The 144,179-nt window shown below is 36.7% G+C and overlaps 1 protein-coding gene across 3 annotated transcripts; it reads left to right on the top strand.

The window, feature by feature from the left end:
* Window positions 1–37,428: 37,428 nt before the first annotated feature.
* On the top strand, window positions 37,429–117,595 carry ZMYM2 (zinc finger MYM-type containing 2). Of its 3 annotated transcripts, XM_035003750.1 has the most exons (24): window positions 37,429–37,930; window positions 38,192–38,285; window positions 43,261–43,546; window positions 46,084–46,249; window positions 47,039–47,251; window positions 60,447–60,518; window positions 64,366–64,516; window positions 65,212–65,327; window positions 68,892–69,008; window positions 71,084–71,234; window positions 73,583–73,755; window positions 80,698–80,863; window positions 81,422–81,456; window positions 88,075–88,204; window positions 89,190–89,305; window positions 90,270–90,441; window positions 91,906–92,031; window positions 92,820–92,914; window positions 94,396–94,564; window positions 94,786–94,937; window positions 112,069–112,183; window positions 113,067–113,318; window positions 113,596–113,716; window positions 115,171–117,595. In XM_035003750.1, exons 1-24 carry the CDS (start codon window positions 37,439–37,441, stop codon window positions 115,361–115,363), a joined length of 3,873 nt encoding a protein of 1,290 aa, XP_034859641.1. In that variant the 5' UTR covers window positions 37,429–37,438; the 3' UTR covers window positions 115,364–117,595. The 3 variants fall into 3 exon arrangements, with proteins under 3 accessions (XP_034859641.1, XP_034859638.1, XP_034859639.1); XM_035003747.1 differs by having other exon boundaries at window positions 37,429–38,285; XM_035003748.1 differs by lacking the exon at window positions 60,447–60,518 and having other exon boundaries at window positions 37,429–38,285.
* Window positions 117,596–144,179: the final 26,584 nt, after the last annotated feature.

The raw sequence follows: 144,179 nt of genomic DNA, 5'->3' as shown, positions 1-144,179 counted from the left end.
ATGGATGAATAATATATCATTGTATAGGTATACCACTTTTGGTTTATACATTCATCAATTAATGGACATTTGGGTTGTTTATACCTTTATGGAAATTATGAATAATGCTGGTATAAACATCCATTTATTTTTAAAAGTACTTTGGTATAAAATAAAGTGTAATTTTTATGTAAATTATGACAAAAATGTGGTTGGTTGGTTGGTTTTTTACCAGTGCTAAGCTCTCAACTAGATTTCTTCTTGGTATTATGCAGGCAACCCAGTGAACATTTTCCTGGACAAAGACTTAAATGAAAGGATACAAAATGTGAATAATATATGCTACTGTAATTATTATTCTTGTTAATTAATTATAAAATGGCAATAATGCTAGGGAATTGATAGAATAGAACTTCCTCAAACTAAGTCTATGACAGAGCTTATTGGGAAGTATCTCTACTCAAGCCTTCCAACTATAAACTCAAGGAGCTGTACCTATTGCGGTGGTATGCGGTAACAGAAAAGGGATGGTGTAAGTTTTCACAGAATTATTACAACGTTGCCCTGCATTTGGTAATAGAGGATGTTTCTGTTGTGAAGATAGTGACATCAAAAATGTCAGTGTAAGAGGCACCTGGGTGGCTCAGTTACGTGACTGCCTTCCACTCAGGTCATGATCTCTGGGTCATGTGATGGAGCCCCACATCAGGCTCCCTGTCATCAGGGAGTCTGCTTCTCCCTCTCCCTCTGCTCCTCCCCCTGTTTGTGCTTTCTCTGTCAAATGAATAAATGAAATCTTTTATTTTTTATTTTTATTTTTTTTTAGAGATTTTATGTATTTATTTATTTGACAGAGAGAGAGACACAGTGAGAGAGGGAACACAAGCAGGGGGAGTGGGAGAGGGAGAAGCAGGCCTCCCGCAAAGCAGGGCGCCGGATTCGGGGCTTGATCCCAGGACCCTGGGATCAAGATCCGAGCCAAAGGCAGACGCTTAACGACTGAGCCACCCAGGTGCCCCGAATAAATAAAACATTAAAAAAAAGTCAGTGTAAAACAGTACTGTGTAATATAAACTCTTACAAAGATATTGTATTGAAAACTGACAGAGTTTTCAGTTATGAAATAAAATGTTTACTGAAAAACAAAAGTAATACCATTCTGAGAATGAAATACATGTTGGATATTCTTTAACTTAAAGAGCAGTATATTTATTGCATTTACTCTAGGTGGAAGGATTATTTGATTTTTTAAGTCATAGTGAGTGAATGAATCTCAACTTCTACTGGTTTACGTTCTGTAAGTGGCATTTAAACTGTTCAACATGTTTTTACTGAGTTGATTAATTCATTAAAAACCTCATGTTCATCATCATCGTGCAAAACTTTAAATTGTAACATCACACGTCTACTTATTAATAGGCAGTGGTGTTAGATAATCATGATAGTGAGAAGTCTAATTTATCCATCCATCATTTCCCCACCATCAATTGTAATCCCACTAACAACCACTAGGGTGAGACGAAAGAGGCCTCACTTTCATCTTTACATGGAATCTTGGAAATTGCACAGCACCATGACGTGCGCCGAAGACGTAGGTGTAGACGATGAACAAAAGAGAAGCCCCATCGTCGATGTGGCTTCCCCGGGCACGCCCGCCCCGGGGCGCGCCGCAACACTCCACGCCTTCGCTCGGCTCCCCGCACCCGGGCCGGCCCTGGTTGGGCGAAGCGATTGAGCAGACTGTGGAGTGGAGTCTCCATCAACCGTTGAGGACCAGGAGATGGTGGAAGGCAGTGGAGAGGCTGGGTTAGAGGCTGGGGGAGGGCAAGGGAAAGAGGCTGCGGAGGAGGACGACGGCAGCGCCGAAGGACACACCGAGGGGAGGCTCCAGCCCCTCCAACAGGCGGGAGCCCAGCTCCAGGGGAGCCCGCAGCTTCCTCCATCTTGGTTGATGGAGGCGGGGAGCGGCGTCTGGGTCTCTCCACCGTGGCGCCCGTCCCCCAAGGGCCCCTCAGGCGCAGACGCTGGAATCAGGGGCTGTCCCCTCGGCCGAATGGCGGAGCCCAGTTGGGGCTTCGCGGGGCCAAGTTTCCCTGCCCCACGGGGTTTGGTTTTGAATTGGTCCCAAGTTCCCACAGCAGTCCCGACAAAATGGAGGACGTCGTCTCCTCCTGCAGCCATGACGGGAGGTGGGGGGACAATTCCCCACGGGGGTGAGGCGAGGGTGGAAGTGTTCCCACTCCCCTCAGCACATTCGGGAACCCACTTCACGCGCTGCCCCGACCTCCCACTTTGCCTCGCTCCAGCCCCTGCCCGGGCTCGCCCCTCATGGGGGGCTTCAGGAACTGGACAGGGAGGGCGTTGGGGACATCGAGGCCCCGTCTCTCCTCGGGCAGGGTCATTGGGAGCGGCTCCAGGGGCCTGGGCGCCCAGGCCCGAGCTAGGGCAGGCGGCCACGGCCTCAGTCTCTCGGGCTGTATCGGGCCCTGGAGGGCCCCCCCCCGGGCCCCCAGGCACCGAGCCGGCGGCCGGTGCAGCGGACAGCGAAACTCGGGCCGCCTGACCCTGACGGACCCGGGGGTGGGGGCGGGGTGGGAGGCGGGGGTAAGGAGGGGAGGGGACGCGGCCGAGGGCCGAGCGCTGGCGGAGGGGGGAGTGGAACGGCAACGCCGGGGGGTGTGGTCTGCGCCTGATGGACAGCCCTCCGGACCACCCCCTCCAGGGGGGTCCTGAAGGAAGGCAGATGGAGCCAATGGACGTGCCCGAAGCGCCCCGGCCCGCCCTCCCCGCCAGCCAATGAGGGTGCGGCGGGCGGGGCCTTCCCGGGCTCGGACGCGCCGCCGCCTCCTCCGCCTCCTCCTCCTCACCAGCGCTAAACCCGGGACTGGACCGAGTGGAGTTGTGCGTGTTGCCGAAGGGGGGTGGGCCGGGGGAGGGGAGGTTCGTTCCGCGGAGCCGCAGCCAGAACCGGGTGAGGCTTATCCCCGCTGTCTTTCCAGTCCAGGTCCGCCGATAGTGGGGGTGGCTGGGAGCAGCGCAGCCTCGGGAGGAGGAGGCGGAGGCGGAGGCGACTGGGGAGGCGGAGATGGGTGAGGGCAGCCTCCGGAGCCTCCCACCGACCCGGGATTAATACCCCGCGGCGCGGCCGCCGTCGCCGCTGCCGCGTCGGGGCCTCGGGGGCTGCTCCGGGCTCCGCTCATGTCACAGGCGTCTTCGCGTGCGGCCCGAAGGGCTGCGAGAGTGAGGGCGAGGCCGGGAGGGCTGGGTGAGGCGGACGCCAGAGGCGGGGGGTCGTTCGGGGGGCGGGGGCCGCCCGGGCCGGGAGGGTGGGAGGTCGCGGGGTATTTTTCCTTTCTTTCTTGCGGGGGGGGGGGGGGGGGGGGGGGGAAAGGGGGGGGGAGGGGCGCCTCAGTTCGTTCTCGCGCTCTCGGGGCTGCGCTCCCACCGTCTCTGCGGTAGCCCGAGGTCCCCAAGTTTTTCGGGGCGAGGGTGCTGCCTCTTCCCCCACTCGGTCCCTTCCGTCGCTCTTCTCTTCCCTGGGCTGAGCTGCGCGGCTCTTGCTCCTCACGTATTGTTTGGCTGGGTCTCTAATGGCGGACGGGGAGGCAGCGCTGCCGGTCGCCGACTGCAAGGGGGGGGGGCAAGTCTCGGGCCCAGGGCAACTGCTTGGGGCAAATATGGGAGATAGCAGCCCGGCGGTGACGTGAGCCGCCCCTTACCTCCGAATTGGTACCGGGAGTGACGGGGATGACGCTGGGTGGGCAAATTTAGGAGGGAATACAATTCCCTTGCTGGCGTCGAGGCAACGTTTGCCCTTCCCCCCCCCCCCCCCGCCCCTTCCCAGTAGCAGGCTTAGTGCCCTCCAGGCTCCTCTCTCCAGATTTTGCCTTTCACGTGGGTTTTGGTCCCAGATATATGTTTTGCGTGGTTTTTCTCTACTTTACGTAGGAGGGGATTGTTGGTCGCGGGCTGGGGAGTAATAATAGAAGGGCCAAACCTCCTTGACCTCTTATTCCCTTCTCGGCTTCCTCCTGGTGGAAAGGGCTTGGTTCTCACACCTGGTTGGATGTTCTTGATCCATTTTTCATTTTTCCTCTTACCCCAGGACCAGGAATCGCCTTCAACCCTATCTGGTGCATCTTTGGCAGAAAGTGAGGAAAACACCCCCATTGTGAGTTCTTCGCCCCTAATTTGTTGATCTTAGAGGACGTTGTCAGGTTGTAGAGGTTCAACCATGGGACTTATCTATCCCCGTTGTTTTGAGGGGGAGGAGCTTTCCCTTGGGTGGCAGCTGCCCCCGGGGTGAAGCCTGGGTAATGGCTGGTGAGGCAGCTGGGAGTGGGCGCTGCTGTTTCCACCGCTGCAGACATCTCTCCTGCTGCTGCAATACCAACCTCAGCAACCAGACGACGGGCTCCTGCAGCTGCTCACGTTACCCGGGAGGAGGGGTGGTGCAAAGGAGGGCATATTTCTGGTGCCCTCTAGAGTTCCAAAGTGGGAATTGAAGTTATTTCGTTTTAAATGCTATGCATGCAACCATCTCTAACACTTTTTCTTTCTTTACAATGGATAATTGATTGTAGGTTTTGGAAAAATAGAATCATTTAACTTTTTGTTTGTGTCTGATTTAAGACTCTTGGGGTTCAAGAGTTGGTAGATCTCTACATGACTTTGCTTAGGAAAGGGCATGAAGTCCACTCTTCTAGTGCTCTAGTTTATCCAACTAGGTAACTAGCTGCTGTGCTGATTACACTACTCTACTGCTCCAGATAATCTTAGTCGTCCCATCTTCTGTGTTGATTAGTCTTCACTTGAGTCATTCTTGAATGTCACCTGAGTTATTGTTTAATGCTTGTAATTTGTTGGTTTTAAGGAGCAGTCTTGTAATATGGTAGACCATAAAATAACATAACCAGTCAAAATTTTTGTCAATTCAGATTAGTTACAAAGTATCAGTGAAGCTAGCACTCTGGACACAGTGTATTTCCTGAGCTCTGGACACATTGTATCTCACTGACAGTTGATATTGTAACTTGTAGCTCTTTGTCAGAGGTGAGTCATAAATATAGTAGCTTATGCTTAAATATTAAGTCCCAAATGGATCAAAAGATAGTTAATAGATGATGAATATTTGCTGAATACTGATCTGAAAGATGATGTGAGGATGGCAACTTGTATTTTAATACACAACAATTAAGGCACAATGCAAGGCACTTTCATGTATTATTTCCTTTAGTTTTAGCAAGTAGCCTGCAGAGTAATAAAAGTGGCACATGTTGAGCCCTTACTGTATGCCAGCACAATTCTAAGTTTTAAAAAAAATGTTTATTATGGAAACTTAAATTTATGAGTGAGGACAGTATGCTGAACCTTTGTGTACCTGTCATTTACATTCTATAATTATCAACACATATCCCAACTGATTTTTAATATGAATTAAGTAATAAATCCTCACAAAATGAGGTGTGGTAGTGTGATATGGTGAGAGACCAGTGATGCATGTACTGTTTTTATTTCTAATTTGTAGAGGAAGAAACAGAGGCATAGGGAGGTACCAGGAGGTAATAATAGTATCAGACAAGCAGTGTCATCAAAGTGCCTGAGTGCAGCAACTATGCTGTCCAGTTTTAAAGTACATAATATACTGCCTTTACACATTTGGAAATTGGAACAGTGAAAAAGCCAAGGTTAGAATCTTCTCAGCTTATGTTATTTTCCTAGAGAACAGGTAAATAGATAGCAAATGTTTGAGTCTTACTGAGTACCTTTTTAAAAAATAATAGAATCACAGTTATCATTAGATTATTTTACTGCCTTATTCAAAAACTGTCTATTTGAGGGGCTATGGGGTGGCTCAGTCAGTTAAGTATCTGCCTTCGGCTCAGGTCATGACCTAGGGTCTTGGGATTGAGCCCCACATTGGGCTCCCTGCTCAGCGGGGAGTCTACTTCTCCCTCTGTCCTCCCTCCCCCCCCGCTGGTGCATGTGCGTGCACGCTCGTGCGCGCTCTCTCTCTCTCAAAAATAAATAAATAAAATCTTAAAAAAAAATGTCTATTTGTATCAGAAGTCATATATCCTTTTTCAATATGCCTGTGTTAAATCAGAGTCTATAATTGTTTCTTAAATACTGCAACTTGAATGAATATAACTTGTCTGATGAGTTTAAAGGCTCTTTTCAGGTAGTAAATCATTGATATAATGGATCAAGGATCAGATCTTTCACATAGAGGGGCAATGCTTATTTTATCACCACATATTTTCCCAAAAGATTTAACTTTCTCAGATTTTTTTTCTTCTTAATTGTGATGTTGATGAGGGAAGGCTGGTAATTGGTTATATTTAATAGACATTTGGAGAGGAGTTCATACAAAATGTATAACCAGGACTGTCTGTAATGTCAAAACATATATACTAATGAAAGCCATGGTTCTTTCTGATAACATCAAAATGTGGTCCTTGTTATGCTTAATGATTTAGCTCAGAATTTAAAATTCCTTTGCTTAAAAAGACTGATTAATGGTTCTTTAATGTGCCAGACAGTAAGATGAGGATAACCTGATGATTTAATTGACCTTGACTAAATAAGTTCTTTATTATACTTATTATTGCGCACTTAATGTGAGTTAGGTGCTTTTAGTGTACATACGAAGTGTTTCAGCAGTTAAAAATACTTTGTATATTTATGGCATCTTTTTTTTTTTTTTTTAAAGATTTTATTTATTTAACAGAGAGACATAGCGAGAGCAGGAACACAAGCAGGGGTAGTGGGAGAGGGAGAAGCAGGCTTCCCGCAGAGCGGGAAACCCGATGCAGGACTTGATCCCAGGACTCTGGGATCATGACCTGAGCCGAAGGCAGACGCTTAACGACTGAGCCACCCAGGCGCCCTATGGCATCTTTCTTTAGTGCATCCTTAATAGTATGTATTCCTCTTCTCCTGCCTGTTGTTTTATAGATTTTTAAAAATAGAGAGAGAGCGCGTGTGCACATAAATAGGGGGTGGGGCAGAGGGAGAGGGAGAGAATCTCAAGCGGACTCTGAGCTAAGTGCAGAACCCCACTTGGGGTTTGATCGTACAACCCTGAGATTATGATCTGAGCCAAAAATCTGAGTCCCACGCTTAACAGACTGAGCCACCCAGGTGCCCCCCTGCCTGTCCTTTTAAACACTTGGGGGAAAGATAAAGGGTGGTCTCTACTTTTCCATGTTACATAATCTCATGGGGCAGACTTTTGTACCTCATGTGGTGAGACAACCCTGAATCACTCAGATATCACATAGATGCTGATACAGGAATGTTTCAGGCTTTTGCATGGATATAGAGCTTGACGTATTGTCTTTGTATGGCAGTGGGGTTTTTTTTGTTTGTTTTTGAGAGGGAGAAGGATGGGGCGGGGCAAAGGGAGAGGGAGAGAGAGAATCTTAAGCAGGTTCCACTGTCAGTGGGAGCCTGATTGCAGAACTGGATCTCACAACCCCAAGATCATGATGCCAGCCGAAATCAAGAGTCCGACACTTGGGGTGCCTGGGTGGCTCAGTTTTAGGCATCTGCCTTTGGCTCAGGTCAAGATCCCGGGGCCCTGGGATCGAGCCCCGAGTCGGCTCCCTGCTCAGCGGGAAGCCTGCTTCTCCCTCTCCCACTCCCCCTGCTTGTGTTCCCTCTCTCGATGTGTCCTTCTCTGTCAAATAAATAAATAAAATCTTAAAAAAAAAAAAAAAGAATCTGACACTTAACTGACTGAGCCACCCAGGCATTCTAGCAGTGTTCTTTTCTTAAAGATCATTCTATTTTGCCCTTGTTTGACGTACAAAAGTGCATAAACCATGCATTTGAGACGAAGTGAGTCTTACAATCAGATGCTGTAGTATTATTGCGATGGAAAGAATATATATGAAATACTGGGAGCTCTATGTTGTCAAACGGTGTGGTATAATTAGAAATTTTATATTTTTTGTCTTTTAGGCATTAATATCTGTCTGCCCCATTAACAATATTAATGTATGTATTATTATATTGAATAACATTTATTTTAAGAAGACTCTGGCATATTCCATTTGCATGTGTGTTTTTAGATGAACCCAAATGCAAGTGTTTTCTCCCACTGTATTCTCAAATATTATTTGTGTAGGGCATTTTAAGTTATTTTGACTCCATGCATTTTCCATTTTTTAATTTCAGTTGGTTAATTTTCTTCTATTCCTGTCAGAGAGTAGAACTGGGATTTTAGTCTTGAACAGGACTTTTGAACTATTCAAATGTAAAAGTTCTTATGCACAACTCTAATAATATGTAAGACCTATAAAGTTGTCAGCGAGAAAAATTGCTGTTGCATAAATCCATAATTTTTAACTATGGGACTCTGGGTAACAGTTGGATTTTATTTTTTATTTTGGTTGTATACCAGCAAGAAAATTCTGTTTTACATAGAGTTGCAAATTTTTTTATCTGCAACCTCTTTTTTAAACAGGTTACTTTGGAATCTTAGGTTTCTGTTATTAAAATAAAAATGGGAAGGGAATTATAAGGACCAGGACCAAACACAAACTTGGTAACATGATAAATTGGTCATCTTAAATGTGTTAAAATTTGGACTGTGAGCATATCTGTTTTGTTGCGTATTTTAAAATCTATTAATTTTTTGCATCAAGTGTTATATAACACTTTGGAACTGCAGAAAAAATTTTTGTAAACCAATGGGAAAATCTATTGTGGAGTTTAAAACGGATGTTTAGAGAGGTTTACAAAATCACTTGGTCACATGACTAGTTTGGGATTTGTTCTTTGTTCTATTTTATTTTTAACTTAATAGTAGTACATTGAAAGTTAGAAGTAATAAAATTTAAGAAAAATTCATGGTCCTTAAATTGAAAGAAGTATATGACTGTTGGGGTTTTATTTTTATCGATTTGATCATCCTGTAAGTATTAATACTTAATATTACAAGAAATGATTTGAGAGTAAACTTTTGATATTAGGGTAAGTAGGTAATGAATAGGTCTGGCTTAAGAAAAAAACTTCTGAATATTTGTTTCGTTATTACATGTTATCTAGTTTTTGTTTATCCTTGAAGAGTTACATTACTGTTACAGAATTTTAACCGTTCTTTTTAATATCGATAGACTGCCAAGCATCAGGTTTCTCCTACTTCTCCAGAGTGTTCTAGGTTTTTTTCCTCTGTGTTCCTAGTGAATTTGAAGGTTGAATTTGTTATGTGAATTTAAAATTTAAAGGTTAAAAAAAATACACCTAAACTAATACAGTGTTATATGCCAATTACATCTTCATTAAAAAAAGCTTTAAATTATTTTATTCTTAAATTATTAAATATTTAGTATGGTTCTCATTTAAAATTAATATTAAATTCTAATTTAAGAGTAATTGTAATTTACTAGGAGTAGAATTAATTGTTGCAACCTCATTAAAAAATTGGGAAAGATGTTACAATTCTTAGAGTAAACTTCTTTCTAACTCTACATTTAGGTTGGATAAGAAAAATACTTAAATGGCGATTTTAAGTAAGATCGTGGTTCTTAGTTACAGATTTCAGAGAGAAGAAAGTTCACAATGTGACATACAATGAGAGAAATTCTTTAGTTTTTTACTTTATGGCAATGCCAATTGTAGCCACATAGATAGATACATTATCTGGATTTATTATTATAAGAGTTTGGAACTGAAATTATGTTTTTGTAACTTAAAAGAGACTTTTTTTGTAATACCGGAACAGTTTTATAATAATCATTTCTAAGAGGCATGTCTTTTGACTAGAAAGTGTAGTATTTCTTGGACTATTGAGCCAGCTGGACCAGACTGTGGTAATCAGGGTAATCAGGGCACTGCAGAAATCATTTATTCAACAATTTATATATTGTAATGTTTATTATATATCAAGTAATCATAAAAAATATGTTGTTAGTAGTTGGCCAGCACTTTTTTTTTTTTAAAGATTTTATTTATTTATTTGACAGAGGGAGAGACACAGAGAGGGAACACAAGCAGGGGGAGTGGGAGAGGGAGAAGCAGGCTTCCCGCTAAGCAGGGAGCCTGATGCAGGGCTTGATCCCAGGACCCTGGGATCATGACCTGAGCCGAAGGCAGATGCTTAACGACTGAGCCACCCAGGCGCCCCTGGCCAGCACTTTCTTTGGCTCAGTTTTGGAAGAGCATTTCATTTAGATTTCTAATGCTACACTCTAGGACCCTAATCTGGAATTTGTAAGATTTTGATTAGGCCAGTAATGATCAGATTAGTGAATTTTGTTTCCAGTTCTGTAGAACTAAAGAAATACTAGAGTAGAAGTAAAAATTTAGTTGAAGTAAAATTTTTATTTTATCCTTTTATCCTGTCTCTATTTGTATTTTTTTTCTTCAAAACTTGTCATATTTTAATTATTTCAGTTGAATTATTTCTGGCCCTAACAAGGTATTTAAATTCTTACATGTTCATAGTTCTGTTTTTGAAGTAATGGAAATTTTCTTTTTATTTTAATTTAGTTATATAAAATTATTACTGTAAGATTAAGCTAGTTTTGGGGTGCCTGGGTGGCTCAGTCGTTAAGCGTCTGCCTTCGGCTCAGGTCATGATCCCAGAGTCCTGGGATCGAGCCCCGCATCGGGCTCCCTGCTCCACGGGAAGCCTGCTTGTCCCTCTCCCACTCCTCCTGCTTGTGTTCCCTCTCTCACTGTGTCTCTGTCAAATAAATAAATAAAAAATCTTTAAAAAAAAAAAAAGATTAAGCTAGTTTTAACTTTACAATTTTATTAATTAATTAATTTATTTTTAGAGAGAGAGAGAGAGGGTGCGTATACTTTCGAGTAGGGAAGGGACAGAGGGAGAGGGAGAGAGAGAATCTCAAGTAGACCCCACACCCTTTGCAGAGCCGGACGGGGCTCCATCCCATAACCCTGAGATCATGACCCAAGCTGAAATCAAGAGTTGGACACTTTTTTTTTTTTTAAGATTTTATTTATTTATTTGAGAGAGACAGAGCGCACGCACATGAGCGGCGGGTGGGGGGGGGGGATGTGGGCAAGGGGAGGGGGGAAGGGCAGAAGGAGAGGGAGCAGCAGACTCTGCTGAGCAGGGATCCCGACTTGGGGCTTGATTCCAGGATACTGGGATCATGACCTGAGCCAAAGGCAGACAGTTAACCGACTGAGCCACCCAGGTGCCTCTTAACTTTACAGCTTTAATTACTATGAATATTGTCTCACTTTGTGTTTTTATTTTTGGTTGACTCTCTTAATATTACATAGTTCTGTTTCTTAAATAAGTTTTAACTCCTGCTTAGTAAGTCATTTCATTCTATATCTGAACAGTTTTATGTTGCATATCAAAGAGAAGCTTCTTTTCTAGTTAGTCTTTGTCTTCCATGACCCAAACTCCTGATTTCTATTATTTTCTTTTCTTCATTTGTATATTACATTTTCCATCCTTACGTCATTGCTCAGCTGGTTTCATCCTATCTTCCTCCTGGACTTAAGTGTTCATTTGTTTTTCCCATTTCTAACTGCTTTTACATTTAGAAAAAAAAAAAAAATACCACACAGTATCAGTACTTTTTTTGCTCTACTGGTATGAGGCATATCCAAATTTTAGTAAACTTTTGAATTCGCTGAGATCATGGAATGTGGGTGTGGTTCTAGTGGTATGTTGGTGCCTCACATGGAAGGAGAACTAGTGGGACTTAATTTGAGTTTTTTCTGCCTAAACAAGTTCTTTTTTTTTTTTAAAGATTTTATTTATTTATTTGAGAGAGAGAGAATGAGAGCAAGCACATGAGAGGGGGGGAGGGTCAGAGGGAGAAGCAGACTCCCTGCTGAGCAGGGAGCCTGATGCGGGACTGGATCCAGGGACTCCAGGATCATGACCTGAGCCGAAGGCAGTCGCTTAACCCACTGAGCCACCCAGGCGCCCTAAACAAGTTCTTTTTGTTACTTGATGTTGCTAGGGGATTTGCAGTGTGACATGAGTTTGGAGCCAGGGAGATTGGGGTTCAAATCCGCCCTTGCTTATGAGGGAACTTTTAGGATGATGAAAGTTTTCTTAAACTAGATTGTGATGATAACTGCATAAGTTTATAAATTTACAAAGAACTGTCAAACTTTTCACTTAAAATGAGTAAATTTAAAGATTTATTTATTTTAGAAAGAGAGAGACAGAAAGTGCACTAGTGGAGGGAGGGGCAGAGGGAAAGGAAGAGAGAGAATCCCAAGCAGACTCCCTGTTGCAGGGCTCGATCTCAGGACCCTGAGATCATGACCCGAGTGAAATCAAGAGGTACTCGCCTAACTGACTCAGGGAACCCTAAAATAAGTAAATTTTTGTTGTATGAAAACTATGCCCCTCTAAAATTGTTAAAACCAATTTCGCTCTACCATTTATTTACCAGTTTGTGATCTTTAGTAAATTATTTAACCTCTGAGCTTTAGTTTACTCATCTGACAAATGAGTATAATAATGCCTGCTTTTCTGTGATTGCAATGAGATAAAAATTAAAAATCATACAGAGTATGTGACTGGCCAATAGGTGCTCAGTTAATAGCTGCTAAGATTCTTAATCTGAATAGACCAAACATCATGAATTTTTTTGCCACCACTGGTAAAATAAACTCACTGAATGCTCATCTTGATAGTAGAGGGGAGGAATTCTTTATCTTCACTGATTTCTCTCTGCCTGCTCCTTTGTTAGTCTATAAGTATGCTAAAGTGCTCTATCCTTCAGAATCTCTGCAGAATCTTTCCACACCTCCTAACTGCTTCATTTTCCCCTTGTTTTTCAAAAGAAAATTTCACTGATTTGTGCTCACAACACTATACCAAATCTGTATTTTTGAGATTTCTAGTGATTTAATTGTCAAATCCTTAAGTGTTTCTTTTTTTGCTTTATTATCTAGCATTTGAAATTTAATATTCCTTGAAACTCTGATTTCTGGGCCTGCAAACTTAATGTGGTCTTGTACTTCCATCTCCTTTACTTCCCCTCATTTGGCTCAAATGTTGAGACCTTTAAGAGTTCTTATGTCCTAAGGCACTCAGGTCTTTCTAGTTTTGTTTTGTACATTGACTGTAGTCCATTGTGTTCAGTAATAGGGAGTTATATTTACAAGGCGACTTTCATCCTATTCTTTATTCCAGTCTACAGCCAGATTAATTTTTCATAAAGCCCAGTCTGATCACATTGCTCACTTTGTAAAAATTTGAGAGATTCTTGTTGGCATGTGAAACAAAATAGGAACTAAGCTTTAAAACCCTTAAAAAGAAGAAATCAGTTAGGAAATGTGTTATATGTGATTTTTAATAGGTTCTCAGTGTTGATTTTGAAGAGATAATCATGTAAATGAATGAGTGTAAACAATGAAGCATAATAGGTAAAATACAGACATTAGTAGTTACTTGAATGTCAGACCAGGACAGTTCTTAATATTTTGGTCATAAAAATAAAACATGCCCTTAAAACCTTAAAGTACTAAAAAAATGTGATATAGAAAATGGAAGTTCCCCCCCAATCCCATTTTATTTGAGATGTTTATGTTTTTAAATGTGTATTCCTGTAATTTTTTCCCTGCTATTCATACTAATATTTTGCATGTATATTATTATTATCAATAACTGACATTTTCTACACAAGTCTGACATTCTTGTAATTCCTTCCCTATCCTTATGTTGCAAAAATCTTCAGTTGATTAACGTTTGAATTCTAGTGGTTGATGTATTAGAAGAGTTCATAAGTCTCAGTTCTTTGTGATTGAGGGATAATGTGGTATAATGAAAAGTATGTCCACTTAGGGCACAAACTCTGGTTTTGCACCTAATGGCAACAGTAGAACATAGGGAAGCTACCTGCTTACACAGAATAGTTTATTCATCTACAAATTGGGGTAGTAACAATAATAATATATTTAAGATACCTATTATAAGGTAAATTTTAAGGTCGTTGTGATGAGCATGCTACCAAGTATGTCTTTTATAAATGGTAGTTATTATTTTATTAGCAATGTGATAAAATTCAGAGACAAAAAAGTAGAACTCAAAGTCATGAAGGGGTTGAATAAAAGGTATGAACTGAAATAAGACTGTGCCTTTGCTTCAGAGTTTTTACATATTTACTAGATAGTTTGAAAAAAAAACATTGAATTGTAAATGATGGGTAGGATTGTCTATTTACTTTCTGTAATTGGTCTACCAAAGGGGAGGAAACACAGAATTTCTTTGGTGTACTCTATTTCTCTTTGTATTCCTTTCATTTTAAGACCAATCAATGAACATCTGAAGAACATATCTCTGGGAGAGGATGCTGGTAAAAATTGTCATGAGTTTCAGGGCGCCTGGGTGTCTCAGTTCATGATCCCTGTGACCTGGGCTCTAGCCCTGTGTTGGGCTCCAGCCCTGTGTTGGGCTCCCTGCTGAGTGGGGAGTCTGGTTTTTCCTCTCCCTCTGAAACCTCCCCCACCACTTGTGCTCTTGTGCTCTATCTTTCAGATGAATGAATGAAAAATCTTGTCATGAAAAAAATTGTCATGAGATTTGAGCCTTCAAAAACAGAGGGAATAGATTTTTCTTTAGTAATAATCTGTATTGGACAAATAGATTCTTAGTACCTGAAGCCTTTTTGAATCTGTGATCTCATTTGCTTATTGATGCAGGTATTATTGTTTCATTAGGTTAGATGGGTCTTAATCATGGGACTTCTGAACTTGTGTAAACAAAGTATATTCTTTTTGTAAAGCCCTTTATTCCATCATGTTAAAAAACTGGGTAAATTTGGTATCAGACAGTCATTATACTAGATCATAGATTTGGAATACCAAGTGTTTTAAGAATAAATGCATGTTTCCAAATTAACATACATGGTTGAAGTTTACTTGTTTTATTGTAGATTTTAAACCAGCTATGGAGAAGGAGGTGTGGGTTTATTTAGCTTTCTTGGTTAAGGGTTAAAAAGGGATAGGGCATGATAACCTTTTATTAGGGTCTAAGATTAAGCCGTGTTACTAATTATGTAGATTGAAAATGGAAGTAATAAAAAGTCATGACCAAAGACACAGGGCAGAGATTTTTATTGTTTTGTCTTTTGAGGACAGTATTTTAATTTCCTGTTTTATAATGGGTAAACTGAAGCTCAAGGGTAAAATGTTTGTTTTTTGGACCACAGGAAGGGAGGGATAGATAGAGCTAGAATTCAGTTGTAGGGAGGTGATGGGGCATAGCAGCAAAAAACCAAAGAACCCACAGAAGTTATTTGTTACCTCCCTTTATTAGAGAAAAATATTCATTCAGTAATTATTCAGGCATTATGTTAACTACAGAGGATACAGTGATAGACAATAAACATAGGTCTCTGCCCTCATGGAACATACAGTCTAATGGGGGATACAGATTACAAGTAAACAAAATTACAGACTGGATAACTGCAGCTGAGGAAATGTGTGTGATGATGCGAGTATAATAAGGGAGAATTTATTTAGACCAGAGATGGGTTAATGAAGTGTTTGATGGGGAAGGCTCTTGAGAGAGCGACATTTATTTTTATTTTTTTAAGTTTATATTGTAAATTCCAGTTAACATACAGTGCAATATTAGTTTCAGCTATATAATACAGTGATCCAACACTTCCATATACACCCAGTGTTCATCACAAGTACACTCCTTAATCCCTATTACCTATTTTATTTTTTTAAAGATTTTATTTTTATTTATTTGACAGAGAGAGCACAAGCAGGGGGAGCCGGAAGGGGAGAAGCAGGCTCCCTGCTAAGCAGGGAGCTCGATGTGGGGCTCCATCCCAGCACCCTGGGATCATGACCTGAGCCAAAGCAGATGCTTAACTGACTGAGCCACCCAGGTCTCCCCCACCCCCTTACCTATTTAACCTATCCACTTTCTGGTAACCATCAATTTGTTCTCTATAGTTAAGAGTCTGTTTTTTGGCTTGCCTCTCTCTTTATTTTTTCCCTTTGTTGGTTTTGTTTCTTAAATTCCACATACGAGTGAAATCATATGGTATTTGTCGTTCTTTGACTGACTTATTTTGCTTAGCATAATACTCTCTAGCTCCATCCATGTCTTTGCACATGGCAAGATTTCATTCTTTTTTATGGCTGAGTAATACTACACACACACACACACACACACCATATCTTCTTTCTCCATTTGTCAGTCAGGGCACACTTGGGGTGTTTTCATAATTTGACTATTATAGATAATGTTGCTGTAAACATTGGGGTGCATATATGCTTTTGAGTTAGTATTTTTGTATTCTTTGAGTAAATACCTAGTAGTGTGATTGCTGGATCGTAGGGTAGTTCCATTCTTTTTCTTAAAGGTACTATTTTAGAGAGACAGAGAGTGCATGCACATGCGTGCACGAGCATGGGGAGGAGCAAAGGGAGAGGAAGAGGGAGATAATCTCTAGGAGACTCCGTGCTGAGTGAGGAGCTCAACATGGGGAGTGATCTCAGAATCTTGAGATCATGACCTGAACCTAAACCAAGAGGCAGACGCTTAACCTACTGAGCCACCCAGGCGCCCCAGGGTAGTTCCATTTTTAACTTTTTGAGGAAACTCCATACTGTTTTCCAGAGTGGCTGCACCACTTTGCATTCCCACGAACACTGCAAGAGGGTTCCCCTTTTTCCACATCCTGACTAATACCTGTTGTTTCTTGTGTTATTGATAGGCATTGTGTCAGGTGTAAAGTGATACCTCATAATACTTTTGATTTGCATTTCCCTGATGATAAGTGATGTTGAGCATCTTTACATGTGTCTGTTGGCCATCTGTTTGTCTTTAAATGTCTGTTCATGTCTTCTGCCCATTTTTTAATTGGATTATTGGTTTTTTTGGGTGTTGTTTTAAAAGTTCTTTATATATTTTGGATACTAATCCTTTATCAGATACGTCATTTGTAAATATCTTCTCCCATTCCAAAGGTTGCCTTTTAGTTTTGTTGGTTGTTTTCTTCACTGTGCAGAAGCTTTTTATTTTGTTGTAGTCCCAGCATTTTATTTAATTTATTTTATTTATTTTTAAGTAAGCCCTAAGCCCAACGTGGGGCTTGAACGCACGACTCCAAGATCAAGAGTTGTATGCTCTACCAACTGAGTCAGCCAGGTGCCCCTTAATAGTTTATTTTTGATTTTGTTTCCCTTGCCTCAAAAGACGAGGGAGTAACATTTATACTGAGACTGGAAAGACGTTCAGAAGAGATTGTTTCAGACACCTTGGGACAAGGAGGGTTTTGGACTCTTCCACGAACTAAAAGACTTAGTTTAGCAGAAGCATCATGAGCAAAGCAGTGAAGGATAGTGCTGAAATTGAGCCTAGCTGTAGGCAGTGATCAAATCTGGCAGGAATCTTACAAGTCAGGGGGAAAATCTTAGGTTTTCTCCTAAGTACACTGGAAAGCCATGTAAGAAGTGATTGGTATAATCTGATTTAATTTTTTAAAGGATCTTTGGGTATTCTGGGAAATATGGTAGGTAATGTCAGGGATCCAGAAGCAAAATGGTGAATTTTTACAGCTAAAGGTATATCAGAAGAGATGGATCAAAGTGGACAATTTCAATATTTATTTTGGAAGTAGGATAGGACTTGGGGATGACATGGCTGTAAGTGAAGAAAGAAAAAACTAAGAATGACCTGAAGGTTTCTGGTATGAGTAGCTAGACACATAACTTCCCTAAATGGTGGAATGGAGAATGTGTGGATATGAGAGTGAAAGAGCAAGTTAAAAGTACTAGATGTAGGAAGTAGGCAGTTCAGGATTTTGAAACCTCTTGCTTGAGATAAATTAAGGAGACTAGGGTATTGGTAATATTTAAAAATAAGGGAATGGATGAGATCCACAATAAAAGTGAAAGTTACTTGAAAGTACCTTGCAGTTAAATTGTGGTCCTATGGGAAAGAAATTATTCCATATGCCTAGAAATTCTATGCCCTAGAGATAACCTGAATGAGTTGATTTATTAGATCAAAGGGATTTTTGTTTAGACTCTATCATAACCCTTGAATGGATTTTTAGTATATTAATGAAACAATTTTTATCAGTTTCTAAAGCCAGAGTAGCATCATTTTAGATATCTGATGAAGATATGTTAAAAAGAAACTTTTGTGACTAGATTGTAAGCATCATGAGGGCATTACCTATCTGTTAAGTCAGCAGTCATTGGTTTCCTGGCCCCTTCCCTCACTTCCTCAGAGATTAGTGGTAGTATTATCAATTTAGTGTTTATTACTTCAAATTCTTTTCTGTGTACAGACTAACGTACCCATGAGAATTATATAGTAATTTCATGTGTGCATTTTAAAATCATGTGTACTATACATATCTTTCTCCAACTTTTTTCACTTAGTGGTATGCCTTAGATGTCTTTGAGTTGGTACATAAAGATCTACCTCTTTTAACTGTTGTGTGATATTTCATGTGATAGATTTAACATAGTTTAGACATTCTGTTGATGGACGTTTAGTCTTTTTGCAATGTTTTATTATAATGCTACACAGAATATATGTGTAGTAGTTTCTCTGGGTTCATGCGTGTTTTTGCTAGGGGGAAGTTCTGAGAATAGGTGTGAGAATAGGAATTTCTGAGTCAGAGTATATGCATATATGTTCTGATAGATAACTGTCAGATTGTCTTCAGCTGGACCACTATATTGATTGCATTTCCACTAGTTTCTCCACATTCTTGTGAACACTGGATATTATCAAATAGTTAAATTTTTGTCTACTTATTTTATTTTTTTTAAAGAATTTATTGATTTTAGACAGCTCATGTGGGGCCGGGTGGCAGAGGGGGCGGGAGAGGAAGAGGGAAAGAATTTCAAGCAGATTCCCCTGCTAAGCACAGAGCTGGACTCAGGGCTTCATCTCACAACCCTGAGAACATGACCTGAGCCAAAACCAAGAGTCGGACGCTTAACTGACTGAGCCACCCAGGTGCCCCAAATTTTTGTCAGTTTGTGATCTTTCTAAAGTATGGATATCAATTCTCTGTTATATTTGTTACAAATATATATGTATATATAGTACATATAGTATATTTTTTCATTTTGTATATTTCTACACCTTATTGTGTTTCTTTGCTATGTAAACATTTTATAATGTAATGGGAAAAATACTTTTCACTATTGCAAGAGATAGGAATAACTATAATGAATATGCAAGGCTTTTATGAAGAAAGTTATAAAATAATATAGGACATAGAGTGGAAAGGTATGCATATGTCTGGATGGGAAGGATTCAATAATGTCAAAGTGTTAATTTTTTTGTTTCCAAATTTCTAAATTCACTGAAGCCCTAATCAGATCCAAGTGTGTATGGATATGGTACCAAATTTAAAAGGTAAAAAGGATAAACAGAAGGAAGATGTTCCTCTGTCCCTGACCCATCTACATAGTGCTCTTCCATACAGGCAAACCACTGTTGTCATTTTCTTAGAAAATTTTTTTTAAAGATTTTATTTATTTACTTGACAGAAAGAGAGCACAAGCAGGGGGAGTGGCAGGTAGAGGGAGAGGGAGAAGCAGGTTCCCCGATGAGCAGGGAGTGCAATGTGGGGCTGTATCCCAGGACCCTGGGATCATGACCTGAGCCAAAGGCAGACACTTAATTAACTGAATGAGCAACCCAGGCACCCCATTTTAGTGAAAATTTATCTAGAGATAGTCTATGCATGCATGTGTGTATGTATGTGTGTGCTTCTCTCTGTGTGTATGGTCTTTGTTTATCCATTGTTCTGTACCTTGTTTGCACTTAATTTATATGAGAGGTTATTCCATATTAGTATGTAAGTACATTTAGAGCTGCCTTGTTTCCAGGACTGCAAAATATTTCATTGTGTCATCATCATCATTCAGTTTATCAGTGGTCTATTGAGAGAAATTTAAGGTGTTTCAGTCATTTTACTTTTCAATAAATATCCTGTTTTGTTCTTCAAAACGTGATGATATGTCTATAGGAAGGATGCCTAGAAGTGGAATTGCTTTGTTAAAGAAGTATTTTTTTGAGTTGCCCTCCATAGAAGTTGTACCAATTTACACTGCTTTATAGTATGAGACTCTTTCTGTATTATTAATCCTTTTTTTCTTAAGTTTTTATTTAAATTCTAGTTGGTTAATGCACAGTGTAATATTAGTTTCAGGTGTACAGTATAGTGACTCAGCACTACCATACAACTCCTGGTGCTTATCACAAGTGTACTTCTTAATTCACATCACCTATTTAACCCATCCCTCCCCTCTGGTAACCATCAGTTCTCTATAGTTAAGAGTCTGTTTCTTGGTTTGCCTCTTTTTTTTTTTAAATTATTTTTTAATTTTTTTAAATTAAAAAAAATTTTTTTTTAGGTTTGCCTCTTTTTATTCTTTCCCTTTGTTCATTTGTTTTGTTTCTTAAATTCATATATGAGAGAAATCATACGGTATTTCTCTTTCTCTGACTTATTTTGCTTAGCATAATACACTATCTTCATCCACGTTGTTGCAGATGGCAAGATTTCATTCCTTTTCATGGCTGAGTGTGTGGATGTGTGCATGCATACATATATATACCACATCTTCTTTATCCATTCATCAGTTGACGGACACGGGCTGTTTCCATAATTTGGCTATTGTAGATAATGTTGCTATGTAAACATTGGGGTACACATATGCCTTTGAATTAGTATTTTTGTATTTGGGTAAATACCTAGTGCGATTGCTGGATTGTAGGGTAGTTCTATTTTTAACTTTTTGAGGAACCTTTTGATCTTTGTCGGTGTAAGCAAAAAGTGGTGTCCCTTTAGAATTTAAATTTACGTTTCTTCTAAATATTTCATATATTTAAGAGCCATTTGTATTTCTTTTCTAGTGAACTATGTTCTTTTTTTATTTGCCCTTTATTTTCTTTGGTTGTTGGTTTATCTTATTGACTATAAGACCTCTTTGTCTTGATTCCCCCCCGCCCCGGATGTGTATTGCATATATTTTCTTCGTAGTTCATCATTGTGTTTATTTCTGGTATTTTTTCTCCCATACAGATGTCTGGTAAAATACACTAACGTAAAATTTCCTATTTTTTTCTATTTTTAAGTGTACAGTTCATTGGCATTAAGTATATTCACACACGTTTTTAAAAAATCACCATTATCTATCTCTAGAACTTTTTCATCATCCAAACAGGAAGTCTATATAGTATTAAACAATAGTGCCCAGTACCCCTTCCCCCCAGCTCCTCGTGACTTCTGTTCTACCTTTGTCTCTTATATTCTAGGTACCTCAAATAAGTAGAACCAGAAAATTTTTGCCCTTTTGTGTCTGAATTAGTTCACTTATCATAATGTTTTCAAGGTTTTCTATGTTGTAGCATGTATCAGACTTTTTAGGGATGAATAATAATCCATTGTATTTACATCTTGCTTGTCTCATTAATTTGTTGATAGACTTTTGGGCTGTTTCTCCCTTTTGACCATCGTAAATAATGCTGGTGTGAACATTGGTTCACAGGTATTCACATGAGTCCCATCTTTCATTTCTTTTTAGGTATATTCCAGGAAGTGGAATTGACTCATCGTGTGTTAAATTTATGTATAACTTTTTGAGGAACCCCCAAACTGTTTTCCACAGTGGCTGTACCCCATTTTACATGGCTCTGAGCAGCAATGCAGAAGTGTGCAAATTTTTTCTTTCAGAAGTGTTCTAATTTTTGTACATTTTCACCTTCTTATTGTTTTTTTTTTAAATATTTTATTTATTTGACAGAGCATAAGCAGTGGGGGAAAGGGTAGAAGAGAAGCAGGCTCCCTCTCAGCAGGGGCTCGATCCCAGGACTCTGGGATCATGACCTGAACTGAAGGCAGATGCTTAACTGACTGAGCCACCCAGGTGCCCACCTTGTTATTCTTTATAAAAAAAAAAAATCCATCCTAATTGCTGTGAAGTGGTTGTCAGTTTTTTTTCCTTTTTAAAAAATTTTTAATTGTAAAAAACACATACCATGAAATTTACTATGATAAGCATTTTTAAGTGTATAGCTCAGTGTAGTGTTAAGTATATTCACGTTGTTGTGCAGCAAATCCCCCAGACTTTTTCATCATGAAAAACTGAAACTGTGTACCCATTAAACAATTCCCCATCTACTCCTCTCCTCGGCCCCTGGTAACTGCCCACGTACTTTATGTTTGTGTGAATTCACTTCTTTAAATACTTCATATAAGTGGGATCATACAGTATTTATCTTTTTTCACTTAGTATAATGTCCTCAAGATTCATCTATGTCATAGCATGCAATCGATTTTCCTTTCTTTTTAAGGCCGAATAATATTCCATTGTATGTATATATCACATTTTATTTAATCATTTGCCCATGGACTTTTGGTTGCCACTTCTTGGCTATTTGTGAATAATGCTGCTATGAATGTAAATGTGCAAATATCTCTTGGAAATCCTGCTTTCATTTCTTTTAGATATGTACCCAGAAGTGGGATTGCTGTATCATACGGTAATTTAATTTTTAATTTTTTGAGTAACCTCTGTACTGCTTTCTATATCTGCTGTTTCTAGCCCAACATCAGTGCACAAAGGATCGAGTTTCTTCAACGAATTTCGCCTCAGAAACAATTCTTTTTGTTTGTTTTGATAGTAGCCATCCTTATGGATGTGAGATGATATCTTTTGGTTTTGATTTGTATTTCCCTAACTAATGCTGTTGAGCATCTTTTCTTGTGCTTATCGGTCATTTGTATATTTTCTTTGGGGGTGGGGAAAGTATCTACTTAATTCTTTTGCCCATTTTTAAAATTATTTTTGTTGAGTTGTAGGAATTCTTAATATTTTTTGGATATAAAAACCCCTTATCAGATATGTGATTTGCAAATATTTGTGTTTTGTTTTTATTCTCTAGGTGGTGTTTTTTGCACAAAAGTTCTAAATTGTTTTTCACTTTACTAGTGAATTTTACATTTTTCATATGTTTTCCTGTTATAATTAGTGTCTTAGTTTTAGCTTGAGAACTCTCTTTAACATTCTTTAAGGTCAGGCTAGTGATGATGAACTCCATCAGCTTTAGTTTGTTTGGAAAATTCTTTTTTTTTTTTTTAAAGATTTTATTTATTTGAGGTAGAGAGAGTGAGCATGAGCAGGGAGAGGAGCAGAGGGTGAGGGAGAAGCAGACTCCCTGCTGAGCAGGGAGCCTGATGTGGGGCTGGATCCGGGGATTCCGGGATCATGACCTGAGCTGAAGACAGATGCTTTATCCATCTGAGCCACCCACGTGCCTGTTTGGAAAATTCTTTGTCTCCTTCAATCTTGATGGAAAACTTTGCTGGGTCAAGAGTAATCTTGAATGTCAGTGTTCTTCTTTCAGCACAAAAGTTTTTAATTTTGATGTCCAGTTTATTTAGTTTTTCTTTTACTGCCTATGTTTTTAATGTCTTGTATCCAGGAAATCATTGACAAATCCAAAGTCATGAAGCTGCCCCTCTGTTTTAAGAGTTCTGTAGTTTTAGTTCTTTAAATATAGGTATTTGACCCATTTTGAGTTAATTTTTATATATGGTGTAAGGTAAGGGTTCTATTCTTTCTCTCTCTCTTTTTAAAATAACTGTACTTTATCACTGAATGGTCTTGGCATCCTTGTCAAATCATTAGACCAAATATCTGGAGATTTCTTTCTGGGCTCTCTATTTTATGCCGTTGGTCTATATATTTGTCTTTATGTCAGTACCAAGCTGTTGTTTTTTTTGTTTTTTTTAAAGATTTTATTTATTTATTTGACAGAGAGAGACACAGCGAGAGAGGGAACACAAGCAGGGGGAGTGGGAGAGGGAGAAGCAGGCTGTGGGGCTCAATTCCAGGACCCTGGGATCATGACCTGAGACGAAGGCAGATGCTTACGACTGAGCCACCCAGGCACCCCAGTACCAAGCTCTTAATGTACTGTAGCTTTATAGTAAGTTTTGAAATCATTCTTGTTCCTTGAGATCCATGTGGATTTTGGGATGACACTGCAAAAAACATTTGGGTTTTGATAGGGATTACATCAAATCTGTAGATTGCTTCAGGTATAGTATTGTCATCTTAATGTTAATCTTCCAATCCATAAACATAAGACGTCTTTCCACTTATTTGTGTCTTTAATTTTAATTTACCATCCCCCCTTAAAAAAAACAAAGAAAAAAAATTATATCTGCAGAAATGATTATTTTCCTTTTTCTCTTTGGATTCCTCTTATTTCTTGCCTAATTGTCTGGCCAGAACTTCCTGTAATATGGTGAATTAAAATGATGAAAGTAGGCAGTGGTTCATCATTCTAATCTTAGAGGAAAAGCATTCCATCTTTTACCATTGTGATGCTAGCTAGCTATTTTTTTTCCATATATGGCCTTTATCATGTTGCAGAAATTTCCTTCTCTTGCTAGTTTATTATTTTTATCATAAAAGCATGTTGTGTTTTGTCAAAATCTTTTTTGCCTCAATTGAGATGATCATGTGTTTTTTCCCCCCTTCTGACTATAAATATGGTATATTATTTTGATTTTCTTAAGTTGAATTACCCTTGCATTCTGGGATAAATCCCACATAGCCATGATATATAATCTTTTTAATATGCTCCCAGTTTTGATTTGCTATTTTGTTGAGTTTTACATTTATATTCATAAGGAATGTTGGCCTGTAGTTTTCTTGTAATGTCTTTGTCTGGATTTGGTATCAGAGTAATGCTGGCCTTGTAGAATGAATTTGGAAGTGTTCTCCCCTTCAATTTTTTGGGACCAGTTTGAGAAGGATCAATGTTAATTCTTCAAATGTTTGGTAGAATTTATCAGTGAAGCTATCTGTTCCTGGACATTTCTTTGTTGGGAGACTTTTTTTTTTTTTTTTTAAAGATTTTACGTATTTATTTGACAGAGAGAGACACAGCGAGAGAGGGAACACAAGCAGGGGGAGTGGGAGAGGGAGAAGCAGGCTCCCCGCAGAGCAGCGAGCCCGATGCGGGACTCGATCCCAGGACCCTGGGATCATGACCTGAGCTGAAGGCAGTCGCTTAACCAACTGAGCCACCCAGGCGCCCCTGTTGGGAGACTTTTGATGACAGATTTGATCTCCTTGCTTATTGTAGTTCTATTTAGATTTTATTTTATTTTATTTTAATTTTAGTTTATTTTATGTAATCTCTACACCCAGTGTGGGGCTCAAACATACAGCCCCAAGATTTGCATACTCTACTGACTGAGTCAGCCAGTCACCCCTAGATTTCATATTCTTTCTTGAGTTAGTTTTGGTACTTGTGTATATCTAGGAATTTGTCCATTTTATCTTTGTTATCTGATTTATTGGCATACAATTGTTCATTGTGCTCTTTTATAATTCTGTTTCTGTAAAATCAGTAGTGAGGTCTTATTTTCATTTCTGATTTTAATAATTTGAGATTTTCTTTTGTTTCTTAGTTAATCTAGCTAAAGATTTGGTAATTTTTTTCAAAGAACTATCTTTTTGTTTTGATGATTTCTCTCTTTTTTTCCCTCTATTTGGTTTATCTGTGCACTGATCTTTATTTCATCCTTTCTGCCAGGCTTGGGTTTAGATTGCTCTTCTTTTTCTGGCTTCTTAAGGTATAAAGTTTATTGATTTCAGATATTTTATTTATTTATTTATTTATTTTTAAAGAGTTTATTTGAGGGAGAGAGAGCAAGAGAGAGCACAATCAGGGTGAAGGGCAGAGGGAGAAGCAGACTCTGCTGAGGAGGGAGCCTGATGCAGGGCTCAGTCCCTGGACTCCGGGATCATGACCTGAGTTGAAGGCAGATGCTTAACCGACTGAGCCACCCAGGTGCTCTGATTTCAGATATTTTTAAATGTAGGTGTTAATAGCTGTAAATTTCCTGCTGAACACTGTTGTCACTGCACCCCATGTTTTGATATGTTGTGTTTGTGTTTTCTTTGGTTTCAAAGTGTTTTTTTCATTTCCCTGTGATTTCTTCTTTGACCCATTGATTGTTGAAATATGTTGTTTAATTTCTAACTATTTCTGATTTTCCACTTTTGCTTCTATTTTTATTTTTGGCATTTTTTATTTCATACATTTTGTGCACTCTTGTGTATATGTATATATATTTATGTCTTCCTGATGGGTTGAATCTTTTACAGTATATAGGGGCTTCCTGTGTCTCATAACCTTTTTTGACTTCATGTTTATTTTGTCTAATATTAGTATATCTATTCTCTTCTCTGGTTACTATTTGCGTGGAGTCTTTTCTATTCATCTACTTTCAGTCTGTGTCTTTGTATCTGAAGTGAGTCTTTTCTACAGCATATACATAGATCCTTTTTTTTTTTTCTAACCTCCCAATCTTTTAATATAATTTAATCTATTTACATTTAAAATAATTATGAATAAGGAAGGATTCACCTCTGCCATTTTGCTATTTGTTTTCTGTATGTCTTATATGTCATCCCCCCCCCATGCCATTTCTTCTTTACTGCCTTCTTTTGTGTTTGATTAACTTTATTCTAGTGTACCATTTGATTCTCTTTACTGTATATAGTTTAAAATGTTTTTCTCAGTGGTTATCTTAAAGATTAAAATCATCTTGGGGCGCCTGGGTGGCTCAGATGGTTAGGTGTCTGCCTTTGGCTCAGGTCATATCTCAGGGTCCTGGGATCAAGCCCCGCATCAGGCTCCCTGCTCACTGGGAAGCCTGCTTCTCTCTCTCCCTCTACTACTCCTCCCTGCTTGTACTCTCTCACTCTCTCTGTCGAATAAATAAATAAAATCTTTAAAAAAAAAAGATTAAAATCATCTTAAATTCACAATTTATTGGAAATAGTACCAACTTAGTTTCAGCAGTATGCACTCTCCTGTTATATATTTCTGTTCTCCCCCTTATTTTTCTCAGATTATTATCTTTATATGTGTATTTATTAACAAATACTGATAATTGTTGTTTTATCTGTCTTGTAAATCATAGGAAAAAAGTAATTATAAACTAAAAGTACAGTAATACTGTCTTTCTGTTGATTGATATAGGTAATTTCACTTAAGTTCTTCATTTCTTACAGCTTCAATTTATTTAATATGTTTTTATTATTGCCCGAAGGATAGCATTTCATGCAGGTATGAACTCCTTCTGCTTTTGTCTATCTAGAAATGTCTTAGTTTCTCCTTCATTTTGGAGGAATTTTTTGCTGGATATAGAATTCTTAGTTGACATTTTTTTTTTAAAAGATTTTATTTATTTGACAGAGAGAGACAGCAAGAGAGGGAACACAAGCAGCAGGCAGAGGGAGGAGAAGCAGGCTTCCCAGGGAGCCCGACGTGGGGCTCAATCCCAGAACCCTGGGATCATAACCCAAGCCGAAGGCGGATGCTTAACGACTGAGCCATGCACGCGCCCCCCTTAGTTGACATTTTTTTGTTGTTGATTACTTTAAATGTCATCCCACTAGCTTCTGGCTTCCATGGTTTCTAATGAGAAATAAGCTGATAATCTAAATATTATTATTGGTGATGAATATTATTATACATGATGACTTCTCTCTCAAAATTCTCTATCTTTGTTGGCCATTATGTGTCTTGTGGGTGTCTTTGAGTTTATCTGGCTTGGAATTTATTGAGCTTGTTGGATGTGTATTGTATTTAGGAGTTTTCAGTCATTATTTCTTCAAATATTTATTCCTGTTCCTTTTGTTCTCTTTATGATACATATATGTTGGTATGTTTGGTAATGTTTTGTAGATCCTTCTGGCTCTCTTCATTTTTCCTCCCTTTTTTTCCTGTTCCTCAGATAGGATAATTTCAATTTTTCTTCCTTCCAGTTTACTGATTCTTCTACCTGTCCAAATCTGCTCTTGATATCTCTAGTGAATTTTTCACTTGTTACTGTATTTTTCATCACCAGAATTTTTGTTTACTTGTTTATAATTTGTGTCTGTTGGTATTTTCATTTTGATTATGCCTTGTTTTCTGATTTCTTTTAGTTCTGTCAGTGCTTTCCTTTAGCTCACTGAGCATATTTAAGATAGTTGATTTAATGTCTTGACTAGTTATTCCAAAATTTGGGATTTCTCAGGAATAGTTTCTGTCAAATTCTTTTATTTCTGTGAATAGGACTTTTCTGTTTCTTTGTACTTTTTTTTTTTTTTTTTTTTTTTATTCATGAGAGAGCGAGAGAGAAAGGCAGAGGGAGAAGTAGGCTCCCAAGGAGCAGGGAGCCCGATGCGGGACTCGATCCCAGGACCCTGAGATCATGACCTGAGCTGAAGGCAGATGCTTAACCATCTGAGCCACCCAGGCACCCTCTTTGTACGTTTTGAAGATCTGTTCCATTATTCCTAGTGAGCTATTGACCTGAAAAAAATTTCCTTAAATGTTTGTGTGAAAAACAATGAAATAAAGTGTCATGTCTCATTAAATCTGATAGACGCTGCTGGGAAAGCTGTTACTGCCCAGAGGGCTGAAACAAGAGAAGCATCTGCTTCAGACCACCCCAAACACAGTTCCATAGTTTTTAGACCTTCCTCACTGCCAGTCTGACCAGCCAGACTTTCCAGGAATGCAGGATGCTATCCCCATAGCCAAGTTGGGGTAAGGAATGGCGGATGATTGCTGGTTCATACATTCTGCTCACTTATGAATGATCAGCAACTTCTTCCTGAAGCACTCCCCTGGTTGATATGAGTGTTCATTGGGGTTCCAGGGATCTAAAGTAGTTGGTGCCAATCACTCTGTCCAGCTCAATGGTTACTTGTGTAGAGGGACCCATATCTAGAACTTTCCACTCTGCCATCTTGTTGATACCTATCTTGATTTATTTTTCGTATCATACTTAAAAGGACCAGTTGCCTTGTTCTTCTGAAAATTTTGTGCTGATCAGGATACTTTTTGCCTTAGGACAAAAGAATTGTTAACTACAAGTTTAATTCCATTTGTAATCTAGTCATTTAAAAACTTTCTTTAGTAGGTGTTTAGAGTTTTACCTTTTTGAGGTCTTCTAAGTGAGTCACAATGAATCCATGCTCTTCTGTTTTCCCTCTTCTAATATTTCTGATGCTGTTGAATTCTCCCCTGTTCCACTTGTCTTTGTAGGTTTGTCTTTTTTTTTTTAATCTCTGTATTTAGTTGGTTGTTGGATGGAAGGAAAGTTTTGTCTACAATTGGCCATCCAATTAAATTTTTTTAGAGATTTATTTATTTATTTTAGAGAGAGAGGGAGAGAGAGAGTGAGCATGTGAGCAGGGGGTGGGGCAGAGGGAGAGAAGCAGACTCCCCACTGAGTGCGGAGCCTGATCCTGGGCTTGATCTCATGACCCTAAGATCATGACCTGAGTCAAAAGAGTTGAAAGCTCAACCAACCAACTGAGCCACCCAGGAGCACCCCCATCCAATTAATTTAATATTCTGTGCATTAATTTTGTATCCAGTGCTTGATTAAATTATCTCACTGCAGTAGTTTTTCATGTAAATATTTTTCGTTTTTGAGGTAAAAATTAACCTAATTTATATGTAATGATAATTTTTCTTTCAAAAAATTTTTTTTTCAGATTTATTTATTTATTTGAGAGAGAGTGCACAAGTGGGAGGGGCAGAGGGGGGGGGGAGAGAGAATCTCAGGCAAACTCCCTACTGAGTGTGGAGACTGGTGTGGGGCTCTATCTCATCACCCTGAGATCCTGACCTGAGGCTGAGCAAAAATCAAGAGTTGGACACTTAACCGACTGTGCCACACAGGTGCCTCTCCTTTCAAATTTTTATATCTCCTTTTCTTTTTCATATAATTGCATTGGCTGGTACTTCTGGAAGTGATATATGATAAAAATAAAGAATATCCTTATCTTATTCTTGACTTTAATAATAATGTTTTTAATATTTCACATTAAATTTGGTGATATCCTTTGGTTGGTATTTTATATATGTATTTATACATCCATCTATTCCTATTTTAAAAAATATTTATTAGCACGTGCACCCATGTGCATGCACAAGCAGGGGGAGGGGCAGATGGAGAGAGAGAATCTCAAGCACACTCTGCACTGAGCAGGGAGCCTGACACACTGAGCAGGGAGCCTGACACAGGGCTCAATTTCACCACCTTGAGATCATGACCTGAGCCGAAATCAGGAGTTGGGCACTTAACGGACTAAGCCACCCAGATGCCCTTATTCCTATTTGATTAAGAATTTTTATTCTTTTTTTTTTTTTTTTTAAGAATTTATGTATTTATTTGACAGGGAGAGTCAGAAAGCACAAGCAGGGGGAGCAGCAGAGGAAGAGGGAGAAGCAGACTCTCTGTTGGGTGGGGCTCGATCCCAGGACCCTTGGATCATGACCTGAGCTGAAGGCAGACACTTAATTGACTGAGCCACCCCAAATTTGCCAATTTGACTCAGAACTATTGAAAGTACCCATAATCACGTATTGACTAACCTTTGCTATAGAGAAGAATTCACCTTAGCTTTCTTTTTAACATGGTACCTAGAAAGCTCTTGGATAGGCTTTTATCAGTGAGAAAATGATAATTGTTTTTCTTGAATCATTTTGAAGTGCTTTCTGTTCTGTTCTTCTTCTTCTTTTTTTTTTTTAAGATCTTATTTGCCAGAGAGAGTACAAGCAGGGGGAGTGGCAGGCAGAGCAGGCAGAGGGAGAGAGAAGTAGGCTCCCTGCTGAGCAAGGAACCCAATGCAGAACTTGATCCCAGATGCAGGACTTGGTCCCAGGACCCTGGGATCATGACCTGAGCCGAAGGCAGATGCTTAACCAACTGAGCCACCCAGGCATCCCTGAAGTGCTTTCTTTGTGATTTTCTCTGAATGTTCATAAGCTTTTTCAGCAAGTGCTAGTACTTTATTGTTAGGAATGTCAACATTTATATATATATATTTTTAAGATTTTATTTATTTATTTGACAGAGACACAGCGAGAGAGGGAACATAAGCAGGGCGAGCGGGAGAGGGAGAAGCAGACTCCCCACTGAGCAGGGAGCCTGATGCGGGGCTCTGTCCCAGGACTCTGGGATCATGACTTGAGCTGAAGGCAGACGCTTAACGACTGAGCCACCCAGGCACCCCAACATTTATATATATATATATTTTTTAAAGATTTATTTATTTATTTGAGAGAGCGAGAATGAGAGAGAGAGAGAGTACATGAGAGGGGGGAGGGTTAGAGGGAGAAGCAGGCTCCTCACCGAGCAGGGAGCCCGATGCGGGACTCCATCCAGGGACTCCAGGATCATGACCTGACCCGAAGACAGTTGTTTAACCAACTGAGCCACCCAGGCGCCCCCCAACATTTATATTTTAACTACCACGTTTTCTTTGTTTTTTTTCCCACGAGAACGTTAAGTATTGTATTAATTGATTCTTGTTGAATCAAAATAAAGACCAAATACGACTGTAAAGCATTCATAATTTATGATGAACATCGTAGTTTGTTTGGGCTGCTACACTGAATTACCAAAGACAGCAAACACTTATTTCTCACCATTCTAAAGGCTGGGAAGTCTAAGATCAAGGCTCTGGCAGATTTGGTGTCTGGTGTGGGACAGCTTCCTGGCTCATAGATGGATTGCTATCTTCTCACTGTGTCCTCACATGGTGGAAGAGGGAAGGGAGCTCTCTGGGGTGTTTTTTATAAAAAGGGCACTAGTCCCATTCATGAGGGCTCCACCTTTGTGTCCCAATCACCTCTCAAAGGCCCTGCCTCCTAATACCATCTTAACATATAAATTTGGGGGGACCACATTCAGTCTGTGACATTGATGGAATATCAATGGAGTATCAATATTAGAAACTTACTGAAATCTTGGGGTAAAGGCAAAAATTCCCTGGTAATTGTTTAGGAGTGAACAGTGTGCTAATTGGTTTTCACATCTGGTTATCTTTTTGAATTCTAAGAAAAATTCTAAGAACTATTTTTATACCATTTACTCTAGGGAAAATTGAGGCTCAGAGAAGTAAAGGAATTTGCTCAGTGTAAAATAGTTAATTAGAATGGATGATGCAGAAAAGTGGCTAAATGGAATAGATTTTACGTATATAATGGTAGAAGTGGTCAACTTTTAATCACATTTAATTAGGTCAACTTGTAGTCACATAAACAGTAAATTGAGTGTTTGGTGATTGAAACATATTCTCAATGACATATAGAAGTGGCCAAATATATTTATAGTATAGGATTTGAAAACAGTTGTTATAGTTGAGTAGTTACTCTGTTTTCAGAAGTGGATTACTGCAGAGAGCTAACTGGTAAAGAAAGTTCTATTCTGAGCTGCAGTGTTTTCTTCTGATTGATACCTACACTGCCATCAGAGGGTATTATGAAGTCAGTTCTAGCTTTTCTGTTTTAGAAATTGTCTTGTTTTAGGTGTGCTAAAACCATAGAAAGGATCCAGAGAACTCATGCATTAAAAGCCTATGCATTTCATAACATCTGTATATTTATGCCTTCCTTATTCCTCTGAAAATTGCTGTGTTGATGAGGGTACTTCCTACTTTGTGGCACATGAATATTAACTTCAAGTTCAACTTCATTTCTTCCATTTGATACTTGTGTAGTTGGAATATTGATTTGGTTATTTTATTGAATTTTTTATTAAATAAGAGCTGTGCTATATTATTGTTCAATACTTAATTACATATCAATATGAATATTCAAAACCTAATATCCAACTTGCTAGCTGTGGTTGTGGGCAGCTTAGCTTTGAAGATTATTATTATTATTTTTAAAATAAATTTTAGGCCCAATGTGGGGCTTGAACTCACCACCCTGAGATGAAGAGTCCCATGCTCTACCGACTGAGCCAGCCAGGCACCCCTTGTTTTCAAATCCGTATAGAGAAGGCAATAGTGATTTCTTTCATGGATTTGCTTTAATGTTTAACTCCTATGAATATTCGACTCATAATAAGCATCAGACAAATGTTAAAATATTAGTGGATGGATACACTTATTTTTTAAAACGAATTTATTTGAGTTTTGAAAATTTTGAATCACTGTTATTCAGCATATTTCAATTTTTAATACTTTCTGTAGTGGTAATGTTAAATTTTTTTTTTTTTATGTTTACTTAAAATTATGTGAAGGCCTTATATGAGGGTTTCCCCTAGCATATGTTACTGTTTTACCCTGAAGAAGTCTTCCTTAGTGAGGAGCTGTTTCAGAGTAATGGTGTATATATTTTATTTTATTTTTTTTTTAACCTTTATTTATTTTAGGGAGAGGGAGAGAGAGAGAGCGCACACAAGTGGGTGGAGGGGCAGAGGGGGAGAGAGAGAGAGAGGGAGAAATGCAGACTTCCTGCTGAGTGCGGAACCCCACTGGGGGCTCCATCCCACAACCCTGAGATCATGAACTGAGTGGAAACCAAGAGTCGGGTGCTTAACCAGCTGAGCCACCCAGGCTCAAAAATTTTAATTTTTGAAAATATTTAAATGTCTTAGAGTATGGAATGGCAATTTGTAGATCTTTGAGTAAGTCAAATCAAGCCACCCCTTAAACTTTTAAATAGAATTTGTTTTCTTTAAAGCAGATATAAATGTATCTTCTGCCATTTCCCAGTATCAACATGTCTTCCATACTGACAGAGACACAGTTCTTGCTCTTAGAGTAATGATTTGGAGACTGGTTTTGGAACTGAGCTTTACTGTGTCTGAGATACGGTTTTATTATAGAAAAGTTAACATCTCTCTTATTTAACTCAAGGTTTTGTCACAGTTAAGTGAAAATACAATAAGGCTTTTCCTATAAAATACTATTTGTTATTGAAAATATTTCATTTTCATTACTGTGTTGATTGAAACTAAACTTGGTTTGAGTAGGATGCTTAAGGTCAGAGAATAGCACATTATATATAAAATAAGGGACTAGATTGTATACCTTGACAATTAAATAATCATATTACTTAAAAATAACTCTGGTAGTCAAAATGAACATACGGGTTTTTGCCTTCTGGCCCTTCCACAAATATTTGGGACAGCTGAGTGTATACTGTGTGCCTAGGCACCCTTTTAGGTTCTAGACATTCAGTGAGAAGAGCAAATTAGTTATGGTCTATCCAGTGTTTTCATAATGTAGTCGTTATACCCCTATTTAATGTCTGTGAAAAGTGCTTATTCTTTATCCCTTTTGTTTCTGGAGATTGATAATCCCTTCCTCTTTAATGCTTTATCAACTTTATATTGTTTTCTGTTGTTGACTCCTGTTTTTCCCATTATTCATTCAGATGCTTAGCTGCCTGAAATTCGTTTTAGATTAATGTTAAATCTAAAGTGCAACTTGTTGGGGCGCCTGGGTGGCTCAGTCGTTAAATGTCTGCCTTGGCTCAGGTCATGATCCCCGGGTCCTGGGATCGAGCCCCGCATCGGGCTCCCTGCTCAGCAGGAAGCCTGCTTCTCCCTCTCCCACTCCCCCTGCTTGTGATCCCTCTCTTGCTGTGTCTCCCTCTGTCAAATAAATAAATAAAATCTTAAAAAAAAAAAAGTGCAACTTGTTGATCACCTCTCCTACTCAGACTCCCTGCTCCTCCTCGTAAGCTATATATATATCAGTATAATGTGATCCTTTCAGAAGTTTTATTTTTTTCACGAATTTACATAAAAATATATGTAGTGTGTGTATCTTTATAGGTTTTTGGAGAATGCATAACATTGTAGTAATAATGTTCTGTGTTCTGTGACTTCCAGTCAACAGTAATCTTATTGATCTTTTCATGTTAGATCTACTTTTTTTTATTTTTTAAAGATTTTATTTATTTATGTGAGAGAGAGAATGAGAGAGAGAGCACGCATGAGAGGGGGGAGGGTCAGAGGGAGAAGCAGACTCCCTGCTGAGCAGGGAGCCCGATGTGGGACTTGATCCCGGGATTCCAGGATCATGACCTGAGCTGAAGGCAGTCGCCCAACCAACTGAGCCACCCAGGCGCCTGAGATCTACTTTTTAAAAATCACTAATCTGTTCACTTTTTTCCATCTCCTATCATCACCTTTGTTTCAGGTACTATTATCTCTCACTTCGATCAGTGGCCATCTAGTTGGTTTCTTTGCTTCTAGTCCTGCCTTTTTATAATCCATTTCCCAAATAGCAGCCCAAACAATGTATTAAAAATGTAAGCAACATGTTAACCTTTTAGTGAAAACACTACAATGATTCCTGTTACAGTAAAATCCAAACTTGGCATTTAGAATTCATGATTGCTAATTTCAGGGATGTTTACTTGTTTTGTTTACTGATTTTTTTTTTTTCCCTCTCAGGTGTCCAAATGAGTGTCTTGTACATACTAGGTTAGGTGCTTCATAAATCTTCGTTGAATGCAGTTAATGAACTAACTTGTTGGCCTTGGGGGGTTTTTCTGTGCAAGTTTTTTATCCCCTACAGTTCTTCCCTACCAACTTGTTCAGCCACATTGGTCTTTATTCTCTTGGTTGAATTCACCAACTTCATTACCTCAGGCTTTTGCAGGATGCCCTTCCTACAATTTTCCCCCAAATTGGATCTTTCTTGTCATTACAGATTTCAGTATAAGTATCACCTGCTCAAAGAGGTCTTCTCTGATCAATCTATTACCACTTTGTTTTTAAAAACTTTAATTTTTGCTTTAAAATCAAGTGAGAAATTATGTTCAGAAATTAAAATACAACAAAATATACAATGAACAATTTCTCCATCCCTGTCACCTATCTGCCAAAGTTATATTTATGTATATTAGTATCGTCTTCATTGTCCCAGACACTCCTTATAGCAAAATGAACAAATAGCAATATATATGAAGTAGTCAATGTTCTTAAACCAGCCTTTTTTTTGTTTTTATTTTTTTAAACTGGGCTAAGTGGTTTTATTAGAGAAAGAGGATTACAAAGGATTTATAAGTTGGTGTTGGGGCTCTTAAACCAGTCTTTAACTTGTACAACCACTGTATCCTCACCTTCTCAGATGACTTACTCTGTGAAAATTAGGCTACCATGTATTAACCACTTCAGATTCCCATCCACTCCATCTACAGAGTAACCTGCAATCAGTCTATACCCACCCTTCCTTTCCCCCCCTTTTATTCCCCCCCCCTTTTTTTTTCTAATTCTCTGATTCATGTTCAGGATTAGTTCTACTACCACCTGTGTCCATGACCTCATCCTCTCCATCTGCTCAAGAACTTATTTTCTTTTCTGGCTCTTCACTGTTAACTCTCTGTTGTCTCTTTGGCTTCAGCACAGCCCTGCTTATATATTAGATGCTCAGAAAATACTGGTTGAATATAGCAGAGTAATGAAGAGCTTGGACTATTGAATTATAAAGACCCGGGCATGCATTCTAGCTATGTGACTTGGGCAGGTTAGTTAGCATCTCTAAACCGTAATTTCTTATTCATTAAAATGGGACAAAAATTATAGCTATATCAAGAGTTGTTTTGAAAATGTAACCAAGAAGTGGGATGTATAAATTTCCTGTAGCCATTGTAACAGATTACCGTAAATTTTGGTGGATTAAAACAACAGAAACTTTTTTCTCTAATGATTCTGGAGGTTTTAAGTTGGAAATCAATGCCACAGGGCTCAAATCAAGGTGTCAGCAGGGCCATCCTTCCTCTGGAGGCCCTAGGAGAGAATCCATTCCTTGCCTCTCTACATTCTGGTGACTGCCAGTATTCCTTGGATGGGTTACTTCAGTCTCTGATCTCCAATATGTCTCTGTGGTCACACTGCCTTCTCTTACGCCTGCAGTCTCCTTCCACCTCCCTTTGCAAGCTTGTGCATTTAGGGTCCACCCAACTAATCTGTTTTTAAATCCTCAATCTTAATCATATCTGCAAAGACCCTTTTCCCATATAAAGTAACCTTTGCAGGTTCCAGGGATTAGGATCTGATATCTTTGGGAGCCATTATTCACCCTGATATGTGGATATAAAGCACGCAGCATTGTTCCTGTCAAAGATTTAAGCTTTCTGGATAGGGTCAAGAAAGATTTCAGATTCTCAGAGGATTTAATTTATAGTTATAAGGGAGCCAGGGAATATGAGAAAAAGGAATTAAAAAAAGATGTAAGGGAAATTAGGGATTAGATTGTATCATCTTATTTAATACAGTGGGTAAATGGGATAAAAGTATAGAGAAGGGATTTTTGTTGTCAGATTTTGGTTATTTTCTTGTTCAAATACATATCGAAGGATTTATCTATATTTTCAGTATTAAAGTTTATAGCTTAAATAGTGTGGTAGAAAGGAGGTGGTAGAGGTGGAAATATACTGCATATCATTACTGAAAATCGGTTAATTACATTTCTTTTTATATTCAAGAGGTTCACATGTAAACTATGTAAAATGATTAGTGAATGAGTTCATAGATTGGTTACCAAATTTTTCTTTTATTGGATAAGAATTATTGTCATTTAGAATAAAAAGAAAAGTACTTTAAAATATTTCAGTTAGAAGAACAAAAGATTATATTGACATTTGTTTTCTTCTTTTTTCCATCTCCTTTACAGGTTTCTTGGCATGGACACAGGTTCAGTGGGAGGATTAGAATTGACTGATCAGACTCCTGTTTTATTAGGGAGTACGGCCATGGCAACTAGTCTCACCAATGTAGGAAATTCATTTAGTGGTCCACCTAATCCTTTAGTTGCTAGATCTAATAAATTTCAAAACTCGTCAGTGGAAGATGATGATGATGTTGTTTTTATCGAACCTGTACAACCTCCCCCACCTTCTGCACCGGTGGTAGCTGATCAAAGAACCATAACATTTACATCATCAAAAAATGAAGAACTACAAGGAAATGATTCCAAAATTCTTCCTTCCTCAAAAGAGTTGGCTTCTCAGAAGGGAAGTGTAAGTGAGACAATTGTCATTGATGATGAAGAGGACATGGAAACAAATCAAGGGCAAGAGAAAAATTCCTCCAATTTTATTGAACGGAGACCTCCTGAGACTAAAAACAGAACCAATGATGTGGATTTCTCCACTTCCAGTTTTTCAAGAAGTAAGGTAAATGCAGGAATGGGTAATAGTGGTATCACCACAGAACCAGACTCTGAAATTCAGATTGCTAATGTTACAACCTTAGAAACAGGTGTAAGCTCTGTGAATGATGGCCAATTAGAAAATACTGACGGGCGAGATATGAACTTAATGATTACACATGTAACATCACTGCAGAATACCAACTTGGGAGATGTCTCTAACGGACTGCAGTCAAGTAATTTTGGTGTTAATATACAAACATACACCCCATCTTTAACTTCACAGACCAAGACTGGAGTAGGACCTTTTAATCCTGGTAGAATGAATGTGGCAGGAGACGTATTTCAGAATGGAGAATCTGCAACTCATCATAATCCTGGTAAGCATTAAGTGATCTACTCCATGTAAAATTGCCTGATTCTTTTTTCACTGTAGTAATTGGTATTACCTTGGTTAGTTTATTCATGTAAGAGAAGTTAATTCCATTGACTTTTAAAAGTTTGAAATTTTAGCTAAGAAGAGATGTAAAACCATGTATTTCTTTGCAGATTATTAGAAAATTAATCCCAGAAATCTATGTCTAAAGGATTGGAATAAATACTCTTCACATTCACTACCACTGGAGTCTAACAGATTGGCATCTTATTTGTCATATACTTAGTTTTTGCTAATATATTTTTAGTATTTAGTAGTAATGTGTAAATAGTGAAATAAGATAGTAGCACACTTAAGGAATAATATAGTATAATAGGTGCATTTAGATTTGTTTTTACTTTACTTGTAATTTTGATCGCTTATCTGATTTTAATTTTTTCTTATTAGCATTTTATTCCTTTTTTTAATATTTAAGGTTGGTAAATTTCTCAACTATTTGAACAATTTTTCTTCAGGCAGCTTTGCTTTGTGAAAACATTAAAAAAGAGAAGTTGTAAGAACTCTGGCTTTTGATGACCTTGTCTTTATGTCCCTTTCTCTTTCACCTCTGCCCCCAAACTTTTTTATGTCTGTCTCTCTTATATATCCTTCTCTGTTTTTCTCTCATTTTCTCATCATTTTAGGCTCATTAGCAACCTTATTGGCCTAGAAATTGTGGAGAATAATAAGGAATGACTAAAATATAGTAGTGTAGAATGGTATAAAATGCTAGTCATTTTTCCTTGTTATTTTTTTGGTTATGAGAGTAATGTTTAATTATTGAAGAATTTTTGGAAAATCTATAATTAAAAAATGAGGGAAAAAATTCCCGATAGTATTATTAACTGAAAATTACCACTGTCAGTGCTTTAAGTGACTGTCTTTAAGGTTTTTTCCATTTTATTTTTATTTTGGTTGAAATGCAACTCTGAATAATTTTGCTTCCTGTTTGTTTCCCACTTTACATTATATTTTCTCATACCGTTAACATTTATACACAAAAGTTTTAATGGCTGCACAGTAGATATGGATATACTGTTCCCATATTTGGCAGTTTATACTGTTTCCCATATTTTGCTAATTATAGGTTTATGATGAACATCTTCTCATTTCTTTAGAGTATATTCTTAGAAATGAAGTTACTAGGCCAAAGGATATCACTGTCCCCCTCCTTCCAAAGATTTTTGGTTGAAAAAATGTATTTGGTTTATAGTGATTTTGAAAGAAATAGGTTCTTTATTACTCAATTTGGAAAATTTCTCCTGCCTTCCAAGACCCTTTCCTTCTTGGTGTGTGTATATATATTCATAGGTAGGTCTGGATTGGGGGGTGATGTATGTGTGAGTTGGTATGAGCATTTTAAAGTTGTTGAAATAATACTGTCATAGTGCCTTCCAGAAAGGTTTTACCAACCTTTATATACCTACCTACCAGCTGTATATATATATATATATACCTATATATACCTACCTACCAGCTGTATATATATATAAGTTTCTTTCACTGTAACCTTCTGGCTCACATAAACATTTAAGAAATGATAATGGTCAAATTAATTTCAAAATAGCCATTTTGTCTTTACTGTAATTATAAGTATATTAAAAACATAAGAGTACGAAGAGGAAAATAATTAATCTCACCATTGAGAGTAGTACACTTAATTCTAACCTGAGATCATAGTTTAGATTCAGTTTTGTAAACTCTTTTCTCCTACCATCCCTTTAAATACCTAACAATACATCTTGATATATTTGATTTTATTCTCTATTTAGCTTAGTTCCAGTTTTTACTATTTAAATAACTCAAGAATATTCTTATGCATGTATCTTAGGATCTTATTTCTTTAGGAATATTGCTGAGTCAAAGGGGCATATCATTGTAAGAATTGTGTTCTTGGGGGGTGCCTGGCTGGCTCAGTTGGTAGAGCATGTGATTCTTGATCTTGGTGTGGTGGGTTCGAGCCCCTGTTGGGTGTAGAGATTACTTAAAAAATATTTAAAAATCAAAAAAAGAATTGTGTTCCTGTTTACTGAAACTTATACAAGGGACTATATGTTACTTATCAGAAAAACTAAACAGATACACCTTTTGCTCCTTTGTTTATGAATTAGCTCTTGTTTTTATTTGCTGCTTTGTAATTGGGAGTTATAAAATCTTGGCTATTTATACTGCCTCTCAGACTAATTGTGACTTGGGCAAATTAAGCTGTTATCCCTTGGTGTCCTTTGTATAAAATAGAGGGTTTAGATAAAACTTCTCTTCCTAAAACTGTTTTGATGTTGGAGGATGTGAAAATTTGAAAGTAGGAGAAATATAAGAGCTGAAAATAGATTAAGGGTGACATATTATTTATACAGGGTCTCAAACTAAATTTTAAAAAAAGCATGCCATTTTTTCAAAATCAAGTTAATACATGTTCTTAAGTTTAGTTTCTTTAAGTATATATTCAAATGATAAACCTACAGAATCAAGAATCTTAAGGAGCCAGTAATTGTGTTTCAATAAGCTATTTTCTTCTAGCATATGTTCAAATATAATTTTCAATTGGAAGCCCTTCATAAAGTGAAATTTTTAGTTAGTGATTACAATTAACTCTTAAACATTGCAGGGATAAGGGGTGCCAACTCTCCCCGCCCCCCGCCCCTGCTTACTGTGCACTTGAAAATTCACATGTAACTTTTGACTCCCCCCAAATGTAACTACTAGTAGCCTACTGTTTGTTTTGCTAGTAGCCTACTGTTGACTAAAAGCCTTAATGATAAATAGTCAACACGTATTTTGTATGATATGTATTATATACTGCATTCTTACCGTAAAGTAAGCTAGAGAAAATAATGTTTTTTTTTTTTTTTTAAAGATTTTATTTATTTATTCATGAGAGACAGAGAGAGAGAGAGAGAGAGAGAGGCAGAGGGAGAAGCAGGCTCCCAAGGAGCAGGGAGCCCGATGGTGGGACTCGATCCCAGGACCCTGAGATCATGACCTGAGCCGAAGGCAGACGCTTAACCATCTGAGCCACCCAGGTGCCCGAGAAAAGAATGTTATTAAGAAAATCATAAAGAAGGGCGCCTGGGTGGCTCAGTTGGTTAAGTGACTGCCTTCACCTCAGGTCATGATCCCGGGGTCCTGGGATTGAGTCCTACATCAGGTTCCCCCTGCTCTGCGGGGAGCCTGCTTCTCCCTCTGCCTGCCACTCCCCCTGCTTGTGCTCTCTCTCTCTGTCAAATAAATAAATAAAATCTTAAAAAAAAAAAATCGTAAGGAAAATAAAATACCTTTATAATACTGTATAATAAAAAAATCTGCATATAAGTGGACTCATGTAGTTCAAAGCCAGGCTGTTGAAGGGGCAACTGATTTTCTTCATATCCATTAATATTTTTACCTGTTTATTAAAACTGGTACATTACCTTCATAATAGCAGGATAACAGGATTCTAGAATGCACTCAGTTTACTCTGTATAAAGTACAGTTTTTGTGGGGAGGCATATTGTGGAGTAAGGTAAAATTTTAATAACAGTGTTATGTAGCCCCTTGAAATCATTAGGTTGATGGACCGGGTTGGAACCAGAAAATCACCCTCCTTAAGGTTTTGATAGTAGAGAAGTTTTCCTGAGCTCCAGATATATTTGTACTTCTGTGGAAGGAAAAAAAATTGTTTTTCGTATAGAAGGGCAACGTTTTATGTATGGAAGTTCAAAATTTGGAAGAACCTTTCTAGGTTACTAGAGACAATAGAAATGGTGGTCTATAAAGTTTCAGAAGGGAAAAAAGTTATGGTATTGTTAGTGTGGTGAGGTTTGTGGAGTAGTAACTAGTGTAGTAAGCTGGACACTTCCTGTTAAGCACCAAAGAAGCTTACTATTAAAGAGAGAAAAGATAAATTACTCTGCACTCCAGTGTTATCTTTTAATTCTGTGCAATACTGAAACTTTGCAGTGAGAGAGTAATGAGATGTTGGGTTGGTCACTATATGTTGGCTTATCACTTCTGTGTTACACTCTGATTTCTTTGAGATTATGTGCTCTAGAGGCCATGAAAAAAGCTGTTTTAAAAAGCTGTTTTGAGGTGTGCCTGGGTGGCTCAGATGGTTAAGTGTCCACTCTTGATCTCAGCTCAGGTCTTGATCTCTGGGTTGTGCGTTCAAGCACCATGTTGGGTGGAGCCTGTGTGGAGCCCACTTAAAAAATATATGTATTTTTAATATAATCCTATATAAACTTTATCAAACCTGTACTGTATTTGTCAAAGGTTCTGATTGGTCAAGATTTTATTATAGTTTTATGTTGATGTATGTGTTCCTTACTTAAAGGAATATTCTATAAATTAATTCTTCCTGTTTAATAAATAATGACTAATATTTTTTAGTGCTTCCTCTATGCTAGTCACTATGGTTTATTGCATGTATTATCATTTAATGTTACCATTCGTATAAGTTTGGTACAATTTCCAGTTTAGAGAAGAGTTAGGCACAGAGTTTAACTTTCCAGTCTAGTGATTGGAGTCTAAATGTTAACCAGGCTTGCTTGCTTGCTTGCTTGCTTGCTTGCTTCCTTCCTTCCTTCCTTCCTTCTTCTCTTTCTTTCTTTGACAGAGAGAGAGAGAGAGAGAGACAGTGAAAGAGGGAACACAAGCAGGGGGAGTGGGAGAGGGAGAAGCAGGCCCCCCACTGAGCAGGGAGCCGGATGCGGGGCTCAATCGCAGGACCCTGGAATCATGACCTGAGCTGAAGGCAGATGCTTAACGACTGAGCCACCCAGGCGCACCTCAACCAGGCATTCTTATTCCAAAACTTTGGTTTTTATTTATCTGCTATACTGCTGCCTTATTAATGTCTTAAACTTGTACAAGATGGGAAGTTAAAACTGTTTATGTAATAACATTGTCAATGTGTGTAAATACCTGTTTCATTACTTTTCCTTGTGCATTTTGTTTTTAAGATTCCTGGATTTCCCAGTCAGCTTCATTTCCTCGTAATCAGAAACAACCAGGGGTGGATTCTTTATCACCAGTGGCCTCGCTTCCTAAACAAATTTTCCAGCCTTCTGCACAACAACAACCCACTAAGCCAGTTAAAGTCACTTGTGCAAACTGCAAAAAACCTTTACAGAAGGGACAGACAGCTTATCAACGAAAAGGATCAGCTCACCTCTTTTGTTCTACCACCTGCCTTTCTTCCTTCTCTCACAAGCCGGCTCCAAAGAAACTTTGTGTTATGTGTAAAAAGTAAGGTTTACCTTTCCTTTTTTTTTTTTTTAAATTGAAGTACAGTTGACACAATGGTGTTACATTAGTTTCAGGTATACAGCATAGGGATCTGACAAGTCTGTAGATTATGCTTTGCTCACCAAAAGTGTAGGTAAGGCTTACCTTTCAACATAATTCCATATGATTGAATATTGGTGGTATATAATTTTAGGTAAATTATAAGAGTCTTAGACTTGATCTTAGCCATAAGGCCGAGAAGCAATTATAAGAGTCTTAGAGGTGATTTCTGGTGTTTGAAAAATTGGTAAGCCAGTTGTTTGAATCTTAAAGCCAAACTTTCTCTACCACCACCAGGTGGCTTATGATTAAAAGGCTTCCTATTTGGATAGGCTTTGGGGTTGGTTGGTTTGCGTTTGTTTATTTATTTATTTATTCATAAAAGATTAATTGATTTATTTGAGAGAGAGAGCACGTGCGTAAGCTTGCAGTAGGGAGGGGGGCAGAGGGAGAGGGAGAGAGAGAATCTCAAGCAGACTCCATGCCGAGCATGGAGCCGGACATGGGGCTTAATCCCTGAGACCACGACCCTAGCATAAATCAAGAGTTGGATGCCTAGCTGACTAAGCCACGCAGGTACCCCTGGGGTTGATTTAAACACTAGGCCCTTGTAATTTTGTCTGTAATCTCCACTGGACTTCTTGAATTTGTCAAAATGCATACATGTTTATTTGCATTATTAATTATTAGAATTTAGTTCTAGCCAGATAAAATTGTTTTGCAGTTTATATATAACTAGTTCTGTATAAAAATAGGTCAAATTTTGTACTATCTTCATCTTAAGATTATTTTAAATTGGCAAGTCTTTGGATTTTCTGTTTTTATGTTTGTTTTGAACATTAAATCATTAGAATACTCACCGTTTTAAGACTCAGGTACCAGTTTTTTGATAGCCTTGGAGAGAGACACTTCTTCTGCCAATTTTTAGGTCTGGCTTCAACTAGTTAAAAATAAATGGAATATTGGGGTACCTAGGTGGCTCAGTTGGTTGATCTCAGCTCAGGTCTTGATCTCAGGGTTGTGAGTTGGAGCCCTGTTGGGCTCTGTGCTGAGCCTACTTAAAAAAAAGTGGAATATGGCATATTATGTGTATGGTCAGACCAGGTAGATTTTCTTTCTGTATCGTCCTCTTGGTGTAGCCCAAGTTTGTGAAGATATTTTTAGATCTTAGAACTTTGAAAAAGGCTTAGTGTTCTGTACAAGTTTAATAAATTCAAATATTGGAACAGTTATCTAGTTTTTAGACTGCTTTATAGTAGTAAACTTTTACATACTATAATATTAGGACCTCAAAATTGAGAATTTTATTAAAGGAAAACTTCACAGGTCATCAGTATTGTTTTCTACCATTTCTTTTTTTAAACATTTTCTTTATTTGAGAGAGAGAGCAGGAGAGCGAGCGAGTAAGCAGGGGGGAGGAGCAGAGGGAGAGGGAAAAGCAGGCTCCATGCTGAAGGGAGCCTGACGTGGGGCTCAGTCCCAGGACCCTGGGATCATGACCTGAGCCGAAGGCAGATGCTTAACTGACTGAGCCACCCAGGCGCCCTGTTTTCTACCATTTCTAATTGCATTTGGAGAGCTGTAGAGAATGTATAGAATGGTAGGTGGGGTTATTTTGGGTTATGGGTATGGGAGTTTACTTAAGTTCAATTATCCTCTCTAGAATATATGTCATATTTCTGTGACCTAGATCTTCCAAGCTTTCTACTTACCCATGGGAAAGGAATTGACTAGGTATTATGAATTTATACCTCAGATTAGACCTGGACATTAAACTCCATATAAATAATACTTTTTTAAAAAAAATATTTTATTTCTATTTTATTATTTTTAGATTTTATTTATTTATTTGACAGAGATACAAGAGCAGGAACACAAGCAGGGGGAGTGGGGAAGGGAGAAGCAGTCTTCCCGCTGAGCAAGGAGCCCGACGTGGGGCTGGATCCCAGGACCCTGGGATCATGACCTGAGCCGAAGACAGAAGCTTAATGACTGAGCCACCCAGGCGCTCCTAACAGATTTTATTTATTTATTTGACAGAGAGATAGCACAAGTAGGCAGAGTGGCAGGCAGAGGGAGAGGGAGAAGCAGGCTCTCCGCCAAGCAGGCAGCCCAATGCGGGGCTTGATCCCAGGACTGTGGGATCATGACCTGAGCCGAAGGCAGCCACTTAACTGACTGAGCCACCCAGGTGCCCAAACAATTTTTTTTTTTTTTTTTTAAGTATTTCCAATATCTGAAAGCCTTGTGAAGGAGTTTGAAGATAAATTGAACACTGGCAAAGATTTAATATTGTAAGATACTTTTGCTTCTTAATCTTCTGTGTTCATATTTTATTGCCAAGAGGTTTTAAATAGTAAAAGTGATTTAATGGACCTAAAAATGGTGTTTGATTCCCAGGGTTCAGTTTATGGAAATTAGAAATGTTAGTTATTACTCTTATATTTGATTTCTTTTAAAACATAATTTTACTTTAAGTTGTTCTGCTTATTTTTCAGAGATATAACGACAATGAAAGGAACCATTGTTGCTCAAGTGGATTCAAGTGAATCCTTCCAGGAATTCTGTAGTACATCTTGTTTGTCTCTCTATGAGGACAAACAGAATCCTACTAAAGGAGCTCTAAATAAATCAAGATGTACAATTTGTGGTAAACTAACAGAGGTTTGTATTTTTGTACCTTTTCTCTTTAGTTCTAACTAATGGGAATATTCTTAACTTTAGTTATGATTAATTTTCAGTATATATTTCCTTAAAACTGAGGATATATAAAATTTATCTTATATCCCATTATGTAATCCCATTCTCCCATGGGGAGAATGATTTAGGAAATATTAAAATATAATATTATATTAATTGACTCTTTTCTTGAGGTTTGGAACACGTAAAGACAAAACCATAGTGTTTAAACATATAGGTTGACTACCGAAGAAAGACAACAAAATAGAATGCTTAAGAAGGAGAACAAGTGGAGGAAATATTTTTTGATAACTGCACATTATTCATATGGTATTAAAGTTTTTGCATTTGTTTGAAGAAAAAGAAACCTGTGTACTATACATACCTCATTTGAATTATTTATAATATTGGTTCTCTCCTCCCTTTCTAGAGCAATGTACTTAATTTTAGTTCCTTTTGGATTTGTCTAAGGATTTCCAGTCTGTTTGTTTTAGAATTTTATACTGACATTATCCAAACTGGGTTGTTTCCTATCATTTTTTTAGATATTTCTAGAGAAGTTTGTAGTGATGTCAGTAGTGGTTCCCCCTGTGACATACATGTATTTCTTGTGTGTATAAAATAGTTCAAAGAATAATGAAAGGTATTTTGTTTTTCTCTTTACCTAAATAAGCCTTCCACAGAAAAATTACTGAGGCATTTTCTTTCATTGGTGCACCTTGTTATTAATGTACTTGTGATACTCATTTGTCTTTTTTGTTTGCTTGTTTTTAGATTCGCCATGAAGTTAGCTTTAAAAATATGACTCATAAGCTGTGCAGTGACCACTGCTTTAATAGATACAGAATGGCCAATGGTTTAATAATGAATTGCTGTGAACAGTGTGGCGAGTACCTGCCCAGCAAAGGTGCTGGAAATAATGTCCTGGTGATTGATGGTCAGCAGAAACGATTTTGCTGTCAAAGTTGTGTCAGTGAATACAAACAGGTAATTCATGATCTAATCAAAATTGGCCATTCTTTTGAATATGTTTTAAATTGTAATAGTTTTACTTTAGCAGCATTTATTAACTAGGTTTATCCTGGAATCTCATTTAATTCCATTATTGTATTCATCTCTTGGAGATGACCTATCCCAAATGAATACTGATAATATGTAGATTATTGGGCATTGTGTGATTTTACATATCATGGTAAATGCTAGCAGAATGATGCCTCATTTGAAATATTTGTTTATGGGTAGAGGAGAGGGGTTGCAAATAATGATTTTTCAAAGCTTAGCTTAGCAATGATTATCTTATTTATATTTCAGTGTTAAGGTCTTTTGATTTAGTTTGTTTTTGAATATATACATATGGTTCAAAAGTAAAATGTACATAAAACAATATATTCAGAGAGGACCAGCTCCTATTTCTATCTTCTCCTTTTGGTTCTGCTTATTTTTATAGGTATTAGCTTTTCAGTTCTTAATATTTTATGTGTTCTGTTATTTATGAAAAATTAAGAAAATATATAATTCATTCTTAGTTTCTCTTTTTTCTATAGAAAAGACAGCATACTCTATGTACTATGCTGCATCTTCCATTTTTTACTTCATACTATATCTTGGAAATCATTGTATATCAATGATAATGGACTTTCCAGTTTTTTTTAATGGCTGCTTAAGTTAAATTTTCAGGAAATTTGTGAGCTGGTTATTAAAAACACTATTAAAAATAAATTAAACAAAGATAAGTTTATATTAGTCTGCTAGGGCTGCCATAACAAAATACCAGACTAGAGGGCTCAAACAAATTAATTTCTCACAGTTCTGAGGCTACAAGTGTAAGACCAAGGTGCCTTTCTGGGTTGGTTTCTGGTGAGGCTGCTCTTTGAGCCTTGCAGATATCTTCCTTCTTGCGGTGTCCTCACCTGGTCTTTCCTTTTTGCAAAAGGATGGTGGGGGTAGGGGAGGAGAGGGGATCTTGGGTATCTCTTCCTCTTCTTATAAGGAAGGACCTTAGTCCTGTCTGATTAGGACCGCACTCTTAGTACTTATTTAACCTTAACTGCCCCCTTATAGGCCCAATTCCAAATATAATCTCATTAGGAGTAGGGCTTCAACATATGAATTTTGGGGGGAACACAATTCAGACCTTACCAATATTGAAAACAAAATAAGTGCTCAAAACCTATTACTTTCTAATTATTGTATTTTAATATTATTTGTATTCTTAAGGTTATTTGTGTCTGTTGTGTTTATATAATGGAGATATTACACATAATGGTGTGCTTTTGTGCATCTCTTCCCAGTTTCATGTTTAGTTTCATTTTGTAGCCTGAAATTAGCCATAGTGGGAGTATTTTCATGGCAAATGTTGCAAATTATGTCTCCCTTAATCTCTGACGAGCTAGTGGTTAACCATGTCCCAGACAGCACTGGGCTATATGATAATTTATTTGTTCACTTTGCTATTGGATGATATTGGGGATATTTCCAGTTTTTTGCTATTTGAAATAATAGATGATGAATAACCTGGTGTATGCTTTATTCTGTGGAGGTATGGCATCAGGGTAGATTCCTAGAGGCTGGATTGCTTGTCTAAGGAATGCATATGTTAGTTTGTTAGATATTGTTAAATTCCCCTCTGTTACAATTGTACCAGTTTGCATTTCTCTCAGTAATATATGTGGAAGTGCCAGTTTCTCCGTTGCCTGTCCAACTGAGAATATTAACACATCATTCTGATTGGTAAAAATGATATGTTAATATTGTTGTAATATGTAGTCTTTTTATTAGGAATGATGAGCAGTTTTTTATATTTCAGAAGTAATTGTCTTTCCTTTTTTGTGAACTATTTACTTACCTCTTTTACCCATTTTTTGTTTGGGTTTTGATCTTCTCAGCTTTTTCCATTAAATTGAACATTTATTATGGGGCATCTCGGCCTCTGACTGTTGATCTCAGCTCAGGTCTTTATCTCAGGGTTGTGAGTTCAGGCCCCATATTGGGCTCCATACTGAGTGTGGAGCCTACATTATAAATAAATAAATAAATAAATAAATAAATAAATAGAACATTTATTTTAATGAGCCAAATGCATTTGTAATTTGCTTACAAACAATTATTTAACATCTGCCATGTTGCAGGTACTGTCTTACTTGCTTGGAATAGTACTTGTGGAAAGTAAAGTAGACATAGTTACTGCTTTCGTAGGATTTGCATTGGGGTGGCATACTGCAAATTAGTATTAGGAAAGCTATATGGTGATTGAAAGGACCAGATTAATCATAATCTTCAAGACTTCATTATAGTGTTTGATGTTTGATGATTATGTTGCATTTATTATCTTCTGATACGTAGAAGGTTTGGTTAAGAGTGCTGGCTTTAGTAAGTTAGTGTGGGTTAAAATCCTGGCGGCACCAGTCATCCGTGTCATGAGCAAATTATTTAACCTTTGTGCCTTGCCTCATTTCACCGTGTGTAAAGTTGTGGAAATAGCAATCCCTGTCTTATAGTGTTTTTAATAAATGAAATCTGAGCCTTTCTTCTTGATTTTTAAAATCCAACTTCAAGAAACTGAACATTACCAATTCTCCATCAGCCCCTTTGTGTTCTCTCCCAATTACTATCCCTTTCTGCCTCCTAAAAGATACCCACTGTTTTTGACTTCTAACATGGTCTGACTTTATAAAGTTTATGTAAGTGGCATTAATATGTAATGATACCCTTCCATGTTATATATAACTGTGATTGGATGTTTATATAAATTTTTGTCATGTAACATTTTAAATTTTATTGTCTCTTTAAAAAAAAAATAAATTTTATTGTCAAATTTAAGTTTTCTTTTATTGCTTCTGGATTTTGTTTCATACACTTTCCTCACTCCCAGACTATAAAGGAATGCTTTTCATGTTTTCCTTCTGTTTGCAAGGCTTCATTTTAATATTTCAATCTTTAATGCATTTAATGGAATTTATTCTGGTATATTGTTGAATTATGGGTTAAGTATTATCTGCATCCAAATGATTGTCCTTGAGAATCAGCATCTTTGTGGTGTCAAGATGTCCTATCATAGAACAAGGGATTTCATTCTATTTGTTATATCAGTATGTTCCTGTTAAATTCATAAATATTTTGGGACGCCTGGGTGGCTCAGTTAAGCATCTGCCTGCATCTGCCACAATGGGTTCTCTGCTCAGTGGGGAGCGTTCTTCTCCCTCTGCCTGCCCCTTGTGCTCTCTCCCTGCTTGTGTGCGATTTCTCTCTCACACACAAATAAATAAATAAAATCTAAAAAAAAAAAAAATCATAAATATTTTTTAATCTTCTTGTTGCTGTTTTATTTTAAAGATTTTATTTATTTGAGAGAGAGAGTGAGGGCTTGGAGACTTGGGCAGGAGCAGGGGGAATAGCAGGAGGGGGAGGGAGAAGGGAAAGGGAGGGAATCCCTAGCAAACTCAGCACTCAGCACTGAGCGCTGAGCCCAACCCTGGGCTCTATCTCACAACCCTGAAAATTCATGACCTGAGTAGGATGCTTAACTGACTGAGCCATCCAGGCACCCCTGATACTATTTTAAATGAGGTTTTCTTTTCCATTATTTTATGTGTGTGTGTACATGTATGATGCACATATATTTTTTGATTTTAAATACCTGCTATCTAACTAAATCATCATCATTGGTTAATTTTCTTGGATTTTTAACTAAACCATCATACCATCTGCAAATAGAGAAAGTTTAGATTTTTCTTTACATTTCTCATTCCCATTATTATTTTGTCTTGCCTGATGGCGTTTCCTAATAACTCCAGTACAGTTTTGAATAGTGGAAGTAGTGAATATCTTTGTTTTTCCAGTGGGAATTTCTTTGGTGTTTTCTTATTAAATTAGATGCTGGCTTTAGGGTTGAGGTAAATATATTTTACCATATTAAAAAAGTACCCATTGAATTTTGTTTTATTAAGTATTTTATCAAAAATGAATGTTGAGTTTTGAAGGTCTTCATGTCTATGGAGGTGATTGTATGATTTTTTTCCTCTCCTTTTAATCTATTAATATGTGAATTATTTTAATGAGTTTTGTAATCCATCTAACTGTTCTTGCATTGCTAGAATAAACCATACCAGGTCATCATTATATTTTAAATTTCAGTTGTCATTGTTTATATTTAGTACTTTCCCATTGGTATTCATAAGTGACATTAGTCTTTAGTTTCCCTTTTTTGGGTGCATTCCTTGAGATGTCAGTGTTATAGTTGCTTTAAAAAAATGCTTAAAAGCAAAATTCTTACCTTTACATGCTTAAAACAATAAAAATGAAAATAAATGAATTAAATAATTAATACAAAAAGTTATAAAAAGAAAACAAACTAAGAAGAAAAGGAATAAAAGTAGGAGTGAGTTAGGAAATAAAAGCAGTACCAAAATAATCCAGAATGTTGCTTTTATGGTAATTAAGTTCCGTGAAAAACTAGACCAGCTGATCATTAATCCGGAAAAGAGGTTTAATAAAAATGCTCAAATTCACAAAAATAAGAAATGACAAAGTGGACTTAACCATCAAAACAGAGGAAATGGAAGAAAATCATTTCAAAGGGACTACTTTGTATATAACTTTATATAAAAATGTTGAAAACCTAGATTGAGTAATTTTCCATGAAAATAGAATTTTTGTGTGTGTGAAAATATAATTTACCTAAATTGACCCCAGAGCAGATAAAATAAGGCAGAGAAATTTCCATTGAAGAAATAGAGATAGTTATCAATGAACTACCCCACAAAGAGAAACAGACTCCGATGTTTCTTTTTTTTAAGATTTTATTTATTAGAGAGAGCACTAGCGGAGAGGGAAGAGTAGAGGAAGGGGAGAAGCAGACTTCCCGCTGAGCAGGGAGCCTGACGTGGGGCCCGATCCTAAGACCCTGGGATCTTGACCTGAGGTGAAGGCAGATGCTTAACTGACTGAGCCACCCAGGAGCCCTGACTCAGATGTTTCATAGGGAAATTCCATCAGATTTAAACTAGGTAATCGCATTGCTATTTTAAACCATTCCAGAGCATAAAATGGTAAGAAAATAACTCAAAGTTTTTAAAATTGTGATAAATGTATATAAAACAAAATTTCCAATTGTTTTGAAACATTTTTAAGTATACAGTTGTCATGAAATACATTCATAATGTGCAATCATCATCTATTTTTAGAACTTTTAATTTTTTAATTTTTATTTTTTAAAGATTTTATGTATTTGTGTGTGTGAGAGAGAGAGAGCACACAAGCAGGGGGAGCAGCAGGCAGAGGGAGAAGCAGGCTCTGCTGAGCAAGGAGCCCGACATGGGATATGATCCCAGGACCCTGGGATCATGATCTGAGCTGAAGGCAGACATTTAACCCACTGAGCCACCCCGGCGTCCCTATTTTTAGAACTTTTTAATGACTCAAACAGAAACTGACAAGCCAGTAACTCCTCATTTTCTCTTAACCTCCCTGGTCCCTGGTAATTTCTAATCTACTTTGTGTCTTTATGAGTTTGCCTATTCTAGATCATATACTTGAAGTCATACATTATCTGTCCTTTTGTGTCTAGTTTATTTCACTTAGGGTAGCGTTTTCAGTTTCATCCATGTTGTAGCATTACTTTTTACCTCTGAATAATGCTCATATATAGGCCACATTTTGTTTATCTATTCATTTGTTGCAGGGCATTTTGGTTGTTTCCAACCTTTTGGCTAGTGTGAATCATGCTGCAGTGAGCATTGGCATGCAAGTATCAGTTTGAGTCGTATATTTTAGTTCTTCTGGGTATATACCTAAGAGTGGATTTGTTTGGTCATAGGCTAATTTTATGTTTAGCTCTCTTAGGAACTGTGAAACTATTTTCCGAAACAACTGTATTGATAATTTACAATCCTAACAACAATACATGAGGTTTCCATTTACTGTACCTCTTTCCCAACACTTACTTTGTTTTTTAACATTTGCTTTTTATTTTAATCATCTTAGTAGATGTGGGGTGGTATCTCTTTGTGGTTTTGATTTGCATTTCTCTGATTACTAATGATGTTGAGTATACTTTTCATGCTTATGGATGATTTGTATATCTTCTCTGGGAAAGTATCTATTGAAGTCCTTTGCCCATTTTGAATTGCATTGTATTTCCTTTTGTTTTTCAGCTGTAGGAGGTTTTTTTTTTTGTTTTTTTTTTTAAGATTTATTTGAGGTAGAGTGAGCAAGAGAAAGAGAGCATGAGCTGGTGGGGGTGCAGAGGGAGGAGGAGAAACAGGCTCCCCACTGAGTAGGGAGCCCACCCAGGACCTGAGCCAAAGGCAGACGCTTAACCAACTGAGCTACCTGGGTGCCCCTAGGAGGTTTTTTTTTTTTTTTTAAGATTTTATTTATTTATTTGACAGAGAGAGGTATGGCGAGAGCAGGAACACAAGCATGGGGAGTGGGAGAGGGAGAAGCAGGCTTCCCACGGAGCAGGGAGCCTGATGCGGGGCTCAATCCCAGGACCCTGGGATCATGACCTAAGCCGAAGGCAGACGCCTAAACGACTGAGCCACCCAGGCGCCCCGGGAGTTTTTTTTTTTTTTTTTTTTTTTAATATTCTGAATATTAACCCCTTATTAAGGTTTTTTTGCTTTTTTTTTTTAAGATTCATTTATTCATTTGAGAGAGAGCAAGAGTGAGAGAGAGAGTGCCTGAGCATGGGGCAGAGGGGCAGAGGGAGAGGGAGTCTCAAGCAGACTCTGTACTGAATTTAGAGTGTGAAGACCCTTTTGGGGCTCAGTCTCAGGACCTGGAGTTTGCCACCTGAGCCAAAACCAAGAGTGGGCTGGCTGCTCCACCGACTGTGCCACCCAGGTGCCCCTAATTCCTTATTTGATTTATGGTTGCAGATGCTGTCTCCCATTTATTGGTTGCCTTTTTACTTTATTGATAATGTCATTTGATGTACAAAAATTTTAATGTTAAAGTCCAATTAACCTCTTTTTTCCTTTGTTGATTATGACTTTGGTGCCATATCTAAGAATTTGTTGCCAAATCAAAGGTTAAGATGGCTTATTCCTATATTTTAACAGCTTTATGGTTTTAACTCTTATATTTAGGTCTTTGGTCCATTTTGAATTAATTTTTGTTTATCATGGAGACAGGTATCCAGCTTAATTCTTTTGTATATGGGAATCCAGTTGTCCCAGCATCAGTCTTTTGGAGAGAGTATTGTTTCCCCATGGAATGGACTTGTCATACTTGTCAAATATTAATTGGCCATAGATGGGTAGGTTTATTTCTGGACTCTAATTGTATATTCCATTGGTTCATTGGTCTACATGTGTGTAGACATGTATTGGAACAGTACCGTAACAGTACCACACTGTTATGATAATTGCGTCTTTGTAATAAGTTTTGAAATTAGATGAGTCTTCCAACTTTGTTCTTCTTTAAAGATTGGGTATTCTAGACCCATTCCAATGTTATTTGAGTATCGGCTTTTCCATTTCTCCAGAAAAGGCTATTAGAATTTGGATAGTGATTGCACTGATCCTGTAGATTGCTTCAGGTAGTATTGACATTTCAACAATGTTAAATCTTCCTGTTTGTGAATATGGGATGTCTTTCCATTCATTTAGACCTTTCTTAATTTCTCTCAGCAGTTTATAGTTTTCAGCGTACAAGTCTTCACCTCCTTTGGTATATTTATTTATAGGTATTTTATTCTTTTTAACACTGTTGTTAATGGAGTTGCTTTATTTCCTTTTCAGATTGTACATTGCTAGTATTTAGAAACACAACTGATAAATTTAAGTGTTGATCTTGTACCTGTAACTTTGTTGAATTTATTAGCTCTAGTAGCTTTATTGTGGATCCCTTGGGATTTTCTCCATATAGAGTCATGTCATCTGCAAGTAGCAGTAGTTTTACCTCTTCCTTTCCAATTTAGATGCCTTTTATTTCTTTTTCCTAACTGTTCTGGCTAGAACTTTCACTATTTTGTAGACTAGAAGTTTGAGCAGCCATGTGTTGTTTCTGATCTTACAGGTTTCCTTGTGTCTTTGACTGTTGAGTCTGATGTTAGTTGTGGGTTGTTCATATACGGCATTTATTATGTTGAGGTAGTTTTCTTCTATTCTTAGTTTGTTGAGGTTTTTTTTTCTTTAATCATAAAAGTGTGTTGGATTTTGTTAAACTTTACCATTTGAGATTATCCTGTGGTTTTTACCTTCTTTGTGTTCATGTGTTTTATTCATTATCTTCTATTGAACCACTCTTTTGCATTACTGGGATAAATCCCACTTGGTTGTGGTATGTAATACTTTCAATATGCTACTGAATGTGGTTAACATTTAACATCCTAAATTTTATATCTAATTTGAGGTGATTACTTAATTGGCATTTAAGAACTCTGCTCCTATATAGCCCCACCTTCATTTATGTTGTAATAAATTACATCTTAAACATTGTTTGCATAATAACATAGATTTACAATTGTGTTTTGTGCATTTGTCCTTAAAATTATGTAGGAAATAAAAATTGGGCTTATAAACCGAAAATATAGCAATATTGTATTTTATATTTGCCCATGTAGTTACTTATACTAAAGACGTTATTTCTTCATTCTGCTGGAGTTACTGTCTAGTTTCCTTTCCATTTCAGCATAAATCTTTGACTCTCTTTAGCATTTCTTGTAGAGTGATCTAGTGGTAACAAATTCCCTCAGTTTTTTATTTGGGTATGTCTTTATTTCTTCTTCATGTTTGGATAATAGTTTTGCCAGATATAGTGTTTTTGTTTGAAAGCTTTTCTTTCAGCATTTTATATATGTCATCTCACTACCTTTTTGTTTGCACCGTCTCTGATGAGAAATTGGTGGAAAATCTTATTGAGGATTCTTTGTCCTGATGAAAATAGCTTGTCTCTTGCTACTCAAGAATGTCTGTGTCTTTCAACAGTTTGATTATAATGTGTCCTGTTGTGTGTCTTTTTAGTTTATCCTACTTATAATTTGTTGTGCTTTTCAGCTTTGTAGATTTGTTTCCCATCATCATATTTATGAAGTTTTTTGCGATTTTTTTTTTTTTTTTAAGACTTTGAGAGAAAAAGAGCGGGAGAGAGAGCACGAGCAGGGGGAGGGGCAGAGGGACAGGGAGAAGCAGATTCCCTGCTGAGCAGGGAGCCCTATGCTGGAATCCATTCCAGGACCCTGGGATCATGACCTGAGCTGAAGGCAGGCGCTCAGCTGACTGAGCCACCCAGGTGCCCTCAGCCATTATTACTTGAAATAATCATTCTTCTGGGCCTCTCATAATGCACATGTTGGTCTGTTTGATCTGTCCTATAGGTTCCTTAGGCTTTTTTCACTTTTCTTCATTGTTTTTTTCTTTCTGCTCTTCAGACTGTAATTTCAATTTGGGCCTTGTTACTGCTAGTGAAAGTCCTGACTCTACCAGTTCTCATCTTGAGAGGGGGTAGGTGACAGGGTACCTCGTTACTTCCTGATAGGATAGAATTTCAGGCTCCCTACTTAGCCTTTTCTCACATCACCTTAGCTGGGTTGCTGCAGTGGGGCACCTCATTGCAGCCAGGCCAACGTAAGAGTCTAGGCTCTCCACTTGTCCTTTTCTTGTGTGGGTGGGTTTAGTGCCACATTGTTACTGTGGTGTTTGGATCGAGTAGAGGGGCTATTGACCAAAAGTTTTCTGTCTTTCTATGCCATAATTCGAATTGTATTTCTCCTATAGCTATGTCATTTTCTGTTGCTGGTTTCAAGATTTTTTTGTCTTTATTTTTATTCAAATTTTAATTTTATTTAAAATTTTCAGGAATTTGTGATAATATTGTGATTCTTTCAGTTTATCCTTTCTGGGGTTTGCTCACCTTCTTTTATCTGTAGGTTTGTATCTTCTGCCTAATTTGCAATGTTTTCAGACATTTCTTTGAGTACTTTTTCAGCCCTATCTTCTTCCTCTCCCTCCAGGACTATAGTGACTTTTATTCTTTGTTGAAAAAGGCTAACTAGGGAGCCTGAACTTCTATATATTTTTTTAGTCCTACAAATCCCTGAGGCTCTGTTCTTTTTTATTTTTTCCATCCAAGTCTGTTTTCTTTCAGTTCAGTTTGAATAATTTCTATATTTCCCTTCAATGATTCTTTCCTCTGTCTTCTCCATTCTGCTGTTGGTTGGGGTTTACTAATAATTTTTTTAGAATGGTGTTTTTTGTTTTCGGGTTTTTTTTTTCAGTTTTAGAGGTAGAGTTTAGTGATTCTTTAGTTGCACGTAACACCCAGTGCTCATTACATCAAGTACCCTCCTTACATCAAGTGCCCTCCTTAATGCCCATCCCCCAGTTACCTCATCCCCCACCCATGTCCCCTCCAGCAACCCTCAGTTTGTTTTCTATAGTTAAGAGTTAGAATGGTGTTAATGTTACAGAAAAACTAAGCAGATGGTACAGAGTTCTCATGTGATGGTCTTTTATTGATACCTTAAATCAGTAAGGTAACATTTGTTGCAATTAATGAACTGGCATTAATATATTTGTTATTATGTAAAGCCCGTACTTTATTCAGATTTCCTTAACTTTTATATAATGTCCACTTTCTGTTCCAGGATCCCATCTAGGATACCACATTATATCCAGTAATCATGTTACCTTAGGCTAGTCTTGGTTATGACATTTTCTCAGACTTCTCTTGTTTTCGATGACCTTGACAGTTTTTAGGATTTAGGTATATTGTAAGATGCCCCTCTGTTGGAATTTGTCTGAAGTTTCTCATCATTAGACAGATTGGAGTTACAGGTTTTTAGGAGGGATGTTACAGAGGTGTTTACTTTTTACACTGCCATTTTCATCACATCATAAGAGTACATCTATCGACATGATTTAAAATGACTGTTGAAGTTGATGTTGATCACCTGCTGCAGTAGCATTTGTCGGGATTCTGCATTGTAAAGTTTTCACCCCATTTCCATGTTGTACTTTTTTTCCCTTTTTTGGAGAGAGAGAGTGTGCCCAGCAGGGGAAAGGAGCAAAGGATGAGGGGGGGAGAGAGAGAGAATCTTAAGCAGGCTCCATGCCTTGTGCTAAGCCTGAGGCACGGCCCTGAGATCAGGACCTGAGCTGAAATCAAGAGTCCACCCTTAACCAACTGAGTCACCCAGGCTCTCCCCTTGGGAGCACTTTCACTTGGCTCCTGTGTTCTTTTGACATAATCCATTGATTTTTAAAATTTGTTACTGATTTTTTTCAGTCCTAGAATTTCCATTTTGTTGTTCTTTATATCTTCTATTTTTTTATATGAATTTCTGTTTTTCATTGTTAAGTGTATTTTTATTCTTTGTTGAAACATTTTTATCATGGCTGCTTTAAAAATCTTTGTCGTAATTCTAACATCTCTGTACTTTCATTGTTAGTATCTACTGATTGTCTTTTTCCATTTATTTTTATTTTTTTATTATTTTTTAAAGATTTTATTTATTTGAGAGAGAGAGAGAGCAACAGAGGTGTGAAGGGCAGAGGGAGAAGCAGACTCCCTACTGAACAGAGAGTTCGATGCAGGAATTGATTCTGGGGCTCCAGGATCATGACCTGAGCTGAAGGCAGACAACTAACCAGCTGAGCCACCCAGGCACCCATCTTTTTACATTTAAATTGTTGTTTTTCTGGGTTTTGATAGGATACGTGATTTTTTTTTTTTAATCGAAGCCTGGAAATTTTGGGTATTATGTTACTATATTCTGTATCTTAGATAAACCTTCTGCTTTAGCTGGTTTTATTTGACACTGCTGTGGTAGGGGTAGGAAGGCCTAGCCTCAGTTTTGACAGGTATAGGTTGAAATCCGGGCTCTCCATTTGGCCTCTGTTGACACCCATTGAGGTGGGAGGAGCTCCTTGTTATTGCTGGATGAGGGTAGAATTCTGGTTCCCCTCTGGGCTTTGGCTGATCCACCCTAACTGGGAGGAGGAGGATTATCTCCTTACTGCTCCCTACAGCTATGTATCCACTGACACCAAATGATTCCATTCTAGTGGATATAGAAAATATTTTTTATACTATCATTAAATGAAATAATTATTTAAAAAGTTTTTTATCTTTCATTCTGTAAAATATTATTTTCATGTTTAATTCATATATTGCATGTTCATAGTTTACAAGTAAATAAATGGAAATCCATGTATACATTGTTACTTGACAAAGGGACACAATCAGACATGTTTGGAGATCACTATACAAGATGCTATAGTGAATGTCTTTTCCTATAGCCTGGGGGAACTAAAACTCTATGGTGATCTTTTCTTACCCTTGCCCTCCCCTCCCCTGTTTGTTTCTAACATTTAACTTGGCTGCCATTGTTTATATCCCCATTGCTGAATTAATTTCTGGAATATACTGATACAGGTAATTAATAATCTAGATCCTGGAGTGGAGACTATATACTTAACACTTCTCTTTCAATATTTTATTTTCCACTTTCTTGCATAATATTTTGACTTTAATGGAAAGCAGGATGCTTTCTGCAGGGGGTAAAGATGTAAAGTATTATGTGCTGTAAACTGTCATGTGCTCTAAAAAGAGTTTCCAGAACAACCCATTTGCCAATAATGAAAACTGTACCTGCATAATCTTCAAATCACTTAATTTAGAATGCTTTGAGGTACCATAGGCTGTAATGAGATCTTAGAATATGTTGTCATCTAAGAGAAATAAGTAATTTTTTTTGGCTAGGTCTACTTAGAAGCAAGTAAGTTTAAGGGTCTATTTATATTTATAATTTGTTACCTGTTATTGTTTTATCATTAAATGATTTTTTTCCTATAGGATAATTAAAATAATTTAATAATGGCAGTGGGGATAGAACAGATAGGCATTTTTTGTTTTTTAAGATTTTATTTATTTATTTTGAGAAAGAGAGAGAACAGCTGGGAGAGGGGCAGAGGCAGAGGGAGAGGGAGGCGCAGACTCGCCGCTGAGCAGGGAGCCTGAAGCAGGGCTCAATCCCAGGACCCCGGGCCGAAGGCAGACTCTTAACTGACTTGAGCCACCCAGGCACCCCCCAGATAGGCATTTTTAAAAGTCGGAATGAGTTTGTAAGACACAAACAGATAATTAAGAATCAACTTTGACAGATTGCTTATTTACCTTTCAATTAAGCAGCCTTTTTTTATATGTTTTTTTTTTAAAGTCTTTTAAAATATTTTTTTAGGTAGGTAGCCATCCAAGCTTCCTGAAGGAGGTTCGAGACCACATGCAGGACTCTTTCTTAATGCAGCCTGAGGTAAGCAGGACTGTAGCTGTGGTTAGCCCTTGACAATTTCATGTACTGCTACTGTCTTTATTATGTAACTGAAAAATCATGTGCATTTTGAAGTATATTAAAATTTATGAACTAAAAATATGTCAGATAATTTTTTCCTTATGTTATCGTAGGTAAACTTTATTTCACAAATTTTACATGTATTGTGATTTATTTAATTTGCTTTTAGGTATTTTTATTAAAAATTATCTTCAGATAAAAAATTTATGCGCAGTACCTTGTCCACAATAGGCATTTACCTACGATATAAAAGGTCCTCTCTTTTGTGCCTACCTGAAAGATATTAAAAACCCTTTATTTTGTAAAAATTTCCAAACTCATATTCCTTTATCCAGATGAATAGATTAATACATAAATATGTGAATAATAAATGTATACAATTAATAATTTTAACTGTAGTACAAGGAATTCATATTGACATACTACTGCTATATATGATTGATCTAAATACCGTATTCACATTTTAAAACATTAATGTCCCTTGCAGCAAATGGAAAAAAAATTACTTCTTGTTTAGGATCCAATCCTGGATTATAGGCCGTTATTTCTTTAAAAATATTTGTCTCTTCCCCCCTTTCCTTCTTCTGAGACCCTAATTCCAGATATATTAGATTTCCTGCTATTGTCCCATGGTCCCCGTGGCTCTATTATTTATTGGTTTTCTTTTTTTGGTCTTTTTTTTTTTCTGCATTTTGGAGAGTGTCTATTGTTGTATTTTAATTTTACTAATCTTTTCTGATACACTCTTAGTCCCATATGGTTTATTTTATGTCTCAGATCTTGTATTTCTCATCTCTAGAAGTTCCATCTGGGTCTTTTTTATATCTTCTATTCCTTTCCTCATTATGTTCATGTTTTCCTGTACTGCTTTCTTGAATATATCAGCATATTTATCATAGCTCTTTTAAAATTTTTGCCTACTATTTTCTTAGCTGTCATTTCTAGATCTGTTCCACAGCTTGATTTTTTAACTTTCTATATAATGAGTTATATTATGTTTTGTGGAATGTTTAAAAGCATTGTTTCATATCTTTTGTGTAGCTTTCTGGTTTTTAAAAGTGGGAGATTAAATCTAGTCTCTGTCATAGCTGGGGTTGGAAGTCCTATCTGCTTTAATCTGAAATAGTTCCCTAGTCTTTGTCTTTCATGACCTTGACATTTTTGAATACTATAGGACATTTAGTAGAGTGCCTCTCAATTTCAAGTACATCAAGCTTTTATCTCTTGAGTACTTTCCCATGTGGTTCACTCACTTGGTCAAAATATAGTAAAAGAAATGTATTACATACAATGTAAAAGAATAAATTAGGGGGAAGTTTTATTTAAAATCATGTGATGATTAATTTTGATATTCATATAGAATTGGGTAAAATTTAAATGTAAGGTACCAATTTTCAATGAGTAGACTGAAAATGAGCCAATTTGCCATAAACTCCCTATTATATTTACCTTTATCTTACCAGTATCTTGTTTTAATTAGTTCTACCTTATTCTTCTTCACTGAATTTGTAAGTAGGTTTATTTTCTCCCATGTCTGCATGGGGAATATAATAATTGTGAATTTGTTACAATTAATTTCATTTTTAACTCACTCAATGTATATTTATAGGATGAATGAAATTTAAATATTTTGATTGTTTACACATAAAACAGAAAACATGGCATGGACGGATATTTCTTTTTTTACTAATGTTCTTTCATTAAATGGGTCCTTTTATTTTTGAAGTGGTGGCTGTGTTAAAATATTTTCAGTATTAATGATTCTATCTTTCTGATAGTACTTTCTCATTCTCTTCAGATAAAAGTATTTGTCAGTGTGGACCAGTTGCTTAGCTCCTTGTTTACTTGACCCAATTCAACTGGTCTACTTTTTATTGGTACGTCTTAAAACTTACTAATTACTTAACCATTCTGCCAATAAAATTATTGTCAACTTGAAGGATGTTTCTAATAAGTTAAAAAAAAAAATCTAATCCAGGATTAGATTAGATGGTTGGACTTCATTTATATTGATAAAAGAATTCTTGATGGGTGCTGCTACATGCAGGTCTTGTACAAACATGTGAGAGCTGCTTTTTCTCTTTGTAATCCTGTGATCTAATGGCAAGTGTCCTGATATTTTTAGTATTTCTAATTTGTACTGTGATGCCAGATTTTAAAAATTCTTTTTTCTTTCATTGTCTTATTGATGTGTTTTCTTTGACTCTTTTCCCATTATGAAAATTTGAATTATTACATAGGCCTCAGGAAAATATTTTGTCATTTCAAGCAAAAAACCAGCATTCTCCTCTAATGTCTTTGTAACACTGGGAAAGTCATAATTAGACTTAATAGGTTTGCAGTTATTCTTTTCTGTTCCTTGTTACCATCCTTTTACTGTTGATAAGTATTTCTTTTTGTAGTGTATGAGAGATTGAAGAATGGGTTCATTTCCACTTTGAAAAGTAAAACTTAGGACTTCCGCAAAGTGATATTTAAGTAAATGGGGAATAGGCAGCCTTGCTTATTTTTTATGGGTATCATAAAAATATTTTTTTTATGGTACCAGTTATGTTTTTCTATAAAGTTTTTTTTTTCTTTTTTTGATGTTGATGTTAGTTATTTGTTTTTGGTTATTTTACTTTCAATTTATTACCTTTATTTTCTAAAATCCTGTGGCGCTCATGAAATTTGTCCATGCAGTTTACCCATTTTGTTATTTTTGGCCTAACTGTCATCTTCCCTGACATCTATTAGTCATCCATTCATGGAACATTTTGAGGCCTTTTAATATCATTATATTGTACTAGACGCTGTTGGGTATGATGATGAATAAAATAATCTCAACATCAGGTGGAAAGATGGTTATAATTATTTTGCAATACGATATGTGATATTTGATTTAGCAGCTTTTGATAGTTGTGTAACCACTCAGAAGAGAAAGCAAATACAAGTTGCACATTTTAAAGACTTGCTTTTCTTTATGTTTGATTTCTAATTGTGACTATCATGTTTTTAATACAAATACACCAGTTCATCTGCTGTATTTGTATTTTTGTAAGACTATGTATATTTCAGTAATACTGCTTTTGTCTAGTAATTTTCAAAGTGTATCTCCTTTGGTCTTACCATTATATATTTTACCTTGTTTCTTTGAATTACGTGTTGGCAAATATTTACTCTTGCCAGAAGGATTGACTATTCTTATCTATTGACTAATTATTAGCTTTAGTTAATAGCCCAAAATCCTGTTAAATGACATTTTTTTTAGTTTAAAAAAATTTAAAATAATGGTGTTTTATTGTGGTTGAATGAGGTTTTAAACGTACTATACATAGGTGGTTAATTGGTTTTAAGAGAACTTCCAAAAGTTCTTGACAACAGCACAGCTCAGTGGAAAAAATATTTAACATCAAATTTTTCCTCTGAAGGACTGTAGTCATTTGATTATTAAGGCTTACACTTTGTAGGTCCATTTAATTTCTTCTATCAAATGACAAAGAAGTGTGTCATGGTAAACAGAAAACACTGTCTGTGCCTTTGTTTTTCAGTTTATACTTTACCTGTAGGTGGGTTTTTTTTAAAACTAATTAATAGAGAAAACCCTATTTTTTGTAGGAGACTTAGCTGAGATCATTACTTTTGTTTGAACCTGATTTAGCTGAATTGTAGTTAACAGTTTGCATCCAGATGAAGATTTCTGACCCACTAAACCTGATTAGAGATTAACAGAATTGTTTTGCAGAGAAAAGGTGTACTGAAAAATATGATAATTTTTTCTAATTAAATTACAGTTTTCTTAATTATCTTTTTATGTTTCAAATTTTAGAAATATGGAAAACTGACCACTTGTACTGGTTGCCGAACACAGTGCAGGTTTTTTGATATGACTCAGTGTATAGGTCCTAATGGATATATGGAGCCATATTGTTCAACTGCTTGCATGAACAGTCACAAGACAAAATATGCAAAATCACAAAGTAAGTTTCAGGTATTTGGAAAGCTAAAAAACCTTAATAATATGACTAATTTTTTTTTTTTAAGATTTTATTTATTTGACAGAGAGAGAGAGACAGCGAGAGAGGGAACACAAGCAGGGAGAGTGGGAGGGGGAGAAGCAGACTTCCCGCGGAGCGGGGAACCCAATGTGGGGCTCAATCCCAGGACCCCCTGGGATCATGACTTGAGCCGAAGGCAGACGCTTAACGACTGAGCCACCCAGGCGCCCCAATAATATGACTAATTTCTTAACTACTCTTTCCCCTAACTTTGTTTTTATACTTGTATTTAACTGTATAAGCAATTTTTATTTATCACATTAAACTTTCTTACTGCAGACCTTTTTTAGTGGTTTTGACCATTCCATATTTCTTTGAATTTCTTTAATTTTAAGTTATTGGTGAAGTTCTGTCCATGTCTGCATTCTTAGTTGAAATTGTTTTTCCTTCCAAAGATCTAAAATTGAGATTGTTTCAGGTATCCATGTATATTTTAGAGACATGATGTTAGAGTCTCTATAATGATATTTTTTAAGATGCAAATTATCTTGGAAATTAATAAAAGAATAGCTTATAGAAGCTTCCGTTAAAAAAAATTTCCCAGAGGTCAATTAAAATTTTGTCTAGACTTTTTATCATTTTATAAAGAAATCAGATATGTATCTTTTCTCTTCTAGGTTTGGGAATTATTTGCCATTTTTGTAAGCGAAACTCTTTACCTCAATATCAAGCCACAATGCCAGATGGGAAACTGTATAACTTTTGCAATTCCAATTGTGTGGCTAAATTTCAGGTTTGTTATTTATTTTGGATAACTCTCACTCCCAATAAAATACACGTAGAAGATAAACAGTGTAATATGCTTTATCTTTATTAAATGTGCTAACTTGTATGTAGTTTGTTGAGGGTCAAACTGCAGGGTGGAGATTATAGGGTCATAGTAGTAGACATAGCTGCAGCAGCTCACTACTTAGCGTGGATAATCTAATTGACTTTTTAATTGTTTATGGTAGAGACTTGAAGGAAAATAAATTTTAGTATAATTGAGCTCAGTGCCTGATGAGTACTATATTCTTAGTCAATGGTTTTAGTAATATGTGACTTTTTTTTTTTTTTTTAAGATTTTATTTATTTATTTGACAGAGAGAGAGATAGCGAGAGCAGGAACACAAACAGGGGGAGTGGGAGAGCAAGAAGCAGGCTTCCTGCCGAGCAGGGAGCCCGATGTGGGACTCGATCCCAGGACCCTGGGATCATGACCTGAGCCGAAGGCAGACGCTTAATGACTGAGCCACTCAGGCGCCCAGTAATATGTGACTTTTAAGGGGAATTCTGTTTTATGATAAATGGATGAAGGACATAGGTATATTTAGCCTGGAAGTGATGAGCATAAATGTTTTCTTCATATATTAGAAATACGCCATGTAAAACGGGGATGGGACTTGGTACAGTAGACCCTAATTTAATATAAGATCACTTTAGGGAGACCCTTTTCATTTTCGTAAACGTAAAGAACTTTCTGGCATAGTTCTTTAAAGTTGGATTATGGATAAGCTTAGAAGGTAGTATTACTGCAAGTGTTCAAACTTAAATTCATTGACTACTTGGAAGGAATAGTTGAAAAGGGAATTTAGCATTAGTTAAGTGGTGTGAGTAGGTAGGTTTACTTTGCTGTAGGTGAAAATTTTCAAGGTACTCAAAGGTTCAGACCAGTGCATAAAGCAGTGCTTCATGATAATCTTCCAACAGTTCTACAGTGCTGCAGACACTGCGTACTGTTATTTATTTATTTATATATATTTTTAAAAGATTTTATTTATTTATTTGACACACAGAGAGACAGCAAGAGAGGGAACATGAGCAGGGGGAGTGGGAGAGGGAGAAGCAGGCCTCCCGCCAAGCAGGGAGCCCGATGCAGGGCTCGATCCCAGGACCCTGGGATCATGACCTGAGCTGAAGGCAGACGCTTAACGACTGAGCCACCCATGCGCCCAGTTCTGTGTTATTTAAATTGAAAATGTAGTCCATTAAATGTTAGAGTAGTTACAACCATTATTAGCATTTAAATTGAGGTAGTTTTTAATTCAGCCAGGTGAATGTTGTTTTTATTAATACATCCTTGACTGAATTTAGGTAATAAACCATTTTCAAGACTAAACTTTTATTTTGGAAGTTGGGATCATGGCCATTGATACATCCTTAGAGTGGTAAATACTGCTTCCGACTTGTTGGCTTTTCTTAAACTAGAAGTTAAGGAGTAAGGATTAATTAGATGAAAGAACAGTAGTTAGTGTCTTTGGCATGCTGCTTCTCAGATTTCAACTTTATTTTTGATGTTGGTAAACTGTAAATGCTAACAGAAAATGTTTTAACTACTTTTTTTATTTAACTGAAACTTGTATTACCCATGATTTGAAGAGACAATTTGTATATGTACATTGTATATATATATTTTTTTATTTTTTATTTTATTTTTTTAAAGATTTTATTTATTTATTTGAGAGAGAATGAGAGAGAGCACATGAGAGGGGGGAGGGTCAGAGGGAGAAGCAGACTCCATGCCGAGCAGGGAGCCCGATGCGGGACTCGATCCAGGGACTCGATCCAGGGACTCGATCCAGGGACTCGATCCAGGGACTCCAGGATCATGACCTGAGCCGAAGGCAGTCGCTTAACCAACTGAGCCACCCAGGCGCCCCTGTACATTGTATATTTTAAAGAAACACTTAATGTAGACTGTTATTTCTGGGGAATGTATCCAGATAAGTGTTGGCAGCCTCATCACTGTAACTCTGCATAAAAGTGATACAAAGAATAGAAAAGCAGCATTTTTTCCCTTTATCTTAAAACACACCATAGATTTTGAATTTTATGTTTTCATTAGATGATGTTTCCATTTCATAATAAGGTAATAGGATAGTATTCATTTATTTTGAAAGAATAGTTAACCTTAATGGACTTACACAGTTTTTTTTTGAAACATCAGGGCACAGTTGGTTTTTATTTAAAAAATGTATTCACCTAATAGTGACTATCTTAAATCTGCATGTTTTCTTTTTTAACAAATTTTAATTGTGTTTTACAATGTATGCAGAAGTTTTAAAAAATGATAAGGTTTTTTGTATAAAGATTCTTTCCTCTCTCCACTGCACCCCTGAAAAATTTTTTAACTTTTACACATTCAAAAGATTATATGTAATGTGTAATATATATTAGAGAATGATAAATATCAGCATACTCACCACTCAGGTTACAAATTAGAACAAAACTTTTTTTTTAAAAGATAGATTTATTTTAGAGAGAGAGCGCACCACCCACAGACACCCCCCCAAGCACCATCCCCCCCCCCAAAAACCCCCACACCCCAGCATGGATGTGTGTGGGCATGCCTGAGTGGGAGGGGGGAGGGGCAGAGGGATAGGGAAAGAGAATCTCAAGCAGACTCCCTGCTAACGGCAGAGTCTTATGCGAGGCTGGATCCCACAACCCTGAGATCGTGACCTGAGTGGAAACCAAGAGTTGGATGCTCAACTGACTGAGCCACCCAGGTGCCCCTAGAACAAAACTTTTTAAGCCTGTGTATGCTTATATCTTTCCTTTTTTTTTTTTTTTTTTGAAGATTTTATTTATTTATTTGACAGAGAGAGACATAGCAAGAGAAGGAACACAAGCAGGGGGAGTGGGAGAGGGAGAGGTGGGCTTCCCGGGGCTTGATCCCAGGACCTTGGGATCATGACCTGAGCCGAAGGCAGATGCTTAACGACTGAGCCACCCAGGGGCCCTGCTTATATCTTTTCTTATTCTGTAAATTGTTTTAACTTTTTAAAATGTAATAAAACTAAAATTATTGGTATCAATTCCAGTCTGTAAATCTTTTTTCCCCTAACTTTGTAAAAGAAATGATCAGTTTTAAAAAGTATTATGGGCTGTTTTCACTGATGGAATTAAAATGATAGCAATATTGCATGTGGGACAAATTACTACTTAAAATGCCTATTGGAGAGAACTAGGAGCCAGGTTTTTTTTTTTTTTTAAATGTTTAAATACTAGTTCAGAACCCGGTTAACCTTAACTATTATTTGCTCAGGTTTTTTTAAAGGTAAAAAATAATTTTTGAGCTGTATGATTTTTCCTTTTTCATGTAATTTTAAAATAAGTGGTAGTAATCCTGAATAAAAAATGAATTTCAGTTTCATAAAACTTAGTGTACTAGTAAGTAATTTTTAAATACAAAATTCAGAAATACAATTTTATGTGAGGAAATATTTAAGCAAGAAACATACTATTTTCTGGACATAGTCAAAATTTAACAGTAGTTACAAATAATTCTAAAAGTATGTTTTGTTCTTTGTTTTAGGCTCTAAGTATGCAGTCATCTTCAAATGGTCAGTTTGTAGCTCCAAGTGATATACAGTTGAAATGCAACTATTGTAAAAATTCCTTTTGTTCAAAGCCAGAAATCCTGGAATGGGAGGCAAGTCCTATTTTATTATATATATTGTCTTGCTTAAATAAGAGTCTAGTAAAATAATAATGGTGTTTCCATTTGATGACTGCTTTCTTAGTGGACAAGGATTAGTTCTTCAGATTTTGTGATGATTGAATTATTTACTTCCTTTTGTGGGAAGAGCATCAACAAAGGATCTGTTTATTAAGTCATATCCTTTATACATTATATTTGTAATAGTGTACAGGACGTTACTTTGTTTAGCTACATACTTGGAGCATCTGTTTGTACTGTATTTTTCCATTTTACTACCATCCTTATTAAATATCGTCTGAACTATAATATTTTGTATTGCCTGCTACCTGCACAGATTAGAATCTGTTAGTCATTTACCATGTTGTCATTTAACATTTTATAATTGTTTTAATAAAAGAATCCTAATATAAATGTATTTTATTTTCCCTTTCTCATCACTCTTGCCTTCACCACTTTATTAATTTACTTTGCCATATATTTTTGCCATTAGCAACACCTGATCATTATTTTTTGTTTAAATAAGGGAGCAGTGATGGATGAATGCATGGACGGATGGATTTACAGGTGGACCTGGCTGAAAATTGCTTTCTTGATCAGTGTTCATCTTTGGCCATTCTTTCTTTCCATCTTTTTTGAGGGCATGGAATATGTAATAAAATGGTGTACAAGACATAGTACTAACAGTAGATTGCTTTTGAACTACAATTTTTAGTGGCTATTGGTAAGTCAGTAGCTGAGTCCTAGGAGAAAGGTGATCACTAGAATCTGACTAATGATTACTCAAGTACTTTGGAAATCTGAAATTTCATTATTTTAACACTTTAGTCCTTAGAAAATTATTGAGCATTTAAACCAATTATTCTTGGAGGCTACTGTTGGCACCCAGTGATGATTTTTAGTGACTAACACCCTCTTTAAATCATAGCAGGAAAAATGTTGAAAGTCTAGTAAGAATAAAGGAATAGTAGGGGATGAGGAATGAAATCCATAAGTAAGCACAGAGAATAATGTTACATAGGGAATAAAGATCCTGCCTAGATTGAATTTTTATAATACTAGATGAAATTGAGGTCCTTTCTACCATCTCCATGTAAATGCTACCTGGCTTTTGTAGTCTTGGTGTTGCTTTTATTTACATGGAGGTTAAGTTTTGGAAGGAGTTAAGAAACACTGTCTATCAAACTGAGAGTTGAGCCTGTCACTCAGGCGATTGAGAATTCAAGGGCCTCTTTCTTCTCATTCCACTGTTGGCAGTTGTATTTTCTTTGTTGCTGTTTTTCCTCTTATAAGTTATATGTCCACAATGGGGCAACTTTCCACTGATTGCCTTATTACTTGAGTTGGTTCCTAGACTCTTTCACCTTCCTTGTCTTGGTCTTCAGCTGTCTTTGCCCCCTGTTAGGTAGATGGATTAGACCTAGTCTATGCCCTCCATAATAACAGAGGGGAAATTATATGCCCTGGGAATTATAACTTGTTTGTGTTTGGCTGGTTTCTGGAAAGTAACTCTGGCTATTGTAGGTTTGGGGCCAGTAGAAATGACTAAATAATGCTAACCTAGCTCCATTCAAGGGAACCAACTCAGTCTAAAGTTTAGCAGCACACTGTATCATGGCCCCAAATTGAATATGCATAATAGGTCTGTTACTATAAGCGGCGGTAGGAATGTGATTGAGTCTACTTGACTGTACTCATCAAAGAATATTTCTTTTTGAGTGAAACTGATGTTAATGTCATATTTCTCATCTTTTTGTAGTTTACCCATGTTGTATCTTCCATTGCTTTCTTCCCATTTCTCCAGTTCCCTTAGCAACACCAGACTGCCATCTTGTTCTAGTGATACTTTTACAATTTCACTGAGTAATTTTGGGGTAGTTAATGGTATTGAATTTTGTGGAGTTTTTTCTGAGAAAAAAAAAAAAAGAAATGTATCCCCAAGGATTATCAATCACATTTAACTGGGTAAATGATTTAACTTTGTTTCTGTAAAAGTGACTTGTTTATTTCTTAAACTTGTTCTTGAGGTGGTTGTCATATACTTACCAAGGTTCCCATTGTGCATTTAGAACAAAGTGCATCAATTCTGCAGCAAAACTTGTTCAGATGACTATAAGAAGTTGCATTGCATAGTTACATATTGCGAATACTGTCAAGAGGAGAAGACTCTTCATGAAACAGTAAATTTCTCTGGCGTTAAGAGACCTTTCTGTAGTGAAGGCAAGTGTATATACAGTGTTCATAATTTTTGTTAATATTTAATGTTAATTTTTTGCCCAAATTTTTTAAATATATAACTACATGTATCCAGAGTAGCTGTACAATTTTAGTGTAGCTGAACAAAAAAAATTGAATTTGATTTTCTACTGACTTGTTTTGTTATTTTAATTTGTAGACCTCTGGGCCTCAAGGTATTTTATCTCTAAAAATTTAAAAACCTTTTTTCCCATTAAAAGGAAGTTTTGAAAATAAAAGCATTATTATATGTCATTTCTAAACATAGAAACTGTGATCCGAAAGGTGATTTTACAAGTGGATTAGAATTATTTTCCATTGGGTTCATTTCGCTGCCCAGCTTTGTGCCTAGCCTACAAAGGTTTTCAGTATACCAGAAAGAAAATCATATGTGGCATTACTACAATGGGAAAATACTTTTAGGTTTTTAATTTGGGATGCCAGGCAAACACTGGCTCTTGTTACTGTATATTCAAGAATTCTTTTCTCCTCTCATTTACACTTTTGCTGCTCTGGTACCAGGCAGCTGATTATAGAAATAAATGCCTGTTCTCATTCTAATTCTCCAGAGATAGGAACCAGGATTGTAACTATGGGTTTGGGGCTCTTGTTATTATCACTTTTCCCCAACTGTCACATTCTTGCTCTAAGCTGGCTTTCAGTTTCTATTCTTTCTTTAGCCCCAGGCACTGAACTCTCCCAGCTTTTCTATCTGCTATCCTCATCTGTCATTTTCCAGTTAGTTCCCCCCGGCCCCCATCCACTTTTTATATGGATTTTTGCTGCTGGTTAGGAGCAAGAAAAAGGCTGGAAAATCCTAAATGCCAGCAGTATTGCATGACCGAAAACTCAAAAGATCTATCAGTCCATTCCATCAGTGCCTTCGTCTGATACATTATACATTTCACATATGAGGTTTTGTATGTAAGAGGGTACTGCTTATAAAACAAGGCATTCCTCTTTTTATAAGTTTAGTTGAGTACATTTCACCTGATGAGAAAGGTAACCATGTTTACTGTTAAGATCATAGCCGTGATGAAAAGTGACATAGTGTTTCATTGAAAAGATTGATTCTGAATTAATTTAACTCCACACCTGAATTTTTATTTAGTGTGGATCTTAGTGATTCATAAGTCTGAATATATTGGTGTTGATGGCTGACATACCTATCCATGATCTTGTACTATTTAGATTATATGGATTTTACTAAAATGAATAGACAAGTAGCAGCAAATAGAGAGTTGACATATAAGAGTATAATTTTCAATTGGAGGGACTTATATCTTTAGGCAATAAAAGCTTAAAAAGGACATGTGTCTTTTTCCTGTTTAGTAATATATTTTGTGCTTTCTCTAACTGCACCTAGTTTTCTCCTGGAACTTGGCCGAAATAACAAAACATGTAATACCTAGTATTACCATCAAAATCTAATTAGAAAGATAAAGCTTTAATGAAGGTAAAATATTAAAAAGGTTTTTAAATATAGTTCATGATAACAGAAAAGAAGTCATAGGACAGTACTTAAATAATTGCCAAATAAACCAATAGAAAACAGTTGCAGTTTGAGTTCACAGATAGGAAAGATTATTTAAAACTAGGTTCAGTAGAATTTGCAGAGGAGGTGTAATTTGAACTCCTTAGTAATGAGTGGGTAGGATTTCAGTAGATATGAGTGCAAGGTCATTCCTGTGTGGCACAGTATGAGTAAAAAGTATGGAAACTTATTTAATTCATATAGAGATATTGTAGAGATTAAGGTTGATATGTAAAATCACTTAAAATAATGCATTCATATAGTAGATAAAAATATTTTATTAAAAGAATAACAGAACATTTTCTCTGAACAAGTCAATAAACCAGTTTTACTTCCCTGAAGGTCCATGTAGGGTGTCAGAGAAAAGTAAGGCTAGAAATTTTGGCTAAAATGCCTGCTTAGTTGAGAACATCTTTAAGTTTTACTCAGTGCTTCTCAACAGTCTACACTGTTTGATTTCTCTAATGCCTATTTGCGGTGTGTTACTCTATGATACTTCAGCAGGATTATATTTAAATAGCCCAAACAAAATAGTTACGAGATGTTACTAGATTGGAAAGTCTTAGAGCATTATTTGAATGCACATGAGATCTAATAAAATATTCCATGCTCTGTTCCAGTATTTACAGGTTGTTGTTGATTATATTATTCAGTTTTGATCAGAAAAAGAGGACTTATATGTGAACTTATAGACACTTCATAAAGCTAATGATCTGTTTGACTTAAAAGCGCTTTCTCACCTCAAAGAATAGTTTTCGATATTTTTTTTGCTTTAATATTAAAACCTTGTATTTTTCAGGCTGCAAACTATTGTATAAACAGGATTTTGCACGACGTTTAGGATTGAGATGTGTTACTTGCAACTATTGCTCTCAACTGTGTAAGAAGGGAGCAACTAAAGAACTTGATGGTGTCGTGAGAGATTTCTGTAGTGAAGACTGCTGTAAAAAATTTCAGGATTGGTACTACAAGGCGAGTAACTAAAATTTTTTATTATAGCAACTGCTTTATCCAATCTTTAATAAAATATTGCAGTTACTATCATTACAAATATGGTAGCTTATTTATTTAAAAAATGTACATACATTAAGCCCTGCCCAGATTATAGAATTCATTAAAATTTTTGTCATTTCAGAAAGTTTTTTGTACAACTTGAAGTAGCATTTTTACTTGTTTTCTAACTCAGCTATTACCCCAAACTAGAATATATCTTTATTTTCAGCAATATAGTTTAACAAAATGGATTATTTCTCTAAAATTTGTGTGTCTTTATTTCACCAAATAGAAAATAGACCATTTTATCAGTTTTGAACATTAGCAGGTAATTGTTTTAGACACTTCGGATGTGTTTTAAAACACTTTGTTCTTTTTTACCTTTATAATTGTGGATCTTTGGAGAGTTCCAGATTGAAAAGACTATATGGATAGAGACCAAAAATATTTAATTTGAAACTGTAAATAAGTGTGTGTGGTTGTCTTATTATAATCTACTTCTAGAAAAGATAAACCACTTTTTTGTCCATTGCATTGGTTTTTTCCTAGATAAGAAAAATGAGTGTAAATTTGGGCTTTGTTTGGTCAGATATTACCCAAGAAAAAGTTATTAGTTCATATGTCCATAACATGGAAAATCATCTCAATGTTAAAACTTCATTATGGTTGTACTTCTAAAACATGTGAAGACGACATCATCATAACTTCAAAACTGTGAAATATTGCTAAAAGAAACAAAGGGTAAAATGGTTGAAATATGTAGAATATTATTTATTTAGTTCACTTAATGAAAGTGATTAGTGCTAATATTTTTAGGAAAATTACAAAAATTCTTGGTGTAGTTCTTGAATGTTTACAGCTCCACATATCAAGTAACATTTATTAAATTAAAAGAAGATGCTTTCCAAGTTGAAAGAGGTTGTGGAGGCTAAGAGTTTTGGTGCAATTTTAAAATTACTTCATTATTTTACTGTTGCTTCTGACTAATTTGTCTTACAATTAGGGGCGCCTGGGTGGCTCAGTTGGTTAAGCATCCAACTCTTGATTTCAGCTCTGGTCAGGATCTCAGGGTCATGAGGCTCCAAGCTTGGCTTGGAGTCTGCTTGAGATTCTCTCTTTCCCTTTCCTTCTGCCCCTCCCCCGCTCAAGCTCCCAGTCTCTAAAATAATTTAAAAATTTAAAAAATCTTAAAATTAAAGTTCAAATTTTAGAAACACACAGGACAAACATACTAACATCCTCTAACATTTGTTTTAGTCTAATCCAACCTTTTGTTCTATTAAAGACAGTAGCAATTTTGAGAAATCACTCAAAATGTTACTTTAATAGCTTATTTAAAAGCTCAGTTTTGTTTAACACATATGAACACTCTCCCCTGTTTGGGAGGTTTTATTTTTGAAAATTTGTTTTGGATTTAAAACAGCAAAGGTATTTAGTGGCTACATTATAAAGATGGGAAAATTCCATTTTATTCTTCCTTTTGGTTACCCTTTTGATCGTTTATTTTATAGTTTGAGAGACAAAAACTGTTACCATATGATAAGTATGATTTCTCTGTCATTTTATTGTGCAAATTTCTGCCTAATTGTGTAATTGTGAATCCAGACCTTTAATATTTAAAATCCTTTTTGGAGGATTTTGTTTTTTTATCCACAGAACACTAAATGTACTTCTGTTTGGCTTCTTTCTTTGAATGATTTCTTCTTGTTTTCTTTTATATTACTTAAAATAGAGAAGTCTTTTTGTTTTTTTGTTTGTTCTTTTTGGGGGAAGCAAAGAAGTGTTCTTTGGCAAAAGACCATATTACTCTAGATACTGCCATTTGTTCCATTTTGCTATTTATTTTAAAGGATAATTGTGTCTAATGTTTTTATGCAATGTTTAATGATGAAATTTTGGTGAGGCAGTGCATTTCAGGATATATAACAACATTTAGTTAAATAACCAGTTGTAATTATCCGTTGGTTTAAAGTCAATATTTTGTACATTAAACACATTTTTATTGTTATTCCTTGTCTTATATTAAACCCAACAAATGTTTGTGTAATATGCACAATAGCATTTTTACATTACTAACATTTTTACATACATTTTACTAACATTTTACATACATATATTACATACATTTTTACTGTACTAACCTGAGGAATAAAGGTTATATCATTTTATCATAATGGTAGGGATTTGTAAAGCAAGTAATGATGATTTTTCTATGATCAATAGGAATACCAGCTTTGAGATGAAGAGTTGCCCTCCTTATTCATCATTGGCTTCTCTGTGGTGGCAACCAACACTAAATCAAGGAATAACTTTGTTCTGTGTGTCAAATTGTATTTTCTTATACCTCTCATGAGTCTCTCCTGTCACTGCTACCATCCTGATATCATCTTGAAAATGTAGTAAGTTGAGTCCCAAACCAAATTACGATTTTTTTTGACCTTTTCTCTTCCACTTTTTAAATTTAAGAACTCAAGTTTTAGATTTTAGTTCATTATAAATGTGACACTTAACAGTCAGTCCAGCTTTTATTAGAAAAACAATTTTTTAAAAGGAAACTTTAAAAGCAACTTTAAGAACAACAGGTAGCCAGTCTAGTTTGTTAACTTCACCTTTAGTCATGAGCATTTGCTTCCTAACCAGAGGAGCACATACATTGTATTTTCCACCTTCTTATCTTTGTGCCTCAAGTTCATAGACTATCTATAGTATAAATAACTTTACATTTTTATTTATTTAAATTAAATTTAAATATTTATAAGTATACTTTAAAAATTTTGGCTTTTGTTTCTTTTACTTGACAAGATGTTTTGAATGATCTGTGTTTTTTGGTTTGTATAATGGTTTGCATTTGGATTTAAATAGAGATTTATTAAATACTGTCTCTTCTAAATTGGAATACAAAATCTGTTGAAATCATGCAACCAGAAAATGTTGAGAGGTAAAGTTAACGTTTTTTTCTTCTCCCAAATTGTTCTTTAGAAGGAAGTAGATAAATAAATGTTTCCAGCATAATGTGAAAGCAGGTGGGAGGAGAGATGTTTTGATCTCTGTAAGTTTGAAATTTTAGGAGAAAAAGGGGTTAGTACTGTAATGGAATAATAGCTAGGTGTTTGATAATGTGAAGTTAATTCAAAAGACCTACTGTTTTCCAGAATACTTCACAGTAATTCTTTGTAGAACTAATAATCTTTTCTTGAATGTTATTGCTACAAATTATAGTTTTTTAACATGGGTTTTGATTTGCTGTACAAACCAGTAGTGAATGGCAGCATTCTTTAATGTAAATGCCCTGTAATGGTATAAAAATATGATTTATGGGGTTTAATCAGATTAATACTTACGTTTTAGTAAATCTTAGTCATAAAAGGGTAGTTGAATAAAAAATACTGGGTTTTTTAATTTTCTCTTTTTTTGTAAAAAATTTGCTAGAAATATTTATTTAAAAAATTATTCTTTGTTTTTGAAATAATTTTAGAAAGGGAATATCTAATATTCTTGCTTTAAATGTGCTTTTTGGTAACTGAAGATTTCCTATCACTTGAATGCTTTGCCTTCAATCACCTACCCTTTATCACAGCATTTTCCCCCCCTTTTTTTTTTAGTGAATAACTGTACTTAGTAGGAAGTCATAAATAATTATTTTTTAAATGACTGTAAAATCCCCTATTTCATTCATATTCATGGATTCCCCTCCTCAAAATTAGGTCTGATTGGTGAAATGGGAAACAAGTAGATGGGCAAGTTACAAGGATGTATATATATCAACCAAAAGTGAGAATTTGAAACTGCCAAATAATAAGGGACTGCATCAGTATAGGCTGAATGACCTATTATCAATTATTGAAAGAGAGATTCCTGTATTGGCTGAGATGCTGGATTAAGATTTTTGAATTAAGAATTTAGTACCCACATATTATTTAGGTTTTTTGAACTGGTGACTGTTAATCCACTCCACCCCCTCCCCCCCCATAACAGACAATCCCTGATTTTCCATAGTGACAGGAAGACCACTAAGTAGATGATGAAATTGTATTATTTATTTATTTATTTATTCATTTTTTAAAGATTTTATTTATTTGACAGAGAGAGACAAAGCAAGTGAGGGAACACAAGCATGGGGAGTGGGAGAGGGAGAAGCAGGCTCCTCGCTGAGCAGGGAGCTGGATGCGGGGCTCGATTCCAGGATCCTGGGACCACGACTTGAGTCGAAGGCAGACGCTTAACGACTGAGCCACCCAGGCTCCCTGAAGTGGTATTTTTGAAACCAGCAACTTAAGTTATACTTCAGTTCTTCTTCCTTTTTTTTTTTAAGATTTATTTATGAGATAGAGAGTGTGCGCAGTCGGGGTGGGGATTTAGGGGCAGAAGGAGAGAATCTCCAGCAGACTCTGCCCCAATTGCAGAGTTCATCTGGGGGGATACCATGACCCATGAGATCACCTGAGCCCGTGAGATCACCACCTGAGCTGAAACCAAGAGTCAGATGCTCAACTGACTGAGCCACCCAGGCGCCCTGTACTTCGGTTGTTATGCTGTAGAAATGTTAAGCTTTTCTAAGAGTTCTCTCCTATGGTTGGAAGGAAGTAGTTTTCGTAAGGAATCATGGTCATTTTTAACGATGTTTTCCAATTAGCCATTGTATTTTAAGCTCAGTTCCAAACTTTACCCAGAATTTGCATGAGTGGCTATAAAAGAAAAAACCAAATGGAAAAGAGGTTCACAACTTCTGAAACTTTGATTATGGCATTGAACTTGGATTTAGTATTGAGTATTGTTACTATCCTTCCATTCTGAAAAAATATGTACATATTTTATTTCCATTTGCTAATTGGCATTAATTTTGGTCCTCGGGTACAGAGAAATCATCTAAATTTGTTTTGAACCTTCTGGAAGAAAGCTTCAAATATTGTTACTACAAAATCCAAATGTCTATAATTATAAAATAATGAAGTGATTTCATTGTTCAGATTCTTTGAGGAGAATGTGCTTTGACCTTCTAAATTTTTGTGTAAATAGAAGTATGTTAAGAATTAGCATAGTATATGTAGTGATTTGAATACATTTTATACAAATTGATTTGGGTTTTAGATGTTACATTGAGAACCTTCTTGCAGCATTTTACCTTTATTAGGATTTTTATTTTCTAGTTATTTATATTAACTCATTTTGTCTTTCCATTGTCCTTATAACTTGATACACTAAATAAAGCCCAGTTTTTGATTTGGATTGTCTGCTTGGAATCCTGTCTCTGAATTTTAATGTTTGGCCTTAGACAAGTTACTGCATTTCCAGTACTGTGGTGAGGATTGTAGAGAGTAGATATAATATGCCCGGCTTTTATTTTTCAGGTTCTCAATGAATGAGAGGTAGTCAGGCTACAACTTCACTTTTGCTATGTTTTTGTACTGTTTAGACTCAATAATTAGAATGTTAAGCTTTTGATTTCTTCCTTTGTGCTTTGTCTTGGGTATAAAGTATAAAAAGGGAACCAAACATTGAAACTTTGAATACTTAAAGGTTATTTTAAAGAACAGTTTTTGGGTGGTGACCAGGGACCTTTTTCATTATTGAGTAAAATATGACCTAGTTGATAATAAGTGCTAATGTTACTGAAGTTACCACATAATATTACTGGCAATATAAAATTTGAGCTCACAGTTTTTGGACAAGAGATGTGATTTTGGCATCACTTAAAAGTCATAATTTATACTACAAATCTTCATTCATTTAACATTTATTCAGCAGGAGAAATACCTGACCTGGAGAAAAAAAAGAGCCTGTGTTCTAACCTTGGGGTATGTTTGTTATATAAGACCTGTTTATCAGCACAATCATTTGTTAGTATTCCTGCCTAGGAATTTTGACAGGGTATTTATTCATAGAACTCCTATTGAGAAATAAAGTGAGAGGTTTCAAAACCCACAGTATAGAACTATAGATTATTTAGGTGAATGAGGAAAAGCTACATGATTATTATGAACTTAATGTGTATTGCTTTATCAAAACTTCTAAGTTGTTAGTTAAACCAAAGGGTAATTTAAAAAATATGGTAATTTATTTCTACTCTAACTGGATCAAACAATTATGAAAAGAACTGTATTTGGAATTAATCATTCATATCTTTTGGTCCACTCATTGATCAAGTCGTTAAGAAATAGTGAAAATGGGCAAAATTTAGGGGAAATGGGTTCACTAAAAAATGAAAATCTGTCCCTGGATTATGGATTCACCATTATAAGGTTTAATGTTTTATGTATGAATTTTACTAGTTGGGGCTGATTGTTGTCCTAAAATATAGCTTTTTTAATTAATTAAAGATTTGAGTGTTTTAAAACATGAACTTAAAGTCCTTGTTAATACTTAAATCAGCATATTTAATAAAGCTCTTTAAATTTATTAAACTGTTGAAAAAACTTCAACTTAACATCCATGATTTTCTCATAAGAGCTTGCTTCAGAATTTTTCTGGTCTTATACAACTTCTTTAAATTGATTTTCTTGAGCTATCAGTTGAACACAGGAAATCTGTTTATTAATCAGAGATTTTCAGTGTAATCTGATTGTAGGAAACTTCTACCACTATTATCATTAGGTTCCTCAAGATTATTTTAAAATATTAAAATATATTGTCCAATTTGGTCTATTAGTGTTCACTTTTTTTTGGTATCCTATCTTTGTAATGCTGGTCTTTAACTGCTGGTAAGTATAGAAAGGGATTTTGACAATTAGGTAAATTTTGCTACATTTTTTTCACTTTTATTGTGGATTTTTACTGTATGTTTATGATTTATATTTTTTATCAGAAATTGTTTTGTATTTGGCAATAATCACTGATAAACTTTTATAAATCTTTTAAAGTACATGTCTGAGTTTTTAAATTTTTTTATTTTGAAATGTCTGATGCCTTCCTTTTTTTATTAAGGCTGCAAGGTGTGACTGTTGTAAATCTCAAGGAACGCTTAAAGAGAGAGTGCAGTGGCGTGGAGAAATGAAACATTTCTGTGATCAACACTGCTTACTACGTTTCTACTGTCAGCAAAACGAGCCCAACATGACAACTCAGAAAGGACCTGAAAACTTACATTATGGTATGTAATAATTTAGGTAGTAACTTGAAAAACTTGTATAGCAGTGTTTAGTTTCTTAGATCTGAATTCAAACTAATGATAATGAATAGTTGATTTTGGATAACGCATAGTCCATTTTGTCTGGGTGGAGGTGCCCTGTATGATATTTCTGTAGGTGTATTGTTTTTTATTCTCTTTTAAAAATTTAGTGCTAGTTGAAAAAAAATGGCAATTTTAAATGAAGACCAGTTTTAGGAAATTGTATGTGCTGGGAGTAGGTTGGGAGGAACAATGAAAACCCTTTAGAAGTTGTGACTTATTTAAGAGTTAAGCATAAGAACATAGTATTGAACCCAAAGCAATGAATATTTTCTGAGAGGACAAAATGGGAAAAGGGTTAATTCCACTTATTTAGCTTTGTATTTCAGCTCTCAAATTTGATACTTTTTACTTAAAATAGCTTACAACGTTTTCTTCATTAACTATTTTAAAAAATCAGTAACATTTAATGAGAAATACAGATTTAGAAAATTCTGAAGAAAGTGATATTTGTCTTATTTTAAATTTGTTTGTTTTTAGATCAGGGTTGTCAGACGTCCCGAACCAAAATGACAGTAAGTATTGCTTAAGTAAAGTGCTAAATATTGATTTTTATAATGTGGGCATAAATATATAGTCCAATTTAATCTGATCATAATAAAAGATTTTTACTTTCCTCTCTTGGGACAGTTGAAGTATTTAGGTAAATTATCTAGTATTAAAACCGATACTTTCATATATGCTAAGGAATATAAAGGTGAATTAATTATGGCTTCTACCCACATTGGGGGAGATAGACATTAAATGGTATTTGAGTTGAAGTAACCATAATCTTTTTTTTTTTTAAGATTTTATTTATTCATTTGAGAGAGAGATTGAGTGAGCATGAGCACAATTGGGGGTGAGGGTAGAGGGACAAGCAGACTCCCCACTCATTTGACACATGGGGCTTGAACCCAGGACCCTGAGATCATGACCTGAGCCGAAGTCAGACAGTCAACCAACTGAGCCACCCAGGTGCCTCAAAGTACCCATAATCTTTAAGGCAGTAGCAATACTATGTTTGAAATGATTGACTGAATTATTGTATTTGTTCCTGGTAGCTGTGAAAAAGCTTTAGAACAGTTGAGTAGAAGGTTGCCAGATAGACAGTGATGAAAAGTAGGAGGAATGTGCTAAGGACATGCATAACTATTCATTAGGGCCAAACTTAAGGGGCACCTGTGGTGGAATCATGGAAAATGAGGTAAAAGGATAGGCTGGGCCAGATTATTAATGGCTTTGAGTTTATGTTTCTCAAATAGGTATCTGAAGGTCTGTTTTGGGGGCCAGGACTTACAAGTTTTTATTTTATTATTTTTTTTAAAGATTTTATTTATTTATTTGACAGAGACACAGCGAGAGAGGGATCACAAGCAGGGGGAGTGGGAGAGGGAGAAGCAGGCTTCCCACTGAGCAGGGAGCCCGATGTGGGGCTCGATCCCAGGACCCTGGGATCATGACCTGAGCCCAAGGCAGACGCCTAATGACTGAGCCACCCAGGCGCCCCACAAGTTTTTAAATATGAGAAATATTGCCATAATGTGTCCTGTGGATTTTTTTCTTTAGTCTTTGGTGTAATACATCAAATTCTGCTTTTATGTTAGCATTTTAAGACTTTCTATAGGTTGAAAGTGTCCATTTGTATGTAATGAATAAAGAGAAGAAGCAATGTTTTGCTATACTTTGAAGCACAGTGAGCCTGCCCTCTTGTATGCTGAGTAACAATAATCACCAGTATTGGAATATTGGTATTTCTGGCATCCGTATCCAAGGGAAGCTCCATAGGAGTCATTTATTGGCATTATATTAAGTCTCTGAGTTTTTGACCTGGTAAGAAAGAATAAATCAATGGTTTTTAGATCTGGCTACACATTTGGATCACCTGGGGAGTTTCCAGAACTTTCCAATGCCTAGCCCCCAACTCAGAAATTCTGTGTTTTTGGAAAGTTCTTCAAGTGATTTTAATATGTAACCACAATTTAGGATCAATGACAAAGTTGAAAAATTAGTGATTTTACATTATTCTGTTCAGTTTTTGCTTTTGATGTTAGTAGTTAAGAATCCTAAGAAAGTAAGAGTGCTTTCTCCCTTGCTTTACTCCCCTATATGTCATCCCCCCCCCCCTTATGGAAATACATTTAAAATCAGATAATTCAGAAATACATCAAAATACTCAGCTGAATCATCTCATTTTAATACCAGGCACTTTTATCCATGATGAGGATATAAAGATGGTCACTCCATATTTTCACTTTGTAGCCATAAGGCAACTTCCAACCTTGTTTCAAATATGTAAGCTTTTGACCAAGGCTTTAAGGCCCACCTTCTACCAGCATAATATCAGATACTTTCTTCCTCTCCTAGCACTTGAACCACATTATATGACAGCCAGAAGGGTCTAGGGAAGGATAAATCAATGTGCCACTGCAATTGTTGCCTTTTGTCTTATAAAAGCCCTTTCCCATCTTTTCTTTGTAAGCTTTTGAAATCTTTTAATTCCCTACCCATAAACTTCAAAGGGTGAGAGCTTAGCTGTATAATTTTGGACAAGTCCCTTTACACAAGTTCTTGGTGTGAATTTCTTGTTTGAAAAATGGTGATGAAGATAGTACCTACTTCAGGGTTATCACATAGTAAGCATTAAATACATAGTAGCTGCTCTGTACCAGACCTCATAAAGGCAGTATGTATAGTAGTTAAGAACATAGGCTTTGGTGTTAGGTTAATTTACTTGAATCCTGACCTCAGAACTTTTAGCTCTGTCATCTTTCCCAGGTTGTGTAACTTCCGAGCCTTAGTTTTCAGATGAGAAAATAAAGTGGGAGTGATTAAAAGGCCTACCTCTTGTAGTGTTAGGAGAATTAAATAACTCATTTCATGAGTTATGTAAATTTGGTGCTTTATGTAATGTCTTCGTCCATTTGAGCTGCTATAGCAATACCATAAGTGAGGTGGCTTACAAACAACAGGAATTATTTCTCACAGTTCTGGAGGCTAGGAAGTCTAAAATCAAGTTGCTAGCAGATAACAGTGTCTGGGGAGGGCCTGCTTCCAGGTTTATAAATAGCCATCTTTTCACTGTATCTTCATATGGTGGAAAGAGGTAAGGCATCTCTAGGATTGCTTAATCCCTGTTCATGAGGCCTCTGCTGTCATAATATAATCCCCATCTAATGGCCACACCTTCAGATACCATCACATTGGGTATTAGATTTCAACATATGAATTTTAGGGGGTATATATTATCTGTAGCACATAGTGTCTGGCATGAAGCAAATACTGAACAGATGGTAACTTTTGTCATTATAATTTTATTTTGGGTCCTCCTTCAGTATTCATTATAAATAGAAGTAGATCTTGCTTGTTGAGAAGCAGAAAAGTAAGAAGCATTATCAAGTGTAGGTCTTCACTAGGTGGCATAGTTTATTTGACATGATGTAATGTTTCTAAATGACAGGAGGTAAAACCTTGAGTAATCTACAAAATGTATGATTTTGGACCCCTTGTTCTTATGTGGGAATTCTAGGGTATTTTCCAGCTTGGACCAGGCTTACCTAGTCTTGGTATGTAGTAGATACTCAATACCTATTTGTTATATTATTCTGCCCATTTTACAGTTGAGGAAATTGAGCCACAAGAGACTGAGTCACTTGCCTGATGTTACACAGCAGTAATTTTAGGACTAAATTCCCTAACTCCTTGTTTGTAGCTCTTTTTCTTAGCTGATTAATAATGTGGTTTGAAATCCTGATGAATCTAGAATAGTACCATCTCCTTGGCCATATGCATTATTTGTAACTCGTGAGATACCTACCTGAAACAGTCTTTTAAAAAATTTGTATCTTTCTACACCTTTAAATATGCACAGATAAATTTATTAAACAGTAAGTGCTTTAAGTACAATTGATCATCATTCATATTTGCAAATTTGCCTATTCTCTAAATGGTAGCCCCTAAATCAATACCCATGGCAATTTCAAAGAAATTTGCAGACATGGTGCAGATTGGTGAAAAACATGAGTCTCCTGAGGTGCATCTTCCTGCTGAGGTGGAACAAGGCAAGGCTTTCCCTTCTTGTCTCACTTCATCCTATAAGCAGGTGTCCTTTTCATAGTCAATTAGTACCACCTTTTTCATATTTTGTCCTTTTTGTTGGTGATTTTGCTTTATAAAAGATCCCCCAAGAGTAGTATTAAAAAGCCATATCTAGTGTTCCTAAGCACAGGAAGGCTGCTCTGTGCCTTATGGAGGAAATGATGTGTATTAGGTAAGCTTCATTCAGTTGGCAGTGAGTTTAATGTTCATGAATCAACAATATGGTACACTTAGAGAAAGGAATAAGAAATTCACCAGTCTGTAGATGAGGCAACTCTGAGTACTGAAGTAAAATCTATAGTACATGGTGAAGCTATGGAAAAGAAGGGAGAGTGATTATATTTATGGATTCATGGACTTAGGACTAATTAAAAAAAAAAGTGAAACAGCATTGTTGTGAGGTTTTCAGCTTACATAGAGCATGTTACACAGGCTCAGGAAAATGTTAAACCCTTCTTGCCTACTGCTGGCTAGCTCACACATTACAAGCAAAATGGTATGAAAAATGTTAAACTTGCATGCGAGGTGATTTCCGCAGATCAGGACCAGGATGCTTTGGGAGAATACCAGCCAAGTGTTAACACAGGAAGAAGGGATATACAGTTAAACAGATTTTCAACACTGATGGGACTGGCTTGCTTTCACAAGGTCAGTGGCAAATGAATGTATATGGTACAAGTGGTCTTCAAAGCCCCTGACTTTAAATAGTTTAGAAACCATGCAACCTTGCTGTTGTGTGCCAATGCCAAGGATAACTTCAATCCCCCCTTGGTGCATAGAGCCCAAAATCCATGAAAAATCCAGGGAAAAAACTGAGCTATATGCCAGTCCATTAGAGGTGGAACAAAAAAAATCATGAATGGTATCTAAAATATTCTGTGATTGGTTCTCCCAACTGCTTCATCCTAGAAGTTGAACATTGTCTCCAGAATGAAAACCTTGCATTTGAGGTTTTTTGAGGTTTTATTACTGGATGATATCCATTGCCTTGAAGAACTCAAAAATGCCTATCTCAGTGTAGTTCCTTTCATGCCCCCAAACACTCTCTCTCTCATCCAGCCCCTCAATTAGGGCATAATTAAAGTTTCAAGACCTACTTCATGAGAAAGCTTTCAAGGCTCTCAACACCAACAAGGAAACCACCCTGATTATTGGAAGTTAGTTACCATACGCAGCATTATTATGTTGGCACAGCTTAGGACAGCATCAAGCAGGCTACCATGAATAATTGGGAAAATGTTTGACCACACTGTGTGAAAAATTTCAAAGTTTTTGAAGGTGTCACAGGAAAAAAAAAAAAGTGTTAAAAACGTAATGTGTATTGCACCAAGTAAGTGAAGAAGGCTTTGGGGACGTGCAGGACGATATGGAGGAAGTTTGGTAGAGAAGGCAGTAGAGCCTACCAGTGAAGACCTTGGCAAGATGGCAAAACAAGGCATCAGATTCAGTGATGAAAGTCAGCCCAAGACTCCTAAGAATGGCCAAAATATTGGAATGGAATTCTGCCTTTGGAAGAATTGTCAGTGACATGGAAGAATATGACCCTATGCTGAACAAAGCTGCAATTTAAGCACCACTGTGGTTGCCCCTCATGTAAAGATGCTTTAAAAGATTTGAGGTGAAAAGCCAAGTAGACAGGCTGACTTCTTTTTTTGAAGCCAGTTTGGGAGGGAAAAGTGCTGACATTGTCAAGAAATTACAAGAGCCAAACTCTTGAGGTAGAACTGCCAGATGTCACCCTCTTCTTCCCTCACCAAGTCACCGACTTCTTCCTCTTCTGCAGAATAATTGCCATCAACCTTTCCCTTGGTTTTTATGGGCACGCCAAAGGTTGAGAGGTTTAACCACACAGTGCACTGCCCCATTGTACATCCTGCATGTCCACTAAGAGTAAGATGTTAATATTTTTATAAAATGTTCCATGTTTACTCTTTGGTTTTTTTTTCCAGGACTTTATTTACATTAGTGTACAATATACAGTATGTGTTAACAGGACTGAGTATGAGTACCATATAGTATATGTGTACTGTATCTGTGTACTATGCAGGAGTGTACACATCTGAGTGAAAGTGTTAATAATCATAGTATACTACAGTACATAAAAATGCTGTAATCATGATACAAAGAAACACAGAGTATAATTATTTGTAAGAAATATATATGAAATCAAGTGTGTTTCAACAGAAACACTGTTATGTATTGATCTGTTGATGAAAATATTGTGACCAAAGGCTTGTAGGAACCTAACATTGTATTTCCTTTTGGAGTTACGGTTCTGTATTCACTACTTAAGTATTCATGGTGACTGTCTAGAAGTTAAGTACCTCAAATATTCTGTATTCTCTACCTTTTTTCCTGTATCAATATATGGAGAGCACCTATGGTTAGTCCCTTCTGGACAGATCTTTAGCTTATTTTAGATTGTGTGTGTGTGTGTGTGTGTGTGTTATGCCCGGGAGGGGCGGCGTGTTCTCAATTGCAAATAATGCTACAGTGAACATGGTAAAAACATCTGAGAGACTATTATCTAGGACAGGTTTCTGAAATTGCAATTGCTGGGATATAAAAAATAGTTTGAAGTTTGATAATATGGTAATTCTTTTCATCATTTTTTTTTATCTTTTAAAATTTAGTAACATATATAAGCTGTTTATCCAGTAGAGAGAACTAGTGTGTATCAGGTGGCCATAATAACTAAGAATCTTTCCCAAATAAATTTAAAAGAACCTAATTATTTTCAAAATTCAGGCTAACAGTCTTCTGTTTTTTACCTAAAAGTAAAAATTGTCTTTTTATGTTTTTTAAAAAATCCATTGAGGTCACACAGTTCTGTAGAATGAATGATTTCTCCTGCTTTGTCAGTAGTTAGGACAGATTCACATTGATCCTTTCAGATTAAGACTATGGTAAACATAGTAATAATAACATAATTTGGTTATATTCTTAAACTTTTATGTGTTCCCTCCACATGATCTAGAAACCAGATATTCATTAACACCAGGAAGTAATAAAAATTAGAGGCAAAAATAAAATGTTGCTCTTTGCTTCCTCTGTAGGGTTCAGCACCACCCCCTTCTCCAACACCTAACAAAGAGATGAAGAACAAAGCCGTTCTTTGCAAACCTTTAACAATGACGAAAGCTACTTATTGTAAACCTCACATGCAGACCAAATCTTGTCAGACAGGTAACTTAGGAAAATTTGACTTACATACTTCCCTATACTTAATACCTCACTTACTGAAATTCATGCTTTTCTCAAATAATAGGCTATGGAATGTATTTGTTTTGGTCACTTTGTCATTTTCTGTTGATTTTGCTTATCTACATTTAGACATTACCTTGAGAATACAGCATTTTATTTAAAATAATTAATGAAAATCAATCTCTGTTAAAGGCTCAGAATATAAATTATGTCACAGGTGAAAAAATGCTGTATCAAAAATTTCCTTGGGGCTAAGATTCACTAAAGTTACCGTAATCCCTCTGAGAAAATCATCTCTGTAAATGTGACCTGTAATGTTAACAGTTCTGTTTCCTTGTCAGAATGAGATGATATCATTCAATTATATATTTTTATGAGATTTAAATGTATTCTAATTGTTTGATTAGATAAATCTTTTTGCAGGGGATGTGAGGGGAATCTGATAGGATACCTGGAACTATATAATGTTTTTAAGGGATGTTTTCTTTGTATTAAAAAAAAAAGGCCTAAATTCTATTTTTCTGTCTTTATTAAAACAGTTACTGTATTTAGTTTTGTTTTTACCTTACCTAATTTTGTGAAAACAGGGAATTTGTTTTCTTTTCTTTCTTTTTTTTTTAAGATTTTATTTATTTGTTTGAGAGAGCGAGAGAGAGCACAGCACGGGGAGCAGCAGAGGGAGAGGGAGAAGCAGGCTCCCCGCTGAGCAGGGAGCCTGACTTGGGGCTCGATCCCAGATCCCAGGACTCCGGGATCATGGCCTGAGCCGGGATCATGACCTGAGCTGGGATCATGACCTAAGCCAAAGGCAGATGCTTAACTGACTGAGCTACCCAGGCACCCCCAGGAATTTCTTTTAAAAGGGAAATGAGGCACTTAAATTTTTCTTTGTTACCAAATTTAACATTGAGTAACTATGTGTAAATGTTACTTAACATTGCTCCTTAAACACATTTTGTATTTTTAGATGATAATTGGAAGACAGAATATGTTCCAGTGCCTATCCCTGTGCCTGTGTATATCCCAGTACCGATGCACATGTACAGTCAGAATATTCCTGTTCCTACTACGGTTCCTGTTCCTGTAAGTTGGATTTTAAGTTTTTTTGTTTGTTTGTTTTTTGTTTTCATTTTGAGGTTTATCAGGCATTAAGTGGGAGAACAATGTAGTGAAGCTAGTAAAACAGGGTTGAGTCTTGGCCTTCATCAGTTAACTTAGGTTTGGTTGAATCTGTCAGTGTTTGCTTTGTGTTTAATCAAGTATATGTTCATCCTTAAAGGTGAAGTTTAGCAAATGTCTGTGTCTGCTTTATGCATATATATATATATATATATATATATATATATAGTGTCTTATGTTTGAGTTCATTTTAGAGAAAAATATTTGTGAAGTTGTAAGTTTTAAAACTTAAACACGGAATAGAATTTCACATGAATTATGATTACATTATTTTGTCCTAAATCACTTGCAGTAACAACACTATGCCAGGGCTTGGCTATCATAGTACCCTGGGGACAGAGGTATCTCAAAAATTATTTTTCTTTAATTTTCATTTCAAAAAGTAGCTGCTTATACTTGAGCTTTCCTTGTTAAAATTGACATCTTAGTTTTGGTATGTGTTTTTTCCAAAGTATTATAAAGAAGATCATGTGTTAGAATAATTTTTAATTTGGGAAGTTATCTTTATTTATTTATTAGAGAGAGAGCACAAGGAAGAGCAGATGGGAAGGGGAGAAGGGCAGGAGAGGGAGAAGCAGGCTCCCTGCTGAGCAGAGAGCCCGATGTGGGGCTCGATCCCAGGACCCTGGGATCATGACCTAAGCTGAAGGCAGACGCTTAACTGACTGAGCCACCCAGGCATGCCCCCCTCCTTTTTTTTTTTTTAAGATTTTTATTTTTAAGAGATCTCCACACCCAATGTAGCGCTCCAGCTTACAATCCGAAGATCAAGAGTTGCACACTCCACTGATTGTACCAGCCAGGCACCCCCCAGAAAATTATCTTCTAATGTTGAGTAAACCTAACAGTAAATATTTTGGTTAATTAGGTGCCGGTTCCTGTTTTTCTGCCTGCCTCATTGGATAGCAGTGAGAAGATCCCTGCAGCAGTCGAGGAACTGAAAAGCAAAGTTTCTTCAGATCCTCTTGATGCAGAGCTGCTTACAATGACAGATATGATAACTGAAGATGAGGGGAAAACAGAAGCTGCCAACATCAACAGTGAGTTGCACTATATTTCACTTTGTGAATAAGTTTATCATTGGTTTTCAGTAAGTGTTAAAATTAATATAGTATGTTGCAGGACATATCATTATGTTTCACCTTGAAATGGGAGTGGATGAGCATTGCAACAAAAATGTATTTTTGTATTAAGAGATCCGTACTCTATCTAGCCACATGCTCTCTTATGCCATGCCCAGTTTTAATATATATATATATTTAAAGATTTTATTTATCAGAGAGAGAGAGACAGAGGTAGGCAGAGGGAGAAGCAGGCTCCTTGCTCACCAAGGAGCCCGATGTGAGACTCGATCCCAGGACCGTGGGATCATGACCTGAGCCGAAGGCAGACGCTTAACCGACTGAGCCACCCAGGCGTCACCCCATGCCCAGTTTTAAGCAGGACTTTGTATAATTTGTCCAGTCCTTGTTTTAATTGTAATCGGATTTGACTTGTAAAATCAACTCAGAATTATTCCTGTTTTAATGTACTAGCTCAGACACAAAAATAACTTGTTGGCTTTAATAATGATCCAAACATTTATTTTGTAATGGTTATCCCCAGTTTTGTTTTGTTGGCTATACTTAATAAAGTAATTTGCATTATCTAAACCAGGGTTTATCCTAACTTCTGTTAGGGCAGTGTTTGCCAAATGGCATAAGTATGTTGTAGATGATTCTCTTAAGAGTATTTATTCCTACCCTTACTTCTCTGGTACCACCCAGAGACCTTTTTCAGCCATGAGCTGCCTGATTCCCATTACCCTAGAGCACAATAGAAACACTAAAAATTTTATGTATTTCATAATGTGACAGTTTTTGTGGAGGACTTTGTTATAAATTAACTTAGTGGGTTGCAACCAGTGGTTTTGTTTGTTTTTTAATGAAGTGAATGGGAAAATGTTAGTGTGAATCTCATCAAAAAGATACTGTTTTGTGAAACCTTTGTTTCCTGTGTGTGTCTCTATGTTTGTCTTTCTGTCTCCTATCACCACCTTGAAATGGATAAAATGTGTATCTTACTGTGGGTTGCAATATAAAAATGTTTGAAAGCAACTGATCAAAACATTAGAAAGCAATTGTAATTGAATGATATAGAAAACCTAGGTCACAGTTCAAAAAGAGTATTGAAAATTGCAGTTATCCACCCTCATTAGTTTATTTTTGACAAGAGATACTCTGCATACCAGAGATGGTTTACTATCAAAGCATGTCTATTAACTTTTTGAAAAGGGCAGTCAGAAACCTAAAGGATTAAGTTTCTGTGTACTCATGATTATCTAACAATTATAAAATTTATAATAGTTTACATTTCAAGATTATATACCTTTTCCTTTTGTGACATATTAATATAAGTATTCTTGTTTTATATTTACAATTAAATGACTTCCTTTGTCAGATTAAATATAGGTGCTGTTCAGGTCTTCTATTTTGATTTCTAATGATCTTACGAATTGATTACAGGTGTAGTTATTGAAGCAGACATAATTGATTCAGATCTCTTGAAGAACTCTGACCCAGAGACACAGTCCAATATGCCTGATGTACCATATGAACCAGACTTGGATATCGAAATAGATTTCCCCAGAGGTACTCTTACTTTATTCTTTAAGTGTGAAGTACAGTTATGGAATTTAGTTATGATCATTAATCATTTAATGTTTGTGTTCTTGCCTTTACTGTTTATATTTATCTTTTTTTTTTTTTTTTACCCAAACAAAACTCAACGGTTAATTTCTGAAATGAGGCATAGGATTGAATTGAATAGAATTTCTTAGAGCCTGAAAAGACACTTTCTCAAAGTAATTCATTATAGAAAACTTTGTAGATAGAGTAAAAGATAAAGAAGTGATTGTGTCTTTTTTAAAAAATTAAATAAAATATTGACTATTTTTCATAGGACCTTTTTAAAATTAAGTTCATCTTCAAAAGGAAAAATTATTTTTAGGTCTTTTGTTGTAAAGGAAATGTGTTCTGTTTTTCATTATTTTCTTAATCTACTGATGGCTAATAAACCTGCCCAATAGAATGTAAAGCATTTTATTTTGAGACAGATTTGATATGTTGAAACAGATTTGTACTGAGATCATTTAGATCTTAGAATTGAATTTCAGGTTGTAATAGTTTTTCTGATATTATACATTTCCATGAAAGTTTCATGTTGTTATTTATTATACATGTGTTTTATTTAAGAGTCTGAATAGGGTTTATCAGAACTCATAGACCATTTTCTTTTCACCCTCACCTGCAGCATAGGTTATCCTCATAAATAGGTGCTTGGTTATATTTTGTAATTAGTTCTTTGTTGGCTTTGTTTATGTAATATAAACTTGTGCTGTTATATTTGGAAATAAAAGTTCTTCTGATTTGATTGCCAGCTGCTGAGGAGCTTGATATGGAAAATGAATTTTTATTACCACCTGTTTTTGGAGAAGAATATGAGGAACAGCCTAGACCTCGATCTAAAAAAAAGGTATAAATTAATAGTATTTTTGCATTCAACTACGATCTCTGTGTAGCGGTATCTCTTTAGGTATGGAGCAAGGATAATAGTGATCCACAGTTGTGCCTGAGACCATGGGAAGACTTTTTTCCCCTAGATTTAAAAAGGCTTTAAGAGTTAAAGTCTTTATTACTTCATTTCTAAGTAATAAAAATGTCTAGATTTACTTGTAACTTTATAGAAGAGTTGAATATTATTGCCATTTAATTTTCCTTTATAATTTTATCCTGACAAAAGGTTGACATTGTTGCTAAAAAAAAGTAAACAATTCTTTCACAAGAATTGAGACTGTTTTCTAGGGATCTGTTTTTTCCACTATTATTTCTTTCTTTCTTTCTTTTTTTTTTTTTTAAAGATTTTATTTACTTATTTGACAGATAGAGACACAGCGAGATAGGGAACACAAGCAGGGGGAGTGGGAGAGGGAGAAGCAGGCTCCCTGCTGAGCAGGGAGCCCGATGCGGGGCTCGATCCCAGGACTCTGGGATCATGACCTGAGCTGAAGGCAGACGCTTACCGACTGAGCCACCCAGGCGCCCTCCACTATTATTTCTGATGAGACTAATCTGTGAGGTTGAGATAACACAGTTTATAATATTTGATCTTTTTTAAGCGTGTCAGCACATGCAAAGACATGCTGAACAGTTTAATTGTTCAGGTAGATCAAATCTACATGTATTAACAGTTGTGATTTTTAAAAATACTTTATCAACAACTTTATATATTTCTGATTTGCAATATAAAGCAAGACCAAAAGAAAAAATAAAAGGATGACTTTCACAAATTTCCCCACAAAGAAAGAAAAAAAACTGAAAAAGGAGTGAGTACCCGCATTAGGATGAAGTTGGACTCCTGTTTGACACCATATAAAAAAATTAACTCAAAAATGAGTAACAGACCTAAATATAAGAACCAAAATTATGAAACTCTTAAAACAGGCCTAAATCTTTATTACCTTGGGTTAGGCATAGTTCTTCGATATAACACCAAAAGTATAAGAAATAGCAGGAAAAAATAGGTGAATTAGGTGTACTACATCAAAATTTAAAACTTTTATACAGCAAATAATGCCATCATGACAGTGAAAGGAGCTGAGTGGTCATTCCCCATAAATTGGAAATCCTGGGAAGTTCAATTTCTCTCTTACATTAATATTTAGAATCCTTTTCAGATTATTTATTAATTATGTCTTACATTTAATTATTTTCTTATCAGTGACTGTCACAGCAGCAGTTAAAATGATTTTTTTTTATACAAAGTGGTTTATGTAGAAATATGGCATTCCTGGAGATATATTTCAAGTAACTATTCTCAGATTCTGGAATACCAATCAGTTCTAAGTGTATATATTTCTCTTTTGATTTACATTTGTTGAGAGATGACTTACATAAAGTCATGAAACAATTTAGGCTTTTTTAAAAAAAGATTTTACAATGGTGTTTTACTAATAGGGAGCCAAGAGAAAAGCTGTATCAGGATACCAGTCTCATGATGATAGTTCTGACAATTCAGAATGCACCTTTCCTTTCAAATACACGTATGGTGTAAATGCATGGAAACACTGGGTCAAAACTAGGCAACTTGATGAAGATCTTCTGGTATTAGATGAGCTAAAATCTCGTAAGTGTTCTGATTTTGTTTCTTCTTGCATCATATTTCAAATCATGATTTTTGTTATTAACTACCTTTACTTTTAAAAAAACATAAATGTATAGCTGACAGTATTTTAAGTACATTTAAATATAACTTGTTTTACTTTAAAATTCTTATATAGTATAAATCAATTTCAGAAAGTTTCTTAATCTTAAGAGTAAATAATAACAATTTTTCTTTCTTTTTAGCTAAATCAGTAAAGTTAAAAGAGGATCTGCTCTCTCACACCACAGCTGAGCTTAACTATGGGTTAGCCCATTTTGTCAATGAGATCCGACGCCCAAATGGAGAGAGTTATGCACCTGACAGCATCTATTATCTTTGCCTTGGAATACAGGAGGTTGGTAATTTGATGGCTACGTTTGAATATAATGTTAATAAGCAAGGTTGTTGTAGTAGTTTGGGAAAAGAAAAATGTTAATGTGCCAGGAATATTAAGGGCAGCTTTATGGAACATAATGATTTCTTGGCTTGCCAAGACAAAAAATAATTTACTCTATTTGAAAATACTAGGATATTATAAAGGATTTTCTTAGCTAATTTGTATATAGGTCTTTCTGTTATAATGAGTTATGTTCCTAAAAATCCTCAAGTTCTTCAAAACTACTGTACCATAACCAAAAAGAATTCATGTGAAAAATGGAGTTAGGGTCAGGCGACTTGAAACTCATGCATCTTTTGTAACAGCCTAACAAAGCTGTATATTTGTTACCATGTATATCATAATCAGGATGGCTTCATTGCCTCTTTACAGTTGCAAATAAATGAATTAACATTCTGAGGCATGATCTGTATATGAATATATAGATCCATGCTGATATACGTGTAAATAGAAAAATGGGTTCCTTTGCAAATAGCGGGTCTGTTTCAGTTGTACACTTCTCATGTTTCTAAGTTTTTTTTTTTTTTTTTAAAGATTTTATTTATTTATCTGAGAGAGAGAATGGGAGACAGAGAGCATGAGAGGGGAAGGGTCAGAGGGGGAAGCAGACTCCCCGCTGAGCAGGGAGCCTGATGCGGAACTCGATCCCAGGACTCCAGGATCATGACCTGAGCCGAAGGCAATTGCTCAACCAACTGAGCCACCCAGGCGCCCATTTCTAAGTTCTTAAATAGGGTATTTACTCTTTAATTCTTTGGGATCATAAAAGGAGATCATTCTTTGGGTTTTTAGAAAAACTTAAACCACATATCTGTGAGTCATGAGTGAGTCTATTTTCCATAGTAAACATAAAGATCAACTTGTAATTCTGAACAAATTGTTCGGGTTTGAGCCCAGGATCTTGCTTGACATCCTATGTATTTTTAGCTGTGGTAAATGATAGAAGGAGATCTTTTTATGTAGAGCTTTGTTTATAGGCCCAGAATTTAGTGTTATGCTACTAACAGGTGGTAGAAACTGAAATAAATTACTCAGAAAATTAGAATTGTCTTAATTTTTATTTTACTTATACTATCTTTAGGATAGAAATTTGCCTAAGATTATGTAAGTGGTAGTGGGGAAATAACACATGGCTATAAATTACTGTATGTTCAAAGGCCATCACATATTTTACAGTAACAACCTAAAAAGTATATAGTAGATTTTACTTTTTATATTTTTTGATAGATTTTACTTTTTTTATATTTTGATAGATTTATATGTACCTTGAGCCTCATGTTTAGTTGGCAATAATAGGTCCACCATTCCAAATCCCCAAACCCCTGAAAACTAGAGATTTTACTCTTTAGATTTTCACAAAAACTAATTTGATAGTAAGTTGTCAAGTTACTATTTATTATACTTTGTTTGATTATCCATAGAATATTAACTATATAATTCACTAAAGGATTGTTAATGTTTCTAAACAAATATAGGGTTCTTCCTTAGACCACTCTAGGAATATTATGTATATACATAATAAGTATATACATGCCCTATATTTCCTCTGTAGAATCCAAAAAATTAAGAATTCTAAAATATATCTGGACTCAATGGTTCTAACTCAGGGTTTATAGACCTATCTATGTTTTCCCCCCTTTTTATTATACCTAGTAATAAAAAAAGAGTAGAAATAGCAGGTGCCAGGTGTAGGTGAAAACATCTCAAGCATCAGAATAAGTTATTTATTACATATAAATCCTCTTCAGAGCAAATAGGAGCTGGGTCTTATTCTTTGTGTCTTGTACCATGCTGTCCATATGGTAGGCACTCATTGACCTGTGTAATTGTCAATGACTACACAGTAGACCTATCTATCCAGTATTCCATTGCTTTTTACTGTGTGTACTTAAGGTGGTGGAACAGTCTTTTTTTTTTTTTAAATGTTTATATCATCATCTTAGAAATAGTTCTGTTGTCTAGATCAATCATTTGTAAAAATGTTGAAGAGCACACTAGGGTTCTGCCAGATTAACTCAGCAGGAAGGAAAGAGATTGAGTTCTAGGATCTGTTTTTTGTTCTTTTAAGACTTTTTAAAAATTCAAGTTAGTTCGTATGTAGTGTATTATTAGTTTCAGGGATAGAATTTAGTGATTCATCAGTTGAATGTAACATCCATTGCTCATTGCATCAAAAAGGACAGTCTCCTCCTTAATGCCCATCACCCAATTACCCCATACCTCCATGTACCTTCCCTCCAGCAACCCTCAGTTTGTTCCCTATATTTAAGAGTCTCTTATGGTTTGCCTCCCTCTCTGTTTTGATCTTATTTTATTTTTCCTTCCCTTCCCCTATGTTCATCTGTTTTGTTTTTTAAATTCCACATATGAGTGAAATCATACAGTATTTGTTTTTCTCTGACTTATTTCACTTAACATAAAACGCTCTAGTTCCATCCACATTGTTGCAGATGGCAAGATTTCATTCTTTTTGATGACTGAGTAATATTCCATTGTATATATACACCACATCTTCTTTATCCATATTTTGCTATTGTGGGTAGTGCAGCTATAAGTAATTGGGGTGCATGTGCCCCTTCAAGTCACTATTTTTTTTATCTTTTCTTTTTTTTAAGATTTTTATTTATTAATTTGATGGAGAGAGGGAGAGATAGTGAGAGAGGGAACACAAGCAGGGGGAGTGGGAGAGGGAGAAGCAGGCTTCCCACCGAGCAGGGAGCCCAATGCGGGGCTCGATTCCAGGACCCTGAGATCGTGACCTGAGCCAAAGGCAGATGCTTTAACAAGTGAGCCGCCTAGGTGCCCCTATTTTTATATCCTTTGGATAAATACCTAGTAGTGTAATTGCTGGGTTGTAGGGTAGTTCTATTTTTAACTTTTTGAGGATCCTCCATACTGTTTTCCAGGGTGGCTGCACAGTTTTCTTTCCCATCAACAGTGTAAGAGGGTTCCCCTTTCTTCACATCCTTGCCAACATCTGTTGTTTTCTGAGTTGTTCATTTTAGCCATTCTGACAGGTGTGAGGTGGTATCTCATTTTGGTTTTGATTTGTGTTTCCCTGATGATGAGTGATGAGAATTTTTTCATGTGTCTGTCAGCCATTTGTATGTCTTCTTTGGAGAAATGTCTGTTCATGTCTTCTGCCCATTTCTTGACTGGATTATTTGTTCTTTGGTTGTTGAGTTTCATAAGTTTTTTGTTTTTAAAGATTTTATTTATTTATTTGCCAGAGAGAGAGAGAGGGAGAGTACAAGCAGGGGGAGTGGCAGGCAGAGGGAGAAGCAGGCTCCCCGCTAAGCAAGGAGCCCGATGTGGGACTCAATCCCAGGACCCTGAGATCATGACCTGAGCCAAAGGCAGACGCTTAACCATCTGAGCCACCCAGGTGCCCCAAGTTTGATAAGTTCTTTATAGATTTTGGATACTAGCCCTTTATCTGATATGTCATTAGCAAATATATTCTCCCATTCTATGGGTTGCCTTTTCATTTTGTTGATTGTTTCTTTTGCTGTGCAGAGCATTTTATCTTGATGAAGTCCCAATAGTTCATTTTGCTTTTGTTTCCCTTGCCTCTGAGATGTGTCTAATAAGTTCCTACAGCCAACATCAGAGACGTTGCTGCTTGTGTTGTCCTCTACGATTTTGATGGATTCCTGTCTCACATTTAGCATTTTCATCCATTTTGAATTCATTTTTTGTGTGGTGTAAGAAAGTTGTCCAGTTTCATTCTTCTGCATGTGGCCGTCCAGTTTTCCCAATGCCATTTGTTGAAGAGATTGTCTTCTTAACAGTTGACGGTCCATTTCTGGGTTCTGTATTCTGTTCCACTGATCTATGAGTCAGTTTTTATGCCAGTCCCATACTGTCTTGATGACAGCTTTATTTTTTTTTTTAAAGATATTATTTACTTATTTGAGAGAGAGAGAGAGAGCATGAGCAAGGGGGAGGGGCAGAGGGAGAGGGAGAAGCAGACCCCCCGCTGAGCAGAGAGCCAGACATGGGGCTCAATCCCAGGACCCTGGGATCATGACGTGATCTGAAGGCAGATGCTTAACCAGCTGAGCCACCCAGCGCCCCTGATTACAGCTTTAATAGTACAGCTTGAACTCCAATTGTGATGCCTCCAGTTTTGGTTCTCTTTTCCACATTACTTTGGCTATTTGGGGTCTTTTCTGGCTCCATAAATTTTAGAATTGTTTGTTCCAGCTCTGTGAAAAGTGCTGGTGGTGTTTGATAGGGATTGCATTGAATGTGTAGATTGCTTTGGGTAGCATAGACATTTTAACAGTACTTGTTCTTCTAATCCATAGGTATTGAATGTTTTTCCATTTCTTTGTGTTTTCCTCAACTTCTTTCACAAGTGTTCTATAGTTCTCAGAGTACAAATCTTTTATCTATTTGGTTAGGTTTATTCCTAGTTATTTTACGGTTTTTGGTGCAATTGTAAATGGGATCGATTCCTTGATTTCTCTTTCTGCTGCTTCATTATTGGTGTATAGAAATCCTACAGACTTCTGTGCATTGATCTTGCCACTTTGCTGAATTCCTGTATCAGTTCTAGCGAATTTTTGGTGGAGTCTTTCAGGTTTTCTACAGAGTATCATGTTGTATGTGAAGAGTGAAAGTTTGACTTCTTCCTTGCCAATTGGGTTGCATTTTATTTCTTTTTCTTGTCTGATTGCTGAGGCTAGGACTTCCAGTATTATGTTGAACAACAGTACGGAGAGTGGACTTCCCTGTCGTGTTCCTGACCTTAGGGGAAAAGATCTGTTTTTCCCAATTGAAGATGATATTAGCTGTGAGTCTTTCATGTGTGGCCTTTATGATGTAAAGGTATTTTCCTTCTGTCCCTACTTTCTTGAGGATTTTTATCAAGAAAAGATGCTGTATTTTGTCAAATGCTTTTTCCGCATCTCAACCGACTGAGATACCCAGGCGCCCTGATGTTTTCAGTTTAATTTGCTTCCCTTTTTTTTTTTTTAATTCTTCTTTAATTTCCTGGTTGACCCATTCATTCTTTATTAGGAAGTTCTTTAACCTCCATGTATTTGTGGTCTTTCCAAACTTTTTCTTGTGATTGACTTCAAGTTTCATAGCATTGTGGTCTAAAAGTATGCATGGTTTGATCTCAGTCTTTTTGTACCAGTTGAGACTTGATTTGTGACCCAGTATGTGATCTATTCTGGAGAATGTTCCATGTGCACTCAAAAAGAATGTATTCCGCTGCTTTAGGATGAAATGTTCTGAATATATCTGTTTAAGTCCATATGGCCCATTTAGTCATTTAAAGCCCTTGTTTCCCATTGATCTGCTTAAGTTATCTGTCCTTTGCTATGAGTGGGGTGTTAAAGTCTCCTATTGTTATTATATTATTATCAGTGAGTTTCTTTATTTTGTTATTAATTGGTTTATATATTCAGCTGCTCCCAACTTGGGAGCATACATATTTACAATTGTTCGATCTTCTTGTTGGATAAACCCCTTTATTATGCTATAGTGTCTTTCTTCATCTCTTATTACAGTCTTTGGCTTAAAATCTAGTTTGTCTGATATATAAGGATGGCTACTCCAGCTTTCTTTTGATGTCCATTAACATGGTAAATGGTTGTCTGGCCCCTCACTTTCTTTTTTTTTTTTTTTTTTTTAAAGATTTTATTTATTTGCGAGAGAGAGAATGAGAAACAGAGAGCATGAGAGGGAGGAGGGTCAGAGGGAGAAGCAGACTCCCTGCCGAGCAGGGAGCCCGATGTGGGACTTGATCCTGGGACTCCAGGATCATGACCTGAGCCGAAGGCAGTCGCTTAACCAACTGAGCCACCCAGGGGCCCTAGCCCCTCACTTTCAATCTGGAGGTGTCTTTGGGTCTAAAATGATTATCTTGTATGCTTACAAGAGATGGGTCTTGTTTTTTAATCCATTCTGATACCCTGTGTCTTTTGATTGGAGCATTTATTCCATTTACATTCAGAGTAATTATCGAAAGATAAGAATTTAGTGCCATTGTATTGCCTGTAAAGTTCCTGTTCCTGTAGATTGACTGTGTTCCTTTCTAGTCTTTGTTACTTTTGGTCTCTTTTCCCCACTGAAAAGGTCCCCTTTAATATTTCTTGCAGAGCTGGTTTAGTGGTCACAAACTCCTTTAGTTTCTGTCTTGGAAACTCTTATCTCTTCTTCTATTCTGAATGTCAGCCTTGCTGGATAAAGTGTTCTAGGCTGCATGTTTTTCCCATTTAGCAGGTTGAATATATCATGCCACTGCTTTCTGGCTTGCTAGGTCTCTGTGAACAGGCCTGCTCTAGCCTTATGTGTCTACCTTTATAGGTTAAGGATCTTTTTTTCCCTAGCTGCTTTCAGACTTCTATCTTTATATTTTTCAAGTTTCGCAATGGTATGTCGTGATGTTGACCTGTTTTTGTTGATTTTGAGGTGAGTTCTCTGTGCCTCTTGGACTTGAATGCCTGTTTACTTCCCCAGATTAGGGAAGTTCTGAGGTGTAATTTGTTCAAATAAACCCTCTGTCCCTTTTCCCCACTCTTCTCTGGGACTCCTATGATATGGGTATTATTTCGCTTATTGGAGTCCCCAAGTTTACCTTCGTGATCTAATAGTTTTCTTTCCATCTTCTTTTCAGCTTCATTATTTTCCATAATTTTATCTTCGATATCACCTCTTCTGTCCTATTCTCTACTCTGCTCCTTCAGTCCTCATTGTGATTATAATCAGTCTGTTTGCATCTCAGTTGTAGGACACCCCCCCCCCCAAGAGCCATGGTTTCTCTGGTGTCTTCTATGCTTTTTTCAAGTCCAGCTAGTCGTCTTAGGACTATTGATCTAAATTTTTGCTCAGATATATTGTTTATATCTATTTTGAGCAAGTCCCTGGCTGTGACATCTTCCTGATCTTTCTTTTGTGGAGAATTCCTCTGTCTTGTCATTTTGGCTAAGTTTCTATCTTTGTGTGTTATGAAAGCTTGTTACGTCTCTTGCACCTGAGAGTAATGTATTAAAAAGAGGTCATACACTGTCCAGGGCCTGGTACTTTAGGAAGTGTTTCTGGTGTATGGTGTGTGCACTCTGCTGTTGGACTTTGGCTATGCTTTCCCACTGGTCAGTCCTCTGCAGAGTTCCTCCTTTCTTGCAGCGGGGAGTGTTTGAACCTTTATCTAGGTGTGCTTCGATTTGTTTGTTGAAAAAAGCATGGAAAAAAGGAAAGAAAGAAAGAAAGAAAGAAAAGAAAAAACCAGAAAAGCCTGCTCCACGAAAAAGAGAAAAGGAAAAGGAACGAAAAAAAACCAATCAAAAAAATTACTATAAGCCTGATTTCAAAGAAAAAGGAGAAAAAATAAAGAGAAAAGAAAAAAAGATGCCTGATTCCAAAAAAAGAGAGAGAGAGAAAAGGAAATGAAAAAAAAGCAACAAGCAAAACACTATAAGCCTGATTCCAGTGGGGGCGGGAAATACAGCCTGGTCCTATTTCCACCACAACTGAAGGGGATGCTTTGAAGCACTATATGATCAGTAGCTTGGTGCATGTGGTGTGCTGCCTGTGTTGCTCTTCTGGGGGAGATCCTCGCTGTGCTGGCTTGGAGTCCGTCTTGCCCCATTAAAAGAAGTATGTGCCAGGCATATGGGGGCAGGGTTTGATGTAAGTGGCTCCCACCTCCACTGGGGGCCACTGTGTTGCTCTCTGAAGTCTGAACATGTTGGTAGAGAGGCTAAACTGATGCCACCCCACTCTCTTGTCCCCCAACAGAGGATCTCACACCCCCTGCTGTTCGGGAAGCCCTCACAGAAAAGTGAGGGCCCTCAGTGAACCTGGCACCCAGCTCTCCTGCTTTTTATCTTTGGCACAGATGGTATTCAAAACTCTAAATTTCCTGCATTTTATCTTTGGCACATGACTGGGATTCAAAACTCCAAAAAAAAATTTTTTTTAATTTTATTTATTTGTTGGGGAGAGAGAACACACGGGGGTGAGGGGGAGCCACAGGCAGAGGGAGAAGCAGGCTCCCTGCTGAGCAAGGAGCCCATGCAGTACTCAATCCCAGGACCCTGGGATCATGACCTGAGCTGAAGGCAGATGCTTAATGGACTGAGCCTCCCAGGCGTTTCCAAAACTCCAAATCTTAAAGGAGCTGGTACTGCTCAGATCCGCTCCCTCCTCCAGATTAAAGCCTCGCTGTGCTCTGACTAGTGCCTTTTGTCCCAGAAAAACAGTCCCCTACCTGCACAGTATGTGGAATCTATGGTGTGTCACTGTGAAAAGCAACAACTAGGTTACCCACCCTCTGTGCGCACCTTCGTCCCCTGCCAGTGAAAGGCCGTTGGCTGGCGCCTGCAGAGTCTTTTGTCCTTGGAGAGGCAATAAACCCTCTTCCAAATGTACTCCACGAAGGGGAACGCTCTCTCCCAATGCGGTAGGAGATCCCTACACCACTTGTGCGTACTCCCAGGCCAGAAACTTCCTTTTCTCCAGGAGCGCACTTCCAAAACCTCAGAGCTTGAGCTTCATTCACTGTTTGCAAAAAACCTGCATCACTCAGTTTCCCTGGTTCTCCAGTCTGTGGTCTGAAAGGTTTTCTTGTGTGAATCCTATGCCACACTTTCTCAACCACTCTCTCCCTCTCTCCCTTTTCTCTCCCTGAGGAAAGGGTTCCCATCCCTCCGGGGCATGGCAACTTTTCTCTCCCCCAGTTTACTTCCACATTCCTTGCACCTGCCATGCTATCTCCTTCCAACCATGGAGATCCTTCTTCCAATCTTCAGCTTGATTTCCTGGGTGTTCCAAGTGATCTGACTTCAATACAGCTGTGTTTGAGGGACAAGAAAAGCCTAGGGTCCCCCTACTTCTCTGCCATCTGAACTCCTCCCTTTTTATTCGAGTTTTAATCCAACTGTACTTTTTGGTATGTTTTGGGGTTCTGTATAAAATTTCATTTAAAAATGGCTTCTGTAAGGAGGCCTGGTGGCTCAGTTGTTAAGCGTCTGCCTTCAGCTTGGGTCATGATCCCAGGGTCCTGGGATCGAGTCCCGCATCAGGCTCCCTGCTCAGTGGGAAGCCTGCTTCTCCCTCTTCCACTCCCCCTGCTTGTGTTCCCTCTCTTGCTGTGTCTCTCTCTGTCAAATAAATAAAATCTTAAAAAAAAAATTTAAAAAATGGCTTCTGTAGAAATTCAGCTTAAAAACCAGTGTCGCATAATATAACTTCAAATTATAGTGTAATAAAAGACAACATAATGTGGAGGGGTCTCTGTCCTACCCATCTCTATTCCACCTGGTTCACCTCCCTAAAGTCAAATAGTCTTTCCTCTGTTAGTTGTTTCCTCTGACATAACTTGCATGTAGAAAGACCATTGATTTTTGTTTATTCATCTTATAGTCTGTGTATACCAATTCACTATTAGTTCTAGTACATGCTGTCTTCTTTTTTCTTAGAAATTTCTACATATATAATCATGTTGTCTATGAATAAAGACAGTTTTACCTCATTCTTTCTTATCTGCATGTCTTCTTTTTCTTGTCTTACTACATTGGTTAGGGATCTCAGGCCTCCTCCTGCCTCCCAACATTTAGATGCAAGTAATAAGAGTGGGAAGTAGCCCAGCCGAATCCCCGTCCCGCGGTGGGGCGCGGGAAATGTGGTGTACGGAAGACCCACTCCCCAGTGCCACTCGTGGGGGGCCCAAGTAATAAGAGTGGAAACCCTTACCTTGTTTCTAATTCTTGGGGGAGGGTTCTCCACCATTAAGTATGATGTTGCCTGTAGGTTTTTTGTAGTTTCCTGTTACCAGGTCAAGGAAGTTCTCTTCTGTTCCTAACTGATTGAAAAATTTTCTTAGGTTTTTATTTTGTTGGTGAGAGTTTCCCCCCCCTTTTTTCTTCCAAATTTTTATTTAAGTTCTAATTAATATTGCTGAGAGTTTTTTTTTTATCATAAATGGTTATTGAATTTTGTCAGCTGCTTTTTCTGCATCTACTGAGACAATCATATGGTTTTTCTCCCTTATTCTATTAATGATGGCATATCAGTCAGTTTTCAGATATTAAATCAACCTTGAATTTCTGAGAGGGACTCCATTTGATAATGATATATCATCCTTTTTATATATGGCTGAATAGACTTGCTAATTTACTGTTAGTGACTTTGCAGATGTTCATGGAGGATACTAGTCCATGTCTTTCCCTGGCTTTGGTATTGGGATAATACCACTGGCCTCATTGAATGAATTGGGAAGTGTTCCTTCCTCCTAGTTTCTGAAAGAATTTGTGGGAATTGGTATTATTGGTATTATTCCTTCCTTAAGAATTGGCTGCCTTCCTTATAACCCTGTATAGGAAGTTGAATCTCTGGATTCCTTCTTCTTGAATGGATTATGTAAATATTAGAACTCCAATTACTGTTAGAGGTTTTAGAGCTAAATGGATTGCATAATGAACGATTATGTCTTTAAGTTGGTTCAATTTTTTTAATGTAAAATAAATATAAAACTTAACCGTCTTAATTGTTTCTAAGTGTACAAGTCAGTGGTATTAAGTACATTTGTAATTCTATGCAAACATTACCACCAACCATCCTGATAATTCTTCATCTTGCAAAACTGAAACTTTTTACCCATTAGACAATAACTCCTCATTCTCCCCTCTCTCAGCCCCTGGCAGCCACCATTCTGTTTTCTGTCTCTATAAGTTTGACTACTCTAGGTATCTTGTATAAGTGAAATCATACAGTATTACTGTTTTTGTGACTGGTTTATTGCACATAGCATAATGTCCTCAAAGTTTATTCCTTTTGTAGCATATGTCAGAATTTCCTCCTGTTTTCAAACAGGTTCTTCATGTACTAAAAAATGTTTCATCAAAAAAACTTGTAACTGCTGAACTCTTCACTTTAAAAATGGTTAAGATGATAGATTTTTCTGGGTTTTTTTTTAAATATAATTGAAGTTTTTCTGTTTTTTTTGTTGTTGTTGTTTTTGTTTTTTTACTATTCTCAATATTGGACATATTTTCACAGACTTGATTTAATTTTGTAAAAGACTGTATGGTCTTTTATAAGCAGCTTTAAAAATAATCCTAAAACTCAGTGTAAAGATAAGCTATCTAAAATATACTTTCTGGGGCGCCTGGATGGCTCAGTCGTTAAGCGTCTGCCTTCGGCTCAGGTCATGATCCCAGGGTCCTGGGATCGAGTCCCACATCGGGCTCCCTGCTCGGCAGGAAGCCTGCTTCTCCCTCTCCCACTCCCCCTGCTTGTGTTCCTGCTCTCGCTATCTCTCTCTCTGTCAAATAAATAAATAAAATCTTTAAAATATACTTTCTGGAAATCATTGCTGTTTAATGTTACTTCAAAGATGTGTACAGAAATAGAAGCTATTTTTGGAAGGGTGTGCATATTTGTTGCGTTTATTAATTTTGTTCACATCTGACAATAAAAATAAGATAATGTTGAAGTATGATTTTCTTTGATTATGTTTAGGGAAGGAATAACATCTTTATTTGTGAGGACTAAGTCTTATGAGTATATGTAGGTAAATGTGTAGCCACTTCTGTATTGTGTATTTGAGAAGTTAAATGTAATTAATGGATGTTTAACTGGGTACTGTATGAAAGGGGAGCATAGCATTTTCTTTTTTCTCCCTCACAAACAAAAGAGCTGATTTTCCCCTTAGGCAATATAAGGAATAATGATTATTGTTAAAAAAGAAAATTATATGAAATCCCACAATCATGATTGTTCTTTTATCCACTATCTTACGCAAGTGGTTGCCCCTCACACCAAATGTATTGTCAGTGGAATTGTGGATACCCTTTTCCTGAATTTTCCCTACCTCATCACAGTTAGCTAGATGTGTATGCTTCTTTGTGTTTTTTTATGAACATGGCAAAAAAGATACAGTAGTTTGTCAACTAAGAACATGGAGGCATATTAATCACTTTTGTACTATAGTTTCCTTCCCTCTGTTTCCCAGTACATTGTGGCAGTCACTCTAAATCAGTGGAACAGGCTTAACTGTATTATATTTCATATGACATTTACTTTAGTCATTTCAACAATGATGAGCATTCCCTTTGTTTCCTAAAATTTTGCTATTATAGATAAACAATGTATATCTTTCTTCCCTTTCTTCCCCAAAGCTTACATAATTATCCTAAAGAATTGGTGCTTCTATTTCTATAAGATTTCTGAAAGGGTATTATTATTGGATCATAAGGAAAGCATATTTTTTATTTTGAAAGATATTACCAGATTGCTTTCCAAAAGGATTGAGAATCTTTTTATATTTGTTGGCCATTCGAATTTGCTTTTATGTGAATTTCCCCTTTGTCTGTTGGGTTGTTTAATCTCTTTCCGTTTGTGAGAATTCCTTGTTTATTCTAGATAATTATTCTCATTTTCTAAAAATTTGTCCAAGATTTCTTATTTGGAGGGATTATTATTTTCCTTTCTTAAAAAAGAGAACTCCATTTACTCAATTAAAAAATTCAGTAAACTCACTTATGTCTTATTAATTTGAGTTCAGTATAAATGGTTTTTTTGGTAGGTTAAATTCTATTAAAATGCATACATTTTAAAACATAAATCTTTCTTTGATTCAGAAGGGCCTTAAGAATTTACCTTATTTTTCATAGCAGTGGTGTAATACATTCAGAGTTTTGTTAATCCTTATTTCATTGGTTTCTTCAGGAACTATTAGTTAAGTGCTTATTGTATGCTGAACTCTGAACATTGGAGTAGATATTGGAGATTACTTTTGACTGTTTATTGCTCTCTGCGCACTGTGCTAACTGCTTGGCATGTCATTTAATCCTCTCAACAACCTTACTATTATTCTCACCATTTTTTGGCGATGAAGGGAAGTTAAGTAGCTCACCCAAGGTTACATAGCTTATACATTTGAATCTGGTAGGCAGTTTGACTTAAAAGCCTTATTTATGCTCTGCTCAAGGATTTGAAATACATAAACAAATGGTATTTAAACAGCATTGTTCTCATGGTATGTGGTATGTTGGTGGCACAGAGTTGGGACTAATTGATTCTAAGGATGTAATCTGAAAATAGAACACTGGTGAAGACCTTTAAACTGAGCTTTGAAATAGATATAGAAATTCTAGGCAGGAAGGATGAAGGAAGAACAATGGCATTCCAAGAAGAGAGAAAAATGTATACCAGGGTACAGTTTTCCAGGAACTACTTGGCATGGCTAGAATGTGAAGTGTGAAGTGTAGAGAGCTTTGGGGGTGGATAAAGTAGGTAAGAGTCATATAGCAAAGGGCCTGTATTCATTGATAAAATGTTTAGACTTCATCTTTTATCCAGGGTGAAACATGAAAAGATTTTAAGCATTTTTAAAGATCATACTCAGTATTTTTTTCTTGGAGGTGTTTTTTCTTGCTGCTGAGGGTTACAATAATATTATTGAAACACCAGGGCTGCTGATTTGTAGCTAAATTAATGATGGGTTATGTTTACATTGTTTTTTTGTTTGTTTGTTTTTAAAGATTTATTTTATGGAGAATGTGCTTGTGTGTGAATGTAGGGGGAGGGGCAGAGAGAGAGAGGTAGAGAGAATCTCAAGCAGACTCCCCATTGAGGGCGGTGTCCAACATAGCACTCAATCTCAGGACCCTGAGATCATGACCTGAGCCAAAATCAAGAGTCAGATGCTTAACTGACAGCCACCCAGGTGCCCCCCGTGAGGATAATTTTTTATTAAGATTGCTATTCTTTAGACAGGCCTTGCCCATCAGAGAGTTTTCTCCAGGGTTACTTTCTAGAAGGTGCTGCTGTCTTTGATGGCTTCTCCTTTGCTTTTTTTTTTTTTTTTTAAAGATTTTATTTATTTATTAGAGAGAGGGAACACAAGCAGGCGGAGTGGGAGAGGGAGAGGTGGGCTTCCCGGGGCTCGATCCCAGGACCCTCATGACCTGAGCCAAAGGCAGACACTTAACGACTGAGCCACCAAGGCACCCCATGGGACTGCCTTTAATGGAAGAAAGAACCATAATACAGTATCTATTCGCATACTACAGCAGCAACTCAGAAAGTATTGTCATTCCTTCTATAACAATAAGAGCAGCGGATCTTTTAATTCATCAGGGATTGCCAAAGAAGCCTCTTCAGAAGGACTGAGTGTTGGCACATCATTTAGGAGCTACTTGTAGTAGAGCTGAGTTGAGAACCTAGTTTTTGGCTTGTTATTGTTAAGGTTCTGAATGTACATAGAAAGTGCTTTCCCCTTGTTGCTTGACATATAGCTGAAAATTATTTCAGGATCACTTCCCTCTTTTTTTTTTTTCTTTTTTTATTATGTATGCTGCTTTATGTTAAGAACAAAAGATACAAATTACTGTTCCAAACATGGGGATTTCACTTTTGTGATTGTTTTGTATAATGTGCACTAAGTTTACATTTTAAAAATAATCTAGGAGACGTACTTAAAAGAAACTATTTGTAGGGGTGCCTGGGTGGTTCAGTTGGTTAAGTATACAACTCTTGATCTCAGCTCAGGTCTTGATCTCAGGCTGGTGAGTTCAAGCCCTGAGTTGAGCTCCCTGCTAGGTGTGGAGCCTACTTAAAAAACAACAACTCTTAAAAAACAAAACAAAACTATATTCCCATTAAATAGGTTGAATTGATTGATTTTAACCAATTAGTGCTAAAATCATAACACTGAGAATTTCCAGATTAGGAAATGGTAGAATTCCTGCTCTCTGACTAACCCAAAAGCAGGGGAGGGATCTGACATTGTTACTTCATTGATTGCCAGGCACTTGATTTGCATCCTATTTGAAAGGCATTAGTTAGGAATTTTTGTTCTGCCATTTTGAAATAATACTGGTCATTCTTCCTTCTGACTAGTAGGACTAATGTTAGATCAGTTCAGATGAATGATATGCTGATTTTTGATTAGTACATGGTGTATATATATACATAGAGAGAGAGTCTTTAAAAAAATTTTTTTATTTAAAGATTTTATTAGAGAAAGAGCATGCATGCACAAGTGGGGGAAGGGGCAAAGGGAGAGGGAGACGCAGACTCCCTGCTGAGCAGGGAGCCCCTACATGGGGCTTGATCCCAGGACCCTGAGATCATGACCTGAGTCCAGGCAGATGCTTAACTGACTGAGCCACCCAAGCACCCGAGTACATGGTATATTTTTTTTCATCCTTTTACTTTTCATTTATCTGTGTTTGCATATTTAAAATAGGTGTCTTGGGGCTCCTCACTGGCTCAGTTGGAAGAGTATGCAACTCTTGATCTTGGGCTTGTGAGTTCAAACCCCAAGGTGTTTGGGTTGGGTGTAGAGATTACTTTAAAAAAAAAACAACAGGGTGCCTGGGTGGCTCAGTTGGTTAAGCGACTGCCTTCGGCTCAGGTCATGATCCTGGAGTCCCGGGATCGAGTCCCGCATTGGGGCTCCCTGCTCAGCAGGGAGTCTGCTTCTTCCTCTGACCCTCCCCCCTCTTGCGCTCTCTCTCTCTCTCAAAGAAATAAATAAAATCTAAAAATAAATAAATAAATAAATAAATAAAAACAACAACATAAAAAAAAAGTAGGTGTCTTGTAAGCAGCATATTGTTGGGCCTGGCTTTTTTTTTTTTTTAATTTTTATTTTTTTAAATTTTAATCCAATTGACCATTCTTGTCTTGCTGTGTTAAGACAAACAAACATTTTTTTTCCCTTTTAATAAAGGACCAGATAGTAAATGTTTTATTCAGTCTTTGTGGGCCACACCACCCATTCAGCTCTGCCATTGTAGTATGAAAACGGACTTGGGTAGTATGCAAATGTCAATCGTGTCTGTGTTTCAAGAAAACTTTATTGACAAAAATAGGCAGTGGGTCAGATTTGGCTCTAGTACTCTAGTTTGCCACCTGGCTTAGACCTTTTACACTCAGTGTAGTCACAGCTAATATTCTGTCCTCCTGGTTGTTTTGTATTTGTTACATCTGTTCTTTGTGGGGTTTTTTGTTTTGTTTTGTTTTTCTTTCTCTGTTTTCTTTTGAATTAGTTACTTTTCTGTGATTCTGTTTTATCTCCACTATTGGTTTATTTATGCCTCTTAAGGTTTTGTTTTTTTTTTAGTATTTTTTTTTTTAAAGATTTATTTATTTATTTGAGAGAGAGAATGAGAGACAGAGCACATGAGAGGGGGGAGGGTCAGAGGGAGAAGCAGACTCCCTGCCGAGCAGGGAGCCCGATGCGGGACTCGATCCCAGGACTCCAGGATCATGACCTGAGCCGAAGGCAGTCGCTTAACCAACTGAGCCACCCAGGTGCCCGCCTCTTAAGTTTTTTTGTAGTGGTTGCCCTAGGATTTATAATATGCATCTTCAGTTCATTATCTACCCTCAAAAATTATTGTACCTCTTTATGTATAGGGTATGAACCTTACAATAGTGTAAGTTGCCCAACTCATGCCTCCCACTCTTTGTGCTATTATTGTCATACATTTTACTTTTGCGTTATTTTATTTTTAGATTACATTGGAGATGGACTTTGTAAACTTTAGTGTTTAAATCATTTTTTAACAACCCTCACTGTTAAGGTTTGTCATAGTAAGTTTATTAGAGTCATAAATTTGTATGACACACAGGAGTTAAACAAAGAGAAGCAATAAGTGAATAAGTATTCGCCTAACAAAGAGTGCTAGGAGAGATCTTCAGACAGCTACAGGTAATATTTCATCCCATCTCTACCATTCAGAATTTTTCTTTAATCATTAATAATTTAATTACTCTTAACTAGAAAGTCTAATTTTGTTTTCTCCATATGCTACATAATGAACATTGGAGCTAAATACTCTGTTTTTATCTGACAGACTGAAGATTTCTCCTAGTTCTTACATTCTGGATTCTTCGGTGTGTATTTCAGCTTTGCGTTTTTTAGGCAGCAGAGTAATTGGTAGCTTTGATTGTTCATGATTTCTAGATACATGAATAAAGCCAGTAATCTCCCATGTTGTATTAGTGTGCCTATTTATCATAAACATAAGATTTCTTTCTTTCTTAAGACATACAGAGTATAAGTAATATGTTCACTAATAATTAGCTGGTTTTCCTTCAAGAAACTTTTTTTTAATTGCAGTACTTGTGTGGTAGTAACCGAAAAGACAACATATTTATTGATCCAGGATACCAAACATTTGAGCAAGAATTGAATAAAATACTCCGAAGTTGGCAACCCAGCATACTTCCAGATGGTAATGCTCTTTTATTTTTTATTTTTTTAAAAGATTTATTAATTTATTTTAGAGAGAGCGTGCATGCGTGGGTGCATGCGAGTCGGGGGAAGGGGCAGAGAGAGAGGGAAAGAGAATCCCAACCAGATGCTCCGCTGAGTCTAGAGCCCGATGCAGAACTCCATCTCATGACCCTTCATGAGATCATGACCTGAGCTGAAATCAGGAGTCAGATGCTTAACCAACTGAGCCACCCAGGTGCCCGGGTAATGCCTTGTAAATAAAAGTGTTGCTAACTTGCTACTGGGATTTTTATTTTTACAGATATATTAAAAATAATTAGGAAATAATTTAAATTAGCATATTTTTCAGTGTACTTATTCATGAACTCATCTGTTCATCTTTTATTGAATTAGAAATGAATGTAGTTGATAACTACTGTTTATGAAGAAATCTGTAATAAATGTGACGTACTTTCTCTGGAGTAAGACCCTGGATGTTTCTTTCGTAAGCCCTCCAGGGGATATTGTGATACAAATTTCTCTAAGAAATCTGTTTTAGATGTGTGAAGAAAACGTGTTTGTGAATGGAAATCACCTATTTTTTTCAGGAATTCTGTAGATTTTAATTCCTTTCTGACCATTGTGTGCTTGTCCTACAGAAGAACAGAAGCAAACATCTAATCCCTTACTCCAGAGATGCTAGTTCCATAGTCTGGTGTGTTTCCTAGCCTCTTTTGTTAAAGAGCTGCATAAGTAATTCTGAAATTCATTCCAGTTTTAACCTGGTGTGAATGGAGGATTGAAATAGGTTTGTTCTTGAATTAACTTTATTTTTTCTAGATGGCTAAATGAAAAGTGTTTTATTCATTGTAATTCTTTAAAAATATTTCTCTCTATTTAAGGGTCAATATTTTCTCGAGTCGAAGAAGATTATCTCTGGAGGATAAAACAACTAGGATCACATTCTCCAGTAGCTCTTCTGAATACCCTGTTCTACTTTAACACTAAGTATTTTGGCCTGAAAACAGTGGAACAACACTTAAGACTTTCCTTTGGCACTGTATTTAGGCACTGGAAAAAAAATCCTTTAACAATGGAAAACAAAGCATGTCTTCGATACCAAGTGTCTTCCTTATGTGGAACAGATAATGAAGGTAGTTTGACATTTTTATTTTTTGGATCGTCTGTGGCAGGGATAGCCAAACTTTGCCTTAGTAAAGACTATATTGGGTCACTTGTTAAGAATCTAAGGACTGCCATTTTCATAAAGTAAGACAGCTTATATCTTCTTAAAACATCTTAGTTCATTTTGTTCGAAAAATTGTGAATTACCAGAAGCCACATATTTGTTACAATAGATACTAAGAGTGAATAATACTATCTTTCTTCAAGATTGGTCTTAAGAAGTTTATGTAATTTTTATTTTTTTAGATAAAATTACTACTGGAAAAAGAAAACATGAAGATGATGAGCCAGTATTTGAACAAATTGAAAATACAGCCAATCCTTCTAGATGTCCTGTGAAAATGTTTGAATGCTACTTGTCTAAAAGGTAAGTGTTAATGATATTTAATTTTTTAAATGGTAGTATAGGTTAGTTAGGTTAGGTAGTATAGGTTAGTTGCCTTGAATTTAACATTACCAAGAGGTGACTTTTTTTACTGACCTTTTTTTTAGATTTTTTCTCTCTCTTCTCACATCTGATGTTTGTAGTCTCATTATTATAAAATACCCAGCTTATACTTCATATTTTAGGATTCAAGCATATGTTAAGAAATTGTCTACTAATGAAATTACTATGTATTATTGTCATCTTTTAAATTACAGCAATCCCAGTGATTATATAAAGCATAGGGCACAAGCTTTTTTATAAAGAATCAGATGGTAAACATTTTAGGCTTTTTTGGGCTATAGAGCCTCTGCTGTAGCTATTCTATTCTGCTGTTAAGCCAGAAAGCAGCCATATACTATATATATGAATAAACGGTCATATAGTATTTATTTATTTATTTATAGTATATAGTTTTATTGTGCTATAAAATTTGACACAAACAAGTGACAAGCTAGAACTTGCCCACCCCCCTGGTGAAAATGTATGTTCAAAGATAGAATGGATAGATGAAGATGAAAATGAAATACTTATATTTAAGAGAAAATGTTCCTTTAAGAAGGTCTAAAAGATACAGTGTTCTAAAAGTACATTACTTTTCAACAATACTAACCACTTTCCCCCCTCAATCTAATACCAACAGACATTTTAGAAAATTTAAACCATGAGATGTTTAGAGATCATAAATTTTATGCTTGTCTATTGCTTTATATATGTATCCTTTAGTTTTAAAAGGGTTAGTATGAACCAAGTATATTATCTTATGTAAAGTTTTATAAATTATAATTAGGCCACACAGTTAGTTCTTAGAATTCATAAAAGCAGTGGCGTCATCTATAGGTAATAATTCTGACAGTGGTTTGGGGTGGCCCTATTTGGCTGCAACAGTGTCAGATCTTCCAGTGGTAGTGACTATTAATTGGAAATCCCTATCTTACTATTATCTTACGTATATTTTAAAAGTTAAAATTTCTATTGTATAATGTTAGTAGGTAATTTTATGAGCTACCATATTTCATCAATTTTAAGACACATTTTTCAGATTTTACTATCTCTGAAACTGGGATGCATGTTAATGATAGATACCTCTTAAAATTATAATTGGCAGCATTTTACTTGGTTAGTGGCAATATTAAAATAATGATTAAAAATATTGTTTCTGTTGAAGGTGTTTTGGATTCAGTGAAATACAGAGTTTAAATTATGGTGGGAAAATAATCTTTCATCACAGAAATTAACTTTCAAAATATCTTAATGATAGAGTATTTAAGTAATGAGATCTTGTCAGACCACATAATATTGTTAGTAGTCATGGAATTATTCTTGGAAGAAGAAAAGAAAGTTGTGGGGAATTTTGTATATATACCATGAAATTGACTTTCTCCTTTCTCCCAAAGTCCACAGAATCTTAATCAGAGAATGGATGTTTTTTATTTGCAACCAGAGTGCTCTAGTTCTGCAGATAGTCCTGTCTGGTACACATCTACTTCACTGGACCGAAACACCTTGGAAAATATGCTTGTACGGGTTCTTTTAGTAAAAGATATTTATGATAAAGACAATTATGAACTGGATGAAGACACAGACTAAAAAAGAACGTTTCAGAAGCAATCGGGATAAAACAGCATTAGATAGTCATGCTGCTAGATCTTTATTATGGAAAACATTTCAAGTTTACTCCTTCTGTTTTGAGTTTTGTAGCAGTGTACCCACACTGGGTATTACCATGTAAATAATCTGTGAGTGAAAGTTGCCATTATTCTATGTAGTGGTTTTAGGATACTTAACAAATACATTCAAATTCTTTTTTTATTATTTATTTGATTAGGTATGTTTGTAACTTTTTACATTACAAAATACGAATGAGAATGTGCCATGTATAATTTTTTTCTTGTAGTAAGAAACATCCATATTGCACAACTCTACTGTTGCAAGGCTTCCTTGAAAGGAGGCTCTTTTACTGGGTTCTTGACCAGATGGTTGTGTATGGGTAGCACTACTAAAAGTTTAGAACTTGCAGTGTCTTTCAGAATTTTTAAAATAAACTGTAAACTAATAGGCTGGGTTTTTTGTTTTGTTTTTTGGGGGTTTTGTTTGTTTTGTTTTGTTTTACATTTCAGTTACTGAAGCCTTACAAGGTTATGTAGAGAGATACCATCTTCTGTACCAAAAATAGACAAGAGAATGCTGTCAATATTGGTGTACTGTAATGTGAATCTATACTGGTGAAAACAATTTTTTGTTCCCCTTATTAAAACCTTAGTGTCCTTTTCTCATTTGTGGCTTTCTGCATCACCCCAGTCAATAATATATATATATATATATATATATATATATATGTATGTATGTATGTATATATAGGTATGTATATGTGTGTGTGTATATATATATATATATATGTGAAGAATGATGTTGAAAACATGATCATTGAGACATTTTCTTTCTAAAAATGTCCAATGAAAGTACAGAATTCTGTTTTCTATGCCAACCATAAGTATTCAAAATCCCATTCATTTATAGAAGTTTGATTTTTCTTCCCCCCCCCCTTAAAGGTAGAGATCATGTTGCAGTATCTGAGTAGTACTCTAAAACTACCAATTTTATTAGAATTTTTGTATTGCCTTCAAATATGACCGATGCATACGTTGGATAAAATTATTTTTAGAAATGCCACTCCTACCAAAATAGTTGTTATAGAAAGTCAAGCTAATTTAAATAAGATAGTATCACATTTTACTATGAAAATTACCAGTGTAGTAATTCTGATATTTCAGATGATTAAAGAACAAAGAAACTGATGGATAGGATAAAGTATATCTCAAGGGAAATCACATTCGATGTTAGATTGTTTGGCTTTTAAAATTTAATTACTTCTTATAGAAGATTGCATTAAAAAACTTTGTGCTTCTGCATAGCAATTTATCCATTCAGAACTTTTAGAACAAGGAAGTTTACTTAAAATCCTACTTTATGAAGACTGAGCAAAATGCTAGCTGCAAATTATTACAAAGAAATCATTTGGCTGACTTCATAGAGCATGTGTGTAGTCATATTGTCTTGTTTGATTCCTGACTCACCACGGTGACATTAGTTTTTTAAAACTGTTGGGAATTTGGGCTATTTTCCTCAGTGGTTAGGCAATGTCTACCTGTCCTTTAGATATCTCTCTCTTGCTTAGGATAAATGTTAGCATTCAGAAGAAATTTTCTCAATCATGATATGGAAAATTTCACAAGTGTAATCACTGTATATTTAAGCAATAATTATCAGAAATGTTTTTGGCGTAAAATTACTTTATATAATGTTCTAACTTGTTTTATAAGTTTGAATAACATTTCTGTCCCTTAGTTTTATATTTGTTGATTTGATAATCAGACTGACAGTAGCAAATCTGATATTACTTTACTAAACTAGATTGCTCATTGTCTGTTTAATGAAGAAAAGTGGGTAACATATTTAAAATATATACTACAAAAATTTCCTCATACTTACCTTCTTCCGGAAGTACTTCAAGCACTTTTCCTATAAATGCATATTGCTGATTAAAAGGCGGTTAATCCTAACCATCTTTTATTCTTCAAAGTGGTGCTATATTCCATCAAGCAATAATACTTGCCCCAAATGTCACTTAATGTTTATTCTACCAAATACCATACATTTCTGCCGTGGTACTATTATTAAGCACCTTGTCTTGCTATTTACATTTCCTTCATTGTACATTTTAGCTTTTCTAAACAGAAATGTCTACATAATTTTGATCTTAACATGATTGAGGATTTAGAGCTCTTGTTTTTGTCTTGAATGCAATCCAAGGTTGACTCTCAGGGGGAAAAGAAAAAAAAAACTTTATAAGAATTGCTGTTCTGTGAAACTTATTTCACCTAGAATACATTTCATCGGTTCCTGGATGTCCTTAGTTTGTGTGGTCATAGCTGACTGCTGAGAAAAAGGACAGTGAAATGGTAGCAGTTTCTTTTTGCTTCTAGATGATTTCTGATTATAGCATCCTGTAAATATAACTTTATTGTCTTTAGAGGTCTATTGGAGATGCTATATTTTTTTGTTCTGAAGATTTTGCCATTTAAAATGAATCAGAGTTTTTATTCATATTGAGAAGGGTGAATTTCCCATGCAAATTGAATCTCCATTGACACAGTTTTTAGGTTTTAAACATGTATTAGATAATATAAGACATTAAAGGATTTTTCTAGGCAAGAAGCTCCACTTTTTTTTTTCTTTTTTGGCCATAAAAATACTTCTCTTACACAAGTTGTTAACAGTGTGTTAAGCATAATTGAGATAGGAAGAAGATGCATATTGTACTGTGCATTCAAACTTTTGTCACTGTTTTTCTAATGGAATTTCCCTATGTCCTGGCCAATTTGGAATGGGGTAACTCATTTACGGGATAATTTGGAAATGGGGTAACTTGCTTATACATAGTATTAAGGATTACAGTAATGGAGAAGTCATAAAACTGCAAATTTTTGGTTTGTACTGTGGGTTCATTTAATCCAAGATCTTAAATATCTTGCAGTCTTAAATCACTATAAAAATTTACACTTTTATTTTGCCAGTTATTTCCAAATGTATTGCTATACATATGTCACTTATGTTCTAAGTTAACACTGACTATAGGATAATGTCCTTGTTCCCCTCAAACAAAATAGTCATGAAAGTGTACATGAAAATATTTTTAAAGAATAAATTTCTTTAACTAAATTATAATACTTTTGGATTTCCCCCCTTAATAAGCCCCTTACTCATTTTTGGAGAAGTTCTTAGAATTTCAGTTAGTCCATTTTACTTTGCTTTAGGAGTGGACCATTTTTAATGCTCTTTTCCAGTGTTAAGTACTTCTATTGTTTCTGGGTTTATCATACTTGAAAATGATACTAACAAAACCTTATACTTAGAAGTTGATGTCCAGAACAGGTTAACTGCATCAGTCTGGGTCTGAGAGTAGAGACATCTAAAGTGGTGTCTCAGTTTGTACTATTTTTTTTTCTTGGAAGCTAGATGATAGGGGGACTCCCGAAATAAGTTACTGTGATCCCTTGCCTTATAAATGAACTGGACAAAAGAAAGTTGTTCCTTAAAATCTGGGCAGATAGTGTACTAATTAATTATTGAGTTAAACAAGTTAATGAATTTAGGCCTTTTGAGAAAAAAGAACCAAAGAGAAACAAAGATGTAATCTGTAAATAAAGAATTAAGAATAGAACCAAAGAGAGGGTCACAGACCATTTGGGTCTACCATTGGAGATCTTTGTATCTTTGAAGGAAGGCAGGTGTAAATCCTAACTGAGCATTTTTTTTTTTTTTTTTTTTTTCTGTTGTAGTGCAGTGGAAAGAACAATTACAGCTCTTTCTGGGACTTTCAACTGCATATACTTTGTTCTGTTTGGGCCTCATTTTCTTTATCTGTAAAATGAAGGTATTTCCTTGATTTCTGATTCTCAAATTAAGCACAATTGATATTAGGCTTAAGAAGTAAATCTTACAGATTTATGTGTGAAGCCTTATGATTTATTTAGACACACATTTTCTTGGAGAGGGGAAGGATCCTTCCTAAAAGCCTTAACACCGAGTGTTAGTCCTGATTTTTCTAAGTCCTATTCAAATAACTCCTCAGAAGTAAATTCAGCACATGAAAATTGATTATTACAGAACTTAAATAGCAGATCTTTGTTACATATTTCCCCTGTGTCAAAGAACTATTGCTAACCATGGTAGTTAAGGAGGAAGAGAAAATAAAAGATTAAGAAGACATAAATGTTGCAATTGTGGGCTGTAAACAAGATACACTGTTTAGGTACATTTAACTCCTGGGAAACAGGATATATTCATGGTAGTTTACAGCAGAGAAGATGGTGTACACTCAGAAATACCCTAGAAGGTTTTTATGGTTTAGAATAGGTTTCATAGAATTGCCACCACCTGTGATTATATAAAACATTAGATTCCTGTAACCTGCTGGATAGTGCTTTTAGCTCTGTTAAAAAATGGTCAGTGGCACAGTTTCTGATTATTTTGATGGCTCTGTGTTGATGGCATCAGTCTTCATCTCTGGCTTTCAGACCAACTCATTACAAGAGTAGTTAAAAATAGCACCCAAAGAGGGGCACCTGGGTGGCTCAGTCGGGTAAGCGTGACCTTCGGCTCAGGTCATGATTCCAGGGTCCTGGGATTGAGCCCTGTGTCGGGCTCCCTGCTCAGCGGGGAGCCTACTTCCCCCCTACTCTCTGCTCATGCGCTCTCTCCCTATCTCTGTCTCTCTCTCTCTCTCAAATAAATAAAATCATAAAAAAAAACACAAAAACACCCAAAGAGGTAGCTCAGAGGTTTCAATTGCCTTTTTTCTTTATTAATGCTATGAGTAAATGATGATCCTTGGATCATGGGAGATTTAGAGTTCAGAATTAAAAAAATATATATATGCTTGTAGATTACATAACACCCTCACAATGGGGCCTGGAGCAGTGCTCTATCATCAATATTTATGCAGCAGTAGATCAGATACAGTAACTTTAATAAACTGTACAGCTATAGAAAGCTTTACATAGTTAAGGTCAGTTTTTGTCACAAACAGGAAAAACTAGATTTTCAGACTTTGGGATCTCAGAATTGCTAACAAGGAGCTTCAGACCTGTAATAAAAACTGATGTCCTATCTAGTATTTTCCTTCTAATAAAATATCTAGTATTTTGTCTCTTGTTAGTTGTGATAGAAGTAATTGAAGGCTTTTTATAAAACTTGCATATTAGCTTTAAAGAAAACAAGGAATGCTTAGGCATAAATAAAGCAGCTCTAGAACCATTATTGAATTCTGAAACTTAACCACTTTTACTATACATTTTGCGCCCGTATTTGTAGCATGATTACTCTGTATAGGTATGATATACCTTTATGAATAGCTACAGTCATGTCATGGAGCCAGTCATTTATTCATTCAACAAATACTTGAGTGATTATTTTTTCAGGCACATTAAGCCCGGAGCTGAGAACACAATACAATGTAAGAACCAGCCCCTCCTCCTCTCAAAGACTTGGTCTAGTTGGGGAGAAATGAAAGAATAAGATAGGGTCTCAGGCCTTACTGAGAACAAACACTTGTATTAGCAAACTCCTATTCATTCACATTATCAATATCCTACTCTTAGCTCATCTCTTAAATTCCTGCCTGCAGTTCCAGATTTCTGTATTATACCAATCTATTTCCCATTCTGGAAAGGAGGTGCCAACTACTTTTAGGGTGCAGAGATAGATGCAAATTGAAAAATAGCAGTGAACATCAAGGCTTTCCAAGGTTGTTAGTGTTTTCAATTCAGTTTTTAATCACCATGCTACAACAGCAGAATATATTTCATTAGAATGTAAGTTCATGAACGTAGGGAGTTTTTTTGTTCCCTGCTGTATCCCAAGCACCTAGCAAAGTCCTTGGCATATTCTAGTTAATAAATGTTGAATTAATGACTATAAGTACTTTGAAATTTAATAACTTTTAAAATAAAGGAACCATTCAAATAGGACCTGTGATCCACGAAGTCATACATAATTTTTGGTGTGCCTTTGAACACTTGCTTGTGTTTCTGTGGGTATGTCTTCAGTTTACTCTGCATATACAGTGAGTTTCTATAACCTTCCATTTATGAGGGCAAAGGGGATTGGGATACAGGGCTTGATTTGTAGTAGTGTTCAAAATATAGACACTTAAAAATGACTTGTGAAGTTTGTTAAAATGCAGATTTCTGACCTGTCTCCTGGAGATTGATTTAGTAAGATTTACAGTGGGTCACAGAGCTGCAAGATTAATGCCTGGGTTAAAAACCCAAAGACCTATACAGTCAGAAAATGGGCCCCCACACATTTTTAAAAATAGAATTGAGTGGAATAGAACACAATAAAGGTGTTTTCCTCATGAGACTTGTTTTATATTTGGGTATTGGATGACCAAGTATAAAATATATTTCTCACGCTTTTTAGTCAAAAGTTTGAAAGCCCTCCTCTAGGAAACTCAGTAAGGGAAACTCCACATCTATGGAAGATTTATTGATAATTTGAGCCTCCCATTTTGTGTTCAAATGCCACTTAATTTTATCCGCATTGAGCTCCAGAGAGTTGTGAGCTATGGAGACTCATGCTTTTCATTTTGCCATAAGTAAGTTGCTAGTTAAAACTAATGTGGATTATCTGAGATAAACCGATTTCTCTGCCTTTTTTCCTATAAATTTGAGGCTTTTTTTTTTTTTACTTTCTAAGAGTGGGAGTAAGATAATAGTTATTGGAGTGCTCTTTGTGTGATAACCCACGAGGTTTGTTGGTATTCTCCAAAGATCAGTAAAGTCTAGGGCCACACGAACAGTGCTGGAGCACCAAATTTAGGTCTTTATATGGGGAGGTTTATGTGTGCCCCTTAACCTTTTTGCTGTCCACTTACTCTTACAGACATGAAAGTAGGTAATCCTTTCAATCCCAGTCATCCACAAACTGCTTTTCAATGATATAACGGATGTTTAGTAAGCATATGCCAAGACAAAAGTTAATAGGTGAGCATGCAGCAAAATTTTGGAAGATAGAAAGCAGATGGCTAAGTGGAGATGGACTTGGCAGAGCCAATAATAGCCACACCTAGAGCACTTAACTCTGCCTGCCCTCACACGCACATCTGCAGCAGGGTGTGCCCGAGAGAGACACAACCATGACCAATGCTACTCTAGTCCGTTCATTGTCTCACTCTCCTAGATTACTATTTCATACCTTGTCCTCTCTTCTCAAATCTCTTAACACTTACCCCATCCTTAAGCTTAGGAGTCAGAAAACTTTCTGTAAAGTACCAGAGAGTCCATATTTGGGCAACACGGAGGTTATGTGGATACTCAAATTTCCACAAATTCATTTATTGACAAAATTAAAAATATAATTGAGTGCAGCTTTTTCTAATACAGATCTATTGAGAAGGATGGAATGATCTTTGGGGGAGAATCCTTTTAATTGGGATTCAAAGTTCAAAATCAGTTGCAAATGTTCATCTGTTAGATTCTATGCATTTCATCTTTGAAAGTGTCTTTTCAAGCATAAGTATTGCCAAATACTGCTATCAATCCCTGACCGTATGATTCTGATCAAGCATATTCATCACATGGAAGGCATTTATACAATTAGACTCTTCTTTTAGCATGTCATTGTGTTCAAGATTAATTACTTCTAACTGAAAATTTGATGGGATCTCAGTTGCACAGTTAAATGAGTTTTGAAATACGGAAATTTCCTTTATACTTATATTGATCTTTGAAACATACTGGTGGAACTGTAGTTTGAGCTTGGAAGATGTATCTGCTGTAAATAACGTGTGGGAATGCAGGTGCTTCTTTTAACTTCTGACAGCATGAGAAGTGTAAGCAGCTTGATGTTACTTGTGATTCAAGAAACGTTAGTTGTTGGAAATTAATATGTTCTTTATACAAGCACTGTTTTGCCTTGTAGTTTTAGGTTGAATTTATTAAGAACCCATTATCAAGCCTACAACAAAAGCCAATTTCCAAAGTTATTCACTGTTCAATAAGTGGTTAGTATGGTTCTTCTCATTCAATGTCAATGGCCCTGAACTCAAAACCTCACAACCTTAGTACTCCTAAGCCATTGGAATGCTGTGTGGTAGGGCAAATCAGGATATTCAGCTTCTTATCTGACCTATTCACAGAACTGATGATGGTTAAGTCCACAAGAATGTATGAAGTTCACTCTTGATTCTTTGGGTTCATTAATACATGACAGATTCAACTAAAGTACCTGCTGAAGAGCAATACCATGAACAACCATAGGCTTTAAACATTTACATTTCAACTAAGACTTTTTATATTCCATACATATTTTTGCTACCATTTGTTGCACACATCCTAGCAGATTACTTTTTCATGTTTTACTGAATTAGTGTTTTCTCAACTTCATTGAAAATATTCTTACCTGTAGTTGTTACCTACAGACTGTTCGTAGAGCCTAATTCTTCAGTCACTTCAAAGTTGACATTGACTCCTTGAAAAGACAGCTAAGCAATACTGGTTAAAAATCTTTGACTCATCAAGAACTAAGAAAAACCACTTAAAATCATTTAATGTGTTTTTAAAATTTTAAATGACTTAAAGGCTAAGCTTATTTTATCTGGATACATTTCTTTGGTTACTGCAATCAGATACTGTTTAGTTAATTTACCATTGGTAAATGGCTTACTTGGTTAGCAAATGAGCCACTTGGAAACTTATTTTGGTTGCAGCCTTTTGTGAATGTTTTCATTTTTGTGAGGAAATTCTGCTGGACTGAGCTATTCCATTTTAATTTTTCTTATTTTTCTGACCATTGCTTTCCTCTGAGTTGGAAATATTGTGATGAATGCTCAGTCTGGTAATGTCTATGGCTATTTCTGTAAAAAGACTATGCAATAAAAAGACAATGCAATCTAATTTGATAAAAATAATGCACACTTCACTGTGCTTTGGGAGTGTGACATTCAAAAAACATTTTGTTTTGACATGGGTTTGCACTGGTAAAAAAAAAAAAATTTTTAATATTGGTGTATGGCAATACACATGGCCCTTGAGACACTGTCATGTTATAACTAAGTCACTGAAGAGCAGCCTGAACCTAGGAGAGCACCACATACTACTCTATTGCAACTAAACTGCCCTGATGGTGCAGAAGCAGCCATAGTAATATGTAGATGAAAAAGCATGACTGTATTCCAATAAAACTTTACTTGTGGACACTGAAATGTTAATTTCATGTAGTTTTCATGTGTCACAAAAAAGTAATTTCCCAGCCATTTAAAAATATAAAACCCATTCTTAGTGTGCCATGCAAAAACAGGCTGTGGGTAAGACTTGGCCTGCAAGTCTGGATAGGAAGAAAAGTCTGCAAATATGCCAACTCCTGCTTAAGTTGCTTACCTTGATTCCTAATTCAATGAAAATAATGCAATGTTAAAGCAGTCAAGAGGCTTCTACCCCATCCCACCATCACATTTACCCACCTAATGTATATGAATTGTTTCTATTAGTATACAATCTCTTGTTGATCCCATCTTTAAAAAAACAAACAAAAAAACCTCTTTACCTCTACCTTAACTCTACCTCCACCTCATTTCTTTGCTTCCCTTTGTAGCAGAATTCCTCAAAACAGTTTTCTATCCTCATTGTCTTTAATTTCTCTTCTCCTGTTTTTTGTCCCCATCATCTCACTAATTGTGCTCACTAATGTCACCTATGACCTCTGTGTTAAATCCAATGGCCAATTCTTAGTTATCTTATTTACTTAGCCTATGAGAAGCACTTCAAACTGCAGATCACTTCCTTCTTTTTGAAATACTTTTAAAACTTATTTTCCAGTATTCTACATTCTCCTGATTTTTCTCTGGTCTCTTAAAATTGGGGTGCCCAGAGGTCAGTTCTTGGGCCTCTTTTATCTAACTTAATCCTTTGGGGTGCTTGTGTGGTCTCAATGGCTGTAAATGCCACTGATACACTGAAAACTCCATTACATGTATGAAATATGTATCTCCAACCTGGGGAATAAATGAATGACTTTATTTTGTTCTAGTGCTTTAACTGCATTAATTCAGTTAATATAACTATCCTATAAGCCAGGGGACAGAAAACTTTTTCTGTAAAAGACCAAATAGTAACTATTTTAGGCTTTGTGCTCCTCTTAAGGTTTGTCGCATGTTCTGTGAATTGGGGTTTTTTTGTTTTTGTTTTTTGTTTTGCAACCCTTAAAAAATGTAAAACCATTCTTAGCTCACAGGCCACACAAACACAGGCTATGGGCCAGATTTGGCTTGTGGATTGTAACATGTTAACCTTTGCTAGAAGCTATTATAGGGTAGTTGTATCATCCCCATTTTACAGATGGAGAAACTGAGGTACAAAGAGGCTAAATAACTTGCCCAAGCTCACAGCTGACCTATTCACAGAACTGATGATGGTTAAGTCCACAAGAATGTATGAAGTTCACTCTTGATTCTTTGGGTTCCAATAAGCAATCATGGCTCCAGACACTGTGTGCTTATTCACTATAGGGTCTAGAAGGTGAATATGTGTCTTCAAAAAGGTAAGCTAACAAAAAGCTAGTGATTTATGCCCAGAACCTCCAAAAGTCTCAGGAATTAGAGTCACCAGATACTCTGAAGATAAGATATAGGAGATTATTTAAAAGTCTACAGAAGAGGGGCTCCTGGCTAGGTCAGTCAGAAGAACATGCAACTCTTGATCTCGGGGTTGTGATTTCGAGCCCCACGTTGGGTGTAGAAATTACTAAAAATATAAATAATAAAAGTCTAAAAAGAAGCCATTTAGCCCTCTCCTCAATCTATGCAGCCTTTCCCTTCCTGTACCTATAGAAGTCTGGAAGTTTAGGAGAGGGTCAGACAGAAAGGCCTGGGACTCAGAAACCAGGCATAAACTGAGGCAGGAGTGAAAGGCTTTTCTGGAAACAGGAGGATTGAAAGTGAGAGTCCTGGCCTTTGGTACCCAGGATGCTTGAGGCCAGGCTTCTAGCTCATCTGGCAGAAGATCTGAGGATTCCTCTTGGGAAACAACCAGCCCAAGACAAAAGACAGAGATACCTACATCTGCTGACATCACAGTCTGCACAGTGAACTTAGGCTGAACTCCATCAGTCAGGAAATCTACCCACACCCACAGAGCTCCCTTTCGGGTGTTTTGCATTTTTAAGAAAGATGGACTTAAAAAAAAAAAGAAAGAAAGATGGGCCAAATATTTGAGGAAATCTTCAATGAAAGATGGAGATCAAAATAAAAAGGGAGGTGGAAGAAAAAGCCACAGTGTAGGAAGGTAAAAAATTAGAAGTAATGCACAAAGAAAGAAACACAGGAAGCAATCAGGCTATGAAAAAGGAATATTAAACAAGAAAGACTGAAAAATTAAAAATACAACAGCAGAAACAAAATATTCCAGAAAAACTGGATAACAAGGTTGAGAAAAATTGCATAAAGCCGAGAAAAGAGATGAAAAGGGGCAAAGTATGAGAGAGGAAAACATTGCCTCTCAGCTCTGCATCCACCACCCCTCTGCCTTGCTTTGTGATATTAGAGCTGGACTCTGTAAACTCTTCTTTTGCCCATGTCAGTGTCAAGCCTTGTCAGTAGAGGGCGCTGGAGGACATTGCAAGAGGAAGGGGCTTCCTCTTGGATTTCAGGCTTAGGTTTTTTGTTTTCAGGGCAAGACTGTCAGCAGATCCTCAGTGGCAGCTTCCCAAAGATTCAATCCAGGAGATCTAACATCAAACACTATAAGTTCCAGAAAGAGAACGGAGAAAGTTGCAGGGGTGGGGAATGGCAGAGATGTAATGTGGGGAAAATTCCCAGAACTAGAGAACAGGATTTCTCAGACTAAAAGGGCACAGGGTGCCCAGAGTAATTAACTTAAAAAGACTGGAGCAAGACTCATCATTGTAAAATTTCAAAAATCTGGATAGGATGAAGAGCTCCTAAAGGCTTCCAAAGAGGAAGAAAAAAAAATCCGAAAAACATCACATACAAAAGATGAGGAATCAGAATGTCATCAGGATTTTTAACAGCAGTGCTGGACGTTAGAAAATAATGGTGCAATGTCTTTAAAATTCTGAGGGAAAATGAGTTTAGGATTCTATAGGTAGCCAAACGATCAGGTGGAGTAAGGACATTTTCAGAATGCATATTCTTAGAAAGTTCACCTCTTAGGTAACTGTCAAGAAGTGACACTTGTACCAAAATGAGATTGTACACTTGATCTTAGCCAGAAGACCGAGAAGTGATTCCAAAATGAGATTGTAAATGAAGAAAGAGGAAGATATGGACCCAGGAAATAGGAGATCCAACCCAGATGTGAGGCAATGAAGGGTGGTGAAGGGGGTTTCAGGATAACTGTTTCGTAAACATAGTGTGCTGTTTGTCATTGTATTACCCCTCAGCTCTACATTCACCCCTCTTTACCCTGCTTTGTGATATTGGAGCTGGACTCTAAACATTTCCTTTGCTGATGTCACAATGTCAAGCCTCCTCAGTAAAGGGCACTGGTGGACCCTGCAAGAGGAAGAGGCTTCTCTTGGATTTCAGAGTTTGGTTTCCTCATTTTCACAGTAAGGCTGCCAACAGGTTCTCAGTGGGCAGCTTCCCAGTGAGATTCACTGGCACCTCAGCTGGGGGTACCTGGATTAGCCCAGCCTCTGCACCTCATGGCCCTTCTCTGCCACAGCCTCACCCTCTCCACCTTGGGGAGAGGGCTTTTCTGAACTCGCCCTTCCCTGGGCACTCTCGTCCATCCTGGAAATGCTAACTTTTCTGTACACCTGGTATCTCTGTATTCTTCTCTCTCAGTCATTTTCCTAATTGCTAATTAGTAATTCTTCCTGGTAAATTTTCTCTGTTCATATTACTGGTATGGTTTCTGTCTCCTGGCTAGACCCCGATTGATACGCATAATACGATAAACACTGAAATGTATTTTACCAAAATATGTGATGTAGTTGTATTGCGACAATAGTAGAGGAGAGAGATGTCTGTGGATACGTGAAGGGTGTGTGTCGTAGCAGAGCTAGCTCTTCTATGGTGGGGAATCAGCAGATTACATTAAAAAGTTAAAAACTCAAGAAAATACACTACATTTAGAAATATGTCTGAAATGACCAAAAGAAAGAGCTAAATGATATGAAAGTTACTGCCTTTGGGGATCAACAGGACAGCAAACAGGAGACTGCTAGTTTTCATTATATACTTAAGCATTTTAAATTGATCACAATAGTCAAAAGGTGGAAACTCCCCAAATTCCTATCAACAGATGAATAGATAAACAAAATGTGGAAACTGAAAAGAAAGAAAAAAAACTACTGACACATGCTATAACATGAATGAACTTTGAAAACATTACAGTGAAGCCAGACACAGGACGACGACTATTACATGATTCCACTTATATGAAGTCCCTAGAATAGGCAAATTCATAGAGACAGTAGAATGGTGGTTGCCAGGGGCTGGGGGGAGAGGGGAATAGGGGATTATTGTTTAAGGGGGACAGAGATTCAGTTTGGAAAGATGAAAAAGTTCTGGAGGTGGATGGTGGTGATTCACATCTATGTGAATGTACTTCATGCCACTGAACTGGACATTTAAAAAATGGTTAAAACTGTAAACTTTATGTTATGTCCATTTTATCACAAGAAAATTTAAACTTAATAAAATTGGTGCATTCGAGATATGAGTCTCTGATAGAACATTAATTCACACCTGATGACTTGAAATATTAATATCTCTGAGTAAATAATTGCCCATTAGCTTGAGAAAGATATTTTGGGAATTTTATCATTTACCATGCCAAATTTATCTATCTTGTCTTTGTCTTATGGATTAAGTGGCCACTGTCTTGCTGCTTTTATCTCAGTCATCATTTCACTCCAGAGAAAAACATGCATATATATCAAAGAGCAGTTTTCAACGTAGCATTCCATGACTTGCTGAAAGGACATTTGTACCTCATTCGAGGAGCATTTACAGACCTACTATGGTATCAGGCCTGCTAGGCATTAGGTAAACAAAGATGAATAGTGTTTCCTCAATCTAACAGAACAAAGAGAAAAAAAGAGTCCATGACATAATAATGTCAGAGGAGGCCGGGGAAAGCGTCGCAGAGAGCAGGAAATGGGTCTTCCAAGGTGAATGACTGTTTGTCCCGTGGTCACGGCAACAAGGGTGAAGTGGCCTAGTGGGCACGTCATGTCTAGGACTGCCCAGCATCTTTAGAGCGCCCTTCCTTTACTCTTGCTTCCATAGCTGTCCTGACCATAGATTAGCTGATCTCTAAATTGTGTTTCTAAGCTACACTGTTTAACTTAACAAGGTGTATGTGAAATGCTTACTCTGAGGCTCATTACCATGCAGGAGGCTGTTGCAAGCACCCAACAAATATGTCTCAGGAAGTTTTCAAAATAGTCACAGTGTCACTGGGGAGATCAAACCTATCAGCGGAGACTTAGCCAAGAGGGGCGAAGTGCCACATGGGTGCTGGAGGGCACGTGTGTCAGGGGAGGGAGGGAAGGGAGTCACGGCCATGGGCGGGTTCAGGCTCGTGCTCCCACTGATGGTGGCAGTTGTAGCTGAGAAAGAGACGAAGGTAGTGCCGGCTCTCCCCCCTGCCCGCTGGGCCTGTGGCTGCCCCCAGCACAGATCAGCACGGTGGGCTGTCTCGCTGGAGGGCATGGCTCACCTTGCCCTGCGGAAAGGGAAATGGAGCCCTTGCAGAAATGGAGTGAGCAGGGCTGGTTGTCTTCATTATCTGGCACCCCTTTAAAATAATATTCTTTAAACATTTGCCTAATTTTTATTAAATAGAGACACTGACCTGGGAGTGGTGGTGGGTAAAAAGGAGGCCAGGAGGAAGGACTCAGCCTCTCCCTACAGGTCCTCCAGAAGTCTGCTCTGGCCTCTAATTTGCACACCCCACTCCGCAGACACATGATCACCTGGATGCGCCCTCCAGAGGAGGCAATTGGGAGGGCCATCTGTTATGGTTTGAGTATGCCCTCAAGGGATCTCACCTTCTCCCCAGATGCCTGACCAGAGCACATCTTCCCATCACACATGCTGCTCTTGCTGAGAGGGGTTCTGCAAATTCCAGTTTTCTCTGTGTGGTCATGTAAGCAGAGAGAGTTAGGCGTCTCCCCCAAAAAGAAAGACAGATATAGCTTTTTTTTTTTTTTTTTTTTTTGATATAAGAAAAGTCATTTTAGCCCCCCAGCACCTTGCGAAAGAATCTAAGAACAAAATAGCCAGTCAGGCCAGGAGATAAGCTAATCATATCAGGGACAATAAATCAGTGGTAAAACTCCTAGTGCTGATTCAAAAGTGAAGATTGACCTGACACACATTCTTGAGTTATCTTTGCAGGATCTAAACCCCTTTGAGCACTCAGATATTGGACCAGCTGGAGCCAGAGACTTGTTGATGTTGACCCTTGTTGGCCCTCCTGACTTTGACCTGGACTCTCTCACCTTAAGATGATTTTTGCCCCACTTCCTTGCTGTATGCCCTGCTGCACAACCCCCTTGATGAATATGTATGAACCCTTAGCTTAAAACTTCCCTGTTTTTATTGTTTGAGGAGACACTGCTTTGGGAAAATCCCTGGTGTTCTCCTTGTTGCAAGTAAAGCCCTTCCTTTTCCTGTTCTTTGGTTTGGTTGTATCGTTTGGCCGGACACCCACCAAGAAGCAAACAGAGGTTCAGGTAACAGTTACATTTCTGGTCATGTTTTAGTGCCCTTTATTGGACCGGCCTCCTGACAGCTGGCTGCTTGGCCTACCCCTCATCTCCAGTTCTAGTGTGATCACTGGCTGTGCAGCAGGCCACAATGTCTGGCACAGGGTAAGTACTTAGTAAGAGCAATTATTATTATTATTATTATTATTAATTATTATTATCGGAAGTTGACTAGGCTTACAAAATTCTTGAGAAGTTTGAAAAGCAAGAGTAAAACTATGTCCTTTTTTTCTGAACCTGAAGGAAAAGTTTCTATATTTAAGTATTCTCTGTTGTCACCTAAGCCCCACTGGGTATACTTGAATTTATTCCTTTGGGTAAGAAAATAGTATGTGTTGACTTAAGTTGGTGGGTAATTCAAGCAGCTTCATATCCTCACATTTTGAATGGCTTGTATGTATTTATCAGGCATCATTAACAACTATTTTTTTTCCTTAATGTGTGCATGAAGGAAAGAGTTTTTCTCTTTGGCAATGTGTGTTGGATTGCTTTGTTTGAGGGACATTCCAGCTAGAGACGTGGAGGAGCACCACCAAAGAAAGAAATGGGTTTATTTTATAACCGAAATCTCAACTGTATAGTAGCTTTGTAGAAACTCTCAAGACGTAGGTGAGTTTAGCTCAAAGCCTTTTCTACAAGAAAACAAGCCTTCTGAAATAAGAGGTAATTGTTTAAATTCTCATTCTTCTTCTTCTCTCTCCCTAGTCTGATGATGTTGACCAGAAGCTTCTCCATCCTATTGAATTAAATGTCTGAGACAGTCATGTGGTCAAGCTTTCAGTTAATACACAACAAAGAACTGCCGCCACATATTGACACTGTATAATGAAAGGCTGATGGAAACACATTCTAGTGAGCTGCAGGAAATTCAAGGACATGAAGCAAAAAAGATATTAAAGAATTTTTGTATCAGAGAGAGTAGAAAATGACAAATTACTTTTTGGAGTTAGGATTTTCAAATAACAACTTTCTGGATAATTCTCATTCTTGTGAAATATTCTGCTTTAGATTTTTTAATTTTGGGGGTCAGATCATTTTAAAGAGCAGTAAAGAATATTAAATTGTAAGCATAAGGGGAAAACATTTTAACACAACAAATAGATCTGAAAGTTCACTCTCTTAGCATATTAATATTTCCCCCATCTTGTCCTTATCCATATGTTCATATTACTTGTCTATAAATACAATTATGTTTACATTCCACCTTTTCATTAAAATATCGTGTGTTTTTATATAGTTCCTTTGGGGATTTTTGATTATATAAAATATTTCTGTAGTTTACTATGACACTCTTAAAAGTGTTTTTAGGCATAAGGTCATTGGGAAGAGGGTGCCATTCTGTTTTACTCATTGCTGTTGAGATTAATTTCATATTTATTAAGACCCACCAGTGAAATTCATGTCTGTGCTAGTCTTTGAAATGGGTTAAAAGATACAAAAAATCCAATCCCCAAACAACTTTTGTGGATCTTAATTCCAGGAATGGTAAAAACAATGTCCCTCTTTCATTTATGCTTATTCATTTGATCAATATTAATTGGATACAGACAATGGGCAAGGCATTGTGTGAGAAACATCATTATAGGGCAGCCAGTTTCTGCCCTCAACAAGCTCATCATCCACAGTAGAGGTACCCCACTGTCCTATAATGATGTTTCTCAAATACCATGATTTTACTCATATGTGGAATTTAAGAAACAAAACAAATGAGCAAAGGAAAGAGAAAGAGAGTGATAAACCAAGAAACAGACTCTTAACTGTTGAGAACAAACTGATGGTTACCAGAGGGGAGGTGGGTAGGGGATGGGTGAAATAGGGGATGGGGGATTAAAGAGTATACTTATGGGGGTGAAAAAAAATGATCATAAAATAAAATGATTAAAAATTATAAAATTAATATGTGCTCATAAAATATTACTTGTTTAAAGTATTAAAAAAAGACTTATTTGATTCACATTGTCAAACTGCTCCCCCAGAAAGCACTGTACTGAGTTATTGCCTTATCTGCAGCCAGGAGCACACATGTCTCACCACATGGGAGGGCTTCTCCCCTAACTTTACTCAAGTAAATTCAGAATAGTTCGGTGAACCTACTCCCCAAATGTTAACTGGCTTTCATTTATGCATCTCTCCAAAAACAGAAGACCTTGATGCTTATGAATTAGTGAAAGAATATCATTTCACATGCCTCTTAAGATATGTGGGATGAGGGGAGCCTGGATGGCACAGTTGGTGGAGTGTCCAACTCTTGATTTCAGCTCAGGTCATGATCTCAGGGTCGTGAGATGGAGCCCTGCGTGGAATTCTGCACTGGGCATAGAGCCTGCTTGGGATTCTATCTCTCCCTCTTCCTCTGCTGCCCGCTCTCTTTTTCACTCAAAAAAAAGATACATGGGATGGGAGGGATACAAATTAAGTGTCATGGTATATAGAGGATAAAGGAACTGTTTTGGGCTACAATGATTTGGGAAAATATCATGGAGGAATTGGATTTTAAATTGCAGTTGAGGAGTGGATAGGGAAAGACAGAAGACATTTTATCATCAGAGAGAAACAAAAGCAGTCACTAAAGAAGGGACCCATTAGGCATGTTAGAAGAATAATGAGTGATCCACCTTAGTTGAAGTGCGAAGTTCATGTGGGGAAATGATGCTGGAAAAGCCAACAACAGGGTGGAGATGATGGAGGATCTCAAAGCTTTTTAAATGGGAAGCCACAGATTGTTTTTAAAGAGGTGATGACTTCAAAATGGAGCTTTAAAATGTGAATCTGAGTGATTTTGCTAAAGATGGGCTGAACAGGGGCCAGTCTGCAGGCAGAAAATACAATTAAATGGCCAGGGAGTGGAAAGTGAGGGTTGCCAGGCTGAGGAGCCAGGACAGAAGAATGGAGGCAATCTGGATTGAAGAAGAGGGAGAAGTGAATGATTATTCTGAGGTATTGAGTTTGGGATGGTGAGAGATGCCACAAACTGAAAGAGGACCCATAGGAGGAGTACTTAGTTTGAGGCATTTCCTAAATCCAGTTTTGGACATGTTGTGTTTGGGATCCAGCTGGAATACTGAAGCTCAAGGGAAAGGTGGGAAGAGACTGGGATTGATCACAAAGAAATACAGACCTAGAAATGAATATCTCAAAAGGGAAACTTTACAGGGAAAAGAACAAAGGACAGAAATTTTGAGAATGACCACATTTAAGGAGAATAGAAAGAAGAGACTATAGGGCACAACCAGCAGCTTGACGGTCAGTGAATACATTGCTGTGGGGCAGGGGTGGGGGTTAGAAAAGATGGGAATGTCTAGGATGTCAGAAGCACCAGGGCAAACACAGATGTTGAGTTAAAAACACAGACTAGGAACTCGAGAAAGTAACATTGCCGCCTTCAGAGAAATTTGCTGGTGAAAAGGAGGAGGAGAAATAAGAGCTCAATTTCCCTTTAGAGGCTGTCCTGGAAGTAGGCACTTCAGTTGTCAGAGGGTGATTCATCCTAACTCATATCCCCTGTAAAAGAATCCAAGAGGTGGGGCTGGACTTCAGTCCACCATTTCTCAGCTATCTGCGCAGTTTTATCTTGTGCCTGTCCTCTGAAGAGTTGAAGGTTCCATTGGCTGCCTCTCATCACAATACAGTCTAGGAACAGATTCAGTACATCTGAAGAACTGGAAGATTCACCCATGGTTGAAGTAATTGAACAGGAATTAAGTTAAGAAAAATTCAGTGTTAACATCTGAGCCAAAAGAGAAAGGGAGAAAACCCTGTGTTTAGCCTCCTCCAACTGGTGGTTTTTACTGGCCAATATCCTGTATCTATTTGTGTCTGGAGATTAGCAGAACTTCCTTTCTCTCCACCCTCATCCTAAACACCAGCCAATATTGGACATCCTAAATTCAAAATACCACATGCCCCAGAAGTCCAAGCCTCGTGACAGATTCGAAGAATTTCGGAGTTGGAAGGGAACTTAGAGATAACTAGTAGGTTGTAAGCTACTGCCTAGAGGCCAAATCCTGCCATGGCCCTTTTGGGTAAAGTTTTATTGGTACACAGCCACACCCACTGGGCCACATATCATCTGTGGATGCTTTCTCACAACAGTGGCGGAATTGAGTTAGCTGCATCAGAGACGGTCTGGCTCGCAAAATCTAAAATATTTACTGTTTAGCTCTTTGCAGAAAGTTTAGTGAAACCTGGTTTATATGGCTGGCTACCTAGCTAGCTGTGCTCTTATTGTGAAGAGACAAACCTTTCTCTTTCAACCTGGGCAAATTGTGATGCTTTTAAAAAGCACCAGGAATATTTTTTGGAAGTCAAAGTTTTCCATCAAGTGGCTTTGGCTGGATTCCAGATTGTTTCTATTCATTTAGCAGTAGAGCTGGACCTGGCATATGGCATGAAAACAATTCTCAGACCTCACTTTTGTTTCTGCTCAATCCCTTGTCCTTTTAACCAGCACAATAAAAGTGCTTCAATAAGCAGGGTCAAGTAGGATATACCAGAGAGAAATGTGAAAACGAGATTATAGGCTGTGATTAGAGGCTCCAATGTGTGCTGAATGCCCTTCAATCACATGGTACGGACTAAGGCCACCATTTATTATAAAACACACTGCCCAGCTCTTGGAGGCATAGAATAGATGACAACTGCATTTTAAAATGTTTTGTTCAAGTAAATGAATAGTCATTTCGGAAAACAGGGAAGCAAAGTTTTAAAATTGCTGAAAATGTTTTCAAATATTCGTATTTTGGTGTTCTTGGGGACTTTGGTTACTTTAGTTCTTAAGAGGCATGTGAAATGATACTCTTTCACTAATTCATAGCATCAGGGTCTTCTGTTTTTGGAGAGATGCATAAATGAAAGCCAGTTAACATTTGGGGAGTAGGTTCACCGAACTATTCTGAATTTACTTGAGTAAAGTTAGGGGAGAAGCCCTCCCATGTGGTGAGACATGTGTGCTCCTGGCTGCAGATAAGGCAATAACTCAGTACAGTGCTTTCTGGGGGAGCAGTTTGACAATATGAGTCTAAAAAGTCTTTTTTTTGATACTTTAAACAAGTAATATTTTATGAGCACATATTAATTTTATAATTTTTAATCATTTTATTTTATGATCATTTTTTTTTCACCCTGATAAGTGTTACTTTTTAATACCCATCCCCTATTTCACCCATCCCCTACCCACCTCCCCTCTGGTAACCATCAGTTTGTTTTCAATAGTTAAGAGTCTGTTTCTTGGTTTATCTCTTTCTCTCTCTTTCCTTTGCTCATTTGTTTTGTTTCTTAAATTCCACATATGAATGAATGCCTGGTATTTGTCTTTTTCTGACTGACTTATTTCTCTTAGCATTATACTCTCTAGATCCATCCATGTTGTTGCAAATGGCAACAACATTCTTTTTGGGGGGATACCTGGGTGGCTCAGTTGGTTAAGCATCTGCCTTCGGCTCAGGTCATGATCCCAGGGTCCTGGGATCGAACCCCACATCAGGCTCCCTGCGCAGTGGGGAGTCTGCTTCTCCCTCCTCCTCTCTCCCTCTGTTGTGTGTGTGTGCTCTCTCTCTCTCTCTCGAATAAATAAAATCTTTTAAAAGAATTTCATTCTTTTTATGGCTGAATAATATCCCATTATATACATATGCCACATCTTCTTTATCCATTCATCTATTGATGGACAGTCAGTTGCTTCTGTATTTTGGCTATTATAAATAATGCCGCAATAAACATTGGGGTGCATGTATCCCTTTGATTTAGTGTTTCTGTATTTTTTAGGTAAATACCCAGTAGTGTGATTACTGGATCATAGGGTAGTTCTAAGTTTTAATTTTTTGAGGAGACTCCATACTGTATTTTAGAGTTTGCATTCCCACCAACAGTGCACGAGGGTTCCTTTTTCTCCATGTCCTTGTCAACACCTGTTGTTTCTTGTGTTTTTTTATTTTAACCATTCTGACAGGTATGATATGATAGGTCATTGTAGTTTTGGTTTACGTTTCCCTGATGATGAGTGATGTTGAGCATTTTTTCATGTGTCTGTTGGCCATCTGGATGTCTTCTTTGAATAAAAAAGTCATAATAAAGATTATATCCATCAATCTAGCAATTCCACTTCTAGAAATTTGTCTTAAAGAAATAGGGATGTAGAAGATATTTACATATACAATGCATTATTTAAAATAATCAAAAATTGGAAAATAAATGTCCAACAATTGGATTTTGCTTAAACAAACTGCCATTCATTTATATAATAGAATATCATGGAGCCTTTAAAATTAGCATTTTGAAGAAAATATATTAACATGGAGAAATGTTCATAATATATTAAGAAAAAAGTATCAATGAATGTATAGTATGATACTAATTTTGTACAAGTATACATTTAGAAAATGCCTCAAAGAAAAAATGTTAGCAAAGTTTATCTCTAGGTAGTGAGATTTTAAATGTCTTTTATATTTTTTTTAATGCTTTGGTGTTTGTACTTTCAGGATAATGTGTAGATTTTTTCTTTTGGACTTGAGATTTATTGGGATTTTGAATCTATGGATTGGATCTTTCATTAATCCTGGCAAATTCTTAGCTGTAATCTTTTGAAATATTGTCTTTGCTGCTTCTCCATTTCCGTTCCTTCTAGTATATTGGTTAGATATATACGAGACCTTCCCTATTCTTCTTGTCTCTGAACCTTCTTTTCATACTTCCCATTTCTTTGACTCACCGTGTAGCATACTGGATAATTTCTTCAGCTATATCCATATTGTTCAGATCAGCAATTCTTTCTTCAGCTGTGTGTTATATCTACTGATTTTTAAATTTCAATTATTATTATTATATTTTTAATTTCTAGAACTTCTATTTGGTCATTATTTATGATTTCTTATTCTCTGCACATAATTTTATCTTGTCTTTTAGTTCTTTAAAATAGTAAATATAGTTATTTTATGTTCTGTGTCTGGTAATTCTAAAAATCTGAAGTCTTTGTAGGTCTATTTCTGCCATCTGTTGTGTCTATTTATTGTCACTCATCAAACCACATTTCTTTGGGCATGTAATGAGTTTTATCTGTGTGCTGTGTAAGGGTAAATTAAAAAATGAATTCTTTTGCTGATGAAAGGGAAATAAATTATTACTTCTCCTGTAGCTATTCACTGGAAAGTCATTTGTGGGTTTCTTTGAGATGTAGAATGAAGATAGATTCCTCTTGAAAGGAATTGCAGGTGTTTTTCCTAGTTTGGAGACACCTTAAACCCAACTCTGTGTGAAGAGGTTTTGTCAAACTGGTAGTGTCAATTCAGGCTGCAAATCTGCATGAGAACTAGCTATAGCTGTAAGTTGTCTGAGGCACAATGCCCCTTGTCCATTTAGCACCAAGGATTAAAGCCGGCAAAGTTTCTTGTGGTCTTTGGAGAGGGGAGGGATATCTAATTCTTTTTTTTCTTCTAATTCTTAAGCTGAGTGTGTAGGCTTTCGGGGTGCCAGCTTTTGGGTACCTATTAGATTCCTTGAGTGGACTTTAGCCTTAACCCTAGTGCTCCCCACTAGGCCATGGAAGCTGAGGCTCAGATGAATCCTCAATCCCTTTCTTTCTCACCATTTTGCACAATGAATCTGACAGGATATCATAATGGTTTTATCTTTAATTTTAACTAGACTCTTACACAGCTGTTACCTCTGGTCTGAGCCACTGTCATCTCTAGCTTAGGTTACCCAATCTTCCTGCTTCTGCCCTTGCACTCTAGCAGTCTGTTCTCAACACAGCAGCAAGAGTGGCCCTTTTGTATATAGGTCAGATCATTTTGCTTCTCTGCCCCAAACCCTGAATTCCTCATTTCACTTGGAGCAAAACAAAGTTTTTACAACGCCCTATTAGACAACTTACCTCTCCAACCTCATTAACTACCACTGTCCCCTCACTCATGTTGTTCAAGCCACATGACCCCTCTGGTGTTTCCTTGGCCATGCAAACTCACTCTTCACTCAGATATTACTCAGCTCTTTTAAGGCTTTGCTCAAATGTCACTTTTCCAGTGAGGCCTGCCATGTTGAATCTATTAAATATTGTAAACTTTCCCATCCCATTGGACTTCCAATTCTTTTACTTTGCTCTACTTTTTCTTTTTCTTTGCATGCACTTATCAGATTCTAAGTATTGTCATTTTCTCATTTTTCGTGTTTATTTTTTATTATTCATCTCACTTACTAAAATGCAAGCTGCTTCATGAGGGCAAGAATAATTCTTTCCTGAGAAATACAAACCACAAACTCTCATTCACATGGTTTGTGATCACAATTTACATTATTTGTGTGGTTTGAGAAAACCTAAGCCAAAAAACAGAACAAAGTGTTCCTGAGTTAATAATGACACCAGAACTCAAAACTGGGCCTCAAAGAATTCCAGCAGAAAAAGTTCCAAAGAACAAAAGCTCACAGATACATATCACTACATGCCCAGAACACAATGAGTGAGAGTCAGCAGAATTAAATTATAGAAACAGCATGAAAACTAAAGGTCCTGGAATTATCATACGAAAGCATAAAATGAATGTTTAAAGAAATAAAAGAGAAGATTAATATATGGCAATCAAAATGGACTTATGAGACTAAAAAATGAATAAAAAAGAACTTTTAGGACAAAATCATAATGATTGAAGTTAAAACTCAGTGGCTGGGTTAAATAGCAGATTAGGCACAGCTAAAAATGACCTAGAGGGAACTCTGCAGACAGCCACTGACAGAGACAAAGAGATGAGAGTAAGACAAGGAGTTACAAAGAAAATGTCTGATGTAAATTTACTGGAGTTCCAGAAGTGAAGAGGCAATGTTTGAAGAGATAATGGCTAAAAATTTTCTAAAGTTGACGAGGGACAGCAATCCTCACACTCAGGAAGCAGAAATCCTAAAAGGAAATCCATTCATTATAATAAAGATGCTGAACACCAAAGACAAAAGAAAATTCTCTCTTTTTAAAAAAAGGCATGCAGTAAGAGGTGTTCTTAAAAGCCTCCTTACAAAAATAGAGAGTGGGGGCGCCTGGGTGGCTCAGTCGTTAAGCGTCTGCCTTCAGCTCCGGTCATGATCCCAGGGTCCTGGGATCGAGCCCCGCATCGGGCTCCCTGCTCCGCGGGAAGCCTGCTTCTCCCTCTCCCACTCCCCCTGCTTGTGTTTCCTCTCTCGCTGTGTCTCTCTCTGTCAAATAAATAAAATATTAAAAAAAAAAAAATAGAGAGTGACCCTGTGCTTAACTGCCCCAAACTACAGTTTGCTTCAAGTGGCATTCATGTCTCTCTTAGATACACATGATGAGAAAATGTCCATAACTTCTCTGTATAAACACTAGAGAATGGTCTGGTGCTTACCTGCCAAAGTGCACAGTTTCCTCAGAGTGGGTTTCAAGGGGATTCTCGGAGACATGAGGTAAGAAGTTTTTTTAAAAATTTTGTATAGCACAAAAAGGTGGCCTTTTTTTTTTTTTTTTTTTTTTTTACTGCCTGAAACTGCACTGGGAAGAGAAAAGAATTCTTAAAAGCAGTTATAAAGAAAGATGAACTTCACTGGAAAAACAATTACACTTAACTTTGAGCACGTAACTTTTAACCACAATAATGGAGGTCAAAAGACAGTGGAATGACATTTTCAAATTTCTGTATACGTTGAAACTGTCTTTAAATTATAAGGAAGAAATGAAGATATTTCAGATCAATAAAAACTGAGAGTTTACTGGCATTAAGTCTTCACTAAAGGAATTTCAATTCTTCCTTCAGGAAGCAGGAAAAGGTTTGAGATACAAGAAAGAATGGTTAGCAAAGAAATGATAAAGATGGTTAATCCAAAATGTTAATATAGGATTAAAATAATCTCTTCCATAAATATTTGGTAGAATTCTCCTGTGAAACTATCCTATGAAACTAACTGGAAAACTACTGTTTTCTTTGTGGCAAGATTTTTAACCACTGGTTCAATTTTTTAAATACATATAGGAGCAGTCAGGTTTTGTTTTTCTTCTGGAATCAGTTTTAGTGATCTGTAGTTTTCTAGGAATTTTTTTATTTTACTTAATTTCTTAAATTTATTGGCATACAGCTATTTATCATATTCTGCTAGTTTTTAATCTTTATTACTAATGCTGTTTATTTGTGGCTTGTGTCATTTTGTAGAACAATTTGGTATTGCCTAATGAAGTTGAACATGTAAATGCCAAGCAATTTTACTCTCAGATATATAAACTAGACATAATCTTGCCCTTGAGCTCAGGAGACATGTACAAGTATGTTCATAACATCATTGCTCAATTAGCCTAAAGCAGAAAACAACCTGAATGCACACCAACAGTAGTTAGGTAATAAATACTGTGGATATAGCAATACAATACCCAGCCATTAAAATGAGCAAATAATAGCTTAATGGACAAACAATATGGATAAATCTCAGAAACATAATTTAAGGAACAAAAAGCAAGTTTCAAAGAAATATATGTACACTGATTCCATTTACATAATGCCCCAAATAAAAGGAAAACTAAAAAATATTTATTGTTTAGGGATATCTACAAATATTGTAAAACCATAAAGAAAAGCAAGGGAATTACTAACATGAAATTTTAGGAGAGAAGTTACCTCTTGTGGGGAGGGGGAGGCATTGTGATCACAAAGAGGCAAATGGGAGCTTCATAAGGTTTTAGTAATACTGTATTTCTTAATCTGGAGGGTGGATGTTCAGCTTTTATTATTTTTTACATTGGATAGATGGAACATATATATACTCTTATCTGTGTGTCAGACATTTGGCAATACAAATACTGAGGGAAAAAAAAAGAAGCATCTCCAGGGACTCTAGTGCCCGCTAAAGTTCTAGAACTACTGATCTAATTCTTATAGCAACCAGCTGCATTGAAATCAATGACACCAGGGGAGAAGGCCCTCCTTCTGCGTCCCAGTACTTGGCCTCCTGATGACTTTATTTTCTTGAAGGGCTTTGGATTCTTCACTATCATTGTAGTAAATGTGATATACTGGGTGTGAAAGACTGATTGTGTGAATGACCCTGCCTGCCGCTGTGTTCTTTATCATGTGAGTCTGTGGTTCTCCCTCAGGAGAGGATATGGTATCCCCACCCCTTGATTCTGAGTTTGGCTGTGTGACTTGCTTTGGCCATAGGAAGTTAGCAGAGGCTTGAAAAAGTGCTTGTGTGTCTCCATTCCCACCCTGACTCCTTACGTGTCCTCAAGGGCATGCCTCGGTTAGCCTGCTGGGAGATGGGGCACGCAGAACAGAGCAGAGCCACCCAAGTTTCTGCCAGTGAATGTGTCCTACATCAGCCGACAGCCAGCAACTGTCAACCTTCTGAGTGGCCCCAGCTGAGATCAAAAAGCTGCCTGGCTTACTGGCCAACCTGCAGGTGGTCACAGTCCTGGCTGGCACCAACAGTCCAGCCCAGATCAAGTGAACCCTGCAGTCTTATAAACAAAACAGTTGTTTATGGTTTTATGTCACTGTTAGTTAAACAGCATTATTGTGGAAATAAATAACTGACACACCCAGGTTCCTAAAATGTAACTCTGGATTTCCCTTTTCCACTGAATTAACTGCCAAAGATGTAATCCACTAAATAATGATATTTGAAAAAGCGTATGAAAAATCCGAGATCTATTTGTATATATTTCATGATTCCTCTATTTTCAATAAAAATATTTATCTTCTGTGTTAATTTGCCAAGAATTAGGCAGCTCTACTTGAAATCCTCCTTCTCTATTGGTGGAGATATAATCACTTTGGCAAACACTTTGCTGTTTCTTTAAAAAGTTAAATGTACACTCACCATCCAGCCCAGCCATTGCACTCTTAGAACTAAAAATACATCTCCATAAAGACTTGTATACAAATGTTCATGATAGTCCCAAATTTGGTTCAAACTGGGTTAAAAAATTAACCATTCATGATGGTTAATTTTATATGTCAACTTGACTGGGCCAAGGTGTGCCCAGATATCTGGTCAAACATTATTCTGGTGTCTTTATGAGGGTGTTTTTGGATGAGAGTAACATTTAAATTGGTAGACTGAGTAAAGCAGATTGCCCTTCCCAATGTGGGTGGGACTTATTCAATCAGCTGAAGCCCTAAATAGAAAAAAAAGCTGACCCTCCTGTGAGTAAGAGAGAATTCTCCTGTCTGACAGCCTTCGACTGGGACATTGTTTTTTTGTTGTTGTTTTTTGTTTTTTAAAGATTTTATTTATTTGACAGAGAAGGAGAGAGGGAGAGCACACAAGCAGAGGCAGAGGGAGAGGGAGAAGCAGACTCCCCACCGAGCAGGAAGCCCGATGTGGGACTCAATCCCAGGACCCTGGGATCATGACCTGAGCCGAAGGCAGACGCTTAATGACTGAGCCACCCAGGCACCCTGGGACATTGTTGTTTTTTCAGACTAGAACCAAAACATTGGCTCTTCCTGGGTCTTGAAGTCTACTGGCCTTGGGACTAGAATTTACACCTTTGGCCCTCTGGGGTCTTGTCAGCCTCTATAATCATGTGAGGCAATTCCTTATTATATATATATATATATATATATATATTTATATTTATGTATGTGTATCCCCCCTCCCCCCTGGAGAACCCTAACACACCACCCAAAAGTTCATTAACAGGTGAATGAACAAATAATGGAATTCTCAGGAATAAAAAGGAACAAACTATTGAAACCTACAACAACAGAGATGAATCTTGAAAACATTATGTTGTATAAAAAAAGACAGTTACAGGGAATTCATATTGTATAATTCCACTTAATAATGAAATTCTAGAAAAGACTATTCTATGCCGTCCAAAGCAGATCAGTGATTGCCTGAAGTTGGTGATGAAGAAGAATTGACTAGAAGGAGCACAGGAGAACCTTCTGGGGTGGTGGAAATGTTTCTGAGTATGGTGATACACATTTGGCATATACATGTGGCAAACACAAATTATATCTCAGTAAAGTTGAATTTCTAAAAAGAATTACTCAGTCCTGGCAAGGGAATAAGCTTTTCTGATATCATATCCTTTGATGCTCTAATCTGTCAGATGAAGTTTAGATGGTCAAGCAGAATCCAAGTTTTCATTCATTTAGTCATTCACTCATTGGGT

This window comes from Mirounga leonina, unplaced genomic scaffold (genome assembly GCF_011800145.1).
Source record: "Mirounga leonina isolate KUSES-001 unplaced genomic scaffold, KU_Mleo_1.0 Mir_127, whole genome shotgun sequence".
NCBI lineage: Eukaryota > Metazoa > Chordata > Mammalia > Carnivora > Phocidae > Mirounga > Mirounga leonina.
Note: the sequence above shows the minus strand (reverse complement) of the source record. Positions and strands in the feature narration are given on the sequence as shown.

Excerpts from the sequence above, each read along its gene's own strand:
- ZMYM2 (XM_035003747.1), top strand. The coding sequence starts at position 37,439 with ATGGACACAGGTTCAGTGGGAGGATTAGAATTGACTGATCAGACTCCT. Across the intron at positions 46,250-47,038 it reads TTTGTGGTAAACTAACAGAG|ATTCGCCATGAAGTTAGCTT; the intron begins GTTTGTATTTTT and ends GCTTGTTTTTAG. Across the intron at positions 112,184-113,066 it reads ACCCAGCATACTTCCAGATG|GGTCAATATTTTCTCGAGTC; the intron begins GTAATGCTCTTT and ends TCTCTATTTAAG.